We start from the raw sequence: 144,179 nt of genomic DNA on the forward strand, positions 1-144,179 counted from the left end.
CTCTCTCCCTGCACCCTTTAGCCTGAAAGCACTTTGGAACAGAGTCTGTTTTCCTATAACTGCCTTCTTGCACTTGTTGGGCAAAATCAGAGTAGTGATTGAGTCCCCACCACCTTTATGGCATGGTAGAGTAATAGCATTTATCACACTTCTTGTTTAAGCCCTTTCGAGAATGACATTTCACAGTGTAATTTTGCTTCACAGATTTTTCCCTTGTGAGTTTTAACTTTCGGGGTAGAATTCTCTCTTACGGCTTCACCTTTTGCCTATTTTGTGTATCTGTGAGAAGTTGCACAAATAAGGGTCCTCTCAGCATAGCAAATGGAATCAGGTCACGCTCCCCAGTGCCCTTCACCTCAAGATTCCTGATTGTTTCTTCCTTATTTGTCGTGAGCAGGCCCAAATTGACTCACCTCTAGCTGCCCTTTCCACTTTATGAAACAAACAACTAATAGCAACGCAGCTCTAAAAATTCCCGGATGACCTGCATTTTGCTCTTTTTATTATCCCTTAAGAAATGTCTCAGTAATTGAAATCTAGAGTAGCAGAGTTTTGTGATCTTGTCATTTAACATTTTACTTATGTTTGGTTTATTCATACTGTGCCTTTAAACCCCAGAGTGGTCAGAGTCTGCCTAAGGGACCTAACGGACTGAAACCAAGAATACCATCATTAATTCAAAGGCGAGAAGTTAAACGGAGGTCTTAGTGCTCACGCTTCTTGGGAGTCAGAAGGAGGAAAAGGAGGAGAAGAATGCTGAAACATTTTAGGAGGGAACAGCAGGGAGACATCGATGCTGATTTATACTGCATGCTACATTTTATTTATTTATGGGGACATGGGTATCTGTTTTTTCCCTCTACAGTAATTTATCAGTGAGTTCCTCCTGATTCAGTAGTGCACAGAGGACCCCCACTGCTAATTCCCCTTTATTTCATATATTTCTTTTACCTTAACTCGTAAAGCTTCAGCGTTGCTACTTCCTTTATCATCTATCTGTATTTCCTTGAAAGTCCAACTCGTCTTGATCTACAGCGCAAGCCCTCCTTTCCCCACCTCTTTGTCCTCTCTTCACAGATTGCATTCCTCTGTATTGACATTGCAGTCATTTGATTTATCCCAACAGGTTCCCCGATGCCAACTAGATCATAATTCCCTTTCTGGGAGCATCACCTCAAGACCTTCCTGGTTATTTCCCTTGGCTCCTAGTATTTTGAGGATTGGCACCCAAGAGATTTACTGATGACTTTTCTCCTCTTTTAGATTTCTGTGCTTAGATCCAAACCACAGGTGGTAACTTGGGAAGCCCGAGGATATCTGGAGTTGTGTGAAATGTGAGCTTTGTTCTGCTTGGTAGGGAGTGCTGGAATGTTCTATCGCAAGTGTCACCACAGAAGGGCCATTTCTGGAATTGCTTTAAACAGAAGGATCTGCCCATAAGCATTCTGCTAGCCTTTGTAAATCAAATACCATCTATCTAATCTCCCTGAGAGCTTCTAGATGGGGAGAGTTGGCTTATCAGTATTCAAAGTGGATTATCTTTTAAAAAGAGGAACGCACCTGTAAGAAACTCATATTAATTTTGGTTGGAAGAGAGTAGAATGCTTCTTTTCTTGTGCCATTTAGTTTTCATCAGTACTGTATTTGTGTGGTCTGAGTCACATGCACATCTACAAACACATACATATAGTTGAGAGACATAGGAGAGAGAAAAAGAAAAATTTTCCCTTTCGTAAATTCTCCTGATGTTGGCATTAAAATATTGAATGCTGCGTTATCACGAGACCTTCAGTTGTCCTCATTTGCATTAGTGACATCTATTTCTCATGTCAGACAAGAGAAAGCTATACAGATTTTTTTTTCTGGTCCTTTCAGCTCTCTTTAAACAGTTTCTTTGATTCTACATGGAGTGCGGTTTTATGGCTTGTGTATGATATATTAGAAGTTGAATATATTAGGAAAAGTAGCCTTGTCCTTAAATTGAATATAATCTAGGAATTTACCCACTATTTAAAATTATAATGCCATGAAGGGCACTCATAATTCTCCATTCCATTTCTTTACTCTGTAAAGCATGTGGGGCTAGGGTTTTTCAGGGCTGTTCTAGTCGAGGTCTATGAAGTTGATCCTGGCTCATCTGATGGTGGTGAATAAAAGACTTTCTGACCATGGGTAAGGATGCCTATCAAAAAATCCGCCCCGCAGCCCTCCGCCATCCATGGCTGGGGATGCACTGTGGTGTCTACTTTCCTGCTGTTCCCTCATCTGTAAAATAAAGAAGTTCAATGAATCTCCCAGCCCTAAAATCAAATTTAAAATGGGCTTCCATTGCACTTGAAGGGATTTGAGTAGCTATGAGGAAGAATTTCCTGACTCTGAGGATGTCAAATTGCTTGAATGGTGATATAATCGCGTTCTCAACAGATCTTAAAAAAATATTTTAATGTCTTTCAGATACCTGGAGGCAGAGAACCTTTTGACTTCGGGTCCATAACTCAGTTCTGAAGTAGGGAAGACCACAACAGGTAATACTCGTTTGTAATTTCTGATAATGACGCATGGATTTATGCCCAATATTAATGTTCTATTGATTAAAAAATGTTCCTGGAATCCTGTGAAATGAGTCTAAGCTTATAGATAGGGTGACTAATTAAATAATAGCAAAACAGTGACAAAAAATGTCAAGAGAAAAAAGTGTGGGGAAAAAATCCTAGCAAAGAATATATGTTTAACATCAGTGGTAAATAATAAAAAATCAAAATAATTTACTTTTTAAAAGAAATCTGTTTTGAAAAGCAACAAAAATTATAAAAAAAGGGAGTAAGTAGCATTAAAACATCTTCTTTGAACAAGAGACACCATGGGGTCAGCTTTGAGGGCACAAAAGGAAAAAACAGTATTAATATTTTTTTAAAGATATCAGTAGATGAAGTCACTAGGGAAATGTGATTTATATGTTGAAAAGGTCTACATTACTTATCTGGCATCAGGGTTAAAAATAATACACATAAGCCTGTTGGAATTAGCAACAAGTAGAGTGCAATAGAGAAACACTTGTCACTAGTCTTCAATATTTAGAATAAATTTTATAGATTCAACCAATCTTTACCAATTGGATTTATGGAGTATTGTAAAGAATTTAATTATCTTTTTATAATGATGTATACACTCTGAAATTAGGAATGTGCTGCAGGCATTGACGAAAAGTGCATAGGCTGATGGCTTTTACGAAGAATGGAAGACAAGATTTAAAACCAAAGCAGAATCCTAAGTATTGCGCTATGGCTTCTCAAAACAGCTTCTCACAGATATACTTTTTTTAAGCTGAGAGAGAAGTACTGATTTACCATTAATAGAAGGGGCATAATTTATCTGTGCTGATTAAAATGATCAAGGATGCAGTGACAGCTCTTTATATTTCAGGTAAATGCTTCCTTTGTGCTTTTCAGACAAGAATTTCTGACACGAGGTGGGAAAAGCTAAAGAAGTCAGTCTTTGGGGTGTGTTTTTATCTGGGAGGTGGCTTGAAATGGATTAATGGCAAATCACAATAAATTATTTATCAGATGATAAGTGTGATAATTGATCTTATTTATCATCAGTATAACGCACCTTGTTCTCCTGTCATGCTTTCAATCAAACCTTCCCCAAAGATTTGCTGGTTAAAATATACAGCCAAAAGGTCATTCCAACAATTTTTACTCATAATGGCACACTGATTATCTCCTAATTGAAAAATGTAAACTAGGGGCACTGTGAGTAATGTGAGTGACCCTTGCATTCCTAATACAATGAGGAGAGTCACTCTGTACCTCGTTCATCCTACCACGGGGAAAAGTACAATTTTCAGTAATTTTGATGGTCTCCTGAATTAATTGGAAATAACTTTTTGTTTTCCGTAGAGGAGGAAAAAACCCCACATGCCCCAATTTGCTGAAAAAGTAGAGATGTAAAATACCACTCACTACCTACTGTCCCACTGGCAGCTAATCCATTGAAGCTTAATTGTAATTATCCACCGGGTCTGGGGCCAGAGAGGAATACTGATTACCTCTACGTGCATTCTGTGGTAAGACTGTGTATTGAGCTTGTTGCAAAGTTTCAAGTAAATTTATTTCTACCGGCGGCTGTAATGGATCATTGGTCATGGACTATTTCTGGATTTGGTGCAATGGGGAAAAGTAACTCCAACTTATTTATGCAGAATTCCTTAAAAGGTTATCAGTGTTGCAAAAGGAGATGGAAACACACTCAACCACCCCATACTCTTGTGTCAGAGGCACATGTGGTCCAAATGACCCTGGGTTATTTTCCTGTGGTTTGCCTCTTCACCCAGAAATCCAGACTCAGCTAGACAGGGTAAGGGTTTACCAGATTTCCTTAAGAGGAAGAGTGGCTACCATGAACAAAGAAGTCTGCATACTTCTCTGTGTCTCTCCCTTCCTTCCCTACCTCTCTCCCTCCCCTCTCTTCCTTTCTTCCCCCCTCACTTATTTTTGGGTATGTCCCCAAGTTCATAGCTCAGATAGCCCCCTCTGCTAATGCTCCATTTCCCAGTGACGTGCATCCTGTCACACAGCTCAAGCCTCTTTGAGCATGCCGCTCCTATGTGGCTCTGTGAACCTTGCTTAACCTGTGTGTCTATTCCTTAAGCAGGTCAGTCTGCTTCTGTACGATCTGGGGATTTTCCACACATCTGTGTTGGATCACCCTCTTTCCAAAGTTGCGCGGCATCCTTCACATTTCCTTTCCACAGGACTCCTACTGGCGCACTAGGACATGCTCTTCTAGACCCACTTGCTCTGTTCTTATTATGTTGGCTCCAGGCCCCCTTGCCTCTTACCACATTTTCAGCTTTCTGCATAGCTCTCTTCTGACCCTTTGTATTGTTTCTCCTATTCCCAATCTTGCCCTCATCCCTGGACACTATTCACTTCCCTCTTGGCTAATGCTCCGCAGGAGAGAGCTGGAAGCACCTCTACTCCCTCAGCTCAGTTAGTATAAGAGGTTGATCCTTCTACTTTACCCCATACGGAGTTTAGACAATATCAGTGTCAACCCCTCTAGTAGAGGCCACTTTCTGACTCTCAGTAACCTGGTCATTGGGCCTATTTTCCAAAAGGGTCTTGATAGTTATCTCTGTCATTTTATCTGTTCGTTGAGAAGTTGCCCTGCCCCATCTAGGAAATAGACATTTTCAGTGAATTGGGTGGTGATAGTATTTTCTGAAAGAGTGCCATACTTTTGGTCCTGGTACTGATTAAGATCCAGTGACTTTAACCCTATGTACAAGGTGAACAGTTCTTTTGGTGATCAAATGTTTTGAACCCCCAAATTAGCACACCTGGATGAACAACACGACAGAATATTTGAAATCTTGAAAAATCTAGGATGTTGTATTAGTTGTCTATTGCTGTGTAACAAATTACCTCAAAACGTAGTTGCTTGAAAGAACAAACATTTACTATCTCACACAGTTTTTGTGAGTCAGGAATTTGGGTGCAGTTTAGCTGGGTGGTACTGGCTCAGGGTCTCTCATGGGGCTGCAGTTATCTGAAGGCAAGACTTGCTGCTTCTAAGAGGCCTCACTGACATGGCTATAGGCAGAAAGACTCTGCTCTTCACCACATAGGTCTCTCCATAGGGCTGCTTGAGTGCTGTCACAATATGGCAGCTGGCTTTCCCCAGAGCAAGTGATCCGAAACAGCAAGGGAGAAGCTGTAAGGTCTTTTATGACCTAGCCTCGGAGGTCACACTCCATTACTTCCACAGTATCCTACTGGTTACACAACTCAGCCCTATTTCTTGTGGTAGGGGACCACCCAAGGGCAGGAATACCAGGAGGCAAGGATTATTGGGGACCATCTTGGAGGCTGGCTACCACAAATGCGTAGACTCATTTATTATGCCTCATCCTACCTTTGTTATCCTTCCAACCATGCTTGGAAGGTGGTGAAGAGGAGTGTACCTTGCTCAGCTCAGCTGGAAGAGACACTGGGGCACATTTTGTCCTTTGGGCACTCGAATTACAAAACAAAGGACTCCAACAACCCTCACAATTAAAACCAAGTGTTTTAATTCATTCTCTCTTTCATTCTCCCTTCTACCAGACTTGGGTGTTTCCCAGTGTGTAGTTCCCAGAGAACTAGTCCTGTGAAGTGCTCTACCAAAAATTATTTTGCAGTCAAACTCAGAGACTCACAATTTTTTGACCTGATTGATGACTTGGAGAATTCTTCTAATAGAGATACTTGTTTCAGTTTAACCCAGCATTTATCAAGTTTATTTGTCCACATATTTTTAGATGTTTTTCACCTCTTTTAATGAAGGAATGAATTGATCAATTAATTTAGTGAGGAAGATTGGTCCTGAGCTAATATCTATTGCCAATCCTCCTCTGTTTGCTTGAGGAAGATTGTCACTGAGCTAACATCTGTGCCAATCATCCTCTATTTCACATGGGATGCCACCACAGAGTGGTCTGATGAGCTGTTCTAGGTTCGTGCCTGGGATCTGAACCTGCCAACCTCAGGCTACCGGAGTGGAGTGAGTGAACTTAACCATTACATCACCAGGCTGGCCCACAGATTTTTAAATTTTGTCATACCCAAAAACATTCTCCAAATCTGGTATTCTTTAAAATATACCTCTTGAAACACTGGTCTAGATAGTTAGATCTCCATAGCCAATACTATTCTAGAACAGATTTAAGATGGTTGTAATATAAAAGTAACATGTTGAACCTACCTGGAATTATAGAGATGAGTATGCCCACTACACTGAAGCCTTTGAAGGGCAATCTTATGTCCACAATACCTAACTCTCTACCTAACACTGTTTGTTTGCTGGGGACCCTCAATCACCACCCCCTTTACTACGCTCTAAGAGCATGCACTTTGATGTTTCTTTACCCCTGTATGAAATCTCTGTTGAAAACTGGCCCTCAAAGTCTTTCAAAGAGCATTAACCTTCTTCCCTCAGGAGGAGGAAATTTTCTCCACCTACGTATAAACTCTAAGAAGTATTGCACTGCTGAGATTAAGCATCTCTTAGCTGGTGTATTTTATGGCTGAATTGTTTGTCTTGGTATGTAAGCCTCTGGGGCATAACCATTTCTTCTTATGACTCTGGTACAGTACTCAGCACACTGTCAGCACTGAACCCAAAATAAATCATCATAATAATAGTCATAAACATAAATCAAGGGAGCACAATTCAACTTATTTATAGCCTTACAGGAGAAGCACAATAGAAAAAGTGCAGTTATTTTCCATCATATTATCCTATATCATTTCAAAGCAAAATGTCATATTGTCCACTAGTGTGTAACCAGGTAATGAAGGATTCTGGCGTAACCTGCAATACCACGGGGCCAGAGTTAAACGATGTGAGGCTAGAAGCTCACGTTTGCTAAGTTTCTATAATTAAAATCTGAATTTCTAGGGCTTATTAAGATAATATTTAACATATAATTATCTTGACATTTTAAAAAGGGAAAGTGTTTAAGACAAATTATGTAGTAATATTTAATCACAAAAATCTACTGGTTCTGCTCATTTCTTTAAAGGTCCGCTCTCTGATTTCCAAGGTGAAAGCTTAAAGCTTAATCAAGATTTTAATCTACTGTTTAATCTAATGCATAATAGTGGATCAGTTAGTGGGTTATCTCTCCCATGTCATATACAGTGTGCTCTTACCACTTTGAAATCTGGGCCACTCTTACAGTTGTACTTGTCATTTCATTGACTGAATATCCAACTATAGTAGCCACATTTTCTACTTTTTTTAACTTAAAGAATTTGGTGCCCCCTCCCCCCTAATATGTGACAATAACAATCCTGAATATATCTACCACCCATAGTAAGCCACCTGAACATTTTGGTAGATTTCTTTTCAGGCTTTTTCCTAAGCATATAATTTAAAAAATATACAAGTAACACATGACTATGTTTTTCTTTTTTGTTTTTTTATGAAAACATTTCAGATAGATAGAGCTGAAGTCCTCTTCAACTGCCATCTAAATTTTGCCCTCCTTCTTGTTAGCGGCACTCCCTTCTTGGTGGTATTTATAATAATGAGTTTGGTTTATATTCTTCTCGATGATTGTTTTTTGCCTTAACATATATATATATTTCTATGAAATGTATAGTGTTGCTTTGTAACTTGAAAAGCGTTATATTTACATTATATCTTATGTATTTTTATGCAAATTACTTTTAAAACCAGTTATGGTGATGCACACAGACACCCACTCATACTCTAGTTTATTCATTTAATCTATGATATAATATTCTACCTTTTGAGTATACATTTTATTTAAAAATTCCACAATTTCTACTGCATGAACATCTTTGCATATGCCAGAGTGTTTTCTTTTTAATGAGTAGATATCTAGAAGTATAAAAGCTGGGTCATGGGTATAAACATTTTTTATTTTAACAGGTGGTGTGAAGTGAATGTTCTAGTTTACACAGCCACCACTAATGAATAGATCCTGCTCTCTATAAAATCTTGCCAGTGCATGCTATTTTCAAATGTTAGCATTTCTTCCTATCTGATTGGCGCAAAATATCATTGGTGATTTAATTTGCATTTCCCTGATTATCAGTGAGGGTGAACTTATTGTCATATACTTCTTGGCCATTTGTATATCCTCTTCAATCAATTTCCTATTTATATTCTTTGTTTATGTTCCTATTGGATTATCTTTCTCTTATGAATTTGTGGAAGTTCTTCCTATATTCTAGATACAAGCATTTTGTTTTTTATGTTTGTTTAAAATATTTTTCTTGGGGCTGGCCCCAAGGCCGAGTGGTTGAGTTCTCGTGCTCCGCTGCAGGTGGCCCAGTGTTTCGTTGGTTCGAATCCTGGGCGCGGACGTGGCACTGCTCATCAAACCAGGCTGAGGCAGCGTCCCACATGCCACAACTGGAAGGACCCACAACGAAGAATATACAACTATGTACTGGGGGGCTTTGGGGAGAAAAAGGAAAAAATAAAATCTTTAAAATATTTTTCTTAATCTGGTTCTTGTCTTTGAAATTTGTTTAGGGGTTTTTTGTTTAAAAGTAGTTAAAAATTTTCAGGTAATCAAATACCTTTATATTTTCTTTTGTGGCTTTGACTTTTTGTAATTTTAGAAAGACAGGTTTAGTTTCTTTTTTTCCTCTAATTACAATGAGTTCACAGTAATTCTGGATCTTAGCTTGATCAGATGTGAAATCAATGTAGAGGTGAACTTAGTTAGTCAATAACTAGTCCTAATGGACTGAATCAATAGAGAATTGCAGAAAATACCTAATACGTGTACCCTGTTTTAACAAGGTAAAGGTGTCATATTCTTTTTCATCAATGATTTTATGCCTGAGTTTATTATATTTAGCAGTTGGATTTCCCTCCTTTGATTTTCGACATCATCTAATTAGACATTTGGCAATCTCCGTTAATGGCTTTCTCATTCTGTCACTAAAATTTTAACAGCAGTTGTTAACTGAAACAAGAGAAAGCTGTGTTCACCAAGATGCACTCCAAATGCAGGGGCCAAAGGGTTTCAGATTTGGAATCAAGATGTTTATGTCACATGAGAAAACTCTGTCTCCAACTTTCCTGTTTTATGTACACCTGCCACCTCTGTTTTTACTGTAGATTTCTGATGTCCAAAACGCCTTTCAGCACATTTTGTCAGTCTGCTTTATTGGCATATGTTCAGAGTAAGATATCAAGTATTGAGGCAATCAGAAGTTTGCCATGGTCTAAAGTGACTGCTGCCCAAGTTTTCAGCAATGGAGTTGGAATACAGGATCTTGGTGAGACAGACTCCTGGCCTACCGCTGTGCTATGGGGCCAGCCTCCAGATTTCTTACAGATGCTAATTTAAGAACATGTGGTGGAAAGTGACTACTTTGATAGTTTTAGGCTTATTTTAGATATTGTTGGTTGATGGGGTGGCATCAAAAACATCTTTTTTCAAGGAAAATTTAAATGTAATTATATGGCTAATGTTGTGTAGGATGTTCTTAATTAATGAAGAGCTTTCTTATGTTTTATATTGTTTAATCTCCACAGTAAAGCTGATAGGTATTATTTTTTAATAGCAGCTTTATTGAGGTATAATTCAGATTCCATACAATTCACCTATTTAAAGTGTGGTTCAGTGGTTTTTGGTATATTTATAGAGTTGTGAAACCATCACCACATCAATTTTAGAATATTTTCATCACCCCTCCAAAAATCTCCATACTCATTGGTAGTCACTTCACCATCCATCCACCCCCATAGCCTTAGACAACCATTAACCTAGTTTCTGCCTCTAGAGATTTGCCTTTTCTGGACATTTCAGGTAAATGAAGCCATTTAATACGTGGTCTTTTGGGACTGGCTTCTTTTGCTTAGTATAATGTTTTCAAGGTTCATCCATATTGTAGCATGTTTGAGGACATTTCTTTATTAATGCCACATAATATCCTATTGTATGGATATACCACCATTTTGTTTATCCATTCATCAGTTGATGGAAATTTGGGATGTCTCTGGTCTGATAGGCATTATTACCCTCTTTTGATAAATGAAGAAACAGTCTCAAAATGTTCAAGTGATCTATTCATAGTCACACAGCCCGTCAGTGCCAGAACTGTAAGTTAAATCCATTGCACATTTCATAATTTAAGAATATCTCTTTTCATATTCTTTCACTTTCTCCTTGCTTCCTCTTAAAATTAAGGACACCCCAACATTTATGTTTAGAAATATTGCTATTAACTTGATTCCTTTGATGGTAAGTCACTTTCTTTAATCTCCTGAGTAGGGACTAAGTTCTTGGGCACCGTGAGTGTAATGAGATTTATACACATCTAAAGCCCCGACACAGACGTTCTCTAAGCACACGAACTTCAGAATCCCACTCATTATCATCATGCCAACCTATTAACTTTTGATAGTTTGGTAGTTGATGACAATGAACAAATTTCTGGCTGACATATTAGTTACGATTTGAAAGCATGCAGGAGTAAAATGTCTTGAAATTTTTGGTAGTTCCAAATTTAACAGATTTAGAGAACTCTGCTTCTTGCTCAATATGTTAAATGTGAATGTCTTAAATGTAAAAGACTGTCTTAAATGTAAGAAAAAAAAAAACCCCAAAACCTTGATACTGATGGTGAACAATGAAGTTTGTAATTTCATAGCTTATTTTAAGGTTACTTCATATCTGGTGTTGAGCATAGTTATAATGAAATTATTGAAATTGAATCTGGACAATGCAATAAAAATCTCTTATATATGGAAGAAAACATCAATAAATTAAATGATTCTCCCTGGGACTTACTGATCATCATGCTGTGCCAGTGCATTATTAATGTTCGGATGAGTTGGCCAAAACATTCCATATTTAGTAATTTTACTTGAAACTAATGATTTCTATTATTTGGTTGTAGGATGAGCAGGAAAAGCTGGATACATAGTTTTACATTTGGGAGGGACTGTGCATATCAGGTAATTTTCAAGCGTCTTTTTTTTTATAGTTGGGAAAACTGAATTCTAAAGAGATTAAGGTCTTATTTAAAGTCACAAAGTGAAGGTCAGTCTTCTTATGCTTTACCTGACTAACAAGTATCCTTAAGACTCAGCTGATACCCCTGGCAGGACACATCCCTGACAACCTTCTTCAATGCTCCTGTCATTTCCCAAAATTTCTGGGGATATTATAATTATTTGCTATGTGAGTTTGGCTAAATGTGAGCTTGACTATGTCCTGCTTGTCTTCTGTGTAATCCCAGTGTCTAGCACAAACCTAGGAACACAGTGGATTTTCTATAAACATTTGTGGAGTGAATTAAGCTCATGTTTTCACGACACTCTGTCCAGTATTCTTTCACGCTTTTCTGTCTCATGGTCTAGGCTAGAGTTTTTCTATGTTTTTAGCAATGGGACAGTTTCCTCTCCAGTAACATCTTACAGGAAACCCCAGTGCATAAGACAGATAATAGAAGAGCTGGCTTGGTTGAAGCAGGAGTTGGGCAGTCAGAAGCCCTACTTTTTGCTCTTGCCTCTCAAGGCTCTGTGGCAGGGGTTGTGGGGGGAAGAAGACATCTCAGAGGAGTGCTAAGGCTCTGGGGATCACAGCTGAAGACTCAAAGAGAACTAGAATTAAGATCCTAACCAGGAATAGCTATTGCATATTCATTAGTCCATGTCCTGTTTGAGAAAGGTAATCATTTGTTAGTTTATACAACTCTAAGTCTTGCAGAAGCTATACGTTCATTCAATTCTCTCACCAATCATGTAACGAGTACCCACCATGTACTAGGCTCTCTTTTAATAACTAGGATTACAAAACAGTGAGCAAGACAGACCAAAATACTTTCCCTCATGGAACTTGAATTCCAATAAGGGAAGATAGATAATAAAAAGACATAAATTATGTAGTATGTTTGATGGTGGTAAAGTCTATACAGAAAAAGTGTGAAAGGGGTACAGGGTATGTGTGTGTGTATGCTGGGGTGTTGCAGTTTTAAGTGGGGTGGTAATGGAAGGTCTGAGTGAGAAAGCGACATTGGCATGTAGATTTGAAGGAGGTGAGGGGACAAGCTGTAGGCTCTCTCAGAACAAGAAGTGCAAAGCCCTAAGTGAAACATGCCTGGCATCTGAAAAGAAGGTCTCTCTCTTCAATCTTCTTTACTTGAAATTTCTGAGGTTACACAGAGCCATAGAAGAAATTTGATCCAGCAAATGAGTTGGTTGGATTTCCTTAGTGCAAATCCTATAAAGAGGCAATAGATAGGAAAATACTTTCATTATGAATGATGTAAGAATAACCTACCTAGTATCATGGAATTCAGTTTTGTTTGGCCAATTATGCTGACTCACATATATACTGATTTGAGATGTAAATGAATTGCCTTCCCATTTCTCTCCCTATTCCCGTGCAGAAGAGAAGAGTTAAGAACCTCCTTTCTTAGGAGCTCTTTGAAATAGTCTAGAGTCTCATCTGGGGTAGTTTAGGAGAGGCCTTGCCTGAAGGCAGATCAATCTCTCAGTCTCATTACGGCCCAAAGAGTCTTTGCAATAGACTGAGCCTCTCCAGGTGATCTCAAATTCTCTCTCAAATTAACCAGGAGAAAGTTTTTTGGCACTGTCATCCTTTTAGTTTTCCCCACATCAGAGGCAGAGGAAATCCTGGGGCATCACAGACCTCAGGGGGTGTGGCAGAACTGTTCTCCATCATTTAGACCGTAAGCAACATCGTTAGGGTGTTGCCCAAGGAAACGAGTCCTGAGAGGTTGCTATGTGATTTCTGTAACCACATTCGCTACAGACCCTATTTTCTAAAATGCCTCACTTGTTTCTTCCAAAGGAGGTTGTTATCTGCTACTCTAAACAACTTGCTTTTGTAGCCAAGTCACATGTGGAGAGGACAAGTTATGAGGCTTCTGAAGCAGGCTGGTGATGGGAGTAACAGAATGGTGACCAAGGGCCTTTAAGTGCTGTTTGCACGTTAGGTTTTGTTTGGGGCCCTATGGAGTATAGTGTTTATGTTTTACTTAATGGATGCTATATAGCTTTCTAGTGGGAGGCTGGGGAAGGTGAGTCAGAACAATAGTGCAGAGGGGAGCCTGAAGTGGAGGAGATATAGCCTGTCCTATCATTACCAAGTTCATATTCTTCAGTTGTTTTCATCTGTTTAAATGCCTTGTCTTGTGGCTCCTCTGAGGACCAGCCTTAGGTAAATACTTGTGACTATTGGGAGGTTGTTGGTAGTGGTGTCGGTGGGGGCAGGATGAGGAGATAGATGGGGAGGAAACTTGTGAAGCATCATAAAGAATGATCCCATGGTAATACAAATACACATACTTGATGCAAGAGATGAACTTTTCATTTCTTAAGATACTGCAAGTGAGCTCTTTATTAAGGGAACTCAATGGCAAATTATTTTTAAAATAGATTTTTTTCCTAATTAAAGTCTTTTGTAAAATTGGATTTTCATAGTACAGATTGCATCAAAGCAGGAAACAACTGCAAGACCTGTTGTTAGAAGTTACTTGAGCTCAGCTTAAGGGTGTGAAAGCTACCCAGCTTTGGATACCGGAGAGGTCAGCTTTGAATCTTGGAGCTCTGTGACTGTGGATAAATCGCTTCTCTTCTGAGGCTTCAGGTGATTCATGTGCAGAAGAGGAGGTCATGATTCTACTAACACTGGATTATTGTGATGTAAAGTCTCCAGCCCATGATAGAGGCTCAACAAATGTTCGTTCACCCTATTCTTTCTCCATTCATGTGCATCAGCATACCTATTTAGGCTGAACTGAAAACATCATCTTGGTTTGTCAGAGAAATTGGCCAGTTATGGTGAAGAAACCATTCCTTTCTCCAACTGTTTTTTTTTTTTTTCTGCTGAGGAAGAAGATTCATCCTGAGCTAACATCTGTGCCAGTCTTCCTCTATTTTGTAGGTGGGTGGCTGCCACAGCACGGCCTCTGAGTGGTGGGGGTCCATGCCTGGAAATGGAACCTGGGCCACCGAAGCGGAGCACGCCAAACTTAACCATTAGGCCATGGGGCTGGCCCCTCCCCAAACTATTTTTCAGGACTTTCCTTGGAGTTTGCTGATTCATCTTCAAGTCTGAAATCACCTGTGATAATTTTCTGGTTCTGCCCCCTGAGATGGCCTCAAGGACTTCCCCTGCTTGGGCTTTGCTCATTGCTCAGTACCTTAGAAGTGGTGTCACTTTGGAGCTCATCACATTTACCATATGCCAACCTGTTGTATTGGATTCTGGGTTTCCTGTGAGTGCGCAAATTCAACATTTTGTACTGAGTCAGTTCCCTCATATTTGGGAAAAAGCTTCAGGTAACCAACAGATTTTATAGAAGCTGGCAAATAGTAGGAAAAAACCTTTCCCAAAGTTTGTGTTCAATATATTTATTGTCCCATAGACCAAATGAGAATGCCATAATTGTATGGTATTAGAGTTAACCCTCCCTAAGGAACTCCAACAATGGTGGACAATGTAATAAAACACAGGAAACTGGCCCAGATATTACAAAACCACAGAGTATTTATCACATGACACTCTTTGAGGTTGGGCGGGATGGTGCCGTTTGATCTCCTCCTGGAGAGGAGACGCATCCCTTTACTATTATGTCCCTGGACCGTTTCCTTCTGTAAAGACAGGATGAGTTTCTTGTAGATAGTTACTCATTTAGGATATTGAAGTTTCCGTGTCTTCTCTTAAAGTGTTCTTGCTCTCTTGTGGAAAATCTAAGGGGAGGAGGTGGTTTTCAGCATTTGCCAAGCAGTAGTATTATCAATTTCCCTGGGAACCACCTTGGCTGTCAGTGTTGGGTTCGTGGCTCTCCATGGAACGTATCTGTATGCTAAACATCTGAGAATACGCTGTGTTTGTATTGCTTTATGAGGGCAAATGGCAGCCTAGTGACTTCATTTTGTTTCAGGAGCTATAATGATCTGCTAGGTGGAGCCTCCACTGCACTCACTTTCATATTTTCGCGTGGCTTCTTCATTGGTCCGCGTAAGCAGATTGCTTTATTTCTCAGTGTCTGCGTACAGGGCTGTGGAGGAGGACCTCTTGCTCTAATAATCCTATAACTTCATTTTGGGACCAGTGCCTGATTTCTGTGCTTCTGTTCTTGAACTTGTATCACGGAGTTAGTATTGTCCTTCCAAAGAGTTACCTGGGAAGGTTGAACAGTAACTCCAGTGACACCACGAACGTTGCTGGATGGTTGTTCAAACCGTTTCTGGGACTTCCCTTTGCAAACTGCCTTCAGAGGCAAATCATGAGTCATAAAAAAAATGGTTTGCTGGGGCTGGCCCCATGGCTGAGTGGTTAAGTTCACGTGCTCTGCTGCAGGCAGCCCAGTGTTTCGTCGGTTGGAATCCTAGGCGCAGACATGACACTGCTCTTCAAACCACGCTGGGGCAGTGTCCCACATGCCACAACTAGAAGGACCCACAACTAAGAATATACAACTATGTATCAGGGGGCTTTGGGGAGAAAAAAGGAAAAAAAAATAAAATCTTTAAAAAAAATGTAAATGGCATCATTAAAAAAAAAGAAAATGGTTTGCTGATATCAGGGACTTTAAAATCTAAGAACAGCAGATTGATCTCTTTGAAAATCAAGACAATGTAGAAACTGCAGTTAGTTTGTTAAAAAAAAATCAGCCATGTTACTTTATGGTCACAGCTGACAAGGATAGAAAAGAATAATTATAATAACATCCTAAGCAGAGCTACACTCAACAGTGTGTGCTAGAAAGGACAGCCCAGAGTTTCAGCTTTTCCTTCATCATCAGCAGTGTGTCTTTTTCTAGTCATTATGTCACACACTGGTACTTGTTTCTTTTCCTCCTTGATTTAAAAAATACCTTTTTCTGTTGAGGCGTTCTTCCACGGTCCTGAACTGGTAGCCTCACTTGTTTAAGAGAAGCTTTTATATTCCCAGTTCCAGGCAAATTCTTTGACTCCAGCAAACTCTTCTATTTGTTGTTTTCTCCTTTCTAACCAAAACTGTCTTTACTTCTTGCTCCCAAGGCTGTATCTGCCCAGCCATGACTCCCCCATTAATGCAAACTGCTAACCATTTTGCCTTCCTATGATGCTCACTGGGTTTATCCCAACTCTCTTGCAGCGTTGTCTTTGAAATCTGAGCTCACGGTAAGAAGAGATGTGCATAATGGTTAAGATTTTTTAGCAGCCTTTTACGTATTACGTTGGGGTGTGTTTATGTGTGTGTATTCTCTTGTCTGGGTTCGTGTCTTTTTACCATACGCCCTACCGTCAAGTTTCTACCAGTTACTAAGGCTAAAGAAAAACCTCCTCTTCAGAAGGACAATATTTTTTGTAGAGCAGCATTTCGGAGTTGGGTAGCACGCAGAATTTGCAAGAAAAAGGAAACTCAAAGTCAGGAAGACTGATAAGTGACCCAGTCAACCCGAGTCCCTGGGCACCACACTTACTTTTTGCTTCAATAAAGTCTGCTTCAAAGCAATCTCAATCCTTCATCAAAGAGATTTCCAGAGCACTCCCAATGGGTTAACATAAATCTTACTGTTCTTACTTTTTTTTCCTTCCAAGTTGCCTTTCAAAAAAAATCAGTCCTTGTGTCTCCATTTCTTTAAATCTTTTATCCTCAGGCTGCTACCACTGGCTATATGGATTACATATTAGCAGTTAAGAATATTCCACAAAGTCTTGGCTTGTTCTCACCCTGCAGTGCTTACAGTCACCGATCGCGATGAAAGGAATTTGAAAGGCACAGCCAGGCAATCCTGAACGGGCTCAGCACATTCCCTCTCTGCAGCTTATCGCACTATGGATGTTCTTTTGACCAGCCATCAGTCATGTTTGAAACTTTCCCATGATTCCTGAGATATGAACCCGTTTGACAGAAGTTAACAATACAGTACATGCAGCACCGGCTAAGGGAAATACTTTTGATTTCAAGTTAAAGAAATGCTTTGTTCCAGCTCAGGTTTTTATACATTCTTAGTGTCTCCTTTCTCTTGGGCAGCCTCTCTGGCTCCCTGCCAGGCACGCCAAGGCACCCATGGATGCTTAAGTGGCTGCCGTAACCAGAGAAGAAAGGTGCCTGGAGGAAGACTGGGAGGAATAAAGAGGAAAAGAGAAAGAGATGGAGCAGAGAGAAGAGAGAGAGGATGAGAAAATGAGAAGAGCATGCGTATCAAGTTGAAGACAGAAATGACTGGGAAGGAGCCGAGTCCCAAGGGAGCTGTAGGTGCAGATAGACGTTGTGGTGTTAAGGAGAGGGGCATCTAGAAAGAGAAAGAAGTCCTGTCGGCGAGGAGTCCTGTGTGCCTTATGATGAACAAATGGTAAAGGAGCCATTTTGGGAAATGTTCTTGGGAACCAGAGATTTGCTCATTACCTCATGCCCTACCATCCATGATTCCTTTGTTGTTTTGAAAACTTAGGCTTTGCTTTAAAGTATTTGAATTTTGCTTCTTGCTGCAAGGTAAGAGGGCAGATAACTCTGCTTTGCTGATGGGAGTTTAGCTGAGCTCGGGGGGCTAACATTTAAACATCGAAGAAGCCCAAGTTGCCCTCACAGCAGTCAGGCAGACTTCATTTTCAGTTACTTCTAGCTGAAAGAGAAGGCTGGGGAGGGTCGTCTGCAAAATTATGGGGCGCCGGACCCCCATATCATTATGCATTATTTTGATTGGACAGTGCATTCATTGATTGCTCTGTGCTGTGGGAAAGCTGTTCATCAACTAAACAACATAACAAGCAAGTACCACCTATATCCCTGTGTTGAGAGTTGGAGACTGGAATGAAAATGTCACCCTTCTTTTATCTTCAGCTGCAGTTTTGAGGCACTGCCCTGGAGGGCTGATTTGCTCCTTCTTTCACTGGGTTGGAATAATTCCATTAAAAGGCTTTGCTCACTCAAGTAAAACACCCTACCAAGTGAGTGGCATTCGGCAAACTTGCTCCCTTTTCTTGATTATTCTGGTCTATTGATCTGTGTCCCTGGAGAAATTCTGGAAACTTCCAAGAAGTCTTTTGGAGTTTAAAATATTATCTCCCTGGTGATTAACTTGAATCAGAGACTAATAAGATGAATTCCTTCCTTGCAATGGCGATCCCACGGCTTCCTTCATGCCCATCAATCCTCCAGCTCTCAGAGAACTTAGAAACGAAGAAGTATATTTGTCACCAGTGGGTAGCAAGAGAACAGAGCAATTCAGATTGGCCAGACGGAAATAAATGCTTTTGCAGAAAAAGTAGAAGGCACACAGTTGGTTGTAGGAAATTGGAAAGAGAATTTTACATGGAAATGGTGGAAGGATAAATCTCATCCTGTTAAAAACCACAGAATTATATTCGTCCTATTTCTGGTAAATTCTGTGAGGTCTGAATCCAAATAATCTGCCACTGAGAACAAGGGAAAAAAATGGAACTGTCTTTCTTTGTACTTTATTTAGGGAACATCATGATTGGCTTTTGAATTCCTGGAGCACATGAGGAAAGAATGCAGTAAGCTTTTTCAGAGAGTCTACTTTCTCCCGGAGAGAAGATAGCAGAAAAATGAATGATGGGCTACTTCTAATTTATAATGATAGTTTCATCTCTCCCAGATATTACTTTAGTTCTTGGATGATCGGTTCTCCCCACCTGAATCCTGATTGCTTTTTAAAGATGAAAAAGATCATAGAGGCTATATAGTCCATCACTAGTCATTATAAGTTTGCGGCTTACACACTGCTTTTGATACTAGTTTAAAATTCTTTGAATGATGAAAATTCCAGTTTGGTTTTAATTTTTTTCTTTACTCCACAGCTTAATTAACAAACACTCATAAACAAAGCTGGTTAGTTCATATATCTTTTTTAAGTTTTGTTTGTGCTGAAGCCCAGACTTCAGATCTCCTCAGCTAAGAAATTTTGTACATAATTAGTGGCCTACTTTATTAGAAGAAACCAAATAGCCAACATAAGAAATGCTACTAATGTATATGTCTTACATAACAAGAAACACATAAGATATAACACTGAAGTGAATTATCCTTTTGTGCTTGTTCTTGGATTTGGCATTTTTTTGTTTTTTAATTTATGCTGCAGTTTTTAGGTATTCTGAAGCTCTGACCACTTTCATTTGTACTTCTATAAAAAAAACCTGGAATGCTTTCCAAAAGAAATGGTAATGTCTTATGCTACCTTTTTAGAAAGACAATTTGATCTTTAGCAAAGAGCAAGGATAAAATCCATGTATTAATCACCTCCATTGCCTTTGTCCCAGATTTAAGACTATTGCCTCTCTCTCTGCTTTAGCATCTTCTTTAACCCACACTTCCTTCTTTTAGACACAGAAAATAAGGATAAAGGGCAGAATATAAGAGGATAGGATATAGAGGCAAGATCTATGTGTTCTTTGGGGGAACCATGTCTTCTTTAGCATTTATTCCACCTTCACACTGTCTCACTCTGCAAAATACTCAGAACATAGCTTTAAAATTGTTTGATTTTGTTCATGGGATAAATGAGTAAGAAGATGGGGTTTATGGGCAAGCCTAGACAAACAGTTCCCAAAGTGTGGTTCTGTGTAACACTAGTCTAGATATATATCCAATAAAAATATTCTGAGTAGAAGAAGATAGATTGAGAAATACTATACATTATATTTCCCTTAGGGAAGTCAAAATGCACAATAATATAGTAAAAACTCTGAAAAAGTCCTACAGGAAAAAAATCTGCAGGAAAGGAATAAACCCAGGGTTTCTCAAATCTATTTGACCATGAAACTTTTTGTCCTCTTTTTTTAAACTTCCTTGCTCTTCATGCCCCACAGAACCAGTGCTGTAATTAACACCTTGGATTAAAATAGATTGGATTAAGATGGAAAATCTTGTCTTCCTTGGGCATTAAATTTGAGATGCATTTATTCAACATGCACAATGTCTTCAGGTATCACAGGAAGTCTCACTAATAAGAAAAAGGAGACATGAAATAAAAGCCTTCATTTCCTATTAGGTCAGGAAAAAACCAGTTGAAACAAAAATCTTGATGAAATATTGCTTAGAGAGGGACCAGCTACCACTTAAAGATATAACTGTCTATTATGGGAAGCAATGGATAGGGCTGCGTACTGTTTGCTATTGCAGATTCACAGGCTTACTATAGTCTTACAGAAACTGTGTGCTCTCCTGGAATGAATAACAATTTAGCAGGGGCAATCAGTATAGATTGGTGATTTTATATGTCTCTGATTTTGTTATGTTTTTCCACAGAAAGAGTGAACTGAAAAAAAATCAGGCTGCAAAATATTTTTTCTTATGTTTGTAAGGCTTGTGAAGAGCTTTACCATGAAGAGGCCAGCGTACAGTTTCCCCGGCAAGCTTTGTTGTGACTTGTTCTGTTCTGAGTATCATTAGAGCCCTTGTTTGAGACAAATGGGCTCCATCATTTCTTCACCATTCAGACCTGTAGGAGGAAGATGGCACTGATGTGAGTGAAGCTTCGACATGGCAGTCACCTTCCCTTTATTTCTGCTCTCCCTTCTTTTTGGGTAATGAATCGGGGTGTCGTTAGCTGCCTGCCTTGTGTTCATCACTGTCAGGACTGGCAGGGTAACAGATAACAGCAGAGATTCAAGGCCACCCAGGGAATGAAAGCTGACAGGACCTCATTTATCACTCCCATTTTAGGGGGTCTCTGTAGTAGAGCCAGCATCAAAGCCGTAATCGAAGCTCACCAGGTCGCACAGGGGCTGGGCTGGAATGCTCCGCCAAAAAGCAACTTGAGCTGTCAAATCTGCTTTGTAAATGAAGTGCTTTTCAGAGACAGTGTGTTTATAATTGTCATCCTGTATGTAGCCCCTCAATATCCAAGAGCTGCTCTCCATGCACTCTCTCTCATTTCTTTCAGACAAATGAAAGTTACGTCATGTCGAGAAAAGAGATGCCAGAAAATGGATTTCTTTGACCTTGGGCATACCTAAGCATACTCTACTTCTGAGGTTTATCTTTTTGCCTTAAAGGATTTGAGTATTGTCTACTTGAGCAACTCAATTATGAAGGCTAGGTAGCAATGGCCTAACTTGAGAGCTGCCTCTCCTCTTGTCCTTTTTCTTGGGCGAGCCTATTCTCATGGCTAACTCCCATTCATCCATGTCAAGGACTCCCAGGTTTACATCAGCAGCCAGCTCAGTTCTCTATTCTCCATTCCAGAACAAAATGTCCAAACCTATACTTGGATGTTCTACAGGCACCCCAAATTCATCGTGTCCCAGACAGGGTATATCATCTTTACTCCAAATCTCCTTCCCATCTGTATTTTTCATCTCAAGAAATGCATCATCTTCCAGAAAAACAAGGAGAGGCATTCTAGATTCTTCGCTCATCTTTACCCTCCTCTAAACTCCAATCAAAACTACATTCGGTTGGAACCAACTCCTAAATATCTTCAACAATCATCTCATCTTCTCCATCTCTTTGTTTCGCCTGGATGTTTTCGATAGCCTCCTTAATGCTCTTCCTGCCCTTCTCCCTCCACACCACATAGCATTTTCCAACATGTAGAGCTGACCATGTCACTTTACTACTCAACATTCAACAACGACCCCCATTGCTTATTGGCTGGGCTCTACCTCTTCCTGTGACATTCCAGCCTCTTCATAATTTGGCTCCTGTCTATCTGACCACTTTCATCTTCTAGACTCTGTCTTGAACTTACGATCCAGAAATACTGAATTAGCTGCATGTCCTAGAAGGTGCCAGTCCCTTTAATGTTTCTGTACTTTTTCACATGACTTTTTCCTCTTCCAGGAATGTTCTCTTAATACACACCCACCCAGCAAATCCTATTCATTATTTAAGTCTCAGTGAAGGGACTTCGTCATCTGTGAAAACTTCTCTAACTCCCCTCCAGTCATTTACTTCTTGTTATAAGATTGTTTTTCATGCCTGCCTTTCTTCTATAAAACAAATACCATTTACTGAGTGCCTCCAATTGTCAGGAAGTATATTAGTGTCTTTACATATTTGTATTTAATTCTCAAATCAGCCTATAACGTAGATACTATTAGACCAATTACGCACATGATGAAACTGAGGCTCAGACTGATTAAATAGTTTCCCCAAATTCATACACCTAGCAAGATGGTGGGAATGGGCGTCAACTCCGAGTATATGTGACTTCAAGCTGCTGCTCTCTCTGTTGTTTTAAACTGTGTCTGTTCATGTCTTGAGAATAAGCACGGTATGTTTTCATTTTCATTTTCCTAGTGCTGAACACAGTGTTTGGTACAGAGTAGACATTCAACAAATAGGTTCTGTGAATGAAACTCATAAACGATTCCATCTATTTGTACCCACAAGGCACATTATCCACATTTTCTCTATTTTTCACAACTCTAAATGATAGGTATTGATAGTTCCATTTTTACAGTTGTGGAAACTGAAGCTCGAGCAGTTAAATGACTCTGCTAAGGTCACATATGAGGCAGAATCAGTGCTTTCTCACTCTGTAGCCCGTGTTTTTCTCAACATGTCATGCTGGCTGTCACTGAATGAATTCTCTGATGACAATGAATGAATCAACATCAAGGAAGGGACATAGACAGCTTAAGAGCATATGGTTCAAGTCCAGATTTGTTATTGTGCCCTTCCAGGCATAGAAATATGGTTGTATTATATTATTTCTACCTGGTGTCTTCTAAAGACTCTGTGAACTCCCTTCCCCTTCTCTCCAGTCAGGCTAGCCTCTTCACACTCCCTCTTACACGTCATGCCTGCTGTTCCTGCTCTCTGATTTGACTCACACGGTTTCCATTGCCTGAAGTGCCCTTCTCTGCTGCAGCACCCAGCCGAATCCAGACATCTCTCAAGGACAAGCTCAAGTTCCATCTCTCTCTGAACTATTCCCCATGGCTCCATCCTGCCTTGCCCTAACCAAACATAATGTTGTCTGCATCTTATATTTTGGTCTTGGTTACATAATTTTATTGCATTGCTCTATACTGTCTTGCATACTGTAATTATTTCAGCCTCCAAGTTTTATTCCCAGGAATACTGCAAACTCCTTGACAGGAGGGACTGTGCTATGTATTTCTTTTATATTCCATGCAGTGTACAGCACAATTCTAGGTGGGCGCTCAATAAATATTTATGAATTAAATTGAATATGGCACCGACTACATTTAAACCTTCACAAAATTCCTTTTCATAAATTATATGGGCCTAGATAAGAGGATTATTGGAGGGCACCACTTGAATATGTTCAGTCTGGGCAAGTACACACGAGACTGCAGGACTATAATGCAGGTTCTTGGACAAAGAGAAGTGGGTAAACTGGGATTTGGAGCCAAGGGTGGGAAGAGGAAGGCTCTGCCAGCTCGGGGAGGGGTGGTCATATTGGCTGCAGGAAGAGCAGCGAATGAGCTCAAAAACAAGAGAGATGCCTCCACAGTGAAGACGCTGCCAAGAACTCCTGGTTTTTGAAGTTATTAACAAGTTAAATAATTTGACAATGTGTTCTTGTGTAGTCAGGAGAATTGCTTACCAAATCTCTTGCAGGGTCAGCAAAATAACACTGCTCTCAACAATTTCTGTACAGGTGGAATGCTGTGTTTTTGGAGTTTTATTCATAAAAACCACTTCTATTTCTTTTGACTGCTCCCCTCTCCCAATCTCTTTCTCTCTCTCTCTCTCTCACACACACACACATACACCCCCACCCCCTACAGAGTCACACTAACACACATATACATTCTCTCTTTCAACTGGATAGTCTTCTCTGAATATTTGAGAAGATAATATCCTCTCTTAAGACTAGATTCTTGAAAGATTTTGTGATTTTCTTTTTTACTTCCATCTTGGATCTGCATGTTTGGATCTATGGAGGAAGCCCATGGAAGTATGGAATTTGACTCATTAAGGGTAATATTGACCTTAAGCTTATCATTCAAACACAAAAGGACATTCTATCAAATCATTCACAATGTTGATATATCCCTAGAAATATTTCACTATACTTATTTTTTTAAATATCTGGCATTTTTTACTCTTGGCCTCATTCCTATACTTGAAACCTCTGGATTATTGCCAACAACACTTTCCTAAATGGCTCTGAGAAGATAGAAACCCAATATTTCAGAAGCTGAGTTTGAGATGAAATGGCAACTCAGGGGACCATCTTGTTCATTTCCTTGCTTTCTGGTAGGAGACAAACTATAAAACATTTCCATACACTTGATTGCAATTGAAAATCCTTAAATGTCTCCAGGGAAAAACATGGCACCACCTCAGTAGGAAATAGTTTCTGATATCCCATACATGTTATCAAATATCAAAAAGTTGCTCTCTTGGAGGAAATGGTTTTCCACCTCCTCTCTTTCCTCTTCCTTCTTTTCTTCATTCTTGGTCTTTGATTGTGAAGCAGTGTTTTGTTTCCTTTTGAAAGCTTTCTATTTCCACTAAGGAAATAGTTTTATGGGATGGGACAGACACTGTTGGCTGGCTGGCCCATCTCAGATCCACAAACCTTCATCTCCCAGCTAAGTGTGACTGCATGACAAGGTTCCAGCCAATGAATGTAAAAAAGGTGCTCTTTACAGACTTCCAGGACAGTAAGGTAATAAATTTGTGTTACTCAAGCCACTAAGTTTGTGATAATTCATTAAAGCAGTGCTAGGAAATGAATACACTAGGTTTGCTTGTTTCTGTTCTTAAACTCTTTATTCCACATAACTCCCCACCATCTTCCTCTTCTCTCCACTCCATCTTGTGCTCTGAGGCCTGTTAGTCTTGTCAATCCACCAGAATTTTAGACAATAAAATCGAAATAGGCACTTACTTAAAATCTTGTTCCTTTGTGTAATTGCTCTCAGGTGCCTAGTAAATACAGCCATTTTCACATATGGAGATGGCACTGCTGAGCCCATTTAGTCACATTCCTCATCACTTTGAACTTGGATGACTGTAGCAACTTTCTCTGTGTTCTCCATACTATGTTTTATCCCTCCAACTAGATAAAACTGATCTTTCTAATATGCTACTTTTACCACGGCAGTCCCTGAGCAAGAATCCACAATGGCTCTCCATTTCCTAATGAATTGAGACTTAATCTTTTTAGCTTTTGTAATCTGACCCTACTCTGGATTTCCAAGCTGAGCTTGAACTTTGATTGGGTTACTCTCTTCTCTAACTCCCATCTCCATGTCATAACTCTCCTTCAGCCTGGAATGATCTTCCCTCATCTTTTTTTCTTTTCTTTCTTCTTATACATTGACATTCTGTACATTCTTTGAAGTCTAGCTTAAGTTACCAAACATCCCTGACTCTTCCAATTTTTGGTGACTTTCGCTCACCTGGTCACTCTACTGTAGTTGGTAGCACCTATGTGGTTTTATTTGTGAATTGAAGGTTATATTCCTGTAGTCCCTTTTGCCTGTGATACAGGGCAGACCACATGGTAATAATGTGAATGGATTCATGCCTATCCAATCCCATTCTCTATTGCCTTCTGTACTCCCCCCTCATTACCATTTAACCAATGCTAAAGATTCTCCAAAGAACTAGCTGTGGATAGGGAGAGTGGGTTCAGAAGCTGTTAACGGGACTAGATCTGAAACCTGGACACAATCAGGGTTGTATTCAATCCATTTGAGAAAACTGTCTCTGGAAGTGCTTGGCAAATACTGGAATTTTATTTGGCTACTTGACTGACTGAATAGTCTTTTAAAAACACTCCCATAGTCATCTCTATCACATCCACCTTTATGTATAAAATGCATCATCACCATCATCATCATTTAAAGCTTCCAACGTTTTCTTAAAAATATAACCCAGATATCAGGTCTGAAACTTTCAGCTTGTTTAGGGGTCATTTGTCTTTGATATTTGAATACAATTTGGTTTATGTCCCCATTTCAGTGGGAAACTCAATGTTTGTTCCATGATCTCTGGGATTCCAAGGAAGTGATATTTTTTGTAATCACTTCTGGCTATAAGTTCCTACTTTGTTTCCATATTTGATTTCCAGTCTGCATTGTGCCCTCTTGGATGCTCTTTCTTTTCCTGCATAATGTTATCCTGCTGCCTATTGCCCTTATCCAATGTCTTTTCTCCCCAAAGTCCCAACACCTTAAGGTGCTGTGTATTGCCGACTTCACTGAAAATTTGCAGGTTGATCTGCAGTGTCAGAGGGCCTGTGTTCATTACTTCTATTAAAAGCATATTAAACGCTTCCGTTCTACCCTTCCGGTAGACCAGTCTTAAAAATTACTGGTCATTTCTTCTACCATGTATGTCAGAAGGGCCCCTCTCTCCTTTCATTCATCCTCTCTCCTCCTAGGTTATGATTCCTGTCCATTTCAGGGAAAAGCCTTTAGATATTCCTTTGTCTTGTCTTAGAAGATTCAAGCCATGCCTTGTGGGCTTCAAGTTTATGATCAAATATGTTTATTTATGTATGTGCTTAAACAAAGATTGTTTTCTTTTTGAGAAAAACTCTGCTAGTAATGTACTAATTTTATTCTCTTTTACTATAAATGGAGAATATAAATCATAATTAATTGTGAAACTGTAGAATGTTACCACTCCATATCTTTGGATACTGGGATTGTGGGTGATTATTGCTTTCTTCTTTTTTGGACTTTTTATTTTCAAAATTTTCCATAATGAATATGTATTTCTTTGCAAGTAGAAAAAAGTGAATAAACCACTTTAACCCAAAACAAATACAAAGAAAATTATTAAATTATTAAAATTGATCAGTATATAGGTACTTGTTTATATTTTGAAATATTTATGTGTCCTTTAGTTTTAGAATCTCAACTTCTAGAAGCGACTAATTCTTAAACTCTTTATAAGGACCTAATGCAGTGTGGATCTCCAATAAATGTGAAATAATATCTACTTGATTCACTCCCTCAGCTGACGTATTGGCACTGCTTCAAGACATTAAACCATTTTATGGGGAAACTTGATGGATACAAGTTATTGCCCCATTATCAGTGTAAGACACAAAATAAAATGCCCTTCAGTTGGATCCATGGGAATAAAGCCTGTAAAGCAAGAATAACTTTGAAGAGAAGGAACTAAAGTGATCAAAGTGGACACCAAAAGTACTGAAGTCTCACAAATATTAGAGCAAGATACGATGAGACATAGCCAGATAATAACTAGGGAACATGGGCCTTTTTGGCCAAATTTCTTTTTCTATTTCTTCCCTGCTGCTATCACTTTGCTAAATCAACAATTCAGTTTGGGCCAGCTGCTCTGGTGATGAAGCTTTAAATAAGGATATTGAAATAACGGAGACAAATGATGGAGTCATCCTTTACCATAATATATTTTCATAATGCCTAACAGTCCCCCATTTAATCAAGAGATTGGCAGGACAGGGAACAAGTTGGTAATTTGCAGTTGGGATGTAATAAAAATGTTATAATTCATGAATGAGACACCCAGGCTACATTAAGTATTATGAGTTTAACTTGACTTATAACTCTTTCTGGAATTTAAACTGTCATATCCGACCATATGTGTTGACTTTTATAGTGATTTAATGAGTTGTTTGGTGAAAATAAATGTTGACAAAGTTACAAAATTTTCCGACTCTATTCTGTTTTTTTTTTTTTTTTTTTAGATTGTTGTTCTCCCTTTGGATGCTAGAGCTGGCTGAATTACAATAATCCAAGAGTTTTTCTTTCCCCATAATTCGTGGATACGATCTTGGCCTTGCCTGTGTTGTGCTCATTTTGCATGTCAATCTTTGTAGATGGATCATGGCAAAAAGAACCTAATAGAACATAGTGATTAACCTCTGGTGGCTGCAAGGTAATAGTGTAAGTTTGGAAATATGGGACCCAAAGCCCTTATATCCAAGTGTTAGCTGATTCCCGAGAGAGTGCCTCATCCTCAGGATGTGGTTTGGCTTCAGTTTCATTTTTCTGAGGGGCCATGTTGCAGCCATTCACACTGCTGGTCATGATGCTGGATTCAAAGGCTGAATGATGATCTTGTAGGATGAGTTCAATTCCTATGGAATCTTAAAGGAGAATCTCAGCTACTGGATTGGTGCCATTGACAAGGAAAGAAATGAAATAATGCCAAATTGCAGTAGTAGCATAGCAAAGAATCTTACCAAATGAGCTGTAATTTGAGCAGGCATACATTACACACTCATTAAGAAAAGTGAGGAACAACTATTTGGCTTATTACATTCTCTTTAATTGGGTTCAACTAACATTCAGTTACGGCACAAGGGAATACACAGGGAATCCTATTTTGGGATTTGGCTAGGCCAGAAAGACCTCATGAAATTTCCCTACATGATAAAAATGATTAGATGTACCACCATTTAGCAAACATAATAAGGACATAACCCATAATCTATTAAGAGCTGCCTAACCGTCCTGACTGTGTGGTCAATGAGCCGACAGGAATGTAAAACTCCCTGGGAATAAAGCGATCTGATGTGTGGGAGGGAATGACCTCCTTTAGGGCACCTAGTACCCTGAAGGGTGATTTACTCTCTTGCCCTATAAAATCCATTTACCTCACAGGGGTGACATTTTTCTTACCCATGAGTTTCACCCCAGCTGCTACTGTTATCTGCATATGTAAAGGGAAGCGGAAATTTGAGGTCATTACCTAGATCATAGGGACCCCTAAAACACTTTTTCTCCAGTTGTCTAGATATCTCAGTCAAATGTTTTGTGGCTAAGTGATGATTGCCTTCATTTTGCATTTCACTTTGGATATGTGGACTAGACTATGTCATAGGAGGGACAAATATTAAAGCTGTAGAAGGAAAAGTTTTCTGAAATGTTTGAGATAACCCGTGATACTATGTTAATGAAAATTTGCTTGTGATATACAGCCCCATGATAACTGATGCATTTTTATTCTTAAACGTTTATTGTTTAAACTCAAGGTTCAATATTTAGATCAATAAACATGGCTTATTATCAGAAAAAATGGAGTTTGATATTTTTTGCATCAAAACCCGACCACTTCTCACAACCTCTACTGCTAACATTTGCTCAAGGTACTGTCATCTCAAACCTGGATGACTGCAAAAGTCTCTAAACTGGTCTCCTACTTCCATCCTAGATCTGGCTGCTGTGTTTCCGTTTGTCACACAGCAGCCAGAGTTACCCTGTAAAATGAAAGTCACTTTTGCCATTTCCCTACTAAAATCTCTCCATGGCTTCCATTCCACTTAGAGCAAAGTCCATGGTCCTCGCCGTGGTCAAGGTCCCTGCAAGATTGGTCTCCAGCAAACTTCTTGCCCTCTTCTAGAGTCCTTGCCACTACTCCAACCATACTGCCTTCGTGGTCATCCCCTGACCACATGAAGCACCCTCTCCCCTTGGGATCTTTGCACTTGCTATTTCTTCCACTGGAATCCTGTTGCCTTACTATCTGCATGGCTCAACTGCTCAGTTGCCCCAGAATCTCTGCTCAAATGGCCCCTTATCAGAGAAGCCTTTTGTGACCATTCTTTATAAAATAGATGATATCTTACATATCCCTTCCTTTCCCTCATTCTTCTTCATAGAATTATCATCACCTGATATTTCCTGTATTTCTCTCTTGATTTGTTTATTGTCTGGCTCCTCCTGCCCCTAAACATATTTATGAGGGTAAAGACTTTATATTTTCCTTTACTTCTCATGGCAGATTGAATTTTCCAAGATGGCCACAAGATCTCTTGTCTTCTTAGAATGTGACATTGACACTCCTCCATCGAGAGGGGGGTATGCTTCTTCCCCTTGAATCTTGGGTGGCCTGTGACTACTGGCAGAAGCAATGCTATGTGATTTCCAAGGCTAACTCATAAAAGGCGATGCAGCTTCCTCATGGTTCTCTTGGGGTTCTTAGAATCCAGCTGCCATACTACGTGGAAACGCAGGCTACAAGAATAGGCTATTCTTATTTAATTAGTACAGTGATACTCCCACCTGAGGTCCAGCACCAATTACCAGACATGTGATTGAGGAAGGCTTTGTGATGACTCCAGGCCCCAGTCACCATCTGATTGCAGCTATATCAGAGGCTCCAAGAGACGCTGCCTAGGTTACCCTGGTCAACCTCCAGAACTATGTGGTGAAATAGTAAAATGATTGCTATTTTTTAAGCCACTAAATTTTAGGATAACTCATTTAGCAGCAGTAGACATCCAGAACACTGCTATGTCCCCCAGAGCCTAGAATAGTGCCTGAAACATACTTTCTCAATAAATTTTTTCTGATTTGACAAATGATGCAGAACTCTGGAGGTGAAAAGCATACTGGCTTTTTGTTGGAAATTTCTTTTAGCTTTCTCTAATCCAATGGCAACATGATTAATTAATTTACATATTGTATATCTCCTTGTATATTAGAAATTTCAGGTTATCAGTTCTCTTTAAACTTTTAATTATATATATAAAAGAGTAGACGAATCACAAGGTCTGAATAAAGGAAGGTAAACTAAGATAAGGCTTAAAAATTTTTTTTTTTTTTGAGGAAGATTAGCCCTGAGCTAACTACTGCCAGTCCTCCTCTTTTTGCTGAGGAAGACTGGCCCTGAGCTAACATCCATGCCCATCTTCCTCTACTTTATATGTGGGACACCTACTATAGCATGGTGTGCCAAGCGGTGCCATGTCCACACCCGGGATCCGAACCAGCGAACCCTGGGCCACCGAGAAGTGGAACGTGTGAACTTAACCGCTGCGCCACTGGGTCTGCCCCCAAAATGGCATTTTTTTAGCATTTTGTTTTTTTTTGGTTTGTTTTGGTCATTTCATTACATGTAAACATCTTCAACAGAGAGAATGTTAATAAATCTAGAAAAAAGTTTTCGTGAAGAAAAGGGCAAGATCTTGGTATTGCCTGTTGATGGCCTTTATCCTTGGTGTTTTTCTTCCCAGTTCTAATTGCTAATCATGATTCATATAGGGACTAGAAAAGCTCTAGCCTAGTTTACATTTTATACTATTACTACAGTAGAATTTCAGACAAAAGCAAAAAGCATAAAAAAAAAAAAAAGGAAAGAAATCAGTTTTCAAAGTCACCATAACTCACATGAAGTAAAATTGTTTTAAAATGGGCTCTTTTCTCGATAAGAAAGACCTATTACACCTTAAGCCATATTGTTTTCCTCTTCACTACCCAGTGTCAATGCAATGGAGTGTCCTCAGACACAACCCTTAAAAATGTCACCTATATCCAACCTTAAAAGTCACCCAACCAGATGCAGTCACTTGACTTTAGACACAAAGCAGTCAAGCTTCTGTCTTGAGACGCTTTCAAAGAGGTCTGGGAATGGCATTTCTTTCTTCATTCTTTGATTTAGAGTGGCTTGTCTCTCGGCAGGCCTCGGTATCATGACGGACAGCTTCTCTGTCCCCCATCTGGCTGTTCAAGCCTGTAACTTAGGTCTTGTGGAGAAGTGAGGGAGAAGGCTGGGACTGGCTGCCATTCTTTTTCTTTGAAACAGGCAGGAGCAACATAGAAAATGGCCGCCTTGTTTACGGTATCAGCCTGAAATGCGTAAATCACCCGTCTCTGGTGGCTCAGAGAGGAAACCCAAATACTGAGGTCTGCCTCAGGGTAGGGGAACCATCTCCTGACTAAAGCTTGTCAAATCTCCTGCCGCTCTCTAGACTCCAGCTCCGGGGCAGGCTTGAGTGTTCCATGGCCTTAGTCTGTCTTTAATCTTGATGATTTTCTCTCATTCCTAGGGGCTGACGGCAAGTTTGCAGAACAGCGTGAATGAATAAAGTCACATTAGAAATTTAGTGTGGGCTTGGGGCAGAGCACAAGGAGTCAGAACCTAAGACCAGGCACTCAGAGACTGTGGAGCTAGGGCGCAAGGTCTGGATGAGGGTCACTCACGCCCCGCTTGAGCTATCCCAGCTGCCTCTGCACGGAGCGGAGGCAAACCTTTCCTACCCAGCCCTGCATTGTTTTCGTTATAAGTCCCAATTCTTCTTGTTTTAAGCTACTAAGCTTTGAGGTAGTTTGTAATGCAGCAATAAATATCCGAACGCCATTCCCAGCCCTGCCTCCCAGAGGAAACCTCTTTGACATTTCTATTTTTGGTATCTTCTGGTGGCTACTGACAAATATCCAAAGAAAATTTCTTTTTTGTGACTTATTAATTGTAGATATTGTCTGTTGATTTTGTCCTAAATTAAATACTGTTAAATTAAAATTTTATTTTAATCAAAGTTTTTTGGGTTGGTTTGTTTTTAAGACGAAGAGAATGATGAAACTTATAGTGGTTGAGGTCTATATGGCCCCATTTCTCCTCACCCTCAATTTCTGCTCCCCACTGTCAACCACTTTTAGTTCTTTTAGCTTGGATCCTGGTATTAATCTTTGAATGTCTCAGTGACATACTTACACAGCTTTTTTTGATTTTATACATGATCTATTGACTTTCTACCATAAAAGTGAAGTTTCAGCTTTCTTAAACTGCATTCCTTACCACAACCTCGTCTCTACTGCACACACTTTGATTTTCTTCATACTTTCAGTAGAATTATTACAATTTGGGGGAAAATCAGTGTCCAGTATCTACATTACTATGATTTTATATATATTGTTCACAGATGGGCTACATATGTACTTTAGTTACATTTTCTTTCTTTTCTTTATTCTTCTTTTGAGGAATATTAGCCCTGAGCTAACATCTGTCGCCAATCCTCCTCTTTTTGCTGAGGAAGACTGGCCCTGAGCTACCATCTGTGCCTGTCTTCCTCTATTTCATATGCGGGATGCCTACCACAGCATGGTTTGACAAGTGGTGCATAGGTCTGCACCCAGTATCCGAACCCGTGAACCCCTGGCCGCCAAAGTGGAACACGCAAATCCAACTGCTGTGCCACCGGGCTGGCACCTACATTTTCTTTCTTGAAAAATCTTTTTTTTGAGTTAATAATTATTCCAATTTTTCTTCTGCTTAGTTTTCCGTGTACCTGTTAACACTTCAATCTGAAACTGAAGTGTTTGTGACTGTAACTAATGTGTATGTGCATTGAAGTAAGTGAATGCAGCTTTTCTCTACCATAAAATACTTAAGATAATCTACCAGTTCCATTTTTGGGGGGAGACATCCTTCCTAGAGCCCTCTGGCTTCCTGCTCAAATCTGGACTTGATGCTCTTTAAGATTGCTACATGCCTATTACCCTGGGTCTTCCTTATCTTGGGGATTTTTTTTGCCTCTCAACTGTGTTGGATCCCCTGTGTGTTAGCTGTCTGTTGCTGTGTAACAAATTGCCCGAAAACTTAGTAGATTAAAACAATAAACATTTATTTTCTCACAGTTTCTGTGGGTCATGAATCCAGGAACAGTTTAGCTAGATGGTTCTGATTCAAGGTTTCTCCTGAGGCTGCAAGCATCTGAAGCTTGACCGGGGCTGGAGAATCTGCTTCTAAGCTTAGTCTTGTGGCTCTTGGCAGGAGCATCAGTCCCTCACCAAATGAACCTCTCCATAGGGCTGCTCATGTCATGGCAGCTGGCTTTCCCCAGGGTGAGTGACTTGAGAAAGAGCACAAGAGAGCAACCAAGTCTCAGCGTCTCTTATAACCTGATCTCAGAAGTAACAGATAGTTACTTCTGCCATCTTCTATTGGTCACACAGACCAATCCTTGTCCAATATGGGAGGGAATTGTACAAGGGTGTGAATACCAGGAGGAGGGGCTCATTTGGGTCCATTTTGAAGACTGGTTACCATGTCTTCCATCCCAGATTCCATGTTTTTTCTCTCTAATTAACTACTTCCTTTTGGTGGGTTACATTTTCTAGTAGCATCCTGAAAAAGATTGCCTAGGAAGTGATCTTTTTCAGATCTTGTGTTTTTGAACATGTCTTTATCCTCATCTCTGAATGGTCGTTTGGGTTTAGAATTCTAGGTTATCATTTTACTTTGGAATTTTGAAGGCATTGCTTCATTACCATGAAGTTTCCAGAGTTATTATTGTCAAGTCTGATGCCATTCTGATTCTCCATTGTCATGTGTTCCCTGTTTTTGTATTCTTGAAACTTTTAGTCTCTTCTCTTTATCCCTTGTATTCTTTTTTTTTTTTTTTAAAGATTTTATTTTTCCTTTTTTCGCCCCAAAGCCCCGTGGTACATAGTTGTGTATTTGTAGTTGTGGGTCCTTCTAGTTGTGGCTTGTGGGACACTGCCTCAGCATGGCTTGATGAGTGGTGCCATGTCTGCATCCAGGATCCGAACAGGCGAAACCCTGGGACGCTGAAGCAGAGTGTGTGAACTTAACCACTTGTCCATGGGGCCAGCACCAATCCCTTGTATTCTGAAGTTTCATATCTACGTGTGGGGTTTTTTCTTTTTCATATAATCATGTATTTTCCTGGGTATGTGACAGGCTCTTGTAGTTTGGAAACTCAAGCTCATCAATTCTGCGAAGTTTTCATTTTTATTTATTTGATAATTTTCTCAGCTATATTTTTCTGGGGTCATATTTGTTGCATGTTTGACCTGTATTGATTCTCTGATTTTCGTAGTATTATTTTTTCTATTTTTTATCAGTTTTTCTTTGATCTACTTTCTGAAAGATTTCCTCAACTTTATCTTCCAAAACTTTTATTGATTTTTGTATTTCTGCTTTTATATTTCACCTTCCAAAAAGTCCTTTGTTGTTTGATGGATGTTCCTTTTTTTTTTTTAATGCTTTGTCCTTTTATCCTATTTTTATCATTTTGTCTATTTTTTCCCCCATTGGATGCTTTTGGAGAATGTTTGGCTTAGCAATCATGGGCTGTCTATTAGTACTGAAGAGTGATGCATGAAGAGCTGATGGGAACTGTGTGCAGAGGCAGGGCTTGTCAAGATCTCGGCTTTAATTTAGGGTAGTTGGTTGGTGTTGTTTTGTTGACGGATATCCCAACTCTCAGTATTCGTAAGTCTTTTTTTCTTGGGTTGTTCAGTTTCCTCAAAAAAACCTTAACCAGCTTCTTGCTTACGGTGTGTGTGTTGGGGGATGAATTACAAACCAGGCTGTGAGGATTCTAAGAGCTGAGTGGGGCGAGGGTAAAGGAGGATCTCATTGTACTTCATGCACGATTTCACCCAGTGTTCCTCTTCTAGTAGGGTGTTCTTCAGCTCTTGTTGGCATCCCTGAGTCTGGAGCTTGTTTGGGTTTAGGTTCTCGGTACATTGCTAGCAAAGAGAGAGAGAAAGTCACCTGATTCTACCAACTAAGAGAGGACTTAGGGGGAAGGGCTTAACTGCTTCATAAACCGACTTTCGACCAATGCTACTTTGGTTCAGACTCACTCTTCCTCCAGCCTTCACAGGTGCTTGCTGTCTCCTGTTTTGGGAACATTTACTTTGCTATTACTGCATGCATTTATTAGAACAGGAGTTCTTAGAGTGTGGTCCGGGGGTCTGAAAAGTCAAAAGAATTTTTATAATAATACTAAGACATTATTTGCCCTTTTCATACATTCTCCTATGAGAGTACAGGGCAATTTTCTAGAGGCAACATGATGTGTGATATCACAGCAGTTGAATGTAGAAGCAGATATGAGAGTCTAGCCATTTTGTTAAGCCAGACGTCACAGAGATTTGTAAAAATGTACAAGAAGGCCACTCTTCTCACTATATTTTTTTTGTTTTGGAATATAATTGTCTTTCATAAAATATGTTACTTATGTTAACATGTACTGGGTCTGTTACTATTATTTGAATGAATGAATAAATACCAAAAAGTACTAGCTTTATGGTAAATATCAGCATATATAAGCAACATGAACAAAAGTTCCTTTGGGTCTTTAATAATTTTTAATAGCATAAAAGGATCTTGAGACCAAAAAGTCTGAGATCATTGCATTAGAATAATACTTCTAGATTCTTCTTCCTCCTTCACTCTTCCCCAGGTGATGAGTGACTTAATTGGAGGGTATGGGAGAAGAAGTGGGCAAGCATGCTCAGCCCTTTCCTCTCAACCTTTCTTTCAGGTGATCCTAAGATCTCAAATTTCAGATTTGCTTGTTTGTAGACAGAATGTGTTCTCATTAGCTTTTGGCCATGGGTCACCTTGGGGCCTGCCGGCTCTATTCTGTGGTGAGACCTGAGTTGGCCCATCATTGCCTGTGATCATGATTGGGTAAATCTGTCTAATTCAGGAGTGGAGTCGGCAAACTTATCTAATTCTGGCAGAATAAGCTATGTTTTCCAATAAGAGCTTGATCAGTAATAAAGGAGGAATTTAAGTTTTAAAAACTTTTACATTTTGAAATGTTTTTAGACTTATGGGTGAGTTGCAAAAATAGTACAGGGAGTTCCTGTATGCCCTTGACCCAGCTTCTCCTCATGTTGGCATCTTACGTAACCACAGTACAAAGATAGAAAGCAGGAGATTCCCCATACATTACAATAAACCATGGGCCTTATTTAAATTTTGTCAATTTATCCACAAATTTTTTCTGGTCCAGGATCCAATCCATGATTCTACGTTAAAGGTGACATTTTGATTAGCTGTTATACAGCTCCTGCATCTATAACTTAACTGGTTGTGTATTCAGTTGAGAAAAAAGGGGGGTGTTATTTATCAGTCACCCTTGTCTCCCAACTCCTCCAAGTCTTGAATCTTTCTGGAATGCTGTGGTGTGAAGAAGTTAGTTCTGCTTGTCTTCTTCCTCATGTTCTCCACTATGGTACCTTCCAGCCCTCTGTCTTTGACTAACTCTGTTACCAGAAGTCCACCTCTTTTCTAGCTTCCAGAACTTTGTTGATGCCTCTCTTCTGCTCGCCTGCCCTCTTGTCTCCTGTGGTTTGCTTTCTGGGAGACTTGCACTCTCTTTCTCCAGTCGAGGGTCAGTTGCCAAGCTCCCCTCATGCTCTGAGAACTCGGGAGTTAATATATTTTTATTACTTTACTATTAATATTAGTTGGATTTCAGGAAGAAGCAGAGATAAGTAATAAGTTTAATCTCTTTGTTTAATTAGAAATCTGATCCATGATATATAATCCCCAATTTCTACATTATTTTCACTTTTCAATTGAAAACCTTATTTAAATACTTACAATGACTGTTGTACTTGAACAAAGTTTTATAGTCACTCTTAAAGCAAATAAACACTATGGAAAGATTATGGAAAAATTGAGTAGCTTTTAAACTAATTTTACAGGTATATGTATTCATTGTAATCAAACACATGTAGGCCCTGATTAGAATGTTTTTTGTAGCTTACCTTGAATTTCTTGGCTTGGAATCAAAAGCCATGTCTAGGGATTTGCTTTAATCCTCTAGGCTGGCTGGTATCATGGGGCCTCCAGCTACTCACTGCTCAGAGATCAACTGTAGGTCGTTTCTAGTCTCCTCCTCTTTCAGTTTCTAAAAGGAAAGGATTGCTGGAAGGAAGAAACACTATCTTATCTCTGGTTCCCAGCTCCAAACTTTCTTCTATCATTTTCTTACACTCAGCTGAAAAGGAAGAGTGAGATTATGGCTGTGTAACACTTTTCTATGAAGTATTTCACTATCCTTGATTACTTTTCCTTGAATTCAAAAGGAATCAGGCTCTTTATAGTTTACAGTATTTATAAGAAGAGTAAAACATTCTCTTCTCATCTCTTATTTTAAAATTTTAGCTTGGTATGTGTCTATTCCTTGTCTTTATCCTTTTGCTTCATATTTATGTACCCATAAATAATGTGTTATATTGTTTGTTGTGTATTTAAAAATTGCATCCATGATTTCCTCTTGGGGTGGAGAGTGAGGGATGGGAAATGGGAGTGGAGAAGGGAATGTAGAGGACAGTATCCTTCACTGTGATGCTTCATGTCTTACAAGATAAAGGTCTAAGGGGACAGCCTGGTGGCATAGAGGTTAAGTTCGTGTGCTCAGTTTTGGTGGCCTGGGGTTTGCATGTTCCAATCCCTGGTGCGGACCCAGCACAACTTATCAAGCCATGCTATGGTGGTCTCCCACATAAAATAGAGGAAGATTGGCACAGTTGTTAGCTCAGGGCCAAACTTCCTCACACACACACACAAATGATAAAGACCTGAAGCACATATGACAAAATATTAATATTCATTTTGAGTAGTAAAAGTGGATGTTCACAATGTCATTTGTGCTCTTCTGCATTTTTATAATAATTTTTAAAATTTAAAAGTGACCCCTTCTTAAAGCTAGGAATAGCTTGATTTTAAGAGGAATAAAATTGGTGATTACTTGGTCTTCTCTAACGTGTGAATGAATCATTTTCTGTAGGTGAGGTGATTCTATTCAACTGAAACTTAACTCTTAGGTGTGTAAATCATATTTCCCAGGCCACACCTACCTTGGTATGGAATGGTATAAACAACGGTCACAAAGTGATGTTTCTGTCTATTTGTTCTCATTTGGTCTGCAGAAAGTCTGGCCCTCTCCAATTTGATAAAATAGTCTAAAGGTCTGTAAGAAATGTCTGTGTCATGTAAACTTCCAAAATGTCTCCTCTCCTGGCTAGCTATAGTAATGACTCGAGTTACTGCAGATGCCAAACTCAGCTATGTCACCATTGTCCACCCAAGGCACCACAGCTGCCATTGTTCAAGTTATTTGACCTCTGGCAGTGGGCGCACTGACCTCTGTACCTTTGATATCTAGAGCATTCAAGCAGTCACCACTCTCAGTGACAATGTGCACAAAGCTGCTGCTGCCACCACCTAGCCAATGTTGCTGACGTGTTACAGTCTGAAGGTGCCATGGAGGCTTCAGAGAAAGAAGTATTTGGCTCCTATCAGTGCAACCTGCCAACTGGTTGGGCTGGAGGAAATTTCGAGTGACAGACACATGCTATGCTCTCATTGACTTCTCCCTTCCAAACTGAGGCCATTTGAGGCCATTGACTCTGTCCTTAGGATGAGTTCTTTCCCAGGAAGAACCTTGATCATCATTAAAATAGATCCCTGGTGAGTCTGTCCCACTAGTCTTTTTGCACTGTCCAGATCTACTAAATTTGGGGAGAACACACCTTTAGATTCAAGCTGGGACTCTGTTACCAGTTCTGAAGCATTTATATTTTTAGAAAAATGATTTAAAAAGGAATTTTTCCTTATATGGATTATTTTCTTTCCTGACTTTAGAAGTTATTTTTATAATTCTAATGCAGGCAACAGTGAAAAGAAAGTACTCCTGAGTCTTGGGGAATTGTCTGTAAAATCAAAGCATAATAATGACTTCAGATATATGCAAAACATGGCTTAAATATTAATATTGCTCAGGTCCAGAAGCAGGAAAGACAATACAAAATTGGCTATATTAGCATATCAAAAAGCTATTATGATTTAAGATGAATTAATACGTCATAAGAAAAAAAACATGTCAATCTGAAAAGGAAGTAGGTGAGCAGTGATGGAAGTTAGCAAAGTCACAGAGGCAGACTTGCCATTACGGCCCAGCTCTGACCGGGAGGAGTTCTGGCCCGCACACTCCATCTGTCTTCATCTGTTTGGGGACAGGAACAGCTTTTTTTTTTTTGGTAGATTAGTTCTGAGCTAACATCTGTCACCAATCCTCCTCTTTTTGCTGAGGAAGACTGGCCCTGAGCTGACATCTGTGCTCATCTTCCTCTACTTTATATGTGGGACGGCTACCACAGCATGGCTTGACAAGTGGTGTGTAGGTCCGCACCTGGGATCCGAACCAGTGAAGCTGGGGCCGCTGACATGGAATGTGCAAACTCAACCGCTGAGCTACTGGGCTGGCTCCAGGAACAGCTTTTTTGAGATGATGCAGCCACCAAGTCCATATATAGAACGATGAATCCCATTAAATACCAGAATCTTCAAGCCAAATACTGTTGATCCGATTTTGTAATCACTAAGTCAACAGGTTACAACTGAGCTTCCTTGGCAGTTAAAGTTCTCGCTTTAAAGACATACTGGGCATTTGGTTTTATATATTGGTCGTTTGTAGGCAAGGTTAATGTGAGGGCATCCATAGAAGAATGATCCACTCTCAGGTTGTGAAAAAAAATCAACAATTTGAGCTTGCTAAGCTGAGTAAAGGATTCTAGAGCACTGCAAATTCACCGAAGTGCCAACGTGAGAGTTCTTGACAGCAAACGGCTCACCTCAGCAACACCCCACCTAAGTACATAGCCCCAGCCCACCCACGAAAGTAGTGCAACTGCATTTGAACATTTAGAATGCAGAAAAAAACAGTTACAATCCCACCAATGTAACAATTTTGATGTTACTGTTGACTTTCGGTGTATTTACATATAACTGGGGTGTGTGTGTGTGTGTGTATGTGTGCATGTGTGTGTAATGAGATTTAGTTCCTGATGCTTTAATTTAACTTTATCTATATAGTCATTTAACACGTTTTTATTGAGTTGCTACTGTATTCTAGGTGCACTAGGTGAATAAAATCTTTTGCTTTCAAAGAGCGTCCATTCTACAATGAGAGAGAGAAAATAAACAAAGGAAGGATTAAACACATGGCATATGAGGTGGTAATCAATGACACTGAAGAGTGAGTAAAGCCGTGGAAAGAGAGAGAGTGATGGGCGTGCTCTGGGAAGCCGTGGATCAGGGAAGGCTTCTTGGAGGAAGTGACATTGAATAAAGGTCTGACTCAATGTTCAAGAGGATATAGTACTAAATGAAAAGAGGAAAGATCTGGATTGAATGAGACTTGGGATTTGCTGGTATATATTACTAAAAATCAATTTATTTCTTTAATAATTAAGAGTGAGTTAGATATATTATGGCTATTAAATCTTCACTAGCAATACCATTTTAGAATATTGGACACTCATTCATTATCTTAGAACACAGGTGTGTATATTTGTATGCACATTCATTGGACTAGAAGGGAGACAGTCCTGTGTCTGAATGAGTGTGTCTGTGTGAGAAAGATTCACCCGGCCTTCCTGAGAGATTACCGATCTCTAAGAACCCTGGTGTCTCTCTCTCTGTACATTAAATGCTAAAGTAGAGCAACCTACTTTAGTGTCCTCAAATACCAGGTATATTCACACTCCTCCTAAGATTGTCCCATCATTTCTAAGATTTTCACTTTGTATTCCCCTGATTAGAGTTTGGGTTCATGTCCTTGACAAGGTTTTCACAATCAGCTGGTAAACATCTGAATCAAATTTACTAGGAGGTGATTTCTGACTGTCCCAAGTCCAGCTAATTTATCTTTCACCCAATCAACACTTATCAACCTTGCATTATGTGTCAGTTATTGAGGAATGGAGGCCAGAGATGGAAGACAAAACCCCTATCCTGACAAAGCCCTAGTAGGGAGGCAATCAAGGGGACTACAATATGGTGGGACCGGTCCTGTGGTGCAGGCAGGTGCAGCGTGTGGAGAGCAAGGGGCCTAGGAAGGCAGCCTGTGCGTCTCTAGGGTCCTCATCTGGAAAGGAGACAGCGTATCCAGGGTATGAAGCATAATTTAGTGAGCAATTCCCTTATTTGTTGTACATGATGATTGCTTCTAGTTTTTCATTGATATAAAATAAACCAAAGCAATTCTGCTTCTACGTATATTCCCAAAGAATTAAAAACAGGGACTCAAACAGATATTCATATACCAGCATTCAGAGCAGCATTACTCACAGTAGCCAAAAGGTAGGAACAAGGAGCAACTGGCTGTCCATTGATGAACAAGTGGATGAACATTTATGGTATATATATATGTGTGTGTGTGTGTGTGTGTGTGTATGGAATATTATTCACAATGGAATATTATTCAGCCTTAAAAAGGAATGAAATTCTGATACATGCTACAATATGGATGAACCTTGAAACATTATTCTAAGTGAAGTTAGCCAGACACAAAAGGATAAATATTATATGATTCCACTTATATGAAGTACCTAGAATAGTCAAGTATATAGAGACAGAAAATTGAATAGTGGTTACCAGGGGCTGGGGGACAGGTAATGGGGAGTTATTGTTTAATGGGTACAGAGTTTACGTTGACAATAATGAAAAAGTTTTGAGGATGGATAGTGTTGATGATTGCACAGCAAGGTGAATGTGCTTAATGCCACTGAACTGCACACTTAAAAATGGTTAAAATGATAAATTTTATGTATGTATATTTTATCACATGTTTTAAAAAAAGATGAGCTGAGATGACATCCTACTGCATGTAGGAAATGCATACATCTTAATGTGAAATACAGATTTCCCAGAATTTGCATTCTTTCTTTATTATAGAACCTATAAGAGATCTTATTGGATGAAAGTTTATGGCATTTAATAAATATCACCAAATTGTTTTGTGAAAACAGTTGTTCAAGTTTACAGCTCTCCCAGGTACATACAGAAGCAGTGATCCTGTTGTCTGTACCCCAACCCCTGTCCCTGAGCAAAGAAGAAAAAATCATTTTAATAACTCACATGACTAGTGAAGGACTAACCACTGGGCTTAGGACCCACATTAAATTATAAGTAAAAATTGGTGCCTTGTTTTAATATTCACTTCGTTTATTAGTGAAGTTTATTCTCTTTTAGTATCTTTTTTTACTAGATATATTTCCCATTGTGTGGGTTCTCTGTTTTTTTAGAGTATTTTAAAATTCATATCTCACTTTGTTTAAGGCAGTTTAACAAAATACACAACAACAGGGTGTTTTAAAAGTGAGAAAAATTGGAGCAAAGGGAAAATAATGGTAGGAAAATAAAATGAAGACAAGATAAGTTATTGCATATGAAGTTTGCCAAGGGATCTGGCTAGAGGAAGGCAACATATTTGTCTCTGAATTTTCTGGAAGCCAATGGGAAAAAAGAGAAAGAAGATTCACAGCTTCACGAGCTCAGCCAACATTTTCTTGGTTAGTGTCACATTAATTCCTGGTATAGGATCTGAGACAAATTCTTCCTAGGTTCATACGGTAGACTGCAGCAAAAATCACAGGAGCAATATTTTCGATCTCACATGGTTTTCCAAAACCTTGTTACTCTTACACAGAGGTAGAGTCTATTTTCCCCTCCCCTTAAATCTAGGCTGGCCTTGTGACTGCTTGCCTTGATTGATAGAATATGGCGGAAGTAAGGCTGCGTGACGTCTGAGGCTTCTCCCTGGCTCTCTTTCTTGGGACACATGCTTTGGAAGCCTTGAACCTACGTGTAAAAGGTCTGGCCACCTTGAAGCTGCCATATAGGAGAGACCACCTGGTGGAGATGAAGAGAAGAACAACCAGATGAAGCCAGTGGAGCAGAGATGAGCTGTCCCTGCTGAACGCTGCCTGAATTGAAGATTTATGAGCAAAAGTAAGTTTTATTTGTTGCTCTAAGCTTCTATGTTTTAGGGTGTTTGCTGTGTAGCAATAAATAACTGGAAGAGTTTGTTGAAAGAGAACTTACAAACTGTAGCAAACAGTCCTTTACAACACCTGTGTGCCAAACACACAGGGGGTCAAGGACTGTTTCTTCAAGGGTCCTCTACACAGGCCGAAGCCAGAAGCCACAGAGCCTGCCAGTGAAACAATTATATGGGGCTCTGAAACAAGGCGGTTTGAATGCCTCTGAACTCTTCTGAACATTATCAGGAATGCATGTGTCACTCTTCTTGGCAGTATACTTACAAGGTGTTCAGGTCATAAATAATCTTTAACACAGACACATATTCAGAATTTCTTCTTAAAGGCCATTTAACTTTCACAGAGAACATCTTAAATAATATGTTATCAGTTTTCCGGTAGAGGCTTACATTTATTTAACGGGAAACTATAGGATGTCCTAGGCTTTATTTTTTTTAAATCAAGAATTTCAGGTAAATCAGAAATAAATTCCAGATACCTGCTAAGTGCTCAAACTCAATGTGTGTAATTGAAATCTATTATTAGAATGATGGATGAGTGTATGGGAGGTCTGATTCTTTCTCCACCCTCTGATTAATGCCACCATTAAGTTCCCATAGTTGGTGAGCTCTCCATGGATGGGACCCAACTAAGGGCAGGAAAATCTGCTCTACCCAAGAAAATTGTGATAGACTGAAGCTTCACCTTGGACCCTCTCCTCCATGTTCTATTTACTACTCTTCCAGAACTTCCATTGGATGGCAAATCCCTTCAGGAAAAGGAGGCAGGCCTTACCCCAGTTGTGGAAGCTGGCAGAGAACCAGAACATATGTAGCGGGTTATTATCACAGTTAAGGATGCGAGTGTGGACTCTGGGTCCAGAGAGCCTGGGTCTAAAGCCTGCTCATGCCACTCACTAGCTGAATGACATCAGGTAAACCACTTAGCCTCCCTGTGCCTCAGTTTCCTCCTTTATAATAATAGGAGTACCTACCTCATAAGGGAATGAGGGTTAAATGGTTTAAAAGTCCTTAGAACAACGTGTGGCATGGGAGAAGTGCCATGTAGGTGTTACTGCTGCTACTACTGCATATTGTTGATGGGCATTCCCTGAAGTTCTTTGAATGAACAAATGAGTGAATGAATGTCACTCTGCCATGTGTTAGATATTCTCCTTTGTGTATGTTTCTATACTTTTTCTACTTTTCAGCTCCATTTATCTTCATTTTTGAAGACTTCATCCTCCCCAGGGCTACTGAACTCTTTTATAGCCTCAAGCTGAAGATTTATCCATAAAAATATTTTGTTTCTTCACTGGTTGGTCTTCCAGAGCTGCAGGGCTTCTGTCCTCTTGTCCCTTCTGAACTTGGTCCTTTAAATGAAACTTCTTATCGTTCATCCACAGTAAGAATGTATTTAAGAGCATGTAGAGCACACCTTTTTTCTGCTCCTGGTTCAGACTTCTCTCTTATTCGTGTGTTGTTGCTTGTTCTCATCATTCGCAGACCCCCGATCATTTGCCTCCCTCAGTGGGGTCGTTGACATCCATCTCTCCAGTTTACAGGCTTTGATCTGCTCTGTTCAACTTGCACCCCTTGGATCTTTCTTCTCATCTCTACCTGCAGGATGCAGATGCTGAAGCGGCCTGCCCCACCCTTGGTGACCGATGTCAGCCAGCCTGCTCTGACAGATTCGCCACAAGGAGTTCTTAAACACATCCCTCAGGGCCACCCTCCCAACTTCCAGTCCTATCAGGTGTCAGGCCCCACATCACACCATCTTGAGAACATTTATCTGAATCCTTCATCGGTTTAGAGATACAAATTGGAAAGCACATTGTATTGTATTTCTAGCATGGTTCCAATGAACACTTTATAGTGTTCATATAACTATATGTCTGTTTCCACCACTTATATTAAAAGCATTTTGATGGGCAGAATTGTATGTTATTGTATAGTGTGTGGTGGAGGTTGTATCTGTCTGTCCTAGATTTGTGTTCTAGGCTCTTGATAGGACCTCTCCCTTTTGCGGATTCAGGATCTATTGATGGAAATAAGTGGAGTAGGAAGTTTAACTTTTCTAATTGAGCCTTTCTCATGCCTTGTCCAGCTTTCCATCAGTCTTCTTAACACTTATTTGGGAGTTCCTTTGCTCTTAGGTTTCCATTGTGTACTAGACTTTGCATTGGCCTAGGTGTCAGAAGACATTAATTCCTGCTTCAATCCTTTGGACAATTCATTTCAGTTCTTTGAGACTCAGTTTTCTAATTTGTAAGACGGGGCAATAACATTTCTCAGACTTGTCTGAGGATTTAATGCAATAATTCTGGTCAGGCTCACTTTTGGTCTATAGCAGGGCTTTACGAAAATTAGAGAAATGTGTTCCTACCTCCAGGCAGACACACTGTGCCAGGACTTGCTCCTTGTGAGTGGACTGTGGGCTGGGTCCCCCCACCCATCCCATCCTCTCAGCTGGAGAGATGCCCTGGTACAGGCCACAAAATGCACAGCTGTGTGCAGAGACTCCACGACCTTTAAAGTTTTGTTGGTAATGATAAAATAGCATACATGTATTGGGAAGTATTATTAATAATAAGTCCAGTCTCTCTATCTCTGTCTATTCTATCATGTATTTATCGTCTATCTATCTATCATCTATGTATATATCATCTATCTGTCTGTCTATCATCTATGTGTCTATGTGTCTATGTATCTATTATCTATCTATCTATCTAATCTCCATCTGTTTAATCATTCTACCTTTTTCCAAAAAGGGTTTGAGGTGACATTGATTAAATTACACAATCACAGTTAATATTTGCATAGTACTCTTTCGTTGATCTAAATTACTTTATTTAATCCTATAATGGTCCATTGAGGCGAATATCCTGTCTCTCATTTTACAGATGAGCTGACTGCATCTCAGACACATCGAATAAGTAGTGGAGCCAGAACAGATGCCCAGATTTTCTAACTTAAACCCATGTTCTTTTACCAACATCGTACCATCCAGTCAGCTTGTCACTAGGGTAAAATACTGTATGATAGAACTATTTTTTATTTTCTGTATTGTATCTCAAAAATTGGAACTGCTCTTTAGTAATAGAAACTGAACACAAATCAACATCTATTATTATAAGCACAATGGAGACATGCAGAGTTGGCCTTCTCTTGGTTTGTGTACTCTAGCTGTTGAGGAATTTAATTTAATTTATATGTGAGAGGAGCAGCACATTCAATCAAAGGGATGTGGGTGACATAGAAATGAACTATGTTCAAAAGAGACTCAGCCAGAGAAAAGGGAGATGAGGACAGCATTAATACCTGCATCTTAGGTAACCACATCATTTATTGTGGCCACTGTAATTGCTGTGTAAATATATCACATATGATCTTATACAAGGGGGATTTCTATAAGCAATGTTATTGCTAAACACAATTGGATTTTAGATAAATCTCATACATTCATTTCATATCACCCTTTGTTACAGGATTTCAAAATGCTAGTGAAACACTAAGGAAATGAAACAATTTCTGGCTCTTATCAAAAGAGCAAGCGTATGGCATTGATGGTTATGAGAAACATGAGTGAAGAGATATTTTGAAATTGCATATATGCCACTCGGAACCACAACCCTGGGCTTCAGAAATCACCCATTGTCAGATATTTTCCTAGAAAAGATACATTTCCATGATTCCTTTTACTGCAATTACCTGTGGAGTTCCAACCTCATTCTTATTGTTTAGAATAAGCATTGTATTTTTTATTTCAGTGGTATCAGATTTGGGAAAACTTCACAAAGTAAGCTGAATATGTTTCCATAATTCCAGGCCTTAGGGTATTTTTCCAGAGGAAGAAGGTAATGGCTGCCACCTCATCCCTGGAGAAGTGCAGATGGCTTTCAGAACAAACAGAGCCTGGGCTTCTTGGGACTGATGTGGAACTACAAGAAGAGAGATTGACCCCTCCTCAATGCTCTTGTTGGGGAACAGGACAAACACCCACACTCTAGTCTAAATTTGTCAGCTATGTCTCAGGAAACACGATTTGATTTGTGGTAACACTGAATCCAGATTACAGAGAGCAAGAGAGCCCATATGGCGCTTGGCATTTGGGCAAGAAATGTGAGTTAGACAGGAAATTACTGGTTTTAATCTCAGAGTCACAGAATTATTTTAAGGATATAGGGAGCTTTAGGATAGTTTAGTCCAACACTTTTGAATTCTATGAAGAAATTGGCTCCAGAGTGGTTAGATGACTTGCCTAGTACTGATGCCAAAACTGAGGCCATTTGGATGCCAGCCAGTACTTTCCTCACCACACCAAACAACCACTTCCTTTTTTCTTCAAGATGAGGACAAATATATCTATTTAAAAAAATATTATAGATAAAATTTGTTTAGAACTTTTTTGTATGTTGGGCACTGTGCTTTCCTCATGATTTCACTTACTCTTCCTGAAACCCTATGAGTCTAAGTACCATATTGTTGTCACCTATCTCACAGATAAGGAAACTGAGGCTTAGAGAGATGGTTAAGGACCTTGATACAAATCACACATTGGGGAGAGCCAGGATTCTAACCCGGTCTTGTCTCAGACACCATCCTCTCAACCCCCGCCTGAACAGAATTCCCTTTCCTGCAGTCCCTTTGCTTTGGGTCACCTTGGGAAGGAGTTTCTGTTGAACATTAGCCCAAACAATGGAGTCCAGGGGGAGAGACAACACTTGACTTTCCAACTGGTCACTGTCTCCTTTCTCTTTTTCATACTCTTCTTTGTTCTTCTTTCTATAGTGGTCTTCCTTGTACATCCTTGAAACCAGAGGCAGCCCACAGACTGACCGAAGCATGCTACCTTGAATTCCCATCTCCAGCTCAGGGCTTCATCTGCAGTGTTCCTTCTTGTTTTATTTATACGTTGGATTTCGAAGGTCCTTAGGGCAGAGACTTTACTGTTTGTTTGGTACAATCTTATTTATTGTATAAAGCTGTGTCTACTATTGGCACACATACAAATACTAAAATAACAATATTACTCATTGTGATGGAAGGAGATTTATATGTAGTCGTTCTTTACAAAGAGCAGGTAGTTTGTTTGATTGCTATTGTGTGAGAGGTTATAAGCGGATCTCAGCTTTCCTCAAACTCATGCACATTCTTTCTATGGTGAGCAAAGGAAGTATATTTTCCCTCTGACTTCATTGAAGTTTGGCAGCATCAACCATACTTATTGCATTAAGAGCATTTCCCTATTTAGTTGAATGTTTGCTGCCTTTGGCTCTGCCTTTAAGACAATACACTGTTTGTGGGTGAAGAACATAACAATGAGGTACTTTGTACCTGAAAGCATTTCTACAAAGTGCTGGAGCTGGATTTATGGTGTGAATACTGTTTAGGGAATGATAAATATGCAGCATGGATTCAATTTTGATCCCAGCAATCCACAGCACACAATTCTTTTGCATCCAGGGTTACTCAGTGAGTGATGTTTGTATGCCTGTAGCTGGGCTACTGGTTTGCTTCTAAGCGCGGTTCAGGCATGTCCAACACAGCTAATGAACCAGGGGCTGGACAAATTGAAGTTTTCAATTTATTTTCTCAGCGGCTGTGTAGCTTCCCAGGAAAGAACACAAGCGGTGTCCTCTGCTGGTGAGCAGACATGTCTGGGCATCTCTGCTGGCCTGGTGGGGATGCCCACTGAAGCCCATGTGCAGGGGGACCAAGGAGACCTCTGGGAGAGCATCCTCTTAGGTGAGGGGAGAGCCAGGCATGAAGAGAGTGACTCAGGAGCAGGGGGAGATGTTTTGAGTCCCGTGTGCTACATGTGACTTGGCTTTGTCTCCTTGGCACAGCCCCTGTGCTCTTGTGGCTGTTAAGTGAAAGCCAGAGGATTTGTTTAATCAACACTTTCAAAAAATGAGACACAATTTACGCTGCTTGGGGGCCTCTACAGGACTGTCCACAGAGGGGAGCTCTCCACTGCCCTTCTTCCTCGCTGTAGACTGCTGACCAGCTTGGCTGCGTTAGGCCGCTTGATTGTCTCATTCCAGAGCATTCTGTTCATTGACCATCACATCTGTCTTCCTGGCTCTGCAGAAAGCTCCATGGAAGCAGGGACGGCTTCTGTCTTGTTCCCTACAGTCTCACCAGCTCTTAGCATAGTGCTTGCCTCATAGAGGCGCTCAATCAGCGTATTATTGGAAGAATGTAGTTGGGTGGAAGAAGGAAGTAATGCTCGAGGCTGCGTTGGGGACACCTGGCAGAGCTGGACGAACTGCTGTGTGTTGTAGGAAGTGGGAAGGACTGGGGAGGAGAGCTGCCCTGGGCGTGGGCCGACCATTAACGGACCCTTCCAAGTCAGAGAGGAAAAGGTAAACTGATACTTGGGGTTTTGTTTTGAGTCTATGTTTCACAATTGGATCCTGTCTTTCTTACTTTCTGCTGTGGGCCTTCAAGTTCATGGCAGCCTCTGAGTTTACAAGAGCAGAGGCTTCAGTTGACTTCACTGAGTGAAGCCGGTGCCGTGTCACGGGGCACGGTGACTGAAGTCATATATGCGTTTGCCATTGGTTTCTCCTCCATGTCTCAGGTTTCAGGAAACTCTCTAATTGTCAATGCTGCTACCTTCTGGCCCCAGGATTAGAAAACCTTAACATCTTTTTGCCAACCATTCCCATGTTACCAGCTGTCATTTTGGTGCCACTTGATAAATTCTGCACTTCCTTTGTTTATTTTCTTATCCTCTACTCTTTTTTATCCACGGAGTGCATGTCACAGTGCTTCTTAAAACTTCATAGCTGAGTATGGTTACAAAACCTGCAATAAGAACTAGTCATGGTTACAGATTAATCCTGTGACACATGCTAATAAGGCCGGACATGGACACAAGGAAGGAGCATATTTATAATGAGGCCATTAACTCTCATTTCCATCAGAAACTTGAAAACCTCAAAGGGATCAAAAGTTTTATGCGATGTTTCTGAGAGAATAGAATTGTTCTGGCATTAAGGACAATGTTCTAGAGATTACTAGACAGTTGAAAACCTAGTGTGTTCCTGCACAGGAACATACAGTGATGGCATGGACGTTGCTAGGACAATGAGGTCAAGATTGGCTTAAAGAAGCGCTCAATGTCTTGCTATTTTCCCAGAACCTCTCTTGCTCTGTCACGATTCTGAGCCTTTAGGTGTCCATGTCTCCTTCTCCATCTGGCAAACTCCTACTCATTTTTTGACTTAGCTCCTTAGTGAAGTTTGCACGAGTTCTCAGACAGAGTTAGGTGTCCCCGTCCCCTACCACTGCTTCTCTAGCCCCCTTCAGTGCACATATGCATTGTACTATTTACCAAGACATAGGGCAGGAGTTGGCAAGTTTCTCTGTAAAGGGCCAGATAGGGAACATTTTAGGTTTTGCTGTCCATATGGTCTCTGTTGCAACTATTCAACTTGGCTGTTAAGGTTGTAAGCAGTCATAGACAATATTTAAATAAATGAGTGTGGTTGTGTTCCAATAAAATTTAATTAAGGACAGTGAAATTTAGATTTCATATACTCCTCAGATAACATGAAATATTCTTCTTCACTTTATTTTTTCCCCTAAACATTTGAAAATGTAAAAACCATTCTTAACTTGTGGACCACACAAAAACAGGCACTGATTTGACCTGTGGGCTTCGTTTGCCCAGCCCTGGTACAGAGCACTTATCGGGCCGTGTCTGTCTCTTCCATTTGACCGTAACCAAGCTGAGCTCAAGCAGTGGAATCCCCAGGACAGAGTATAGTTCCTGGCCCCTAGGAGGGAGGGACTCAACAAATACTCGTTAAATGGATGCTGTGTGGGAGTATGAAGTAATGATACTTTCCAATATTTGTTGAGGACTTATTAGGTGTCGGGCATCATGCTGAGCACTTTATATGCATTTTCTCATTTAATCCTCATTTAATTTTGCTATCTAGAGACATTAAATGCAACAATTATCATTAGACACTATGCTAAACACTGTCTGTGTAGTCTCATTTAATCCTCTCAACAACGCTGTGGTGAGTAAGTACTGATAATAACCACTTTTACAGCAGAGGGAAATTAAGCTTGGCAAGATTATTTGCTGAAGGTTACCCAGCCAGGGAGTAGGGTGGGGTTAGGAAAGAGCTTGGGCCACCGGACTTGAAGGTCTTAACTCCTAAGCCCCACGCTGTAGAGTCTCAGGGCTCGGAGGTCCCCTTCATGAACTTGAGCATGAGGCAGGCTCTGGGATGACGCATGGCGATGCTGAAGCAGGCATGGGAGACTTCCTTCTCTCCTTCCATCCGTTTGGTTATGTTTAAGAACTACCACAACTTTGTTCCTAACTAGCTGTATGGTTTTTGGAATTCTGCTTAACTTTTTGGGGTCCAAGTCTTGCACTATAGCAAAGAGTTTGAATTACATACTGTCAAATGTCGCCTCTCGGAATAAGTTTCTGTAGTTTTGTTCTCTGCAGTTTTCCGCTTCTCGATTGCTATGGCCTGTCTCTATTCCTCTCCCAACCTTGACTACAGAAGTCTCAGGTCCCTTGGGGTTGCTTGGACTTGGAGGGAGGAAGGGAGAAGGGAAATGTCCATCTAGCCACAAATATATTTTTAAGTCCATAAAAATGACTGCTTTAAGTGTATTTGCTTTTTGGCTTTTTTTGATGGAAAGGTAGCTTTTCCAAGAAAAACAAGTAACATTATTATCTATAAAAAAATGACAATAGTGATAGCATCTTCTATTTCCATAGCACCGTTTAAAAGTACCTTTTTGAAGGCATTATCTAATTCATCCTTCCAATATTCCTTTGAGACAGGTAAGAAGCTTTTTTATTAGAAGATCCTTTTATGTAGCTGCAGAATGAGCCTTTCTTTGTTGTAAACTGAAGGCGCTGAGTGTCCCAGAGAGATTTCAATAGCAGGCCACCGGGTGAGTGGTCACTTCCCAGACTGATGGTCACGATTCTCAGAGAAAAAAAAAAAAAGCCTGGCTTCTGCTAGGGCTTTTAAAAATTTAAAAATATATTTTCTACTTAATATAAATGTGGCCTTTGATATTTAAAGATCTGACATCCTTCTTTGGCTGGTGAATATGAGTTAGCTGAATTGGATGGGGTGAAAATATCTAACTCATTCCAAATAAATATTTGCTGAAGGGGTGAAGGGATGGTTGAGAATCTTCAGAATGGCAGGAATAGCATCTATGGGGAATTTCCATTTCCATGCAATGCGGCCATGTCGCTGGGCGCAAGTGAACTATATAGGCAAGATCTTTGGTTTCTATTAGAGGTTTTTTTTTTTGAGGGAGACTAGTGAGTGAACACCCAGCTTCCGCAGCTGTGTGAGATGCTGCTAAAGAAGCTCATCTCTCTCCCAGAGTTTTCTTTTTTTTTCCTCCAGGGAAGGATTTGCCCTGAGCTAACATCTCTTGCCAATCTTCCCCTTCTTTTTTCTCTCCTCAAAGCCCCAGCGCATGGTTGTATATCCTAGTTGTAAGTCCTTCCAGTTCTGTGTGAGCCACCCCCAAAGCAGGGCAACTGACAGACAAGTGGTGTGGTTCCACCACCAGGAAACGAACCTGGGCCCCTGAAGTGGTGAGCGAACCAAACTTTAACCACTGGGCCATCAGAGCAGCTCTGGTTTCTGTTAGATTTGACTGCGCTTAAGTAACATCTCTCTGTTTCTCTGCAGATATTAAAATGCCCCATAGGGGTAGAACTATAAAAGTAAAATAAAACAAAAATTTTCAGAAGTCTCTATAAATAAACACGTCAAATGATCTTTTCTGAATATAACTTTTAGATTTAAATAAAATATAACACCTCCAAGGTGTATTTGCAGTGGAGGCATTGGCTTTAACTTTGTTTGGCAGTGATTGCCGCAAATCTACCCTACAGCCAGGGAAATCCATGGGTAACATGACAAAAGAGATGAATTTGTTTTGGGGTCCTTCCCACTTCTTTTTTGGCACCCACATTCCCAGATCCTTCGTACTGCCCTTGACCTTTCCAAACTCTTGCAAGAGTGCTCCACCTATGCCAACCCTCCCTCAGAGTTCCCAAACTTCAGAACATCTTGACTTCTCTTTATCCTTTCGCCCATTGCCTTCACCCTTTCTTCCTTAGAGCATTCAGCCCTCTCTAAGCAGGAAATCAAGTTGATAAGTAAATTGACATTGTGGTATAAATCAGTGCTAGGATTTTGGATTTTATGAGTCAGGGAAATTTAGAAGATTTCGAATTGCCATGTTTTCTATTCAACTTCTATCACTGTAATTTTATAAAGTAAAGGACAGCTTTATGCTTTCAAATTAGGATAGAGATAATCTTACAATAAAACATAATTCAGCCTCATCAAGTACAGCTGGCAACTCCATATTGACATATTTTTAAAAAATAAGATATATTTTTAAAAAGATAGAATTCACTAAAACAGCATTCCTTTTTATATTACATGTAAAATTGTCAACTAAGCAATCTACATCAAGAGATCAAGGTATCTAACATCACCTGGAATTTCTTTTAGCATAGTCATTGTCAACTATCAAATTTCACATGGAACAACTTGACAAAACTGTAAGCTGTTTTTTAACTCATTCACTCAATTTGAAATGTTGTAGGTGAACTAAGACAAGCTCAGGAACTGTAGCCCTCAAGTTGCCCATTGCTTTTCCACAACTTCTCTTGGCAGGGCTGGTGAGAAAACTGAGAAATTAAGCAGTGGCCAGGTGTCTAGTTAGCAAGTTTTCTGAAAAGAGACTACAGAGCGAGCACCATGTGGCATCTGCTGACATATAGATCTGTGCAACCTGGGTGCCCCCTTCACCCACCCTGGGGTCAACAGAAATCTTCCCAGGTGGAGGCTTCAGACTAAACATTTCTGTATGGGACAGCCTTGGGACTGTTTGTGTAAAAGGCGTCACTAACCTTCCAAAGGTAATTTGCATTTGAAGAGCTTATTAACCAAAGAAGTGTCAGTGCCCTAGTTTTAGTGTGCTTAAAGATCCTTTTTGGGAATCTGATGAGAGCCCTAGACACTCTCCTCAGGAAAATGTCACAAGCCTGTACAAAAATTGCACATTTTTGTGTGCAGTTGTACAAGATCTATGGATTTACAAGGCCCTACTCTAATAAATGGAATTTGGGAGGTATAAGGATGAAGTGAGCTTTTCAGAAGTATAGGAGAACCATTAGGACGTGGAACTTTCCCTGCGATTTTAAATCATATCCATGGTGGGCACGAGCAGCCCAGTTTTCATTGTCTTAAAGTCTTAGGTCTTTTTAATTATTGCACCTTCTTTCCTATGTAACTAGACATAAATAGGATGAGTATAATTGTAATCTGATCTGAACAGAATAGTATCTTTTTTGTTCTCCTAGCAAATTAAGGGATTGCTGAATTCTAGCAAGATAGTCCCAGTTTATGCTTTGTACTGAAAAATACAGAAGAAATGATTGCCTTTCAATCTTTGAAAACTTCTTGGTGTTCAACCACTTAAACCAAGGCCTCCTACCTAGAGGGTCATAAAGAATTCATATTCTAATGTAATGCAGTCACACTGCTGGCATTATAGCTGTCCTTCTGCTAAACTCTTCTGTCTTGTAACTGTGATGTTGAGAAGACACGAGCATAATTAATACTTTCATGGTACCCTTGCCTCAAATTCCTCCATGTGTAACAAAATATGTGCTTATTAAGTCCTAGAGTTCTGTCTCTGATATTTCTATTGGTGAAAGAGATACTAACAAAGAGAGATTGCATTGTTCAATATGCTGCATATATTATTCATGATGCAGAAACATGATTCCCTCTCCCTCGCTGTGCTAATGCAGACCATCCATAAGGCACAGTGGTTATCTATAGGCTCTTCTTTCTCGTACCAATCTGTTCAATAATATCAGACAGGGTTTCCTCTGTTGGACACATCACACATACGCAAGACACACACATTTTTTTTGCTTTGACTATTTCTATTGTAAGCATATAAAAAGACATACCATGATACTTTCACACTTTTTTCTCCCACTCACTCATATGAGAGTTCTAGATTTTTTGAATCTCTTAAAAGCATCTGGACTGAAATGACAACCTATCAGCTAACAGACCAGTATAAATTTGGATGGGCCTTCTAATTATCCTTCTACTGGTTGCCTTCCGCACTCTCTCCCCCCATCTCCCCGTTCCCCTTCCACCCTGCTCCCTGGTCTCCTGGAGTCTTTGGTACAGATAAGAGAAAGTTTGGACCCAGATACAAGTAGTGGTTACTTTTCTCATAAATAAAGATTGAATTCTATTTTGGTTTTGCTAAATATTTTTAGTCAATATAAGCACAAAAGATTTTCTTCAAAGCTAGGCTCTTAATAGAACTCTATCTCATCTGGCCTGAATGAAGAAATTTGAATGAGACTGACTTCAACTTCCTAAAATGGCAACATACCTGACTTTATCTAAAGATAGTGAAGCTGCTTAGGTCTAATTGTAACCAGATGAATGTAGTGCTTTGAGAACTTGATACAACTTGGACTATCAGCCTGATTGTTAAGAAAACTAGGTCTTGGAAATCATCGTCAAGCTACTGACTTGGCAGTCGGTGTTACCTGGGTTTTAGTTACTGTCCGGAACTTGTTTTAGTGTAATCTTTATTTACAGATGGTTTGGTTCTTCATCTACAAGGCGAGCAACTAGAGTGACAGCAGTCTTCAGTCAGAGATTGGCTGCTTATTAACCAGTCTGCTTTCTATCTCTGAGCACATAGAAAGACCGCATTTCCCAGTCTTGCTTACAGTTGGGTTGCGGCCATTTCAATGGTTTCTAGTCAACGGGATATGAGGGGAAGCGATGGATGCCATTTTCAGTTCTGGTCATAAAAATCCCTTTACAGTTATCCACACACCTTCTTCTCCTGCTGGGGTGGTTGGAGATGACAGTGTCATACTGTGTGGATGAGAGTCATTAAGGAGAGCTGCCCTACACTGACTATGACAAGAGTGAGAAATCTTTATCACGTGAAGCCCTTGAGTTGTTGAGTTTCCTAATTTCAGCAGCTAGTATGACCTATTAAAATTCACATGCACGTTGCCTTTGAGGTGCTGTTGTTAGCTTATGAGGGAGCTGCGTAGAAACAGTTTTTAAAAATCCTTCCTCAACTTTTTGTTTTGAAACATGTCAAAACCTACAGAGAAGTTGAAAGAATTAAACAATCAACATCCATAAATCCTTCATCTAGATTAACCAGTTATTAATATTTTGCCACATTTTTAGTATCTTTCTTATTTAGCTATCTACTTTTTTTCTTCTTCTGAACCTTTGGAAAATGAGTCACAGACATCAAGTTCTGTAAGATGTCTTTCAAAATCAATTGTTTGCACGTAAGTGCTTGTTTTGAAAATGTGTATCTGAACGTGGGCTTTGTATAATTTCTATTAATACATAACCTTAAAGTTAATGGAATTGATCATACAACTAAAGATATTTGAAGAAAATGTCACATTTCTTTTTTACTTTTATAAATAAACCCTTACTATGTAAGGCATTTATGGGGGGCAGCTTCTGACACAGCTGTCAATGATCCTGACTCCTGGTATTCACGCACTTGTGTAATACCACCCCCCCAGCCCCCCCACCTTGAGTATGGGGCAGACCTAGTGACTCACTTCTGATGAGTAGCATATGGCAAAAGTGATGGGAAGTTGAAACCATGACAAAAGACTGTAACTTCTGTCTTGCTAGTGCTCTCTCTCTTGCTGGCACTCTCTCGACTTCTCACTTGCTTGCCCTGATGAAACCAGTTGCCATGTTGTGAGCTGCCCCGTGGAGAGGCCCAGGTGGCAAGGAACTGAGGAAGGCCTCCAGTCAACAGCTGATGTGGAACTGAATCCTGCCAACAACCAGTGGAGTGAGCTTGGAAGGCAGGTCCACTCCCAGCTGAGCCCTCAGATGAGACGATGGCCCCTGCCAGCACCTTGATTATAGCCTGTGAAAGATCCAGAGCTGGAAGACCCAGCTAAGTGTGCCCAGATTCCTGGCTCACAGAAACTGTGGAATAATAAATGATGCTTTAAGTCCCTAAGTTTTGGGGTAATTTTTTTCAGCAATAGATAACAAATATAGCACTCTCTCAGATGATCAGGATATGATGATGGCTAAATAACAGTTTCTGTCTTTACGGAGCACATGGTTCGTGGTGATTGCTTGAGTAGCTGTATGAATGGCATCTTTAGGGTTAGAGGGGTGAGTGCTGTTCGTTCAGCCAGCTGCTTAGAGGAAATTGTGTTGAGTGACTGGTACTGGGTCTGATTAGGATTTGACTACCTTAAGGAGTGGGAAGAGGACATTTCAGGCATGGAGAGCAGCACAGGGCGGTGTGAAAGAGTCTAGCATGTTTGGGAAACATAGGTGATCCAGGGAGGCAGGATCAGAGGTGAATGAGGAGGGATCTACAAGGGCGCATGTGGGACACGAGGCTGCAGAGATTGGTTTAGATAATAGGATTTGTTCCTCAACCATTGATAAAGTGGTGGGCCCTGGGCTGGAAATATGTTTGTTGAAATTGGTATCAACCAAGATGTGAAGAGCCCAGAGCCCCAGTTTTGGGCAAGAAAAAATTCCCTTTGATATTTTATTGTCCACATAGTCTGTGCCTAGATACTACCAAACAAAGTAATTAAAAGATCATCACATTGTTTGGTTTGACATTAAAAATGTCTTTTTCTGATTTTTCATTGAGTTCTTTTTGTGTAGGATAAATATAATTACAATATTTTTCAAGGTGATGGAGGTATTAACTAAACGTATTGTGGTAATCATTTCACAACATATACATGTATCAAATCATTACGTTCTACACCTTAAACTTGTGCAATGTTCAACATCAATTATATTTCAATAAAGCTGGAAGAAAAAAATCTTTGTAAACACAAAACAAAGAAAAACCTGTTTCAAGGCACCCTATTCCTTTTTAAGGGCTTCAGGGGCCTTTTGACAGAAAACTGTATTCTTTTCCTAGGAATAATGATGGAGAAATCCTTTTTTTCACTGAGCCTACAAGTTCACTGGGCCTGCTATTACTGTGTTGTTGAACATGGAGGTGGTGGCCAGTATCGGGCTGTGTATTTATATTTAAACTCACTAGGAAAAGAATCCAAGTGCCAGAAAATTATTACAGCATTAAATTTCTCAAAGCTATGGTAAATAGCAAAATCAGATATTTTACAAGTTGATAACTAGACAGCATCAGCAAGCCCCAAATCTCTCAACTAAAAGCATTATTAAAGAGAGGACAGTAAGTCAGCCTGAAGCAAACACTGTTAAAAGAAAACAAAAAGTATTCTCTAACAGGTATAAAATGTGAAAGTTAGAATTCTGTGCTGGTGTTCATTTTATCGGGAAAAAAACGTACCTTGGAATCATAAATAGACTACTTTTCAAGTTTCACTAATCTTGTGAAAACTCTTTCAAATCTTTCCCAGTTAAGTGATCAAATAGTTTAGCATTGCCTATTCTGCTCATATTTCTTCCAAAGTGTTACAATTTCCCCCCCTTGGATTTATTTACTTTATTCTTGGCTCTTTCCCCTACTTGTAGCCAATACTAAGGGCCTTCTTAGATAACTGATATTTGCTTTATTAGCCACCCAGCTGGTGTTAATATTGGGGTGCTCATTTCCGTGAGAATCAGCAGGGTTTTTGGGGTGGAGATTTCCATTTGTCGCTGCATGCAGTGGGACTGATGAAGTCCTGCGCTCCCCAGTGCTAGCCTGGCTTGGTTCAGTCATTGGAGCTCAGGGATCTTGATTCTGATGATGAGTCTGGCTTGTTAGAATCACTTTTTGCACTTCTTTCTCAGTTGGGGACATTTATTCAAGAATCACTGCTATGGCAGGCTGAGTGAATGGGGTCACCTTGGTGTATATGAAATAGCGGCACACATCTATCAATCCTAGATCTGGGCATGTTCAAGCCTGCTGCTTGAGAAGGGACAGACTCATTCCCTTGGTTGAGATTTATCTGATGCCTGATACCAATTGCACTTAAATTTCACTCCCCCACCTGGAGTTCCCGCTGATATCTAAGTCCTCTTTTGCACACTTCAAGTATGGTGGTTGCAGTTTCAGAAGGAAGAAAGGTTGAGTGGAGGTCAGGACTATAAAAATATCAGACGAAAGCTTGGGTAGGTCTAAACATCACTGTAAATTTTTACCAGCTCATCTATGTCCTGCAGTTTTGTAAAAATCACATTTCTCAAAACTAACTCTAAATCCAAATAAAAAAATAGAACAAAACCATCTCTTTTATTCTGAGTCACATTCTACACGACACCTTAACTATGTGTTTGATTGTACCAGCCTTACACGTTGATAAAAAGAAGAACAAGAATTACTCTTTATTTTTGGAGTTATGTTTTCTTCAGTGTTGTCACTTGTAACAAAGAACTCCCAACGGTCGGGGCATAAGAATATTAAAAGGGGAGAAAATCCCAAACAACCTTTTTCTCCTCTTTCACGGGGCTTTTCCCTATTTGCAGCCCTGTACTTCACAGGCTACCTAATTTACTCAAGAAAGTCAGGTGTTCTGAAGGTTTGGCTGCAGGAATGAAGGTTTTCATTTCCCAGTATTTTAGAGACCAATGCCTTACTTCCTAGTTAATATTTCCCATGTTCACTTTGTTGGTGAACATTCTCTGTAGGCCGCAGTAAAGCAGTGACTTGGTGTCATTCTCTTTTCAGTGCTGACAGACACTACTTCAGTGTTAAGAATGGCTCAGAGGCTGTATTAGTCAGGACATGCTTTGATAACAATCACCACAAACATTTTAGTGTCTTAAGATGGGAGGTCTTTGCCTGCTTATGCTAAGTGTCATTGTAGGGTGGCTGTGGAGCTTTGATCCGTGTCCTCTCCCCTCTCCCTTAGAGGTACCTCTTCATTTGGTATATTGTTCCTTCTGAGTTTTCACAGGTGAACATTTTACTAAACATTGTATCACTGTGTGATAGGAATTGTGATCCTTGTAGCTTCTGATAGTGGTTTCCTCTCTGTCCACTCCCTGACCTCACATTTAGTTTTCTCCTGGGAGAGCAGAATTCCACCCGTTGGTACCAATTTCTGCATCAGTCAGGAATGGCTAGGTTATGCTGTAGTAAAAGACAACTTCAGAACTGCAGTGGCTTGGGGCTGGCCCCGTGGCTGAGTGGTTAACGTTCCCTGTGTGCTGCTTTGGTGGTCTGGCGTTTGCAGGTTGGGATCCTGGCTGTGGACCTGTTCCACTCATCAGCCATGCTGTGGAGGCATCCCACATACAAAGTGGAGGAAGATTGGCACAGATGTTAGCTCAGAGTTAATATTCCTCAAGAAAAAAAAAATTGCAGTGGCTTCAATGCCAAAGGGTTTTCTCTTACTTGTATTATACATTTTGAGGGACTCTGCTCTGACCTCCTCACCCAGAGATCCAGGCTGAAGGAAGCCCCATATCTGTTTCTACAGTTGCCAAGTGTGGTGTCTTAGTTACTTCTTGCTGTGTAACAAACAACTCTAAAACATAATGGCTCAAAACAATAACTATTTCCTTGCTCACTATTTTGCAACTTGGGTTGGGCTTAGCTGGGCAGTTCTGCTGTTCTTGCCTGGGATTACTTATGCAGCCACAGTCAGTTGGTGGGTTGGCTGGGACCTGGCTGGGGCTGGCTGGTGCCACTCACATGTCTGGGGCTCAATTGAGATTCCTGGAGCAGCTGGGATGGCTGGATCTCTTTAACCAGCTGGTCTCTCATCTTCAGGGAGTCTATACTGGGCTTCATTGTTCCAAGAAAGAATGAGAGATGAAATTTCAAGGCTTTTTGAGGACAATGGTCACATTGTCACTTTCACCAGAGTCTATAGGTCAAACCAAGTCATAGGGCTAGCTCAGATTCAAAAGGAGGGGAAAGACCCCACCTCTTGATGGAAGAAGCCACAGAGAATTTACAGCCATTTTTAATCCACCATAGCAAGAAAATGGATTGTGGCAAATCATGTATTTGTTCTTAAATCTGTTGCCTAGACATGACGATTGTAACCTCTACTCACATTTTATAAACCAAAGCAAGTCATATAGTCATGTCTAATTTGAGAAATGGACTCCTACCCTGTGTTAAGAAGATTTGTTGTTGTTAGTGCCATTGAGTCAATTCTGACTCCTAGAGACTCTGTGTACAGTAGAGTGGAGCCCTGCCCAGTCTTTTTGCACCATCCTCTCACTTTCCAGTGCTGTATCAGACAATGCTCAGCTGCTGTTCATAGGGTTTTCATGGCCAGTTTTTTCGGAAGTGGGTGGCCAGGTCCTTCTCCCTAGTCTGTCTTAGTTTGGAAGCTCCGCTGAAACCTGTCCACCATCGATGACCCTGATGGTATTTGAAATATCAGTGGCATAGCTTTTAGCATTAAAGCAACACAGCTGCCACAGTAAGACACTGACAGACAGATGGCTCCCTGGCTGGGAAATGAACTCCTGGCCGCAGTGAGTGGGAGCACCAAATTTTAACCACTAGACCACCAGGGCTGGCTCTTAAGAAGACACAAGGCTGAAAGTATTTAGTAAATGGAAATAATGATGCTAATAAAATTTTTCCAATTGTTGAACATAAAGGCTTCTATTGTTAGAGATCGATAGGTTTCTTGAATTGATTTTCAATAGTGTGCTGCTCAAGTAGCAGAATTAACTAATCAGATTCAAGACTCTTATGCTGTATTTATACTGTTAGTAAGACTTCTATGATGTGTTTTGTATATGGCTCAAGCCTTCTCTGATGCTTAATCATTTTGCAGTCCTGCATTGACTATAATAATCTTTGCTATGTCTGTTGTGAATCATTTTTTTGAGTGTAGCATCAATACATCAGATTTTGGATATTGTTCTTAAAGGCTTTGCATAATATGTATCACTTATTGATAAGATGGGTCATCAATGTGTCTTTTTATTTTCCTTGTTCAAGGACAAGAATCTAGTGAATATATGCAGGAAAATGATCAAACAAAAGTCATACACATAATTGGAATATCATATGTCACAAATTTAAATTTAGTAGTAGTAATATTTTGATATGGACTTTGAAGAGACAGCAATAATTTGGAATCCCTGTGGAGGTTGTACTGATTCTGTCAGAGATGATCCCTGTTTATGGAATCAAAGGCTGTTGAGAGATTGAGGGAGGTCAATAAAAGTCATATAGTGTTCCTAACTATTTTCCTGATGAAACTAAATAGATCATGTCAAGTAAAGAGTTATATTCAACTAGATATGTATGAAATCTTTAGGGGCTGGCCCGATGGCGTAGTGGTTAAGTTCGTGCACTCTACTTCGGTGGCCCGGGGTTTATGGGTTTGGATTCCTGGCGAGGACCTACACACCCCTTGTCAAGCCATGCTGTGGTGGCATCATGCTGTGGTGACTCCACATATAAAATAGAGGAAGACTGACATTGATGTTAGCTCAGCGACAATTTTCCTCAAGCAGAAAGATTGGCAATGGATGTTAGTTCACAGCCAATCTTCCTCACCAAAAAAAACCTCCCCCCAAAACAAAAAAAAACAAAAAAATTTTACAAGTATGGCTTTAGATTGAGTGAGTTAGCCCTACAATCTGTTGAGAAATCAGCTGGCAGAGTGAGGCAGGGGAATCGGAGAAGCGGGTGCAGCTATGAATGGTGGAGTAAGGTCTTCGGAGCCCAGTGGATCTGGTTCAGGACCTGGCCCTGCTGTTTACTGGCAGCATGTGTCAGAAACCGTAAGTATGAGCACACAGGTCGGCCACATTTCCAAGCGTCCCTTGAAGTTCTCTTGTGGCCACGTGACTGAATTCTGGCTACTGGAAAGGAGAGCAGCAGGAGTAGAGTGTGCCACTTCCAGGCATGGGCCAGAAATATACTCTTCCATATGTGATCATCACTCCCTTTTCCCCTCAGCCATCTGAATGGAGAAGGCTCGGGGGTGGGGGACCTGGAAGAGAACCGAGAAGTTGGAAATTGCCTGGATCCTTGATGGACTTGGTGTAGCACAGCCTGTGTACCCTCCCGCCCCCTAACTGCTGCCTCATCTGGCTGAGATGTGAGCAAGAATGGCTTATGACATCAAGTCGCTGAGATTTGGGGGTTTGTTACAGCAGCTAGTGTTACTCTACTACATGTGTGACGTTAGGCAAGATACATAGTCTTTATCAGCTTCACTTTCCCCATCTATAAATTAATGGATGCACTAATACCCACTTCACAGAATTTTTTGTAAGGATTGAAAGAGGTAAAATTTATAAAGTGCTTCACATAATGTCTAACACATAGTAAATAATAAATGGTAGGTATTAATAAGAAGAAGAATAAATTGGAATGTTATAGTGCTTCCTTTTTTTCAAGTGAACTAACATTGGTTTATAACATTATATAAATTTCAGATGTGCATCATTATATTTTGACTTCCGTATAGACTACATCGTGTTCACCACCAAAAGTCTACTTGCTATCCATCACTGTATGAATGTGCCCCTTTGCCCCTTTTGCCCTCCCCCAACTCTGCTTTCCCTCTGGGAAACACCAATCTGTTCTCTGTGTCTATGTGTTTGTTTGTTTGTTTATCTTCCACATATGAGTGAAGTCATACGATATTTGTCTTTCTCTGTCTGATTTATTTCACTTAGCATAATACCCTCAAGGTCTACCCATGTTGTTGCAAATGGTAAGATTTCATCTTTTTTATGGCTGAGTAGTATTCCATTGTGTATATATACAACATCTTTTTTATCCATTCATCTGTTGGTGGGCACTTGAATTGCTTCCAAGTCTTGGTTTCTGTGAATAATGCTGCAATGAACATAGGGATGCATCTATCTTTTCAAATTAGTGTTCCATGTTCTTCAGATAAACACCCAGAAGTGGAATAGCTGGATCTCATGGTACTTCTATTTGTAATTTTTTGAGGATCTACATACTGTTTTCCATAGTGGCTGCACCAATTTATATTCTGACCAGCAGTGTATGAGGGTTCCCTTTTCTTCACACCCTCTCCATACTTGTTATTTCTTGCCTTGTTAATTAGAGCCTTTCTCATGAGCATAAGGTGATATCTCATTGTAGCTTTAATTTGCATTTCCTTAAAAATTAGTGATGTTAAACGTCTTTTCATGTACCTGTTGGCCATCTGTACATCTTCTTTGGAAAAATATCTGTTCAGATTCTCTGCCCACTTTTCAATTGGGTTTTTTATTGTTGTTGTTAAGCTGTATGAATTCTTTATATATTTTAGATACTAACCCCTTATCAGATATAGGATTTGCAAACATCTTCTCCCAAATTGTAGATTGTCTTTTTGTTTTGTTGATGGATTCTAGAGTGTTTCTTTTTCGAAGTTGGAACAAACTACTTTTTTCAGTTAGTCCTAGTGGACTATGAGACTAATTATGGTAAATAGCTTTGGAAAGACTGAGGCAGAATTAACAGTTTATTAAACACTTAATTGGATACCTTAGGCTATGTGAAAAAAACCCAGAAGAATGCCTTACTTGATTTCTTTGTGATGAGAGGTAGATCAAATAGTACAGAAACTGGGGAGCTCCTAATTCACCTTATTACCTGACACCAGCGTGTTTGGTAAGACATAAGAGCTGACACTGGTGTATGCCAGGCACTGTCAAGGGGCTTCACATGTTCTAACTCCTTAATCCTCACAGGATCCATATGAAGTAGGTGCTACTATTATCCCCATTTTACAAATGAGGATATTGAGGCATCTCAGTCAAGAGTGGTTAATTTGGGGCTGGCCCAGTTGCATAGTGGTTAAGATCATGCACTCCACTTTGGCTGTCCGAGGTTCACGGGTTTGGATCTCAGGCATGGACCTACACAACACTCATCAAGCCATGCTGTGGTGGCATCCCACATACAAAATAGAGAAAGATTGGCACAGATGTTAGGTCAGAGACAATCTTCCTCAAGCAAAAAGAGGAAGATTGGCAATAGATGTTAGCTCAGGGCCAATCTTCCTCACCAAAAAAAAAGGGGGGGGGGCAGTGGTTAAGTTAATACTTACCCTGTATTAACTTGCCCAAGGCCACCCTTGCTAACAAATGGCAGAGCCAGGATTTGAATTGAGCAGCCTGGCTCTACAGTCCACGTTTTTGACCACTACACTACATACTCTCATAGACGTATGCAGGGTAGGTGCTCTATAAATATTTGTTCAATAAATGAATGGTGCCAGTTGACATATTTTCAGAGGCCTATATCACCCATGTGGGAATTGGAACCTCTGTGGGAATTGGGAACTCTTTGATGGAAATCAGACCGCTGATCCTTTTAAGAGTTTAAAATATGATGAAGGTTGTGGGGGGAGGGGTCAGAGAGCCACATTAGATTTGTTGGATGCTAAAATTAAGTCAGTGTTCAAGCTGAGTTCACAAGATGGGCACAGCCTCTGCTGGGGTGGTGCTTCCTGGTTTGTAGATATTTGGCCTCCTCTCATATTGCAGACAAGCTTAACAAGATTTGAATTGGCAAATAAGCATAAATGCCCACATCAGCCCTTTGAGAAGCTTCTGACTTGGGCTACATGTGCTCTTCACAGAGGTGTCAACTGACATCACACGTTCTCCAGCACTGTTCAGTGGTTGCCAGGAAAAAGAAATGTCGCTTGAAAAACGGAAGCACAATTTACGCTTAATATTCCCCACATCACTCTTTGAAGCTTATCTGCTTTTCCAGCAATTTTGTGATAGATATCATCGCTTATTTTGTGTTACAAGCTACCTACAATCGGTGATTTTTTTTTTATAAGAGATCATAAGGTGAGTGACAGTATAGCTGTCACTATCTGTCTCCAAAGATGTTCTGACACATATATCTATATATAGATCTATACAAGGGGAGGAAATAGACCAGGCTGACCTATGATTCCTTTCTCCCTAAAATTTCCCTGCATCTGCTGTGTCATAGCTCTGATCTTAAATCTTATTTGTTAGTCAGAGAATGTTCTAGTTTATCAAAGAGATAAAAATTGGACTTTTTTTTGCCGTCTGAATTTCAATGAAAGAAGAGTATTTGTCTTCATTATTGATCTATTCCATTGAGTAGTTCTTGTGATGATTACCACTTTTCTATACTTATAGAGAATCAGCACTTCATAAATGTCAAAAGGCACTTCACTTTACATAAGTGTTAGTGTTCTAACATTTCACAAAGTTAGCAACTATCACGAGAACCACGTGTGGAAACTGGAAAATAAATAATTACTAAGGGAAATAATTTTTTTTTCTTGGTAGAATTGGAAAATGAGGAAAAGTCGTTCATTATCTGTTGTGTTTTGACTGCCTGTCCTTGACCATGGAGTCACTCTGATATGGGAACTTTCCCATCTTGCAGAGAAGCATGAAAGGTCCTCTCTCACGGGGCTTGAATATCAAGTCGGCTATAAAAATCTCCTGCAATGTGGGATGCTTGTACTGGGACAGAGGAAAATTACATTTTGATCATAGGAATCAGAAAAGGCAACCTTTTGGGGTCCTGTGTAATTATCGTATTAAAGTTTATACAGAAACTTCTATATACTTTCATGACGATGTAAGCAAAGATTTCAGACAATTTTTAAAATTGGGGGTAGAGGGTTTCTAAATAGTGCTTAACAGCTGTCCTGACCATTCACCTTACATTGAATTGACCAGCTCTTTCATGTCCTGTAGATACAATCTGTGCTTGGAGGTTTTTTTTTTGGTCCCCAATAAGGCTACTTTGAAAAGTTGTCATAGCAACACTAGCCACTGGTCACAGATAATATAACAGGGTGAGGAGGTGTCCTCCACTGGACTCCAGGCATTGTTAGTTCGTGCGCTTGTGTTCTGGAATGGCTTGTTCAGAGCTAACATTTCATAGCAGCAAAAATACTCTATTCCAGAGACTCCTAGGAAAACCATATCTTGTTCTCAAAGTGGATAGCTCGCACAAACTTCCCCCACTGCCCTCTGTACCCCATCATCTCTACTATTTAGTGGAGCCCATGTCCAATCTCTTGGCGCATGGCTTGCCATTCTCCATTGAGTCATTCCTGATCACCAGCTTATTGAATGATGCTAAGTCTGGGCTTGTGGTCTCTTCTCAGTAGCTTTACACGGTACAGGACTTTTCAGCATTGTGTGGGAGCCCTGCACAACTTTCTTTTCAGTCTTCCAGCAAAGTTTGAGCTGTTCTGGGTTTTTTCCAGCAGACTTATGGCACCTACACACCCTTGTTATACATGTTATGGCTCTTGCATTTAATGACCGTGTTAAATGATGTTACTCTCAAAGTTCAGAAGGACAGTTTTCAAAGGTCTGTGTATTTCAGGAAACTGCAAAGGAATGATGAATTCCATCTGTCTTCTTGGCATAGATTTTTGCTTTGAGTTTTCTGCATTAAGGGTCCTGGGCTGTCACATTTATGTTGATTGACTTTTCACGTCTTTTCAACAGATGAAAAAATTTCTGTTTTCACATTTTTGCTTTTGTTTGATTTCAGTGGTCTGATTTCTGGTATTTTGAAAAATGCTCAGGATTTCTTTCAGAGTTGCATTTCTCCTTGTACATCTCCCTAAGTTCTTATCTGCCTCTGTCTCTTCCATTCTTATTTTTCTGGCTGCTCACTTTGACCCTCTAGGAACATAATAGGCATGTAATAAATTTTGATTGTGTTGGATTTTAGAAGGGAGAACGAGAAAGCACAATTTGGATGAATGCTATTTTAGTAGAACATCTTTATGCTGAAGTCTTTCAAAGGGTTGTGTCCTCGTGTCAGGAAGTAGAATAGAGTTGAACTTTTCCTGCTGATAACTGGCCATTCCCTGTTTGAAATCAAGCACAGATGTGCTGGCTGCAGGCAGACTGTGCGGATTGACACGATTTCACAGGCCAATCTGATAATTGAGAATATTCGTATATTGGAAAGATGTCTATAACTGCCATGGGGAGCTAGCAAAAAAAGAAGACAGTAATTCCTGCTCTGGAATAAGCCATTTCTATGTTTAGGTATTTCCATCAGATTTATTGCTATGATTATTTTAAATACTCTTGTGTAGATTGAACAGAGAATGTATTTTGCCTTTTATCCCAATGACTCTGGTGATATGTGGGCCCTGATTTTGATCGGCTAAGGTAGTGCCATGTGAGAGAGCAATGTGATAATAAATGAGAAGGCAGTAAAGATAAACTGCCCTGTCCTGCCCACTCACCTCCATCCTTTAAACACAGATTGACTCTGGGACATGAAAGGACTGCCAAGTAGTTAACCCGCACAGACAGCAGTAGAGCTGCGGCAGATGAACTGTCCTTTGATGAGAGCATCTCAGTGCCTCCTTAATTACATCCCCAAGGATTCGCATATCTTAAGGACCAGAATGGCCACATTGCAACGACCACATGGAAAAGAAGAGAGAAGGATCAGAAACCAGCAGATTAAATTACTCAGGGACTGTCGTTCTCAGAACTCTTAACAAAAGGTGGAGAGGAAATCCGAGCATGATAGGGAGTAAATCACAAAGCATTGTGATATTGTTTTAGATTCGCCACTTTCCTCCAAACCTGTAATGCCCCACATAGTTCAAGAATTGAATTTTCTTTTTCTTTTTTTAAGATTGACCCTGAGCTAACATCTGTTGCGAATCTTTTTTTTTCTTCTTCTCCCCAAAGACCCTCTGTAGATAGTTGTATATTCTAGTTGTAGGTCCTTCTAGTTCCACTATGTGGGACGCCACCTCAGCATGGCTTGATGAGCAGGGCTAGGTCCATGCCCAGGATCCGAACTGGCAAAACCCCAGGCTGTTGAAGTGGAGTGTGCGAACTTAACTGCTTGGCCACGGGGCTGGTCCCAAGAATTGAATTTTCTTAATTAAAAAGATTCTAGGAAAAAATGTCCACATTTCCACTTTCTCAATGGGAGAAAAAAGTCACATAGAAAGATTCCATGGATTTGTCTACAGTACTGACTTATACCTCTAAATGGCAAAATTTAAAGATATCAAATACCGTTATATCTCCAGTTATAGGGGTCTATAATGGCATTTCAAACAATGGGGTCTCATTTACTATTTAAAGATATTGTAGAAACACTAAATGCCATGGGTGGTACTATAAAATCCAGTGTCATCTGGCACACAGTTGGTGCTCAGTAATTATTTGAATCAAAGATGATATGGACTATGCTGCTTTATCCCATAATTCGGGATAATCCTATTCAGTTCAGTATATTTCAATTCAATTCAGTAACTCTTTACTACCAATTTGCAAGTCACAGTGTTGGGGCTGAAGAGAATAATAAAATACAATCTGGTATTGTTGTTGGTGGTGGAGATGATGCCAACAAAAGATAAGTAAACAAATGTAGTATCTATGAAGCAGGCAATATTAGCTTCACAAGAGAGCTACGTAAAAATTATCCCCAAAGGGCATGATGCAGATGTATGACTATTACATCTAGAATACAGATTATAGAAGAAACGATGTGGTTGTCCCTGGTAGCCCTCAGTCAGTCAGGTATAGTGAAGGTCATATGAGAATGAATGCATATATACAGCCTAGAATGAGTATGTGGTCATTTTATTGAAACTTTCTCTTGTAAATGATGCTGTTTGGTCTAGTGGGGTGAGCAGAGATTTTTTTTAGCACAGATGTTTTTAGCCCAACTGAGCTTCGTTCAGATCCTATTTCCTCTAGTGGTTAGCGTTATGAAGACTGCTAAATCTCTCTGATTCTTAATTTTTTACCTCCAAAATAGAAATAATATTCCTATTAATACTAATTTACAGGGTTGTTGTAAGGATTAAAAGAGCTACTCCATATAATATGCTTAATACAGCATCTGGCGCATGGAAGGCCCTTAATAAAGATCCCTTCTCCATCTTTCCCCCTTTTATCAGAGCAAGCTTACTCAAGTCAATCTATTAGTCTGGTGCTTTTGCAACCCATAACTGTTCCAGGGAAAAGGGTAGTAATCCTTTTCTGGGCTGTTTAGGTTTTAGTAGCACTAAGGAAATTTAAGAAAAGAAAATTAAGAATTTGCAACTAACGCAATGGATGTTTCTGAAGATGAAGGGGACCCAGTACACTGAAGAGTGTATTGCCTGTGTTTGCAAAGCCTAGCGCTGATATTCAGAGAAGTATTTCAAGCCTCTTTTACACACAAGGTCTAAAATTCACCTCGTTCACTGTTGAATTATGTTTGAAAAGTAGTCAGCTTCTGCTTATGAATTTGTCTGACTGATAAATATTTTATTCACAATATAGCTTAGATCTCCTTTCATTTCCTTCAATATTTGGCCTTTTTTCTTCTTTTTTTGGTAACGTTGAATAAGAGTGTACCTGTGATTGAAGGTGGTGGTGGATTACAATTCTGAGCACTTTTTTTTCCTGGAGTTTGAGGCTCTTTCAGGTGTTAAATGCATTATGTTGTATAATTATTCCTCATATCCTGGAAGTTTCTAGTTTTTCTTTCTTTTTTGAAGGTTTTCTTGAAATAAAGATTCCTCTTTATCTCCACATATATTTTTTCCTTCTAAGATTCTTCTTGAAGACAACCAGATTGTAAACTCCTTGGAGGAAGTCTTTATGTTTTAAATCTCTTTGCTCAATACATATTTACATATATGCCAAAAGCCCAGGAAAGTCTCTAGTAAATCAGACTCTCCATTTGCAACATTCAAGTCTTTACGCTAGTCACCAAAGCATTACTCATCATGGGACGTGGTTTACAATTCTGATGAGTCAGGAAACCACAAAACAATATACTTGGAAAAGTCACAGCAAATGGATATTTTTATTCACTTTATACTGTGTGTATAGTAATTTGTAGAAATGTAAAAAATCCATTAAACTACTTAAGTGATAATATTTATTTAAGTGCAATATTTTCCTGTGTTAAGTAAAAACAAATTTCTTTTCTTTCATCCCTCTCTCCCCATTCCCCTTTCTTTCTTCTTTCCTTTCCTCTTCACCTAGATCATTTCATGAAAGGGGGAAATATGCTGTCACAGTGGCTGATTTTCCAAGATTTACTATGTTGCTTGCTCCAAATATTTTTCCTCCATCTTATTCACTTCTTACAGCCATCTCTCCTATTTAAATGGAATCACAAACAAGTAAAAAATATACGGCAGTCCACCTTATTTTTATGCCACCCTCTCTTTTCAGAGGTATGCTATGAATTGATATTCTTCACTTCATACATATTTATTTGAGCACTTATTATATACCACACACTGGGTTAGTTGTTGGAAACACAGTAGTAACAAGAAACTTATGCATGAGAGTTCATAGTTAGAAGGCAAAGGTTTTCCACGCTCAGAGCAGTTCATACTTAGGGTGTTTGAAGAAGTGCATTCAGCTTCACAATTCGAAGAGTATGGGTTATATGGTATTTTTCTTTCTCTGTCTGGTTTATTTCACTTAGCATAATACCCTCTAGAGCTATCCATGTTGTTGCAAATGGAAGGATTTCATTCTTTTTTATGGCTGAGTAACAGTCCATTGCATATATATATATATATATATACACCATGTCTTCTTTATGCATTCATATACCAATGGACACAAATTTTTTAACCAATTAAACTTCCTCTTATTCAGACAAGCTTTCCTCATTTGTTAGAAAAAGTGACCATGCTGACTGTCAGTTACTCAACACAATCTGGGGAGGAGCATTGAGAACTACATCAGACTCTGCAGAGTTCTCCTGGTTGAGAAGTTGATGGTAATAGTTCTCTAACAGACATTCCTTTTTTTTTTTTTGAGGAAGATCTGAGCTAACATCCGCTGCCAATCCTCCTCTTTTTGCTGAGGAACGCTGGCCCTGAGCTAACATCCTTGCTTGTTTTCCTCTACTTTATATGTGGGATGCCTGCCACAGCATGGCTTGACAATCAGTGCTAGGTCCACACCCGGGATCTGAACCCGTAAACCCTGGGCCGCCGAAGTGGAACGTTCAAACTTAACCACTGTGCCACGAGGCTGGCACTGAGACAGTCTTAATAAATGGATAAAAATAACCTTTTAGATACTTAAATAATTTTGCTGCCAAGGGCATTTAATCAGGCCCATTGCCAAATGCTAATTAATGATACAAGTGGAGGATTTTATTTAAATTTGTTATACTAATATGTTGAAATATAAATAGAAACTGCCAAGTGAGAGAAACTTGTCAAAGGGAGGAATGTGTAAGGTGAAGGAACAAACACCAAACTTTAAAATAATAGACCTGCTGTGTTACAGAAGGTAATTGAAATAGAAATCTTTAAAGAAGATAATTTATTTGTAAAAAGCTTTTTGTAATTTAAAGTACTCAAACTACTGAAAAATATATAAAATAACGAGGCTTCTTTTAGGCTGACAGTTATTAAATAGAATGGACGTAACTCAGTCGTGAGAGAGGTTACTGCCGGATGTGTGGTATAGAGGCTTATCTCTTTTGTTGAGCATATTTGCTTATCCCAATGTTTGTGTTTCCACTTGGTGTCAGTCCTGAGTTTATTTCCCAGCACCAGCTGCTGCTGATGTCACGATTTAGGTCTTTCTGATTTGCAAAGGAAGTTCATGGTAAGAATCTGGTATCACCAAGCGCTAATGGTTAACAGGATTTCTCACATGCTTGGTGGAGCAATGATATCCTGCTAATTCCAGATATGTCTGGGATATTCATCAACATGTTTTCCACTGGGAAGCCCCATGGTTTGACTTTTTGCCATTCGTGCTCCTGATACGTCCCAATGGCTTTATTGTGGATTAAACCTATTGGGTTAGCTAAAGGCAGAGATCCACCTAAAGCTGAGAGGGCGGTGGGGGCCACACACTGTTCTATTCTTACTGGATGGGAGCCAAAATGGGAAGATCTATTTTTTTCTTGTGTTAGTGAAAGATAGGATTTATAGATCTCTAACTGTAGTTGGGTAACTAACAACTTAATTTGATGAAATGAGTAATTCTGGTTAAAGAAACAAGCACTTTGAGTGAAGGAGCTGTTTATAATGATTGGTTAGATGAAATCCACTTTGTGAGTTACAGAAATAATGAGTAGGGACCTGTAGGTGGTTGCCACATTGAGAAACAGTGCAAGATTTAACCTGTTCCATTTGGGTTGCTTTGAGATTTCTTAATTTACTGCCTTTGTTTATGCTAATTTTCCTTCCTGGAGTGAGCCTCCTCCAGTTCATTCCTTCCTTTGCATTCTTCCATTACATTCCAGCTCGAAGTGCACATTCACTGGAAAGACCTTAGAGTACTCCATCTAGAAGTGATGTTTCACTCAGCTGAAGAGAGATACTGAGTAAACATAAAATCCACTGGATAAATGGCACTTATTACCTAGAATCATGTGACACTTGTGATTTACTATCCTGTTCTATAATTGCTTGGATACCTGTCTCTTCAAACTAGATTTCACATTCAGGAAAGGTAGGAATGACTTCTTTGTGTTTCCCATATCTTTGCACAGTGCCTGGCTTAGGAAAGTTACACAGTAAATATTTGTTGATGACTAATGAATGAACATTGAAGTTGTACTCCGATGGCTGATGTGATCAATAAGCTGATGACTACAGAGTGTCATTCTCTCTGTGAAGATGAGCTGCCCTTTCCTCCACTCAGCACTGTGGCTCTAGTGCCAGAAAGGGGCCTGGATGCATCTCATTAAGTGAAACGTTAACTTTTTACCACACATCCAAATGGTATAAACATCTGGATATGCTCAAGATAGACACATTCAAATCTGCATTACCCAACGACTGCAGAATGCCTGACAAGGCTGTTCCGTGTTTCTTTTTGCTTACAGAAGATCTCAGTCAACATTTGGATTCTTGTAAGTGTGGGGTGATGTAACTCCCTTGACATCACAAAGAGATCATATTTTTAGTTTGCTCTTCTTAAGACCTGACATCTTCTACCTGGAACCCTAGGGACAAAATAGACCCTTCAGACCTCTTCCCTTTACAGAGGAGGAAAGTGAGGCTTACAGTGTTTAGAGGACTTGCTCGAGTTCACTCAGCCGTTATTGGCAGAGCAAACCCACAAAGAGTTTCTGCACTCTTCCTCCTACCTGCCCGAATACAATATAGTTCACAGACAGTTGCATTATTTGACCATCAGATAGAGACGAAACCCTTAATTTTTTGACTCTTCTATATGCCCTCTCTATATCATCGTGAGCTGTTTTGATCTTCATATATCATGCCTTGAGAAGTAAGCTATTTCACAGATGATGACACTGTATCATCCATAAGTTAAAATAGTTTGTTTGAGGTCAGTGACAACTAAGCCCATGTAGAAAAGATAGTTACTACTATCTGAGCTTTTATTTTGACTTCTAGTTCTGGCAAAGAGAAAACATTTATTTATCTCTGTTCTTGCATGACTGGTCCCCTGAGACCAATAAGAGGCATTTATAATGAAAATTGTCACCCACTGTGGATGCAAAGCAAGGCATGGTGCTAGCAAGAACTCAGAATTCCCGCTCCTGTCCCTTATCTCTCCTGTAGGGCAGTGGGCTTTCCTGCAAGACCTCCAGGTGTGTGAGGGCTTCCCTAGTGAAGTCCGCCATGTCTGATGGCCAAATTTGCAGCCTTAGAAACCAGGCAGCACTAGACTATCGTCCTTGCTTTGTGCTTTCTATGGAGCTCCCTTGCCCCCAGCCCACAAAGCCCTCTGAGAGGGGCTTTCCGTTGTCCTTTCTAATGGTGGCAGCTGTGAGACCACTGATACTTATGCCAAGTGCTGTTTTTTGATTCGTCTAATGATGCCCGTCTTTAGGTTTCTGAGTGGCAATGGATTCCACACAGAAACAGAGAATGGCTCTCTTACCATTTATTTTCCTCACTATGTTACTTGGGCCCTAAAACATCGCGACTTGGGTATACAGTCACAAAAAGTCTCTTTAGAAAACAGCGCCTTCAGACCACGGCCCTCATTCCTCCCTGTTGGGATACAATATGAAGTCAAATGACAGGATAGGGTTGAGTAGGATTATTTCCCTCTCTGCGTCCTTCATTTCTCCCTCTTCTTTCTCAACCCCATCCCAAACTCTCCTAAAACAGAAGATAACATTCTTTACTCTCCCTCAGCAAAACCCTGAAAGAGTCTGTGTATCAACTCACTCAAATAGTTGCTGGAAAGGGTCACAGGCCCCGTTACCCAGACAAGTGGGCAAAACACAAACGTGAAACTCCTTGCTCCTATTGTTTTCAGATTCCTACTCTGTGCCATATATTTTGACATACCTTGTCATAGTTAATTCTCACGACAATTTGAGAGGTAACACCATTATTTCAAATTTAGAGATGGAGGAATCAAAGCTCATGGAGATTAAGTCAAGGTTAAGAAACTTGCTCACATCAGGCAGTTGTATGTAAAACATCTTGGATTCCAGTGCAGGGATGGCTGACTCCTCAGCTTGCGCTCTCTCTCACTAGCCTTTCTCGTTTGCAAAGGAAGTTCACGGCAGGGACCTGCTCTCTGGGTCTGCTTTTGTGTGATGTAGCAGTTCCTCAAACTTCAGCGTGCAGGAGATGCACCCGCTGTGCTTATTCAAAAAGCAAATTCCTGAGCCCCATCCCGGGTCCCAGCGATTGTCATCACCCCTGTTGATCCAAACCACAGAAGACTATGGGAGACTCTGGTGTGAAGGATGTCTGTGGGGCCGGGAGCAAGGCAGGGTCTGTTAATGTAAGTTGAATGGGATCTTTATACTGTGTGCAGAAGTGCACTTGGACGAACACCCCATTTCCTGAAGTCCTCAGATCTTCTGCCCCAGAATAGGGTGTTCATTTACAAAATGTGGATATCCCATAGCTTCTCAGATCCACTCAAATGGGCTTCGGGCCCAGGAACCCGCATTTTTACCGTGCTCCTAGCTGGATATTATACTCAATCAACACTAGGTATAAAACCAAACAATAAAATAAAAACAGGAACAAATTCATAAATAGCTATTTCTATGCTTTTTCTAAAATTAGTCTGTATTTGAATGGTAAATAAATGGAAAAAATATGACCAAAGTCATCTCTAGGCATTGTTTTAATTAAATTTGTCATCTGGGGAGTACCTACCTGTTCAAATCAATATAGCAGAGGATGGCGATGATAACGCTATGAGAAATAGACAAAATTAGAGCATATTCGATTAATTCTTTTTCTCCCCCAGGTCCATGATGTGTACATTTCCTAGTTGCTTTTCCCCATAGACTTTCAAAGGAGATACTGGGGACCGAAGTCCTATGAGAATGCAATTGATTGAAACTGCAAGAATATTGGAGCATAAGGGCTGGAATTAATTAGCATTCTTAAAACAGCAGCACTAGGCCCTTGAATTTTTGGAACATATGAATGGTAACTGTTGATTTCTCAACCCAAAGCAGAACATCTGTTCTTTTGCAGAGAGTTTAGCAAAGATTGCAATGCAGAGTCAGGTGGGGGTAGTGTTGTTAGAAAATGCAGTTCATATCATAGCTGTCCATTTGGATTTATTATTAGACAGCACTCAGTATAATTGCTTTCTCAAGAATTTTTAGATGTCTGACACATACTGACACATACTCTGTACATCTTGATTTTATTGAACCTTAATCCTCTGTAAAGTTATTCCAATGAGAAACGCACATGAGAAGTAACCATAAAATGTAACAAACAATCTGTATTCAGAATTAATTTTACATTAAACACAACTAAGTAATTTCCGTCAAGTCATACTCTTTCTCATCTTGCCTGCCTGGATCTTTGGGAGATAGAACCAAGTCAGTGAAGAAAAGAAAAGATGAAGATGAAAGAGGGGAAAGAAATGGATACAGATTGAATTATTTCTCAATAAGTAAATGACTACATCTAAGACTAAGATAGTCAGGTAACAGTAAAGATAAGGTAAAACAAAAATAAACAGAATTATTAAAAATATCAAGTATAGATCCTCACCTACATTATACTTATACATAAAGTGTTACAATTTTTATTATTCATTCATTTTCATTTTAACTCAAGGAGTCAGAGAGACCTTGGATCCTGTCCCAGGGTTGCCACATACTTGTTCTGTGATCTTTGGGAAATTATTTAAATTTTCCGTATGAAGAGAGTTTATGTAAAATGGAGATAATAATTCCTTCCTTGCAGGGTCCTTGTAAAGATAAAAATGGAATAATATGTACAAGGGCCTAGCAAAGTGCCTGACGTAGAAGGCATTTAAAAATGTGAGTTACTTCGCTTCCTCTTCCTATTTCTACTAAGTGCCATGCAGCTGATATTTTTATGTTCAGACTTGATGGAATTGGATTATTTAGTTGCTGCTTCACTAAATTAATTGGAAAGGGAACGGCTGACTACATTAATTTTCTGTCTGGTGCTCTACAAACAAATACAGTTTCTTGTTATAAGCTGAAGTGGGTGGAGATGGGTTCCGTTACGAGTGAGGAGAACGGGGATGCTTGAAAAGCAGATTCATTTTCATTTTTATGAAATAGGTTAGTTATGTTTTTTATTCCATTGTGAGAAAAATGAAAAATCAAAATATTGTGGCATTCGCTTTTGTTTCATTTTCTGCCATACTTTTGGACCTGAAGCAGCCTTCAAGGTCTGGGCAGGAGGGGGTTAGCAATGGGAGGTGTGACCTTCTTGGGGAGGCACTCATGCAGTCTTCGGGTTCTGCTCCTTCTGTCTTGGACTCCTCTTTTTTCTTTTTAAGGGCTGATATGTTGGTAGGCTTTGAAAGTATTAAAAATGCTTCCCCATTATTATTTTCAAATTTTATAAACTATAGAGTTTATTAGAAGGTATAAAGGGGCCTATTGACTGGGAAATGCAAGGAGAGAGATCAACAACCAGATTTAGATCATTAGAGTCATTAGAAACTTGGCTTTTTCCAATTTATACTTTAACGGTTCGATTTCTAGAGTTACACTTAGTTGGCTTGATGGTGAGTGATTAACGCGATTGTGGGCATAGCTAGCATCTCTGACTTCTCTAATGGGCTTCCAAATTATGCCGTTTATTAATGAAATTAAGTCAGCCTGATGACTTTATGTCTACAGCCTCCTTTATTGATGAGTACCTCACTGTGATAGGAAGAGATTGTGAGATTTCAGATTTTACCTGGCAGCTGGGACCTGCATTTCCCTCAGCTCCTTTGTCATTATGCCTGAGAATCAGAATTCCTGTATACCAGGAGGAGAGATTACATTTAAAAATAAAATTTAAATGACATTTATCTTTTCAGCTTTCATGGAAGATTCTAAAAACACTCTTCCAGGGTTCCTCATACCTTAATCTCAGATAAGAGAGGGCCATCTTTTTATAAGATGAAAAAATACCATCAGTTAGCTGCAGACTTTTTACAGTCACTTTCTGCTTTATTTCCCTTCTAGAAGGGTGAAATAGAGGCACAAGGACAATGTAAGCAGTGGTACTTCAGGATTAAGCGATAGAAATGAAATTAGCACTAGGGTTAGGAACTGACGCCCTGGCCTGCCACTGAAAATAGACCAAATCTATTTCCACCGAGATATGGAAATGATTCCATTGATATGGAGATGATCAAATCTGGGTTTTTCTGCAGTGGTATATCTATCTATCTATCTGTCTATCTATCTATCTATCCATCTATCTATCTGTCTGTCTGCCTGTCTGTCTTTCTATCCATCCATCCATCTATCTATCTATCTATCTATCTATCTATCTATCTATCTATCTATCTATCTATCTCTCTGTCTGTCCGTCCGTCCGTCCGCCCATCTATCTATCTATCTATCTATCTATCTATCTATCCATCAGAGAGCTAAGATTTTGGTTAAGCCTATGCTGGTTGCTAGTCAAGCTGTAATGAATGTAGTGCTAATATTGGACTCGGAAGATATTGGAAAAAATCTAAATTTTCATAAGAAATATAGAGTGGCTGTACTGGCCCAGATAACCTGGCAATAAAAACAAATCCATTCTCTTGAGATCTTTTCCTGTGCCACCTTGCATGAGGCGTATCATTCTCTCTCGGCAGGTTTTTTTTTTCTGAGTCAGTGCCAGGAGGAAGACACACAGGTGTCACAAGTGTATTTTTTTCCGGAGCCTCAAAAGCAAATTTCAGGCAGATTTCGTTAGGAAACGGTATTCATTGCTGAACTGCAAATTAGATTGCAAGTGCTTTGGGCATTCTTAGTAAATTATATAGCTAAAACCTGGAGCTATACTAAACCCTTTGAATTTAATTTGACTGCTGGCAGCCATCAATGGTTAAAAGATTTTAGAAAACCTGAACGCTAATGCTTGAATATGCTGGTAGGGGATGTTGTAGAAAAGACAGGTGGCTCAGAGAGCTAAATAAAACACTGGCCTTTTACAGACTATTCAAAAACTAATACAATAAAAATGAATATACTGCATAATATTGCAAGTGGCGCGAATGTAATCAAGGCACACACGGCCTTCTGAGGAACAAGTTCATTTCCCACCTTCTGAGTTATTACTAGTACAATTTACCTCTCCAATCTGCAGTCTTCATTCTGGGAAGGCTTGTCTTTCCCTGTGTTGCTGGCCTGTGTCCTTTTGCATGCTAATGCAATATTCTGTTCTAACCTGACGAGAACAGATTAGCAAGCATTTCTGGCTCCCTTTCTTGCCTAATGCAATTCAAGCCGAGGAGGGAACCTGACATTTGTCTTAAACAGTCCTAAGCATTTTTCATATGAAATTCAATTAAACTATTTCCTAGTCTAAGTGTCTGTTTAGTTTCTTACCTTTCAGTAGAATGAAGTTTTCCTTCCTGTGAAAATACTTAAAAGCAAGCAGTTGAAGGAAGGAGGGAGAGAGGGAAGGGGTGGGGGCGGGGGGCGGTGGGGGGGGGGGGCGAACCATGCTGGTTGGAACAGTCAGCTAATTGTTTCAGCCTTTGTTTTTCTGTTCCCCTTGAAGATGAGCTGTATTTTAATTACCGCATGAAAGATTTGTCTTGATTAGATGGCTACGAGATGTCAGTGCTTCCAAAACAGATGAAAATGCATAGAGAAGGGGAAGGAGGCAGGAAGAGCAGATTTATTTTGGAAACTTTCTAGGCTTCTGCCCTCCTCCCTATCTCTTTGCCACCACACACCCGACTTCTTTTCAGGCTCCAGTGCAGGTACAAAAGGAGCCTTGAGATGTTTGATGACACAGAGGTCTGAAATAGGATCCTCTTTGCTTGGGATGAGGAGAGGATGAGAACTTTGCTGGAGCGTGCCTTGAAAGAAATTAGGCAAAACCTCTCTGTCTTAATGCCGTGAGAGAGTACTACCATGCAGTGCAACCAGGGCTTTTCGCTCTACGCTCTGAGACTGGAAACATAGCAGTTTGCCAGCCAAGTCTAAACACTGGGCAGGTGTGGGTATAAAGAGAAATTAGGCTAAAACCCTCTACACTGGCATTGCTTGTAGTCAGCAAGGGAGCCAAGCAAATGTGTACCTTGCTGCATGGAAATTCTCTTAGAATATGCAAAGATGCTCCAGGAGCACAGGAACACAGGGGATGTGATGCTCGAGGTCACTGCTGGGGCGAGGATAGGGTAAGCCTTCATGGAGAAGGTCACACCTGTGTCATCTTGAGGGACCAGTGATGGGGGAAGGGTCAGCTATGTAACTGGGATAAGGACTGAAAGGTGTTAAAAAACTGACCAATATATGGTCACTGTAACATTAGTGAGAGCAGTCAAAGGGAGCAGTGGCTGCAGAAGCAGGTTGTCCAGCATGCAGGAGAGAAAGGGCAGCAAAGGAAATCTGGTTTTTTCTTTTGAGAAGTTTACCTGTGGAGGAAAGGAGCAAGATTCTTAATCAGAGTGTTTCAGTCTAGGCTTGCATGAAAAGTAAAGCAAGAAGTTGATATCTAGATATCTCAGTGCCCCAAGTATGGCTATTAAAAGAAAGCCAAGGGGCTGGCCCCGTGGCAGAGTGGTTAAGTTAGCACGCTCTGCTTTGGTGGCCCGAGGTTTCACAGGTTCGGATCCTGGGCACAGACCTAGCTCCACTCATCAAGCTATGCTGAGGTGGTGTCCCACATAGCAGAGGCAGAAGGACCTACGAGTATACAACCATGTACTGGGGGGCTTCAGGGAGAAGAAGAAGATGAAGAAGAAAGGAAGATTGGCAACAGATGTTAGTTCAGGTGCCAATCTTTAAAAAAACCAAAAACCAAAAAAACCTCAGACTCCATTTAGTATGCATTTTTCAAATAGCTAACACAATTAATGAAATCAAAAGACCGTTGCTCAGTTCCCAATTTCTCTTTGCCTCTAAGGGGGAATATTTCTTTCAGGGAATCTATGAAATTATATTCTCTCTACTCCGGACATTTTTTGAGTTTTTTAAAATGGCAGCGATAAAGGAGATAGTTTAGTTTAACACGTTGGTTTAAAATAAGTGTATGTGACATAAATGAAGTTAGCTTCACCTAACAGCTAGAGAAACAGTAGATATTCAACCCAAGGTAACATTTAGTTGCATCAAGAGCTTTTTTTCTTTTAACACATTTGATTCATTCATTTTGAATCAAAACACATTTTGATTCATTCATTCAATGATAATTTCCAACTTCTTCATGAAAGTCAGCATGAGACCCCCAAATACTGTATTTTCAGTTTATTTGCTTACTTCTTGTGAAACTGCATGACAATTTCAGTGCTCTCAGTGAAAGAACTTTTCAAACATTTGTTGTGTTGGAACAAACACAGCTCTCCATTCCCCTGCCTCCTTCCCACATGATTAAGAAAAAACAATCAGACGTTAGTTTTTGGAACAAGGTAGTGGAGGAACGAAGGAACGATCAGGGACTTGGGCTCAGGTTGATTCTGGGATAAGTACATGTGTTCTCTTTGGAGTTTAAGCTTTCCATGCCCAGGACCGCTGCCAACAAGTTGAAATGAGATAAAAGAGTAAGGAAAGTGTTAAAAACAAAAATAAAAAAAGAACGTTGCCAATTCTGGAAAAATTTGCGTCATAAAATGGCATCATATTTTTATCATAGAAGGCATAATTTTCCCTATCATTACCACTAGAATTTGTTTTACTTAAAGTAAGCAATTATTGAATGCCTGATGAATATGTGGTCTATATATGGCACCTTCATTCATATTTAGGTGAATGCTATTTTTTTTTTAACCCTACTTCTTGAACTTTTTACTTTTGGAAAATAACAGGGACATTTTGAGGTCCTAAAAGATCAATAAATGTTGAAACTGAATTTTATGGGATGTGGAAATACTGTAATAGGTGTGATTCAATAGTTTCTAGGTAGAAAGTATACATTTATCTTTTTAGAAATTTAATAAAATTTGGGAAAAAATTACCCTTAAATCAGGAAGTGAATGTCAGAAATGGTAGCACAATGTTCTGGTGTATTGGTTCTCTTTCCTTGTGCCTCATATGGGCAGACACTGAGGAAGCGAATATGAGGCTTGATTTGAAATAGTCACACACATAGAAGAAAGCCACAATACATACCTCCAGACTTTAGGCAGAGATACCCAATGATTTTTATTTTTATTTTTATTTTTCTTTAAGATTTTATTTTTCCTTTTTCTCCCCAAAGCCCCCCGGCACGTAGTTGTGTAGTTTTAGTTGTGGGTCCTTCTAGTTGTGGCATGTGGGACGCCACCTCAGCATGGCTTGACGAGCAGTGCCATGTTCACGCCCAGGATCGGAAGTGGCGAAAGCTTGGGCCGCTGAACGGAGCGTGCAAACTCAACCACTCGGCCACAGACCGGCCCCAGATGCCCAATTATTTCTTCAGAGTCAGAAAGCAAATATATGGGCCAAGAAAGATTTAAGTTGGTAATGTTACTGTGAATTTTTATTTTAATAAAAATTAATTTTTATGAAGCTGAGAAGCTTCTCCAACTTAAAACAAATAGGGATCATCGAGGATGACTGCTCAGGTTTCCCTTTTAACTTGGTGACAATGACTCGTAATATTCACAACAGAGAGAATGTTACATTTTTGAAAACCAGCCAATCATGAATTAGTTTCTCTTTAGAATGCTTAGTATTTTCTTAGTTTGTGGTGAAAATGGAACATTTTCCTGGAGGGGGACATAGATTGTGCATAAACTAGGTAGATAAAGTCTTATCACTTTGGAAAAGGGAAGGCCGAAAAGTTCTTGTTGAAAAGTCTACAAGAGGCAATTTGACTCTCCTAGTAAAGGGACAGATTCCAACCTGTTATCCAGTGCAATAGAAGATATTTAAAGCTATGCCATGCATCTGATATTAGAATCTGCTCTCTGAGCCTGCCGTATTACTGGCTGTTATTCAATAAAGCATAAAACAGTTTTAGTCCAATTTATCTTACTTGTATTTGTTATGGGGGAAAAAAAGCCATATGAACTACCAATCTAAATTTACAGTTATTTCGCAGAAGACAGAGGATTGAAAGAATCTTAAAAAGTTAATGCAGTTAATATCCCTGTCAGTCAATTTATGATACTCCTTCAAAGAAAAGCAGTTTTAGAGAAATGATATTTCTCATAAGGTCTGAAAAGGCCTGTCTTAACTTTCTTAATTTCAAATTTAAAATGAGATATGTGGACATATGGAGTGTCAGAGGCATCTGTTAAATCAAATCATGGATATGGCTAGGGTTTATGTATGTGTGTAAATATGTAGGAGTGTAGAATTTCTGTAGATTATATCAACTAAGGAAAGGTCACAGAAGGACACATTTTCCTTCCAAGTTTTAGAAAACTAATAATTTTGGGCTATTGAATTTTAGGTTAATTGCATGTTGCCTAAATAGACTGATCTGGTATATGGAATGGTAATTAATGTAAATAACACATGTAGAAATTTAAATTTGATAGTTTAGTAGGATAGCATGACAGAGAAATGAGTTCATTGTTTATTCTACACTGTATATGTAGGTTTAGGTAGGGCAGAAATGGAGTGTCACATAAATTGAGTTTCATAAGTGAAATAAACTCTAGTAAACATCTTGTCAAGTAAATGGAATCTTTAGACGATGAATATTTAAAGAATACTTGAGATCCTTGTTGGGAGACAGTTGCATGTCCATGCTCCAATTCAGCCAAATGTTGATTAATCAGAAACCAATTCTCCGGACTAGGAATTACCCAGGGCTGCCTCTGCTGCTGGTCATTTCACTTCTTATTAGCATAATCCTCAAGCATATGGAAGGGAGTTGGGAGATAAAACTCAAATCAGCTTTGTTCCTTGCTAACAACTCTGGCAAACTGTTGACACTTCTGGCTAAAATGAAGTTTGGGTATTCTCTGTGGATTTTTATTATTTGTATTGTCCTTGTCTCCACAGATAATCAACAGTTCACTGCATAATATATAGCAGATGCAACCTGGCTCATTCTTCTGAATGAGTAATCAGTCGTAATGCAAATTAGCGCCTTTACCTCTGGAGAGTTGGGGGGGAATAACTTTAGAATTCACTCAGTTCAGTAAATAAAAGAAGTAATCTTAATCGTAGAGTTTTAATGATAAAGGATTCAGAGAAAAAGCAAGGCACTTTTCCTCCTGCTTTTTCAATACAAAATATACATTCTAATTTTCTTCGACATCTCCCAAAAGAGGGCAATTCAAGTTGGGTTGACCCTATATTTAAATGAAATTGAATAAGAAACGACATATGTAAAAAACTACTCATGTTAATTCTCTCTTTCCTTCTTTCTTCTTTCCCAACAGCTGTGCTGATAATTAATATTGAGGAATATTTAATTATTTGAAATGTAAAAGTGGTAATTAAAAAACTTTATATTTTTTTTGGGCTGTCTGGCTCTGAGGCATAGTGGTTGAGTTTGGTGCACTTTACTTTGTAGGCCTGGGTTCACCAGTTTGGGTCCCAAGCGTGGACCTACACCACTCGTCACCCATGTGGTGGTGGTGGCTCATACATAAATTGGAGGAAGACCGGCACAGAGGTTAGCTCAGGGCTAATCTTCCTCAAGCAAAAAAACCCTCTCCCAAAACACCTTTCTTTTTATTTTAAATAGCCCATATTCATTGTGCAAACTTTAGAAGCTACACCAAAACATTAACAAGTTGATGAAGATTTGATTTTCTTAATTTGCTTATTTACAGTTTTTATGATACCTTCCCCAAGTGGAATCATACTGTTCATATTGTTTTATATTCTTATTTTTCAGTTAACATATAGTGTCATTAAATATTCTTCCATAATACTACTTTCAAATTGAGCATAGCATTTCATATCAATATGCTAGAATTTATTCAGTCTCCTAATATTGGACATTTGATTGTTTCCAGATTTTTACCACTATAAACAAATAATAGATTGAACATCCTTGTGGCTAAATTTTTGCATGAATCCAGGATTTCTTTTTCAGGACAAATTCCTAGGTGGGAAATTGCTGGATTCAAAAGTACATACACATTATAAAGGCTTTTGAAAAGTATTGCCAAATTGTCCTCCAGAATGGTTACACCTCTTGACATTCATATTTGTGATAATTTAAAGATAGACTTAAGTCAAGGGGCAAAGTTTCCAGAATATGCTATATGGGCTGTTGTTTGAACTCTACAAGTTAAACACAAACTTGTCTGTGTGTGGATGCAACCCTGAAGGCTGTGATACTGAGTGAGTGACACTAGCCTCTTCCCTCAGACCTTGCTTAGCATTTGGACACCTTGAGAATATGCCTGGTTTTCTTCTGTAGCTTGGCGGAATCTGTTTGGTCCTCAAGAGGGGTGGGACATCCTCTTTGGAAATGAGTTACCCTGAGTCTGCAATCTGTTCTTCTTCATTCCAATAAGGGGGAGTTTCCTTCCATTTCCTTGAAATCATAAGATCATTGTGTGTGGTACGAAGGTCACACCCAAACACTGACTATGGAATTCCAGAGGTCTGTTAGGGCTGCGGATGTGGGAGCCCTGCTGCCAGACCCACCCTCTCCTCAGGGGAAGCCCTTCACTGAGGAGGGGGCTGCTTGGAGAGAGATGCATGTTAGAGGTCATGCAGGTATGGTTTTAACTACCACAAGCCTGCTTTCGTGGTTCAAGAATCCCCCTCTTTGATGCCCAGAGATGGGATTTTTCTGCAATGGGTACCCTTTGAGCAGAGAAAAATTTCCGCTATATATGAAAGAGTCTTAAGGTACAGAAAAATCTTTAAAGAAAAATTTTAAATGTAAACTACATTCTGTATATATAAATGCCTTGTGGTTTAATCAATAACATTAATAGAGACCAGAAACTTCATCCCATATTCACAGAGACATCAGCTGAAAAATCCTGTTTCGAGATCTGTTTTCTTGTCTTCACAATCCCCCATTAGCTGTAATGGTGCTTAGGCATGCATTCTAAGGGTGAACCAGACCACCATCAAGGCCACAAGACTATACAACTGCTATCTTAGGCTGCTTGTTCTTAGGGTCTCTCTACTTGTCCACCCATATTCCTTCCTGTCACAAGGCAAGAGAAATGTATACGTTATACACTCCCCACAACTCCCAAGAGGGTTTGTACTCAATACTCATTTTAGGCTCTAGGTTAAAACTATATTACAGAACTGTGTTATGGACCAAAAAATTGTTCTTCTAGACTGCAAGCTGTAGTTTCAAAAACAGACAGTTGGTGATTTGCTAATTTAATTAGTAAGATCAGTATACTTTCTGATATCCACTTTCCTCCCCTTATTCCTTCCAAATTTAAGAATTTAGGATTTGGAAATCCTTTATCAAAGATTAAAAAAAACCAAAGACTATTTTTTATGTGACTCTATAGCTATAGTGACCAATGTCTTGGATTTTTCTGTTTTAATTTCAAAAATACTTTTCTCTTGGCCTCCATTGTATTGAATATAAAAATGTTTTTCGGACTATAAATCACACATTTGTTTCAGAAAATGTGATCACCATATTTATGGTTAAAATACTGCTCGTATCTCTTTTTCACAATGCTTCTGTTTTCACCCTGGAGTATACTCACTGCTCCCGGTCTCTCTGGAACAGATAGGCATGGGCAAGCACCCAAAAAGAACAATACTTGGATCCACAGGATGAACACTTTAATATAGAACTTATTCTCAGGTTTCAAGTTTCGTTTTTCGGTGGTGCATTATAAACCAAGGTGAACAATAGGAGGGAAGATGATACATGTGTTCCCTAAGTGGGAGATGCCATCAATAATGGGGTGAGTTGGTTTTCCACTTGTGTCCATCAGCTTCTGGATTCAGAGGGAAGTCATGTGTGAAGGATGCTCTCCAGTCCCACTGCTGCCCATGGGAATCATCATAAAGCAGTCTGCCAGAAGGAATGTGTGAGCAAATGACAAATGGTACCTGACTCCAGGGGAAAATAGACTTTGGGAAGCTTTTAATGCCAAGCTTTATAACGTTTAGGATGAAATACTGCATCAGATTTCTCATGAGGATGGAAATGACCTCAGATCAGTTTAACAAAGCATTTTCCAGCAGAAGAGAACATGCTTGAATAGAAAAAGAAAATAACCTAGTACTTAAAGCCTGGAGAGGGCTTTCTTTTCTACCTATTGCTGGCTTTCCTCACTCTTTCATCCTGACTCCCATTCTATAAATCCCAGCCATGCTCACTTAAAAAAAAAAATCCCTCTGCATGGATTTTCTGAGTTGGACCTGAGAGCAAATATTCTGCCCCATTGAACTCAAAAGTACCCTCCTGATTGTCAGGCCATGTATCCCATTTTTTTTTTTGGTTCAGAAAACATGGGTGCCATATTTATATCTAATCAGTCATCAATCCCTTACTGTACTTTCTTTTAAAATATATCTCATCTCCACCCTATCCTCTTTGTTCTCATTTGTCACTATCTTAACCCAGATCTTCATTTCTTGCCTGGGTTAATACCATTATTTTCATCTAGACTGATGTGAATGGAAAGGGTGGGATGGATGCAAGAACTATTTTCAAGGTAAAATTCACATGACCTAGAATTTGGTATGGAGATGAAGGCATCAGTGATAACTCTTAAAGGATTTCAACCTCATCTGGATGATTATCTGTCAGGGTTGTAGAGAAGAATCCTGCTTTCGATGCCTAAAGGCACTACACTACATTTTAATTGCTTGAGTTAATTTAGTACCTTAATTTAATTGAAGACTGATTCTAAGGGTCTCCCCACCATTGTGGTCTGCTTTGACGTCTGTCTACAATGATCTCCGACAGCATTCTGCTTCATTTTGACAAAAGCATACACAAAATGAAGAAGTAGGACTAGTTTTACTTAAAGTAACTTCTAATTCCTAAATTCTATGAATTTCTGACTTGCATTGTTAGAAAATAAATGATCTTATATCAATTTATCTATCCATTTGTCTATCCATCTCTCTAGCTTTTCTCTACTTACTAATTATATCACTATCTCAGAATTGAGATGTTTCAAGTCTTTTGCTTTTTTCTTATGTCTCATAAATGTGATATGATAAAAGGAACAGAGTAATAATAAATATTATTGATCAAGTTTCAATAATGAGGAAGGGGATACACTGAGTATTCAAGATATAATTTTATTTTTTTAATTATCTCACCGAATGAGTTGACTTGATGTTGCTTTTCCTGTTTAGGATTTTCTACTGTTGTATAGAGAAGCAGCTGTTTGATGTATTCAGTGAAAAAAAGGTGGCTAGGGAAGGGAGAAAAATCATGTCTTCAGGCTTCTTTAAGGGCATTCCAGTGTCTATCTTCCCCTCGTTATTTATGTGGCTGAGGTTGATGACCCTGAAATTAGGGCAGATTAGGTTTCCTTGGCTTCAATCAGCTTTCATATGATGAGAATGTTTTCAAAATAGCTCAGTCTGAAGCAAACATGACTGAGAAGCCAGTTTATTTTAATGCCTAAACTATACGGAGCTGCACTTTTAGGAAAGTTAATCATTTTTTATGGAGTTTACTTTTTCCATTGTAAAAATAATACATGCTCATTACAAAAACCTTAGAAATATAAAATAGAAAGAATGAAAAATTCCACTTGTATTCCAGCTACCCAATGGTAACCAGGCTCAGCTTTTCAGTTGGTATCTATCCAGCCACCTTGAAAAAATATATATAGTTGTAATGATACTTTAGTATGATTTTGCATCTGTTTTTTCTTAGGCAACTTTTTAAAGGCTTCATAATACTACATTTAATAGCTACAAGTAACCTCTGAAACATACGTTCTCGTTGGTCATTTAGGTGATAATCAATTCTTCATTATCTTAGATAATGCTATAATGAGCATCTTTGAGCTTTTCCAGTAATTACGATTAATTTCTTAGGACAGATTACGCAAAACGAATATTTTTAAAGCTTAATACATTTTGCCAAATTAGTTTTAAAAAGTTCTTCCATCAGTTTGTGAGTGTATCTTTTTCATCTTACCCTTATCAGTGCAGAATCTTCTTAGTTAAAAAGATACTAATTTTACAGGCAAAAATTGTATTTAGTATAGTTCTCCTTGATTTCTAGTGATGCTTACAATTTTCCAGTGCTCACTCTTATTCGCTTGTTGAGTGTCCTCTTTTGTGAATTATTTGTGTGTATCTTTTGGCCACTTACCTATCACAATCTCGGTGGTTTTCATTTTTTACAGAAATGATCTGGTGGACTCTTCATATGTTGAACATTAATCTTTGTTACATGTATTTTGAATTTTTGCATGTTGTTTCCCTTTTTATTTGGGTTATCTTTTTCTTAACATGCAATATTTTAAACTTTTATATAGTAAAATCATAATTCCCCAACTTGTTTTGTAATTAAAAAAAATTCTAGGTTCACTTTAAAAGTTTATCTTCTTCCCCAATCACTGCCCACCACCAGTCAACTGAAGATTTAAAAAGGAGTGTAATTAATATTTTGTATAGGAAACAGAAGTTTGGGGAAACTTTTTGGAAAAATGTTTATGCATATTTTATTATATGATTATAGTTAAGTAACTTAAAAAAACGATTTGTGATTTAACCTTTTTATTTCCTCCACTGAAGCTGGGTTTCAAAGTGTTTTACATATGAGAATTACACCTTAGAGCAGTGGTTCTTAACTGGAAACATTTTTAATTGTCACATCTTAGAGGAGGTCACACTATTGGCATCTGGTAGGTAGAGCCCAGGGATGCTGCTAAACATCCTACAGTGCATGCAAATAATTATCTAGCTCAAAATGTCAATAGTGCTGCTGTGGAGAAATCCTGCCATAGAGTTAGTGCTAGTCAGAATGATTATTTCTACTACAGAAGCAGGAGAGAAAGTTAATGTCAATCTAAAATTCATTGTTTCTCTCTTTTTCTCTCTTTTCTGAGTAGAGAGCCCATTATTTTCCACTTTGTGTTCCTCAAGTATTTTAATGACTTCCTTCTACTCCCCTTCAGGAAGTCGGTCAGCATAGGGAAGGGTGCGCATATGTGGGGATCGTGGTTGACTCCACTTCCTGTGTTAATTTTCCTGCAATCAGGATCTGAGGGTGGATGAGCTCCAGGGCACATGTGACCTCTACTTTTCCATTTTCCATCCTTTTTCTGTGTGGAGTGGATAACCTGGAAATTATGATATTAAAAACTGTGGATATGATATCTTTGCCTGAAACTTAGAGAGATGTCATTGCATTTGGGAAGGACCTGTCTTCCAGGCTGCCCTCAAGTCAGTTTAAATGAAGGACAGGGGTAAGAAAGATTTGTCTTGGCCAAATTCTTTGAGGGAGAACCCACAGTCAAGTTTGGGAGAGTCAGTGCCAATACAAAATCCAGAGATAAGAATAAAATAAATTGTACGTGGAAATAGAAACGAGGAGTTAAATGGAAGCAGAATTGTAGTACAGGAGTTGCCAAAAACTGCATTGGAACGTGTAGGCTAGTTCTTCACTCAGAAAACAGGGCAACTGCCTTTATTTAGGTACATCCTACTGTTCAGGATGCTTATTCATGTTATGTCAAAACCAACCATCTAGCCACCAAATAAGCAAAAGAGAGAGTTCTTTTTGCAGTTAGATTTTGAGAACAATTTAAATAAATTTAAACAAATTTGGATAAAATAAAATTGAATTCTTTGCTATAGGACTTCCAGAGTCTTCGACATGACAGCGTGCACTGGGAATCTAGAAGAGGGGCTTATAGACTACTGCCTTCTATGCTTAGTACACTTGAGAACCCTTGTGTTTCATGGCGAATCTTGCAGAGCTGGTCACCACCAGTGGTTCTCATCTATGGAGGCATATTTGAATAAAAATGGCCATGTGGGTGGGACTCCACACCCTACAGCTTCTGAGCGAACTGGTCTGGGTAGGGGCATTAGTTTGTGTACGAAGCTCTCCAGGTGACTCTCTGCGGTGCAGTTGGGAATGAGAACCACTACATTAAGGGAACAGGCTTTGGGAATAGACAACTGAGATCATGTAGAATAGTGTTTTCCAAACTTGTCATTTCCTAAGGATCATCTGAGTGCTTATTAAAAATTTATTCCCAGGTATCACTCTTGAGATTTTGATCAGTCTGTGGGGCAGGTGCCAGGAATATGCATGTTCAGCAGGTCCTTTGGGTGATGCTTCTGCTCAGGCAAGTCTAGGAACAATCTACTGTTCTGTAGTCTTCAATGGCAGTGCCTTAAAGGCAAAGGGAGTGTGGCTGGCGGACAGGGAGATGCCCAACATTAGAACACTGTAGAGTTTGACCTTTAGTGCCTCTAAAGTCTGTTTTTAGCCTTTTTCAGGCCCATGAACCTCTAAGTATTTCTACTTATTTATGTCTTTAATTTTATTTTTTGACAAATACAAAAATGTATAAATTGATCCCTAAAGGATTTCTGAGTGTTTGCCACTTAGAAAGTCTTCCCTTCCTTCTTTTTTTGTACCTCTGGAAGATTACTGGTTTCTAAGAAGTTTTGAAATGAAATAGATTACTTGTTTTGAGTACTGAAAGGCAAATGGGTCAATGGGTGGGGAGGGAGGAGGGCGAGAGAAAAAAAGAGGAGGGGGGAGATATCTCAAAGTATAATAAGGAGTGGAAACCTGGATTGTATGAAAAAGACTTAAGATAGAGCCTTTCATATCTGCCCCAAGTCAGAAGCCACACTCAGTGCCTGGTGGCTTATAAATCTTCAGAGTCTAGAGGTGAACTTCAAACTGGGCAGATCTTGAGGCAACTGTTATTATACCAATGATAAAATATTGTGTTAATCCTGTTTATACTTTTTATCTGATTTCCTTCTAGACTTCTAAAGCCCAAGTCGGCAATTATTTCAAGAGGAGGTCAAACAAGCAGGCTGAAGTTACAAAAGATTATTGCTGTTTTGGTTAAAGCTACTAGCGGCTGTTATCAGCTAAGTGGTAGGTTCGACTCTAAGGGAAGTTAGGAATCAGAAAACATTTATTATCTGGGCAACTCCCTTTAAGGAACAAAAGCTATCGTCTTGTTATATGGGGATCAAGAACTTGCTTACCCTGCCTGGTCTGACTGAAGATGGATCTCCAAATAGGATAGGAGAGTTCTGATAAATGTCTATTAGGCCATTACTCAGCAAACTCCCTGTGCCTGACCCTCTGCTAGGCAATGAGTACGTAACAAGGAACGTTTGGTTACCTTGTAGGAGATATAGGATAACAGGGGATCCCAGAGGTGTCTATTATTTAAGAGCAAACCCCCAGGTGAGTGCAGCCATGTTCTGTGCCATGACCACCCCCCTCTTCCTTTGTAAAGCTGATTAGAACTGAATCAAGGGCGCTCATCCCCCAAGCTGCATGTGGCACAGAATCTCAAGATGAGAAGGGCCCATCCTGTTCCTTCAGGAACTTGGAATTGGGAAGAGGAGAGATGACCCCTGTTAGCACCAGAGGCAGAAGGTGAAAGGTGAGAGTGAGAATTTGGTAATATAGCACAGGCTGGGGTGGGCTGGTGGGCTGAGCTGAAGTAGGGGAAGCTGGCTTGGAGACACAGAAGAATGTGGAGCGACGCGCAGGCAGGAGCAATGATGTTGTGACCTTAGGGTCTCTGAGGGGGAGATGGAAAGAAAGGCTTCCACTTCTGATGGCTTTTATGTTCTGGCTCCTATGAAGCTCACGTTCTCAGGTGCCCGTGAGACCCTCTGCATCCTTACAGTAAATCCTACGCAGTTTGGTCTGGCTTGAGGGCATCTGTGCCCTTTGCAGAGAAAGTGGAATAGAAAGCAGAAAACAAGCAGTGATCAAGTGGTGTTAAGTGCTGTGATGGGGAAGTACTGGGTGCTATAGGAGGATCTGGGGGACAGCCAGTCAGGACTGCAGGAGGCAGGGAAGGATTCCTGGAGGACATGACATCTACGATGAGAGTGGAATGACAAGGAAGAATTAGCTGGGCAAACGGGGCTGGAAAAGAATTAGGGAACAGCATAGGCAAAGGCCTGGTGATGAGAGGAAGCATGACACTCTCAAGGGACTTTAAAAAATTTAGAATGCTAGCAGAGATAATGACAGTTAAAATGGATGAGATTGGAGACAAAGTCAACAAAAGCCCTAGTAAATCATGTGAAGGAGTTGAGAACTTATCCTGAGGCAAGGGGAAAATATATAAAGAGGTTAAGTGGAGGTCTTCAGTAATATGATTTGCTTTTAAGAAGGATCACTCTGGTGCAGTAGTGGGAGACTAGGTTGGAAGCAGGAAGGCCAGTTGGGAGAGTGTGGCAGCATCCAGGTGCCAGGTGAGGAAGTCTGAATGAGGGCAGTAGCAGAAGGGGCAGAGAGAAGTGGGACAGACTTGAGGCTTCATGGAAAGTAGAGGCTGGTCATTACCTAGAGCTGGGGATAATGGTGACAAAGGAGTAATGAATGAGCCCCAGATTTCCATAAAAACCTATAGATAGGTCTATAGTGTGCCTTGGGATTAGTAAGGGTATATTAGACAGAGTAGTTTTATTAGAGTGATGGGCTCAAGAAGCCAGAATAGAGAGAAGTGACTTATGAAGGGAAGTCAAGAAATGACCCAGAGGGGAAGTTTGGCTATGAAGGAAAAGGGAGAGCGCTGGGGTGGGGCAAGGGGATGGCATGACTTGCAGAGAGGGAAAGCAGTGTGTTAGTAAAAATTACAGAGCCCAGCCCTCCGGGTGCTCATAGCCTTGGGGCTGTGAAGCTAGGGAACAAAGATGAAACCTCCATGGAGGAATGTGGGACGATCTAGGAGAACGCAGTTCCCTGGAGTTGGTGACATTGAGTTGGGACTAAGAATTAGTGAAACTTGGTTGGATGAAGAAGAGGCAGAAAAGAGGAAGATGTGTCACAGAGAGAGAAAATGGAATATGAAAGGATTTTGAAGAGGGAAGAGTGTGGGCCTTGGAATGGGGACTTGGTGTACCTGGAGAGCGGGATGCAAGAAAACTAGGGTGGATGAGTTGTTCTGAACATATATTCATTTTGTCCCATCTACAAGGATTTTAGCAAATGTAGAAACAACCAATGTGCTGAAAAATGACCTGAAAGGCCTTATAATGATGCAGGCTTTTATGAATATAAAAGAGAGCAGTTTTCCTTAATTAATATTTGATCTGTTCTGGGTCTCAAGGAAAGTTACGTGTATATACAATTCATTTTTTTCCCTCTCTCACCCATCTCTACTCTTTCTCCATGCTTACAGCCGGTAGCTGGAAACCCAGTGCTCAAGCTTGTCTATTTCTTCTTGGACTTGATGCTACACTGATTTATTATTTAGGTTAGCTACCTAATGCTTTGCTAGAAACTTGCCCTCTCACCATTGTCGTTGAGTGGATTTTTTTTTAAGGCTGCAGCCAATTTACAGTAATTAATGTGCTGAGGACAGCAGCTGTAGCAGTCATTAATTCCTTAATCTTGGAGTAGAGAGAAATGGATTAGTTAGAGATAAATATAGCTTATGGCATTTTCTCCTGAGGACAAACCCTTTAAAAACAGTGCGTTTCTGCTGCAGTGTGGGGGTGGGACGAAGATGAGAGCTCTTTTTCTTTTCCTTGGGGAATTATTTTTGCAAGAAGGAAGGAGTGGGGTGAGGTGAAATGGAGGTTCATTTAAAATGAAATAAAAAGGCTGACCCTGGACACCATGGAGCCTTTGGCCTTCACTCCCAGGACCCCGAGACCTCCGGGTGAAGATTCAGCACTGGAGCTTCTATCAGTGTTCCCTGTGCACGTCGAATCTCTGCTTAGGAAGCCAAGCTGGGGAAGGAGAGAGGAAGAAACAACCCAGGTTCTGTTCAGTGAGCCATTTGTTTTAAGATGGGATGAGAGGTTGCTCAAAGATGTTAATGGAAATCTTTGCAAACACAGGCTTAAAGTTTCTTCAATCCAGAGAGTCACTCAGCCATAAATAGGTGTGGGTTATTTAGATGCTTCCAAAGGCTACTTGAAAATTGCTATTTTTCCACAAAGAAGTGAGCTGTTTATTGCTTCAAAAACGTGCCTCAGAGTGAATGCTTTCCTTCATCTGAGAAGGGAAAAATACTGAAATACATGGAATGCTGGGAAAAGGTTGATTGGAGAGCAGAGAGGTGTCTGGGGCTAGAGGTTTAGGATGGCTGCAGAACGTATGCTTCCCTCAAGCCTTAGAATTGAGGAAAAAGCAGGCGATATTGTCTTCACGGGGTATCAGCAAGTGTTGGTCTCTTACTGGGTCAGATGCAAGGCCACAGTAAGGTGGTCTGTGGGGCAGAGAAGGGGCCTTTGTAGAAGAGTTGGGTTTCTGTAACGGAGACCTGGAGGCTGAGGAGTAACAACGCCTCTGTGAGTACCTCGTGACTGCCACCTGACTGCAGAGGAGAGCTTTGCAAAGCTCCTGATGGAATCTCGTTGACTCATGGCTGGCCCTATTGCACGGGCACGAAGTGGTCAGGTTTAGTTTTCATTCTTTGGGAGACCCTAAAATAGAGACTATTTTCTGGCCACTTAGGTAGATTTACACTGGATCCCAAGAAAGTAAGGCTGATGTTTTCTAGTTCAGATGCATCTTTTTGTGGACTGCCTGTATGGCCTTAATCAGAATTGAATTTATGCCAAAATTAGGGTTGAGACCAGGGTCTAATAAGTGTGACTGTAATTCCTGTTCCTGTAGGAGAGGGAGTGTGGAAGACCACCTTTCCGGGAGATCTTTTTCATGGGGAAATTTAAAGGAGGTTATGAGATATTTGTTGATGACCTACTGTACGCAGTGCTGCGCTAGACTTTTTTTTTTCTTTTTTTAAAGATTGGCACCTGAGCTAACAACCGTTGCCAATCTTTTTTTTTTTTTTTTTCTGCTTTATCTCCCTAAACCCCCGCTGCACACAGTTGTATATCTTAGTTGCAGGTCCTTCTAGTTGTGGGATGTGGGACGCCGCCTCAACATAGCCTGACGAGGGGTGCCATGTCTGCGCCCAGGATCCGAACCCTGGGCCGCCGCAGCGGAGTGCGCGAATTTAACCACCCGGCCACGGAGCCGGCCCCGCGCTAGGCGTTTTTGATGTAGTATTTTAATCCAACCTCAGAATAATCCTGACAGGTATTTCTTCATTTTCACATATGAGTGAAGTAATTTGTCCATGGTTGAAAGAGAGAAAGAAAGATTCACACACACACGCATACACACGCGAGTGTTGAATCTCCTCGTGCTGCCCAACGCTGCTGGGTTCATTCGGCCCCTTAGCGCCCCACAGGTGAAAGTTCCCTACAATAGCCTTGATGTGGGGAAAGTCAGTTGGAATCATCTGGCTAAATGCCACCTGCTGCCTTAGTAATGTATCTAAGGGTTTACAACTGTGCACATTGCCTTTCCTCTACCCTCTTCCAGGACTTCCAGCAGGTTGCGGAAAGCATGGCGCACCCTGTTGATGAAGACGATGGAGTTTTCCTTCTCTTCTTCCGAAGCCCTGAGGACTGAGACCAAATGGAATCACGTAGTGTTGTTATTTGTACACTAACTGAAAAATTTATGACTCTTAGTAAAAATATAGACGAATATGTTGTCTGCTGAGAACTGAAGATAAGAAATAAACCAAGTTATTGGCAACATTTCCCACGGGTTCCACTTGAGCGAGAATGAATCATTCATTGGATGTTCGTGGCGACACCACCAACCTTGCTGCTTTTAGAAACTGGGAAAAAAAAGTCAGTTGTTTGTTATACTGCAGCAGAAGGGAAAAAGAAAGCAAATTAATTTAGAATTCACACAATGCCCAAGTCCTCCTTTAGGACGGCTTAGATTCATGAGTCTGAGGATAGGCTGTTCTGACTTGATCCCTGTGATCTTTTGAATCTGTTGGAGGATACTCCTGCTTAGGCAGGCTGGTTTCAGGTCCCGTATTTCATCGTGTTTTGCCCCCAAAGCCTGACTCAACTTGTAGGTTTTTATGCAGAGTAGTTTGTTTACAACCCCATTTAATAAAGTAGGCTGTAAATTTGTCCCATTTTTACCTTGTAAACAGGCAATATAGAATAGTACAATACTAACAGTATAAGGGTTTCATTGGAATTCAGTTTTGATCGTTAAAATGGATGGAAGATAAACTGCTTAGCAGCTCCTCACAACCACGTAAATTGGATGTCCAACAGTGCAAAACTCCAAAATGCATCTTTTAAAGCTGTGAAAAGAAGCATTAGAAGCAGAACTTAGAATTTGTTTCAATTGAGTTGACAGTAATCCCAGACACAGGAATTGTCCTAGGTACTATTCATTTCTTTGAAAATTGATATGTTATGGCTAAAACTAGCCAATAGCTCTGGAAAGAAAAGCTAACACATTCATGAATTATCCTTGAGTTTTGTGCTTTAATTTAAAATTATTTGTTAAAGTCATGCTTGACTTCACCGTGAGAGTTCTGACTGGCTAACTTTGGCTACCTGGTAAAAATTCAATGAAGTTAAAGGTAAGTTACAAAAACTTTTGTGTGTTAATGCTAATTAATGATATTGATGTGTGTGGTTAAAAAAAAAGAAAAAAATGGTTTCTTCCTTAATGTGTAAATATATTTTAGAAATTTGTTATTGCCGATTCTTTGCTAGAGGTAGAAGTTTCCTTTGTGGTAAGAGAAGAACTTCCAAGCTATTTCCTGCTCAAAAATCTATAGTAGTTAACTATACTCAAACTATAGGACAATGTCCAAATTTCTGAGCTGGCATTCAAGGACCCATCGTGCCAAGCTCATCAGCAGGACTCCTTGGAGGCAATACTTCGTGGTACTCGTGTGGACCCCAATTCCCCCAGCCTAGAATGCTCCTGCCTTCCGTCTCTAATTTTATTCCCGCCCTCAAACTTCAAGCTCAAGTTGATCTCTTCCATGATTTTTTTCCCCTCTCATCTAGATGAATTCCTATAGCAGATGTTTACAGCACTTCTATTTCATAAAGGATACACCTCTATAGGCTGAGATTGAATAGTAAAGAATATAAATATGAAGCAGGACTCCCAAGCTTCCCCTATGGCTAATTCCAAATTAAACATAAGCACCCACTTGGTATGTCTTTTGTTGGGCAGTCGAGAAGACCATACTCTTATTTCTGGAGTTCCCTGGGCCTGTCGTGGGATAAAGTAGAGTTCGTTCTCCCACGTTCGCCTTTCCTGGCTGATAAGTGGGATTGTTTTTGGGAAGGGAGGCAGGTAAACCACTTCTGAAAATCCTCCCTAATGTCGTCTCTCAGGGGTTTGCCCTTAAAGGAAAAAAACTGGAAGGAATTCTGAAGGTGTTCTGGGTTCCTTCCACTGCCGTCTGAAGTACTTCTGGGGCTCCTCTACCCCTCTTCTGTCTGCTTTCTCAATAGATGCATCTAGAAGAAGTTGGGTCATCTCTGCAGAAGTCTTGGCTGGCTGAAGTCCCTTAATCTGGTTACTTGGCCCAAGGGACATGTAGTTACTTTAGAGCTGCTTCTGTCTTTTTCCACCTCCCGTGTGTGCTCAGCCAAGTTTCCAGCGCCTTCTTGAGGCCCCTGCAAACTCTTTAGTGCCTGCTGCTGCTGTCCCATTTTGTCCTCACATCGCTATGTTAACTGCCTCAGGTGAGAGAGTTACCTGTTCACCTGATATGACTTCTGACTGTTCTTTACCTTGGCTGTGGAGGTGAGGGTGGGGAAGGGAGGGATGACCCGCAAGCGCTACATTCTTATTGAACACATGGAATCTAGCCGAGTCTCTGCCCTCTGCTGGGTTCTCTTCTCCTCTGCGGGAGAGGCCAGCAGGGATCTGTGTCATACCTTAGCTTCTCCCTTCCCCTCTCCTGGCGTTTACAGTTCACCCTCTGTGGCCTTAATGAAGGTTCTGGGAGCCTTATGCATGCCAGCAGCTTTCAAAAAGTTGCCACCTTCCTCAATTCGTTACCTGTGTAGTGGGAGTCATGAGGTTTCTCACCAATCATGTACGTACTATATTTGACACGCTTGCATCAGTCTGTGGTATTCTATGAATGTCCTCCAAACTGCCCAGATGGTTGACAGAGGAGTTGGGAGGTGTGTTTGTTGTGTGTATGCATGTGGGCCCATGAGCATGTGTGTTGGCGTCAACTCCTCATCCAGGTGCTTCACCTGGGTTTGTTCCATGGTTCCGGCCACCCAGGAGCTCATATCAAAATAATCTCAGGGTTCCAGTGTGGTCTTTGGAAGCAAACCCACTTGGGATAGAATCCTGTCAATTACCTACTAGCTGTGTCTTCTTGGGCAAGTTCTTTAACCTCTCCTCTCTTCAATTACTAATTTATAAAATGTGGGTTATGATAGTACCCACCTCAGAAGTTTGTTATGTGGATTAAATGAGATAAGGCAGATTATAGCTCATTGTAGGTTCTAGTAAATGTTATTTTTTGACCCAGGTGTGTTTGGCATGGGTTGGGGGTGGGGTTGTCAATTCCTGCAAATATCCATGATGGCGGAGGGTCATCACCCACTGGCCTCATTTAGTCATTCAGCAAATATTCATCAAATACTTATCACGAGCTCTCTGTTCTAGGCCCTGGGACAAAACTGAGAAAACTCTGACATGGTCTCCGTCTTCCTGGAGCTTAGGGTGTAGTGGGGGAGATAGACATTAATCAAGTAATCACAAAAATAATGTGTGCAACTGAAAACTATGATATGTGTGCTAAGAAAGAAAAGTATATGATACTCTGAGGGTATTTAATAAGAGCACTTGACCCAGCTTGAAAGGTGATTGAGAGTAAATGAAGTGAAAGTAGAGGGACTTATGTGTGCAAAGGTCATGTGGCAGAGGTAACAATGGTTTATTTGAGTAATTTTAAGAACACCAAGGGGGCTGGAACACACAGTGGAGGATACTTCTAGGAAATAAGACTGGCAAGGTAGGTGTAGTAGGTAGAATAATGGCTCCCCCAGAGCTCTCCATGCCCTAATCTCTGGAACCTGTGCATATGTTACCTTACATGACAAAGGAACTTTGCAAAAGTAAAAGGTGAAGGATCTTGAGATGGGGAGATTGTCTTGGATCACCTGGGTGGACCCAATGTAATCACAAGGGTCCTCACAAGTGAAAGAGGGAGGCAGGAGAGTCAGAATGAGAAAAGAGAAAGAGAGAGAGAGATTGGAAGATGCTACACTGCTGGTTTTGAAGATGGAGGAAGGAGGCCACAAGCCAAGGGATGCATGTGACTTCTAGAAGCTGGGAAAGGCCAGGAAACAGATTACTCTCTAGAGGCTCAGGAAGAAATGCAGCCCCGCAAACACCCTGATTTTAGCCCCGTGAGACCCGTTTTAGACTTCTGGTCGCCAGAGCTCTAAGATAATAAATTTGTGTTGTTTTAGGGTACTAACTCTGTGGCCATTTGTTCTGCAGATAGGAAACTAGTGCAGTAGTCAAGGCCCAGCCTTGTAGGTCAAAAGTGCTCCTACTGTGAGTGCCGTTTGGGGCCAACTAGAGGGAAGAGAACAGCTTGGGGGGAGTGTGGCAGCCCTGAGATCAGATGTTGCTGGGTAACGCTGGGCACTGAGAGGTAGAGGTGGATTTGAAGGTTGTGAGACACGGCAGGAGTCTGAGGAGTTGTGAGGAACAAAGCAGCAATTCTGTCATCTGAGTTTTGAGACTGAAAGAGTGAGAGGATAGTGATCCAATTCACTAAGAGGGGAGGATGGAAAGCGGAGCTGCAGTGGACGGCAGGCTGCGCGACGGCAGGACAGAGTGGTTGGGGTGAAATGAACAGTGAGCCTGGTTTTATTGATGTTGAACTTGGAGCATTGCTGGAGTCAAGCCCTGGAGTTTGGGGAAACATGCGATGATAATAGATGAACAGATAATAATTAGGTTAATAGAATACATAATAGATGAGGAGTTGAGGTGGAAGATGTCCTTCTGGAAGATAAAGATGGAGATGGGAGCTGAAGCAATGAACATAAAAGATTTCTTCGAGATAGTCCAAAGATAGCAGGGAAGAGGGAAGATAAACTAGCATTCACTCAGCACCTACTCTGACCAGGCGTTAGAGTACATTTTATTTTTTAAATCTGTGTTAACTATTTTAATCCTTATAACAACCCTCCATTTTGTCCCTTATGACATACTGTTAGCACCATCTTTAAAGATGACAAATTCAGAATCAGAGAAGTTAAGTAACTTCCCCATAATCAAATAGCCAGTAAGTGGTCCTTTAAGTCATGTGCACAGTAGGGAAGGGTAGCCACTCCTGAAGGCAAAAAAGAGTGAACAGAGAGGGAGAGAGTCTGCCTGGGGTGGTGTCACTGAAGCCAAGAAGAAGGAGGGATCTACGATGTCCAATATTACTCGTAAAAGATTGGCCAGTCAGAATTCAGAATCCTGAATGGCGCTGTGTAAGAACCCAGCCTGTGGATGGCTGGGTATTAGGCGATATTCTTTTGAGGTATGTTTCATTGTCTGCTGTCTCTTTCGTTACATAATGACTTCTAATGAAGTGTCGGTGCCATATTCTGTAATGATGTGTGAGTGTGTGAGTGTGTGTGCATGTGAGAGAGAGAGACAGTCAGAGAGATCATAGTTCACTATTCTCACAGGCAATTAGTCTTGCCAACTAGAAAGTAAGGTTATGGAAGATGTTTTTGATTTTTAAGAGGCCCATTTTTCCCAGAAGTATTTGTTATAATTTTAGTGACAACCATTGTGGGAAGTATTTGACTTTTGGCTCGGAAGTTTCATGGTCCAGATGAATCAATAATATATGACACATCTTTTAAATTCCCCTCAATCACGTCTATAAAAGGCATTCTTTGAAATGGCCCACCCACGTTCAGGCAGAATCAGATGGTCTATTAATTCAGATTTGAATTAAAAACTCTCACCTCTCTTGCTTTAGCTGTTCGGGATGCAGTCTGCGTCTAGTTATTAAAATGAACACTTACAGTGACCACAGGCCTGAATCTAACACTCCATATGGCACCAGAGTGAAGACTCTCGACACGTTCACTTTTGTCTTTGGTCATTTCAGACCAAAAATACAATTAGACTTGGCTGTCAGACAGATGAAATCTGTCATATTTCCCCTATAGGGCCTGCACTCGGTCCAGATCAATAAATACAAAACCACTTGCACATAAATTGCAAACTAAGCTTGCAGCTTCAATACATGTGGGCTTAAATTCACTTGTCTCTGGCATACACTGCTTCCTGGCCAAACAGTCTGTTTCTGTGATTAGCGCAATTTCATAGCTGGACCAGGAAAACAAGGCTGAAAACCATCCCTATAAAGCAGCAGATGGCTTTGCCACACCTTCCCTGTAGGGGCAGTTCCCCCAGAAAATGGAGTTTTAGCTGCTTGCTCTATAGAACAGAACTTTAAAATTGGGATGAGTTCAAGTCATTTCCTGACTATAGCCCCACAAAGCTGTTGTTATTTTTTTCCAATTCCTTCTCGAGATTTCAAACGGAATTTGTAATGAGCTTTGCCTGGACACGACCTGTCATATGGAAGACATGATTTATACACAGAGACACAAGATTCTCTGTAAACGCTTTATGGAGCCAGCTTCTACCGGATGATACATACGTGTTGGATTGGCTTCATGAAGAGTAAGATGTGCTTACTTTTTCTCCAGAGACTGTTAACCAAGATAATATTTATTTGGGGGAAAGTTAAACTCTAATATCTATTCCACCCCCTCAACGCACCCCTCCCCCCCCACTCAGTTTAACTTAGAGACCCAATTTCACACAAAGGGAATTTTTTTCTAGCATAATGGTGAATTAGGCTGTAGAGTTTGCCGCCGTAGGATATTAAGTGAGGCAATTAACCTAGACTATTTAGAGGGAAGAATTCGACATTTGCTGTATCTGAAGAAGAACATCTCTATTTTCAGGAGCTGCTCCAGACTTCCAAATATGGAGCTTGCTAAGCAAAGTGATTACAAAATCAGGTCAAGAGAAAAAAAATCCCGTGTAACATACAATATAAAAAGACATGTCAAGTGGGGCGGTGTAACTTCCTCGAAGGCCTCTGTGTCGGGAGTCGGAGTATTCTAAGGATGGCTAATTCCACCTAGCTCAGTGCTCTTTTCTTGCTCAGTCCGCCCATTCCTCTTTTGAGAGTTCGTGGAGGTCCAGTAACATTGACTGTTGCTGCCTACTTTGAGGTGCTCACATTATAACAGAAGCTTCTCTTGAGTCTACCTTTGGAGGGCTATTTAAAATCAATAATTCCAAATAGGTGGAGCAAACAATTCATATTTTGTCTGCAGGGCATGTATTTTGGGAGAATTATATGGTTTGTGTAAATTATTCCTGAATTCATGTTAGGCTTTAGATGTGTCTTTAATTCAAATAAGTGAAATCTGATCAAAGTTTGGATGGGTATAGACCAAGGATCACTATCTTTCAGAAGTTGTGGGAGGGTGAAGTGTACCAGGCTGGTCCATGAATAGGCCAGAGAATGAACTTCAACCCTAAAAAATCAAAATGCAACTTAGGCCTCATTTTACTAACTAGAGATTAATTCACACGAGCAAGCTGGTTTTAAAACATTCCCAAACCTATCTATATATATATCAGGGTCCTAACAGGTTCCTAACAGGGAACAAATGAAACACTCTCATTAGGATAATTCAAGAAAAGTCTAAGGAGGTTTATTTACAAAGGGGTGGACTCATGGAAACCAGAAGGGATCGTTCAGGAAACTGGAATTGTAACACTTGAGCCGTTACCACCCCTGGGACTGAAAGGGTGTGAGGAAGGAGAGGTCACCCAGCCAGTTACCCAAGCTGTAGGAAGAGAGAGTTCCGCAGAGAGCGCCCTCTGGGGAGAGGAGTAGTGATCTGCAGTGAAGGTATCGGTCATCTCCAGGGAAGCCTTCAGAGAAGCAGCCAGAGAGATAGGTAGCCTGACCTTGTTCTCTCTCCTGCCTTCCTCCAGGAAACTGGAGCAAGTGAGCATTTCTAAGAGGACAGGTTTATGTGTGAGGATTAGGTGCAACTGGAAGACAGCATGGTAGGACTTGGCAGCTACGGAAAAGTCTTTGCCTGAATGGGTAACGGATAAGGCTTGAGGGAGGAGAGCAAAAAGGATGCTGTGTGTGATGGTTTGTAGTTGGAAAAAGCACCTCAGAGTTCACTCCTATTTTACTGTGGTAGAGACTGAGGCTCAGAGAGGTTGTGGGTTAGCCCAGGGTCACATGTGAGTCATTGCAGAGTCAGAGTTCAAATCTTGGTCCCTTAACTTGCTGCCCAGTCAACTCTTCTCTGTTCCACAGGGTCTCCTGAACAAATATCACCAACTTAAAGTTTTGCCAAGGGTCCTATTGACAGTGGCTATTCTATGTATATGAGCACATTTTTTTTTTTGGTGAGGAAGATTGTCCCTAAGCTAACATCTGTGCCAATCTTCCTCTACTATGTATGTGGGATGCTGCCACGGCATAGCTTGATGAGTGGTATGTAGGTCTGCCCCTGGGATGCGAACCCGCAAACTCTGGGCCACTGAAACAGAACACCTGAACTTAACCACTATGCCACCAGGCCAGCCCCATGTGAGCACATTTTGAATGCCATCTCCTGTGCTTCAGGCAGAAAAATGTATGAATGTGTACTTGGAAACAACTTAATGCTCATTACATATTGTATCTGTCTATCAATCAGTATCTCATCTATCTGGCACTATGCTAGGTGTTAGGATGGCGATAAGGGAAATAATAGTCCTGGCATCTGCCCTTGAGTGATTTACCTGCTAAACTGTCTGCTGCATGGCCTTGATCATCACCTCCTTTTCTGTGGTGTTTCCCTTGGTTTTAGTGAGAGCCTACTCATTCTTCTTCTCCTGGTATTCCGGCAGGTCTTCCTCATGGAACCCTGTCCTCTCGATTGTTTCTGTGGCTTCTGTGATGCTATTTGCCTTTTTCTCCTATTTTACTTTTACTCCTGCTCTCTGCTCCTTCTCGTTCTCTTTGCGGCTTTGGATGTTGGTGTTTCCTGAGTTCTGTTCTCAGACCTTTTCTCTACGGGCTCACTCCCTGAGAGGAGGTGATTTTCCAGACAGGAAAAGGGCACGAAACCTCCAGTTTGCTGAACTTAACATTGCCTGATCTGGAAGAATCAGGAATGCGGAAGAGTGAGACATCTATAAGTGATTTGGGTGCTTCTGAGATAAAAACGGAAGCCGCAAAACAGAAAGCAAGGACTGTGTTGGGAGTTCCTCTAACTATCTGATAATTACTGCTGGGATGCATTGAAATCACCCTTTGGAGTTGAAATGCCCTCTAAAAAAAATCATTATGGCCACAAAACCTTGGAACTCATGAAAATTTATAAACAGAAAATAGAAATATTGAAGAAATGACCTAAGGTGGAGAAAATAGAACCTTAGACAAAACTATAAATGATGCATTAAACCAAGTTAAATGTGAAATTGAAGTTCCGCCATAGTCCACACTGACTATGTGGGCATACACCAATAAGCTCAGTAATAAAGGAGGGTGTGTTTCTGGCAGGTAGTTCCTGGCATGGATGTACATAGGCACTTCTTGTAAGTTAGGTACTGAGTGAATAAGTTAAGACAGAGATTAGGTCATAATCAGTTAGTTCTACCGTTTTGCTTTTTATTTACATTGAAAATTTTTTACCTGCTTTCTCCTTTTTGATGTGTCAGAGTATACACGGTGATTTCAATTCTAAGATATCTGATGCAAGGAGGTTGGTGGTGAGATTTACGCAAAGAATCGAGCTTTATGGAACTGAAATCTCACTGAAACCTAATATCATCATTATCACATAAGGAGATCTTCAATAAGCATTCCTCGCTGAGGCATACAGTTATACGTCCCGGATGGGAACAGCAAAGCAGACAGTACCCCTGGAGCCAGCTCCTTATGCTTGTCTAGCTGGAACCGCACTCTTGCATCAGCCTCTGTGGGACCAGTTTTTCTGGATTTTACTTCCTAGAAAGGAGGCTGTCTTTGCCAAGCCATGAGACTTTAAAGAAGATTACTAAGCTTTAGCTGCCATGTTAGGATTCAGATAGTCATTCCATGCTCTGTTACCTAGGGAGAGGGAAAAAAAATGAGACAGACATTTCGTGTCCATGAAGTACAACAGACATTAAAGCTAATGGACAGAAGGAGAGATCTGGGCCTTGTATTCATCTGGGGCAGGACAGACGCCACACCTTTCGGTTGTGCCTTTGCTAATGGAGAGGCAGTGACTGGGTAAATGCTCCCAGGGGAGGGGGGCGTGATTACCACCCACTGGCCTCATGTAGGGGTCAAGATATAAACGTGGGTGCTTAGAAGAGTCAGCAGGTCTGATTAATATCCTCTAGGCAGTACTTAGGAGGCATTTTTGGCCCATCAAATGGCTAATAATAAAGTACAGTGGTGCAATTTGTATTTTTACTGCAGGCCAATTAAGAAGGGGGAGAGAGAGTGGTGAGTAAAATGACATGTCCTTGTAAAGCAGAAACAACAGTCATAGCAGCAGGAGGGGGAAGAAAAGATACACAGAAAGGAAATAGCCAGCTACTTAAAGCAGTTAAAAAGGTTAGGCATCTCATGTCTTGTGGCCCACCCCCTGCCAGAAAATGCCCTCTTCCTGCTGGTTTGTGGGGCAGTGGATATTTTCAAAGGGGAATAATTGTGTGGTAACACATGCTCATCCAGACAGGGATTGGTGTGTTTAAAATCAAAGAGTGGTTTTTCTTAAGCCACTGGCAGAAGAAATGGTGTTTCTTGACATTCTTATCACAGTCCTGTAAGGCTTGCGTCCCTCGGTTTTGTGATTTAGCCTTCCCTCCTCTGTCTGTTTCTATTCTGTCTTTTCAAAGCCAGGGAAAAAAAGCTTTCAGAAAACTGTTATCATTTCATCCTTCTTTTTTCCAGTCTTCATTGAGGCCAAGTTTCTGAGTGTGGGTTTATAAAAACTCACCCTTTCTGTAATGGTGGGGTGTACTAACCATTCCCCTCCCCCATTTCCTCACCAGGCTGCTGCTTAACTTACTGTGAGTTTCTTTGGATGTTTCTTAGGATTGCTAGAGAATAGGAATAAGAAGAGAGATGGAAGAAGGGAGGAGAAAGTAAGAGAGAGGGAAGGATAAAAGGAGGCCTCAGGAAATCAATCATGGCTAATATTACTTTATGAAGTGAAAGGAAGAGAGAACGGGGAGGAGAGGCAGAAGCAGGAGTCAATGGGAAATGCTAGCAATTGGAACAACCAAGGATGACATCTTCCTACTTAAAATGAATGAGAGGAAATAAATGAATACTGTTGACTGCCCGAGGGAGGAGGAGAGGAGACCCGGGTAGGGTAAATACGTCAAGGTTTTTGCATATCCAAAAGTATTTGTCACTTAGGACATGGTGATTGATCCTGAGAGAGTGGAAAAAAAAAAGTAGAAGAACTTCTCTGGGTGTTTTTGGCCCTGAATACTCCTCCTGAAAAAAAGTAGTGGAGGTAGGAAGAGAGGTGAAATGTCAATTCCCAGCTGGCTGTTTAAGTTGGTGGAATTCCTTGGATATTTTCTCACCCATTTCTTTTCCTTTGCACATTCTATTTTGACTTCAGTTTTTAAGAGACAATTTTGAGCCTCATCTTTTCTCCTGATTATAAAAATGCAGCCCCAGTATCAGCCCTGTGCTTTCCCGCCTCAAGGATCCTGGTCCTGTAGAACCTGGGGCAGTTGACGTTGGTCTCATATCCCTTTCTGAGTTGTCCCCTGGCAGCTCTTTGCCTGAGTCGTGCACAGTCCTTGGTTCTGGGGTAAAAAGAGTAGCCGTGTGAAAATGAGAGGGATGAGTGTAAGCTGTTCCTCATGGTCTTGCTCTCAGGTTACGTATGAAAGTGAATCTCCAAGCGAACTCTGCCACATCTGCAGACATTCAGTAAAAAACAATCATTAGCAAGCAGGAGCAAATCAATACAATACATCTAACCTAGTCTATAGATTCACTGAGGTCCTGTAGTTTCTCCTCTTAGGGGCTCCAACCATAACTTCAATGAAGTTCATCTGAGGCAGACCCTACTGAATTCTCGAGACAACATTCTCTTAACGTTAGTGCCAGCCATAGGCAACCAGAAGACTTTACACTGGTGGCTGGATACGGGACTGTTTTGGGATCAACACTCGGGAACATCCATGAAAATACAGGCCCCAGGCTTGTCTGGATATCTTACTCTGTTCGTGCAAGGGGAAGTGGTGTCTCTAAAACATTTTAGCCAATTCACATCTCTTGAATTCCACCAATTTCACCAATGACTGCCCATTTCCAAAATCTGTTATGCTCATTAACAACCCGTTAATTTCCCCTATGAAAACCCATTTCTGAAATTCAGCATGCTAATTAGCAAAACGTTTCTTGTTGATTAGAGAGAGACGTGGACTACAGAAGGGCTTTTAGTAATCGCCTCTGGAGTGCGGCCTTTTTGATAAAATGCTAGTTGACCGCCCCAGGGTGTGGATTCCTGATTAGAACAATTGTCTCCTTCTAGGGTGTAGCCTAACTATATTAAAAAAAAAAAACTTATGCCCATCTGTATTATACTATATTTGTTCAAATATTTAGTAAATTACAGATACCATAGCATATGTGAATACAAATCTTTATACTGTAAGTTTAAATGGCCACATAATATTAAACTGTGTATTTACCATAATAACTAACTCCCTTTTGTTGGATGTTTAGGTTGTTTCTAGCTTTTCACTATAGTAATTAATGACACGAGCGTCCTCATTTTTACTCACGTGTTTTGTTCCACTTTAAAATGAATTCCTAGAAACGAAGTTTCTAGGTTAAAGCTTGGCATGTTTAAATCTTGATACATGTTGCTAACTGCTTTCCAGAAGAGCTTATCCTGATTTAGATGGAGGACATATGAAAATGTGCGTTTTCTTAAATGCCTGTCAATATTTGAGTGTTATCAATGTTCTTAATCTTTTCCAGTTTCTTGGGAATCTCACTCAGTCTCATGGCCTTAAATTCCACCTGCATATCGATGATTCACAAATGTATATCTCCAGTTCAGAGATGGAAGAGAGCTTTGGAACTTACCTTGTAGATTCAGCTGATTATTTGACATCTCCATTTAGATTCCTAGTGGGTATCTTAAAACCAGCTTGTCTAAGACTTAAGCCCTCATTCTTCCCCTCACCCCCAAATCTGCTTCACTTACAGCTTTCCCATCACAGTTAATGGCTACTCCATCCTTCCAGTTGCTCAGGACAAAAACCTGATGCCATCTTTGACTCATCTTTCAGATGTCACATCCAATCCTCTGCTACCACATGGCCCAAGTCACTGTCATCTCTCACTTAGATTCTTGGAATAGTCCCCTAACAGGTTCTCCTACTTCCAGGAAAGTCTAGTTTCAACGTGGAAGCTGGAGTGATTCTGATAATTTGTAAGATAGTATCATCCCCTGGTCAAAATCTTCCAGTGCCATTCCATCTCGTTCGTAGTAAAAGCCTGAATCCTTGCAGTGGCCCACAAGGCCTAGGTGATATTGTTCTCCTCCCATAACCCATTACTGCTCTTACCCTTGTTTTCTCCTCCTCTGGGCACATTGGCCTCCTTGCTGTCCCTGGATCACATCAAACAGCGCCTGCCTTAAGGCCTCATGCTGGTTCAAAGCTCTGTCTGGGTCACTAGCATGGCTCACTAGGGAGCCCTTCCCTAATGATCCTATTCGAATGCCACCTGTCTCACCCTCCAGCATCTCCTTTCCCCTTTCCAGATTTATTTTATTTCATAGCACTTATTCGCTAGTATATTATTCAGTTTACTTATTCATCTTGTTTATTGCTTAGCTGGACCTAATAGAATATAAATATTCACAAGGGTAGAACATTTTTCTGTTTTCTTGATTCCTGGATCCCCAGCTCTTTAGTACAATGCTTGTGACAGTGTGGACACTTGACATATGTTGTAGAGGAAATGAATGAATGAATGAATCTGATAGGTAAAAAATTAAATCCCATTTTTACTTGCATTTTTCGATTACCAGTGGGTGAAATTTTAATAATGGTGTACAGAAGAACTTTCTGAGCTTAATAATAAATTCAAAAAGCATGAAGGAAAAAATTGATAGATTTGACTGATTACAAATTTAAAACTCTTGCATAGAAAAAAATCCCTACCACAAACAAGATTGGCAAATAGGAAATCTACTTGCAATACATATTTCGGTTAATAGCCCTAACACACAAAGAGTGCTTACAAATCAATAAAAAAGATAAGCACTATAATAGAAAAACAAATAAAGGAGAAGAACTGGCCATTCACAAGAAAAGAAATACACAGAGGTATCTGACAAATGTTTACCATCACTTTACTTTTTCGTAAATGTGCCTTCTTTAAATCAGACAGAATTTTCATTTCCCTTGCTTTCAATTTCATCTTCCCTGAATTTAATTTCCAAGAAACTTTCTTATTTTCTCTAACAACCACAATGTATTTCCAGCTGTTTTTCCCTTAGCAAATAGAGCCCCATATCCTGTCTCCCTCAATTTTACAATTGCTTCCTTATCTTTCTCCCTCCTTAACCCTCCAAAATGCTCTATTATCACGGGCAAAACTCCCCAGAGCTAGGCTGCTCAGTATGATGCTTTCCTGCAAATGGACAAAGAATTGGAATGTGAGGATCAATGCCATACTTATATATTTAGTAGCAGTCCTATTACAAATATTTTGAATCATACAAAATGTGCAGATTTGCCATCTCAACAACGATAAAGACCTGCTTGACTTGCGTAGCATTTAATGAGCAAACGTGCCAGGAATGCTGATTGATGACGATATTTGACTGTGGAGTTTGCTAAGCTTATTTTGCACAACATTTGTAACTTATGCTCTGAAATTATTTTTCTTCTGTGCATGCCAAATACAGTGTCTTTGTCTCATTTTGCGATGAGCATTGTGTCTTACTCTAAACTGTGTATCTTCAAAGACAAGGAGAGATGAAATAGGAGAGAATCATTAACCAGGAGGCACAGGAGTGGAAATAAGTAGTAAGCAGAACGAGCATAGACTACTAAGGAAAAGATGTTTTGAGACTTGGATAATGAGAGAATCCTCTGGCAGACACCTCCTCTCCACTCTAATTGACCAGCCTGATATTCCCAGAAGAAGAGTGTGGTAAACAGACGATCCCCCTGCCCCTCTATGTCTGTGTCTAACCCCCAGAACCAGTGAATACATTATTTTAAATGGCAAAGGGGACTTTGCAGATGTGATTAAATTAAGGATCATCAGTTGGGGGAGATAATCCTGGACAATCCTGGCGGACACAATGCAATCACAAGGGCCCTTTTAAGGGACAGAGGGAGGCAGGAGAGTCAGAATCAGAGAGTCAGAATCAGAGAGTCAGAATGGAGTGACGTGATTGCTGGCCGGGGGCCTCTAGAAGCTGAAAAAAGGAAAGAAAACAGATGCTTCCTTGAGCCTCTAGGAGGAACACAGTTCTGCTGACGCCTTGGTTTTAGCCCCATAAGATCCATTTTGGATTTTTGACCTCCTGAACTATAAGATAATAAATTGGTGATGTTTTAAGCTACTAAATTTGTGGTAACGTGTTATTGCAGGAAGAAAAAATTGATACAAAGAAGATAAACCCTATTTCTTGATTTCACTGTTTTTGCTCATCCCTAATGTTGACCTGGAGTATCTCGAAGGTGCGATGGGAAGTAGGGCCTCTCAGGCATGCCCTCGGTTCGAGATCACACCCTGAGATCCACAGCTCTCAAGCCTGGCTGCACAGCAGAAGCACCGGTGGAACTTTCTTAAACCACAGAGGCTCAGCGCTTTCCATAACTGTTGTATTTCGTTCTCCAGCACGGGGGGGCCTCGCCTTGAGTACTTTATTCCTAGGTTCCAGAGGCGACAGTGAGATTAGGAAACAGGGTCTCTGGGAGTTAGTTGTAGCTGTCACTGCTGTGCCCAGACTGTCTCTACCTACAGACAGACTGAAGACACACCCTCCAGTTGAACAGGAAACCCACTGTCCTACCTCATCACTATCCTAGAACAGCCCCAGTGAACTAACAGGACTCCAAACCTAATCTTCTCCCCACAACCCACTGGGAGGAAGTGCATGTTGAGGCACTATTACCCTCAGGAAGATTCAAGGATGAAATTTTTTCATCTTTGGGCCTGTCTCTGCATTACATGTTTAGTCTCTCTTGTTTTTTCTCTTCCTTTTTTTTTTTTTTAAATTAGAAAGAACAGAGAAAAAACAGAAAACAGAAAAAGAGAGAGTGTAAGTATATAAAAAGTTACTTTGTAGGAGAAATCAGACAGTATCGTTATTCTGAGAGGTGTGGAGTTGTCACTGGTTTAGGCACAGCCCACGACAGAACACATGCAAAGGATGGTCAAAGAAGTTGTATGGAGCCATTGTGCTAAAAAATATTAGTTATAGGGAAGAAAATAGGGTTGGACAGATTATTAAATAAGCCCTAAACAAATTGACCCCTTGCTGTTTCAAAAATGCTGAGGTCAGATCTGTGAGAGGGGAACTCCTTGCCCTCTCTGTGATGCCCAGGGGTTGGGAAGCACCTGGTGATTTCATTGCTACTCTGTGGCTTCCAGCAGCATTGGAGAGATGAGGAGCCTCATTTGAGGAGGGGAACCCAGGAAGGTAGAATGGAGGTGGCACTCAGTGCCTGCTTGGGAGGGGGCAGGGAGAAGGGGTTCCAGAATGAGTTAAGGGTTGTACGGTTATTTATTGTGTCTGGCCAGGGTCCAACAGGGCTTATTAGGTTTGCAAAATTGATCCAATCAGTAGATATGTTTAGGGATCGCTTAGAAACAAGGCACTGGGAGTTTAGGGTGAGGAAAAATAATCTTAGGATTTTCTTTGGTTCAAGAAAAAGATCAACTGAAATCCTTCTCCTGGATCTGTAACCCATATTTTTATTCCATTGAATGCTTTTCCAGACTTTTATTTTTCCTTGATCTGGAACTTTAATTCTTGGACAAGTCTTTGAAGAAGGAGAGAAATGGAAAAAAAAAAGTATAGATTTTATTGGAAGCTCCCGAGATAAGTTAGTTATCAAAGTGGGTAAATGTGTTATTAGCATTTTTTTTTCTTGAGGAAAACATTATTTATTTGCAGGAGAAAAGGACACGTTTGTTGGTTGATGGCTCTGTTACCATGGAAACACAAATAAAAAAATAAGAAAAAACGTTTTCAAACATTAATTTCTAGATCGCCTGCACCAACCTACCCTTTCTCTTGAGGTGTGACATGGCAGAATGAAAACATGGGCCGACCTGGGGCATCCTTCCAGTGCTGTCACAGGAGGCAAAACCCTCCTTTTCTCTCTCTGCCTCACAGATTGGCCAGAGAGGCATTTTACACGTACACTTTCAGTGTGAATAGGTCACCTTGGGTGCATATAGAAAAATCTTTAGGCTCCACATAAGCTTTACAAAGCAAAGCACAGTGCTCATGGGACTTGGCTGAGTGGACATAGGAAGAGAAGTCATTTGGGATGGAACTGGTGACAGACCACAGTCAGCATTTCCAAGCAGATGCTTTGTTCAATCCTCTAGACGTGGCAAATAGCTCTGCTCTGCCTTTCTTATAGGTGCGATATGGTGGAAATTGGGATGGGGGTAAGATATTAAAAAGTTTAATTAAAATAACTCCAGTCTTCTTTTTGTGCTCGTATTTCAGCATCCCACTTCATTCATTTGTTTGGAGAGACCGTATCGTGTAGAAGAGGGAGCTAGCTTCCCACGGCGCTTCAGATGAGCACAGGCCCTGGAGCCAGGCATACCTGGTTTGCTATTCTTGTTCTATACCTCTAACTCGTTCGCTACCCGGGGCCGGTGACAATCTCTTTAAGGCTTGATTTCATCATTGGGAAAATGCGGATAATAATTCCTGCATTGCAGTGCTTTTATGGACATCAAATGAGATAGTACTGTTTATACCACACATTTAGCATCTTGCTCGGCTCTTGGTGAGTCCTTGGTGTAGAGTGGCTATGGTTAGAACCATTGTTGAGATACACCACGTGTGTCAGTCACCTCATAGCACTTCAGGGGGAAGGGGGGAGGCTTCTGTCACAGCAGCAGAGGTCACAGGGCTTCCGTGTTCATCAAAGAAGTCCCCTAAGACCTCCACTCTTCTGTTTATAGCTCTATTAGAAGCTAGTCAAACACCACCATATTTCACTTTCATGCCAGTGTAAATTTGAAAATATTTCACCAAATTCTCCTAAATAAATGCACTTTTCTCTTTTTTGTTTATTCAAGAAATATTTTTTGAGTCCCTATTATATGCCAGGCCCCATGTTAAATGCTGGGGGTAGAACAGTGAATAAGGTAGGAATGGCTTCTGCTCTGGTGAATGTTACAGTGTAGTGGGGACAAAGAAAGACTGGTGACCAGGGAATTATGAGGCGCCATACTCAGTGCTGTGGCAGGAGGATGGTGCTGCTGGAGCACTTTCCTGGGGCACCTAAGCCAGGTGTGGGAGGGTTGTCCTTGGAGTGGGATCATTTTGGAGGCAGCTCATAGCTGGAAGTCTATTGTGGGGCCCTTCTGACTCTGCTAGAGCTGCCCTGAAGTGCTAGAATTCATTCATTGATGCCTTCACTTTTCACTCACTCATTCGTTCATTCACTCACTCAGTGTTTCTTGAGTGCCTGTTAGTTCCTAGGCTCTGTGCCAAGCACTGGGAAAACTATGGTGAGTAGAACAGACATGGTTCCTTCCTTTACAGAGCTTACAGGTTAGTGGGAAGTGGGGTGATATAGAAATGAAAAGAAGAGTTACCCAGGATGGAGAAGTGAAAGGAGCTGTGGGGTCTTTCAGGTGGAGGACTCCATCTATCCAGGGGAGGCGTTCGGGGTCTGAGCTGAGGTCTGAGGGAGAACAGGAATCAGGTGAGAGAGGAGGACAACAGAGCATTCCAGGTAGAAGGAACACCACCGTGTGTGGGAAGGTCCTGAGGTGAGGGAGCGCCTGGCCCTTGGAGGGATAGAGAGAAGGGCAGAGTGGCTGGAGGGTAGAGCGGGGGAGCAGGAGGGGAGGCTAGGCCCGGGGTTGGCTGAAAGGATCAGGCAGCCTTGGCTGGAGGGAGGCGTTCCTATTCTTCCAAGCCTTTAATACTGGGCTGACTTGAAATCTGATTAGCCCTCCCTGCCCCCATCACCTCTTCAGTTCTTCTCTGGTTTTCAGTATGGGAGGGATTAAGTGAGGCTTTCTCCAGGAATTTAGGATTATCTTTTGTGGGGGATGCTGTGACGTGTTTCAGGAAGGAAGGACTTATTTCCCCAACTGCTCAGAGCGCTGCTGACACAGAGCTCTCAGCCTCCGGCTCCCTCTGGGGATTGTTCCAGCTAAAGAGAGCCACCTTGCCCACTCTCCAGGGTCGTCCACAGACAGTGACTGATGGGCGTAGGAGTATAAAGGCATGACCACCTCACCCCAAACTTGGGACAACTCTGAAGGGTTACCCCAGTTCCAGAGCTCCCTGAGGGGTTGGCTGAGGTCTTGATTGGGACTGCGTTGTTGGTCAACGTCCCCATCTGCCCACTCATGCTTCCTTCCCCTCCCTTTACAGGTGATGATCCCAAGAGCACGCCCTTAACATATGTCCTATCTCAAAGTTGGCTTCCCCAGGAACTCAACTTGGGACATCCTTAAAATTCAACCCCATGAGAACAGAATACAGATATATCAACATCCTTGAATAAAGACAGACTGATTTCCAGGGAAGCAAGGATTTGGTTATAACCTGAAAGAATTTGTCAATGAGAAGGAGGTTTGTTCAGTCATAGGTAGAGAGAGCAAAGAGGCTCACAGAAATCTCCCCACCTCAGAGTCTTATCTAAGGAAGAGGAAGCCTCAGTCACTCGAATTCAGGTCTGATTCACAGGGCCCTCCCTATAGTGGAAGTAGATTTGTTGATAAGCTATCATCATGAGATGCCATTAAACCTGCATCCAAGGACATATATATTCTTTTTCTTCTCCTTTTTTTAAAGATTGGCACCTGAGCTAACATCTGTTGCCAATCCTCTTTCTTCTCCTTCCTCTGCTCCCCAAATCCCCCTAGTACATAGTTGTATATTCTAGTTGTGAGTGCCTCTGGTTGTGCTATGTGGGATGTTGGCTCAGCATGGCTTGATGAGCGGTGCCATGTCCACGCCCAGGATCCGAACTGGCCAAACCCTGGGCCGCCAAGGAGTGTGTGAACTTAACCACTTGGCCATGGGGCCGGCATCTGGGACGTATATTGTGATTTCATTTCGCCAACCTCCCTTCTGATTATGGGCTGGTTTCCCCTGTAAGTCAGCCTGAGGGAAGACTGAAGTGGGTAGTGTTCTGTTGTGGGTCACATGGCAGATCAAATTTTTGTTGCAAATTGATGCTTTGGGATTCTGGTTTTATACATGATTGTTACGCTGTGTCTACCTCTGAGGTAGACCTGGGTCCACTCTTTGTCTAGGGAAGAAATTAAGCCTCTGGCCAGACGGACCTGGCCTCTTTGGAGCCAGCCAACTGACCTTTCCCCAGAAGCAACCCAGGAAATCCCTGTGCTCTGAATAAATTATTTTTTTTCCTTTAAAAGTCCACACCCGTATATCTTGAATCTGTTTGGACTGATCCATCCTTTGCCTAACAGGCTTGAAATTCACCTGGCTGGCTTTTATTAAACCTGTAATCTAAAGATATTTTAAGTATTGTTTATGTTCAGGTGGATGTGGCTGTCATAATCTAATGGATCTTTTTTAAAGAAGTTTTTTTTTTTCTTCTGGATTTGCTATTGGTAGCTGGTGGCTTGGGAAGTTTGCTTTCCTGATCGGTGCTTCAGCCTCCTCCTCAGGTTGTTGCGAGGTGGTGGAAGTGCAGCGCTCAGAATGGTGCCTGGCATGTGGAAAGCACTCAGTAAGCGAAAGCTACTGTTATTATAGAAGAAAGGCATCATGACCGTCAGGCCTACTGCAGCTGTTTCCACTGTGCTCCATAAGCCTTGCATCAGGGGTCCTGCATGCTGCTTAAGTGCTAAAACAAATAAAACCTTGAAGCTCCCATCCTGAATAGATTTTCAATTTCTTTTATTACAAAAAGCAATAAAATAGATTTCTTAATACGTCCCCAGATCAGAGAGTCAGGTCTGACTGAAGGACCGGAACCATAGCATCTATGGTTGTCAGTCACCAGCAGCTGGGAGAACTCTCTGGCAAAGATGCAGACATGGTAAGTTTGTGGCATGTGGCATCGTTTTCCCTCTCCATCGCTTCCCAATTACATTTTTAAAAGTAATGCAGTTAATTTTCATGAGCATTTTAAACCCAAATTAGATCTCATATTGTAAACACTGCGGAAGCTGAGAAAGATCTTGTTAACAGAAGCAAATTACCAAACTCCCACAAATCTGAATCAGACTCACAGAATTCAAACTTAGATGAAGTACGTGCCCACAAAATTCATCTCGGTTTATTTCTGCAAGATTAAAGTAAATGCCGGCGCTCTAAGTTGCCAGCCGATCTGTGACCATGGAGTCTAATTGCAGCCGCCTTTAAACCTTGTGCAGGTCAATGAAGGTGCGATGATCTCAGGGACAATTTGTCTTTTATGTATTTCTATGGTGTGATATATAATCCCTTGCTGAAAGGGTCCTTGTAGATGTCAGCTTCTGTTCCTACCTGTAATAGAATAAGGAGCTGGTAAATAGGTGATTCTTTATACCTATCTCTTTTGTCCTGCATGGTGTGGGCCAGGGGATGCACCCACCTCTCTTGAGGCAGCGATGGGGGCATTCCACCCCTAAATGATCCTGGATTTGCTTTATGTTGTGACTGGACTCAATAGTGTGTGCAGATGCTTCTGAAATCTTGCTATACTATCTCGACAGTGTTGAATAGCCAGAGGGCTGTTTTCCACTTTGCATCTTAAGTCCTCCCTTCTCGGCTCACTCTTGAGATGGCCAAGCACCTCCAATGGGGTGGAGTAAAGAGATGTGAAGAAGTAATTGTTCTATCTTGAGATGCAGGAGCCAGGGAGGATGAAGAACTCATTTTGTCTGTCTCTGAACATGTTAGAAATCCTCTGCTAAAGTGCCGATGGTTACGCAGTCAGCAGGGCATTATAGGAAAACACGCAGAGCGGGGGTTTGCTCTAAACATTTCAGGTATGCCTTAAGAATGGACGGGGTTTCTACCCTCTTGACTTTACAGTCTGTTGCCTTTGCCCCTGCCCCCATACCCACCCCAGGCTGTTTGTAGACCTGAAGTACTGAGGGGCTGGCGTTCTCCCAATAAGAAAGTGTGGGGAACCCGAGCCAGGAGCTATGCTTTGGTGTAGCTTAAAGAACAATCTCTCCTCAGGCCAGGGATTCCTCCCCATCCCCTGCCTAGTATCCAGGGTTGCATCACTGTGGGTCCACCCAATGGCAGCACCATGCTGGATCACAGCACAACCAAGCAGAACAAGCTCCCCATGTGTGGATGTGAGTCTCTGCACGTGCTGGCTCCCTCCTCCCATGGGCAGGATGCACTCTCTGGACCTCAGCTGCTTTCACTCTTCAGCTTCTTTATCTCTCTCAAGGCTGCATTGCACAAATACCTTGCCCTGTTCTGAAATCCATTTACCTCCATTTTCTCTTCCTGACCTCCCTCCTTCCAGTTTCCTTTCTTCTCTAATCTTTATATAACTCAGGCAGAAAAACAGCCCGCATGTAAGCTATTATGTAAGTAAATATGAGGGTCCACTGAAAACGTCTGCAATTGTGGAGAAGATAATGGGCAAAACTTCAAGGAGGAGGTGGACCTTGAGCTTCTTTTAATCAAGTGGGAGGGATGGAGTGGCTGATGGAAGGAGGAAGAATATCTGTGTTGACAAAGATGGTCTACGAATGAGAGTCCCTGGGGTGGTGTCCTGCCCTCCCTGGTTATTTAGCTCTGCGACCTTGGGAAAATCACTACAGCTCTCTGAGCCTCAGGCTTCTCACCTGTTAAAAGAGGAAATCATAACTGGCTTCCACAGTTGTTATAAGGATTATAGTTAATTAATTCGATAGATATTGATTGCTATGTGCTGAGGACTGTGCTGGGTACCGGAATGAAACAGACCTACTGTCCACCCTCCAGAGAGACAAATAAGTGAATAAGCTTGTAATTAAAATTGCATTAAGAGCTACGAAGGATGCAAACAGAATAATGGTGTTGGTGGTTTTCATAGAGAGGTCAGAGAATGTTCCTGAGAATGTGATAATGTCTGAGTGGTGCTTGTAACAAGGTAAAATGAGCTCTTAGTAGTTTCTTTTGTCTAAGGGACACTTGCATGAGGACAGGAGAATTAGGGAAGGGCTATGAAGAAAAGCAGATGTGGTGGCAACAGAAGTCGTGGTGTCAGTGGACTTGCCTGCCTCTCCTCATGCCCTTTTTCTTTCTAAAGGGATAGGTTCACATACAAACTTCAGGAGGAGGAGGAATTTGTTCTGGAATTTGCTGGCTCACCATGTGTTCTTGGCTGGAATACCCTCTCTGTCCCCTTAGCCTGCTGTCTGCCGTTGTGGTGAGGGGAAGGAGGTGCCAGTAAAACATGTCAAGCCTTGGGAAGAATGCAGCCATTGCAGTGGAAATATTAATAACATGGTTACTGGGCTTTGAATTCATGGAGTGGTTTCTCTCAAGTGCTCAGACGAGAGGCTGTAGTAGGGTTTGGCATTATTTTCTCTCAGGAGTGAAAGAGAAGTACAGAGGCATTGAAGGCATTTGCAAGAAATTTCATGGATGGAAGAACCAGCCAGGCCTTTCACACGGGTCCTTGTCTCCAGTGCCGTGCGTGAACCATAGGCTGTTTGCTTTAGGTGGATATTTGGATTCCTCTCCCCTTTGGGTACACCCTGGGGTCCTGTCTGGGTTTATTGTCACTTCCCTACCAGAGTTAGACAGGGCTGCACTCTCTTCTTACCACAGTCAGAGGACTGGAAAGCGAAATGGAGATATTTTCTTGATAGCCACTGCCTCTTAACCAGGAAATTAATTTAATATAAGGAGGTCAGAGGCCAAATATTTTAAAAGGCCAATCTCTGATTTAGCCCAGGCTATAACCAAGGATGATGTATGATTCAAAGGTAGGCAAAATGTAGTTTTTGGCAGGTTTTGGGGGACCAGGATGGGAAAGGGTGAATGGCCAGGATTTTCCACTGGATTTTCCTGAGAGACCTTGTAGGAGGTGGATTAATTCCTTGGTCAAAAGTGGGTGTGGCAGGGGCCAGTCCAGTGGTGTTGTGGTTAAGTTCGTGTGCTCTGCTTCAGTGGCCTGGGGTTCAAGGGTTTGGATCCCAGGCGTGAAACTACATACTGCTCGTCAAGCCATGCTGTGGAGGTGTCCCACATGCAAAATAGAGGAAGATTGACACGAATGTTAGCTCAGGGACAATTTTCCTGAAGCAAAAAAGGGAGGATTTGCAGCAGATGTTAACTCAGGGCCAATCTTCCCCTCCAAAAAAAAAAAAAAAAAAAACACGGAAAAGAAAAGTGGATGTGGGAAATGCCAAAGGACTGATGGGGGATGCATTAGGGTCTGGGGAGCCTCAGGTGAAAGGTGGTAGGTGCTGCACTCAAATCAAAGGCTCAGTCAGGGGATGATTATCATTTTTGCATTTGGTTAAAAATTGACAAACTAATTGCTAAGCCCATTGACAGAAAACTGGCAACCCATTAGAGATGATTGTAAGCAATTTCTCTCTATTATTCCTAATGAGCCTGACACAGCCTCATCTTCTGTACTTATTACTCAGAGAGAAGTGAGGGCTTTATCTATTTCTCTCACTCAGAGCCAGAGTGTGTCTGCTGCACCAGACCTGCTCCGGGCTGCTGTGCGGGATGCGTGGCTTTCTCTCTTCACTAGCCTGAGCCCAGAAGATAGATGATTTGTTTGTCTGATTGCCCGAGTGGGTCCCTTGCTGCCTCTTCATTTTCCACCTTCTCTCCCTTCCAAACACCCCTTCTTACTCCTGGCCAGCTCTCAAGATACCGTTAATCTAAGAAGCAAGAAAACAAAATTGAACAGAAAAACAAAACCAAAACTCTTCAGGGAGTGAAGCTTTAAATACTGAAAACTAAAGCTTCTAGGAGTTTGATGTTTCAGTGGGGTTTGGAGATGACCGAAAGATTCTTTAAAAAACACTTTAGAGTATTTCCCACTTTCAAATATCAGAAAGTATGTGTGCATCAATAGAGGGTCCAGTGTCTGGATTATAAAAGAGGAAGGCACGCAGTATCCCTTCATGCTGGGGTGTTGCCTCCTGGCCTGTTCTTCCAGGGCTGGCCTAGAAAGAGTCGGTATTTATGAGTCCAGTTCAAAGGCAGGGTTTCCTACGGTAAGTCAGACACCCTAGTTTCCCCTCTTGGTGCGGGTCTGCAGAGCGCCTCCCATCTGTGGGACTGAGGGATGTGGTCTGTGATGGCTTCCCCACGCGCTCATCCCTCCCATGGTCTTCTATGACTGGGATGCATGTATCTCTTCCATTTTTAGCAACTAAACGAGTTCCGCTTCCTCTGAAGATCAAGAAATCCATTTTAGTGGGGCTCCCTCCCCCTTATTTTAAATCTTATTTCTGTGTCAATTGCCAACTATCTGTTAAATTACGACAATCAGAGGAAATGATAAAACAATTAAAATGGCTGCCAAGTCAGTTTGCATGAGCATATTTCATCATTCCAGTGTACTCTGTGATGAATCCTTAATAATTTTTACTTTACAAAAGAAAATGTTCAATATTATTTGTTTTTCAGCTAGTTGTTGGCACTCATAGCTATAAAGTATGTGTTAGATCCTAATTATGCCCAGGAATATCACCACCTTTGAGTGTTTGGCACTGCTATATTGTCAACTTTTTTTTGAGAAAGACTGGCCCTGAGCTAACATCCGTGCCCATCTTCCTCTACTTTATATGTGGGACGCCCGCCACAGCATGCTTGACAAGTGGTGCCATGTCCGCACCTGGGATCTGAGCTGGCAAACCCTGGGCCGCCAACGTGGAGTGTGCGAACTTAACCACTGCACCTCTGGTTGGGCCCCTATATTGTCAACTTTTGAAACATAAAAAAATGGCAGTCATAATTCCTTTCACAAAGGACTTGGAGACTGTATTAGTTTCTTATTGCTGCTGTAAGAAATGACCACAAACTTAGTGGCATAAAACAACGCTAATTTATTATCTTATAGTTTCGGAGGTTTGAAGTCCAAAATGGGTCTCATGGGGCTAAAATCAAGGTCTCAGCAGGGCTGTGTTTTTTCTGAGGGCTCTGGGGGCAATCCATTTTCCTGCTTTTTCCAGCTTCCAAAGGCTGCCCAAATTCCTTGGATGGAGGCCCCCTTCCATCTTCAAAGCCAGCAATTGCATCACTCCCACCTCTGCTTTCACCACGACATCTCCTTCTCTGAGCAGCTCCCCTGCCTCTTTCTTAGAGGGACCCTTGCGATCACATTAAATCCACCAGATAATCCAGGATAATCTTCCCATCTCAGGTGCTTGACTTCATCACATCAGCACAGTCCCTTTTGCCTGTAAGACCGCATCTTCACAGATCCCAGAGGTTAGGGTGTGGACTCCTTTGGCGGCCATTTTTCTGCCTCCCACAGCAACAAAAGGCAACAGAATATGAGAAAATCAGTCTTTGTAAATAAGCAATACCAATACATTTTTGGATTCCTTTTTTTTTCTTTTCTTGAAATAGTTGTTTTCACTCCCATACAGGCTTGAAAATGGACAAAACATTAATTGAATTCCTGTTCAACTGTACTCTTTGTGATTTATTTCATACGAATGGAAGTATGGTAGTTTTGTAGGATGAAAAATTTACTTTCTAATCTTTTAAAGGTCAAATGGCAAAGAGAACTAGTTTTAAATGCAAGCTACCCACATGGGGAAATTGAGGAGAGATATAAAGTGGTATGGACTTTAAGATGTGACATGGGTCAGACGCAAATGGAGGAGAATTGATTAAGATATTAGCTGATTTAGGAAATTTCAAATCCTACCTCTAGGAGAATCCTACTTCTTGGATTCATATATATTTATTGTGATTCATTAAGAAAAACCCTCACTCCTCTAACTTGTTGTATCATTAAATTTGCAATTTGTAGCCATAAACACCAAGAGCCAACCTCTGAGGTAAATTCTTGTCCTAGGCCTCTCTTTGCTGTCAGTGGGTGGTAGTGACTTAGATGCACTTTCAGAGATGTATTGAAATTCTGTAGGAAGGTAAAAGATGCTCTATAATATTCGGTCTCTCCCAGAACAAACAGTATCCCTCTTTGGAATGAACCAAACGATGCTTTTTAAAATGTCATTTGTGTATTCAGACCTCCCCTTGCAGCCATTGCTCTTGGTCGTGAGCTTGACCACTGGGGCCCTTCTAGGTTTCCCCATGAGCCGGCTCTCCCCGGGTATGGGCGTGAGGGAGATCTCTTTTCACGGTAGGTTTCTCCTAAGAGCCCATCTTGGTGAAGCTGAGGCGCTGCCCTCCCCACATGTGGGCTGTGAAACTTCAAAGATCTGCTTCTTTGGCTCTTCTGCTGGTGACCAAGTGGCCGCTGAGTGGATGGTCAGCAGACTGGTAGGCCCTCTTTAAGCCTCGTGCCGATTCCTTTAGGCAAAAACACGACCCTTTTCCATCCCATGCTGTCTCCTCCTGTGGCTCAGTCAGGCAATAAAGGGGAACAATGAAATACGACCTGTTGGTACTGGCACCTGTTCAATGGCTTCAGCCTGTGTGGAGATAGTCTGACTGTGCTGGCATCTCAGCCGGGCTTGGCAAGACCACAGCACACTCCATCTCCCCACCACCTGGAACAGGACCTGATCACAAGTGGCCCCAAGAGGATGACAGAGAGAGGCAGAGAACAACGGCTCAGGGGACGGTGAGGGGAAACAGGAGGCAGGACCAGGACCAGCCATGAAGTTTCGAAGGGGTGAAAAATGAGGACGTGCTGGTTGGTTGGATTTTTTTCTGTTTCCTTTTCTTTTGGGCTCAGTTTTGTCAGGTCCTTCTCTGTGAGAGCAGAGAGCTGTGTGGCGCTCTCAAGGCTGTCTCATCTTCTGATTTAGTGAGTGTTTCTGCTTAATGAATCATTTCATGCCACTTACTGACAGAGCTTTTCGAAGGAATGGTTTGGCGTAAGAAGTACATTTAGAAATTATCACCAGCAGCGACCAAGTGGTATTTATAATTTTGGCCACTACCATTGTTTTCTGGTTAGAGAGTGCCTTGCATAGCCAAGTGATGTTTTTCAATTTTGTAGAAAATCAGGGAAAGGTATTAATTGATAAATATGTATTTTTCAGCTTTGTAATGTTTGAGAATTCCTGAATAGGAAAATATTCTTAATGAAAATGAAAAATCTTATTAAATTTTACTCAGTGATTCTCAAAGTCTGGTGCACACAGAGTTGCCCAAGGAGCTTAGCGAAATGCAGACTTCTAGGTCCCATACCCAGAGTTTTGGATTTAATAGATCTGGATTGGGCTCCCAAATTGGTTTTTTAAATAAACTCCCAGGTTTGGATGCAGGCAGCTGGGGTCATGGTTCAAGGAAAACGGGATCATACACGTGGCTTTATTTAACTCGTCATAGTGTGGTAAGTGTCCCACTCACCCCTCGTCACGTGTTTTCATACGATAGAATTTTCTCTCAGATAGCCATTGTGTTTTCATGCAATTCAGGAAGGGGGCTTCTGATAGTGCAGTGTATCACCTGCATTGTTATTTTCAGGGCTTTTGGTCTTGGGTTTATTCCCGGCGCAAAGATTGAAGGATGATGTGAAATCAAATACATTTGTCTGGGAGTTGAATGTCTGTCAGACCCAGGCATTGATTTCCTTGAGCTTGAGTTCTCAGTAAATGTCTTTCCAGGGAGAATTCCAATCAGGATTCTAAAGGTTATATGAAAAAGGCCTGATTTCTGAGCTTTCTCTGGGGAGATCGCTTAATTTATAAGCAAAAGGGGAAGAAATCTATTTACTACCACTGTTTGTTTTGTAATCAGCACACAGTTCATATTTTAGAATAAAATGCTATGTTGATTAGTGGTGTGAACTAGGCTGAGCCAGAAAATATCTCTGTGCAGAGAATCTTTAAGGATGAAATATTTTCTCTTTGGAAGATGAAAAGACAGCAAAATGAAATCCAGGCAGAACTGTAGTCAGTTTGCCTTGGAGAGAGGCTAGATTTCTCCAGGTGCTCATGCATCATTTTGTCACCAGGGGGCAGCATTGCACTTTGGTTGGAAAATGGTCTCTGTGGCAAGCAGCCCTTTAAAGAAAAATACATCCAAGTGAGCAAAGCTAAAAACCAGAACATTAGCAAGAACCAGAAAACCAACAACACAGAACCCAAACTCTCTTTGTTATAATGTGCCATCTTTGCTTTTTTTGGTGCACAGAGTTTAATATTGTAGCGTTAAGACTCTCCAGGGCATACTTTATCGGTCCATTAATACACACTTAGGGGTGGTAGATAATGCAGTGAGATTACTTTTATTTTCCCCACTTTTTGTTTGGCTCTCCATCTCATCTCACTGTCCTTGTCTTGCTGCCAAGCAGCTACTCTCCTACCTACTTCCCTCCAGGAAGACACAAAGCCGGCAGCTGGCCGCTCCTTGGCATTGTTGGTCATTTTGTGGAGCCCGGTGGACGCGTGCTGTCTGGAAAGCTCCCTCCCCTTTCCTTGTTGGTGTGAAATTAGGCTCACAATTTGCACGATTCTGGGAAGTTCCTGGGGATTATAGTTACTTTTATGTAACTTTTATAGTTTACTTTTTTTTTAACTTTTATGTACCTATACAAACACACTGTTACAGGAGTCAAGCCAACATTTTATAGGGAGTGATACGAAATAAATATATGCTAAGATTTTGCATCTTTAAAATTGACTCTTATTATTATTGGATAAAGTGTGGGCGGATTAAGAACAAATCAACCGTCAGTCTAGGAATGTAAGTGCCACCAGTAGGGGGATTGTGTCTGTTCACGGATGTAGAAGGCACTCGATAAATTTGCTGAGTGAATGAATGACTTTAAACATGTGTGTCCTGATGGCCCCTTCCCCCCGTGTTGGCTTTGCTTTAAAACAATGATTCTCTTGGGGACTGAGGCAAAGCTGGGCACCTGACGTGGCTTCCTTCCCTGTCTCAGTCTTTGCTTTGTTTCCGGGCTTGTGGAATTATGATGGCTGAGAGATTTTTGAAGGAAAGTTCTAAAATTCAGCCTCCAAGAACAACTAGAAACTCAAAATATTTTTATTTCTCTGAAATTTGCAGATAAAGTTACATACAATTACAGTGTTAATTCTGCCATTTTTCGGGGGGGGGGGAGTTCATAAAGACCAGATTTGGAGGTAACTTTCTATTAACACCCTTCTAAAAGGGAGTCTTTCTCATTTGCTTTCTCCTCCCTTTTCTTTTCTGGCAAGAAACAGGCAGGTTGAGAAACTTGACTTTGAACAGGAGCAGAGGTATGCACAGGGCAGGGAATAACAGGACTATGAAGATTAATTACCCTCATTGGAATCTAGCTTGACTGGGCAAGGTGAGACAGTTCAATTATTTAATCATCTTGATGCTCCTGGCTTCCAAGGCCCTGAGTGCTAGGATAGTGCTCCCTTCCAGTTTAATTTATATGAAGAATCTCTCCTCAATCTGCTGCTCCCAGTTGAACCCACCGGCAGAGAGAGAGGAGCAATCGATTTTGGAAGGAGATGTTCCCATCTCTGCCTCCTCCTGGGCTGTGTCTGCAGCGAGTTCTCAGTGCTCATGTTGGAGCCTTGCTGCCAGGCTGCTGGTGTCTCTCCTTCCCCCGTCAGGCTTCTCCCCTTGACATGGAGTGGATGCTTTCCTCCTTGCACACAGCTCTTAGGGCTTTCCTTTGGCTGGAGAATGGCTACCCATTGAGCAAAAGGTCAGAGCATGCATCAGACCAGAATACACTAGAGCAGTGTGGTCCCATAGAACTTCCTGTGATGACAGCAGTATTCTGTACCTGTCTGTCCAATATGCTAGGCATTGGTCAAACGTGGCTATTAGCCCTTGAAATGTGGCTGCTGTGATTAAGGAAATAAAATTTTATTTAAAGTTAATTTAAAGTTAAAAAGTTATCTATGGCCAGTGGATATTATATTGGGCAGTGAAATATTAGATTGCATCCACAATGTCCAGGAGAGAAGTTTCTTTTTACAGAATTTTTGGCTTTTGGATGGAAATTGACCATTGCACTGTCATTCAGAAGGGCTGGTTTGCATCCACAGTCCCTCTGTTACTAACATAGTTTTTTCATCACATCCCACGATACCCTCTTGTTTCTCACCATGCCCCTCGGTGGCTTTCACCTTGACCGCTTCCCATTAGCATCTGAGGAATTTTTTCCTGGTGTGGTGAAAGATCTTAATCACAATGAAAACTGCATTCTCTCTAAAGAAAATGAGTCAGGTGGACATGTCTCCTCTAGACACTTGAGTGTTGCATCTCCACGGACTTCTGCCACAATGGTGCCTCCTACTTAGTGTCACACAGCCTGGCAGTCAAACACTCTGTGGAGTGTAGATTTTCAAAATTTTTCAGAGATCTAATGCATATATAAGACTAGTTGACAGTTTGTCCATCAAAATGAGCCCTTTAAAAAGTGGCCTCATGAACCTAATATGTGTGGTCCCAACTAGACACAATAAGAAAGGGATAGGACAGGAAATATAGCATGTAAGAATGAAAGACAATGACTGAGCAACCACAGTTCCCCTGTCATCCAGGTTGGGTGATGGAGTCATAATTAACTACTTCGTATCTTCCCACACCCATCCTCCAACATCCAACTTGCTGCCAAGCTGATCTATTCATTATTCTCCTGCTGCTGCCACCACACAGACACTCGGGCCTGTGGACCTCATGGCCTGGGCGCTAAAATTATACAAATAGAAGAAAAAAAATGAGCCTGTGAAATCATTCTCTTAGTTCCTGTGGTTTACAATTGCTAGCTAATTGGAACCTTAACGTTGGTCTCTCGGAGTGACAGAAACAGCAGCCAATCTGCTGTTGTACAAGCAAGTGCATATAGCTTCGTTGCTAACACCCTTGAAAAATGTCCCCAGAAATGCAGCTCACGGAGAAAGTTCTTTAAATTAAGCTAGATTTGTAAAGAGCCCATTTACTGCCTGACTTAGAGCTAAATCCTGTGGCAGAATGGAATTCGAGGCTGGCTGCCAGCGAACAGAAAACAGCTTGGGTACCAAACCAGGAGCCTGTGAGTGGCAGGGAAAGGAGTGATGCTAGAACAGAAGGCATCCTGAAGTCTGAAAGGAAAGAAAAAATCAAACAGAAGGAAGCGTCTAGAGGCCAAGTGCAGATAGGGTGTCCAAGAAAGTTGGGACGCAGAGAGTGAAGATGAGAGAAAAAAGGAATAAGAAAGGAGACTTCACAGTGGAAAAGAAGGAGGTAGAAGAAGAGAAATTGTCTATGTTATTTTCCTGCTTTATTTCATTAAAAAGACATGGCTGAAAAGCAAGTCATTTCAACAGACAACCAGACAGTAGCGAGTTACTAGGCAAAACCGCGTCCCTACCTGGGTGTTAAGTCCTGACTTCATAAGGTCAAATAAACAAGCAAGCAAACGAACCCTGTCCTTATACTCTGCTCTTTTTAGGTTACATTTGCTTTTAATAGGAGGAATTTTTGCAGATATTCCAATAGAGCTGATTTCAAATCTCTTGGAGAAGAATTTGAACAGTGATGAGAAGGTGGGCTTCCCTACAGCCAGCTCACTCCTCACAGCCTCCTGTCCAAGGGCGATCTTTCCTCATTTTCTCCCCAAATGAAGACACCATGACTGATTGATTGATATGCAACCAACAGATGGACTGATGACTATCTCCAACTGCAAAATGTTAACTTGCTTTATGTGTTGGGGACTCTCACTTTGGTGGCTTCTAGAACCTCCTGGGGGAGCTTATTAAGAATATACTTGCCTAGACCTCAGCCCCAGAGATTTGAATTCTCAAGGGCAAGCAGCATCTCTAAGGCTGGGGAATGTTGGGAAATGGGGTCGAGCTGTAACATGTGAAAATTTTAGGGCTCAGAGGATGAAGCAATCTAATTTGATGCTAGTTAAAAATTCCAGAAAAAGACAGTCTTGATTGGAAATTAAGGATAAAGGAACTAAAGGATGGTTTATTTCCCCACCATAGTTCTTGGCTAGTAAAGTCCTCCTTTTCTTTCCATGTAATTACTGAAGAAAGACCAAACTCCAAACTATGAACACATTTTAAGGGTGGTCCAGATGGGGAGTATATGCATGCTCACAGATGTCTCTACTTTGGAATCTGGCTTGTGGTGCCATCAGTCCTCTTAGCTGGAGCCCTTGCTGAGTCCCCAAGGCCCCCTTGTTAGCTGCCGCCACATTCCATATCTCCGAGGGCTGGCATCTGCCCTGGGCCATGGTAGGAGTGGGAACGGTAATATTAGAGTCAGACGTAGTCTCAATCCTGTTGGCCACTTACTTACTCTGTGACTGTGGGAAAATGACTTTCTGAGCTTTAGTTTCCTCCATTGATAAAACGGGTGTAATCGTTATCGTTAGTCCTTACTGAATTGTAATTCTTAAATGTGATAAGGTATAAAAAGTGCTTGGCAGAGTAAGTCTTCAATAAATGTGACCATCCCTTGGGGCTTCTCTTTTCTTTTCTAGCAGAGAAGTGTCTGCCTTTCACAATGCCCAGGCTTTCCCTATACCTTCTTCTGTGTTCTAGAAATAAGTCTTACCTCCAACCGTACCTCAGGTCAAGTGACTGTCCATGTTCGTAAGCCTTGGGAGACTTCAGATACTTCAGTTTGTTGTTATTATTGTTGTCGTTTTTCTAAGAAGACCTGAGAAACCAGTAGGTGCTACATCTAGAAGCCAAAGCTGGGGGGTGGCGGGTCAGCCTGGTTATGTCAGGACCTGCTGAGTTGTGCGTGCCTATGAGACAGAAGAACCCCAAGAATCTTCTGGGTTGCCTTGTTGTGAAGCACAGTTACTTTTTTTGCTGAGAGGTATTTATATCATAATTTCAAGGATTGACGTGTAAAATTTTCAACTGTGCCTTGTCCTTGATCCCTCCTGGGCAACATACAAGATGGAGAGTCTAACACCCTTGTGGGAATTCAAACATGTCATATTCACTGACAGGCAATCATGATTCTAATGAAGGCCAAAGAATTTAATTCAGTAAAACACCTATTAGAATTGACAGTACTAATGTAAACAGGTCTCTGATGAATAATTTTGCTGGGCCCTCTCCGCCGCCATATTTGTTGACATAGACCATAACCACACGCGGAGGCAGATGCTCCAGTCTATTCCAACAGGACAGGATTGATGGATGCCTCTGACTTTAACCAGCGATGTGGTTTAACACACCATTTGCATTGAAACCATTGCATTGAACCATGGACCTGGTTGCTGAATTTGGTCTCATAAAATGGCATTTTCATCTCATTTTTATGGGAGGAGGGATCCTGGGATGATTGGTGGTAGATATTCTTGGGGATTATTTTTTTGTCATTTTCAAGAGATTCAGGCAGTAATAAGGAGTCTTTCGTCCGCTGCTTTGGTTTTTCCCTGAGGTTCTCAGTATACCACACGAGGTAATTGTGTGAAGGTCTGGAGTTTTTCCTTCTGTTTTAGCAACTGGATTTTAAAGACTTTCCATTGGGCTAGTTTACGAGTTATTTCCTGTTAGGGCAAATTTAAATTTCACCCCAAAATACAGAGCTCCACTTTTAACAGATATAATTAATAATAAGAATTAATCAGCATTATTTCCCAAGAGACTGAGACATAGCTATGTCATTGTACCAACAATTCCTCATAAAAATGGTGGTTTTTTCCTTCACTGTTGTTTTCTTCTAGTGCTTCAGAGTAAAGATATTGGAATGTCAGATCTCTTCTTTAAAAAACAGAGAAGAATCCTATACATTGGTCTTACAAAAAAATCTTTGGTTCGTTAATATTATTAGGGATATATTTACTTTTGGTATTTAAATGTTCTCTTTATTTTTCTATTTTTAAGACTTTGCTTCAAAATTGACCAAATCATTATTTGTCTTCAGCTTTTTTGATGGAGATTCACATAAAAGAAGCAAGAGGCTCAGTGCTCCCGCCCCCTGGTTCTTCACATGTGGGCTTGGCGCCCCAGGGGTAGGGAGACTGTCTATAACTCTGTTGCAACGGGGGCAGAAAGCTGTATTTGCACTAAGTGTCCTCTGTTTGTGGGATAGATAATGTTTTGCACACAAGTGTCATGATTATTTTTCAATAATGTAGATAGTATGGGGCTAAATATAATGCAAATTTAGAGTAGTTTTTTGAAATTAAGGATTTTATTAATTGATAGATACTAAAAAGGCAGCTCGTATCACTTGGGGGAGTTCTGTGACATTCTTGACACTGCAAGAGACTGATCTTATATTTGTAAATATTGGGAACCCCTGCCCTAAACTAAAGTTGATGACCAAGTAAGGATCATGAGTCTAAATCTTTACTTATGTGTGGGCCTGGTGGTGTAGCAGTTAAGTTTGCACATTCTGCTTTAGTGGCCTGGGGTTCATTGGTTCAGATCCTGGGTGCGGACCTATGCACTGCTTGTCAAGCCATGCTGTGGCAGGCATCTCACGTATAAAGTAGAGGAAGATGGGCATGGATGTTAGCTCAGGGCCAGTCTTCCTCAGCAAAAAAGAGGAGGATTGGCGGCAGATGTTAGCTCAGGGCTAATCTTCCTCAAAAAGAAAAACAAACGAAAAAACCAAAAAGCCTCATTTTACTTACATTATGAACATGTTGGTTATTATTATCATGCTGTCTCTGCTTTGGTTTCTACTCTGAAAGAGAAATGGCTTATTGGTCAGCTGTTCCCGAGCAGAGGTGGGCAGTGGTGCCTCCTGTCACAATTCATTGCATTGTAAGGGCCTCCTTGGTAGGCCCCCCACGGATTTGTGGGCATTTGCTCTGCCTGTTGTGAGAGAACATAATTAAATATTTATTACATTTTGTAGTGACTGAGACAATTTTCCATTTCTTAGGATTGCTTTCCTTTTGCCTCATTTTTACTTGTTAGCTCACTTCTGTTTTCCTGCTTATGACTGCTCTGCCTCCACTAACTGAAGTTCAGGACCTTATAAAAAGAAGCCAGTGTTGCTTACACAAAGCCGATCTGAAGGAAGATAGGAGGAAACTCGTATTTCCCGAGTGCCTGCTACATGCTAGGTTTAAATCCTTACCGCTCTTAGATGTCATGGTCTCCATTATCACAGAGACGAGTTTGGGGCCTGGAGAGGTGAATGACATGCTGATGGTTGCTGCAATGTAGGTGGAATTGGGGGGGTGGGGGGATGGTGTGTGTGTCCAGGATTTAATCCTGGATCAGGAGATTTCTAAAACCCATACTTTTTCCCCTTCTTCCCTCTTTCTTCCTTCTCTCCCTCCCTTCCTTTCTCCCATCCCTTCTATCTTTACAATACATCACTTACTCCCCACTTTGGATTTTTGGGTGAATTTACGTTTGCTGTGGATGCATGAGCTTTATTTCCCACTCAAGATTTCACTTACATTCTCAAATAGATTCCAGTCTCTTGTCTTTGAATTTCTTTTTTCATGGCTAGGAAACTCTAAACATAGGATCTATATTTTCAGGTTTATATTTTGGAAATCTACTGATAAACAGTTCTGAATATATTAGAAAGTAAAGTTCTTTGGTTTGTGTTCCTGGAAAAGAAAGTGCTCACATGAACAACAGAAACAAATTCTAATTATGGACTCTTTTAAACAACAGCCAACCTTTTGCTAATAACATTCATCTGTGTTTTAATGTTATGGCCCCAAGTGATTATGTGGATGCGTTTACCTAAGTGCCTTTTCTGTCTTCAAATTCTCTCTCACGCTCTGCTCCCCTCTGTGTTGGGAGGCAGTGAGCAGTATATCTAAACATACTGTCAAGCCTTGCTTGTTTGTCATTTCCTTTTGTTCTCTCTCCTTTTTCATCACTAATTCTGTCATTTTCCTATTTCTCATCAAGGCTTTGAGCTGTGAGCAGTAATGGACAGCTCACAATTCTGACCATCTCTGCTTCTCACATTCTTTTGCAGAAGCACCTAAAACAGTAAACAGCCAAGTTGAGAATTCCCGTTGGTGGGAGAGCTCTGTTGCTTGCTTCCTCTCACATGCCTGTGGGCCTGTTCCCCGGCAGTTCAGGCCTGTGGAGGCAGGTGCCCCTGGCCGCGCCCCCAGCGCAGGAACAGGCGGCAAAGTCAGTGGCCATCTTTCTGAGCACACGGTGCACCTGGGCTTCCTGTGTGGGTGGTGGTGTACTGCGACCTTGCCTTCTCAGCCACTTTGGGGAGGGCAAAATTTCTGTGCTTCGTAGGACAAATCCAAGGACTTCCAAAGAAAAGAAGTGCACCAAAGAGGAAGGAAGTGATGTAGAGGTGATAGTTGGGAATGTAAATGTCTTTGGATCTCTTTGTGAGAGTCAGGGGAGTCTCTGAGGGCTGAGAGTTTGGATCTGGATAAACACTCAGAAGCGTAGAGTTGCTGACCTCAGACTCCTGAAAACCTGTGGCCTGGAAGCTCTTACAGCTCAGTTCTCCTTCTCTGGAGCTTCCAGAACACACTACATTTCCCTGCCATGCCAGAGGCCTGTTGACCCACTCCTCAGTGTTGCTTTCTGTTTCTTTGTCACATTGGCTTAAAGAAATTGGAACTTCAACCTCCTAGGATCATTCCAACGGTCCAGGAAAGTGAAAACCAGGAGCAAATTGGATGCTGCCCTTCTGAAATGATGACCTGCCCTGTCTGCTACAGCCACAGAGATGAGGCTGGCTGGTGGCTTAGGGTGAGAGTGATGAGCATTTTGGAACCCAGACAAGCTCTTAGATATCTTGTACTAATTAGCCAATCATTTTCCCCATTTTTCCCAAGGTTATTACCCTGGACTTATCACCGTGAGGTCCTGTTCTCTTTGCTTTTGTCCTCTTCTCCAGCTCTTTCAGGCCTTATAAGAACAAAGTAACAAGAGGAAAGAGAAACATGCTGGCACTGTCAGGAAGAACAAATACTTGAGACAGTATTAAAGCAAAACTTCCATTCCTTTATTTCTCATCCATTCGTTCATTCACTCATCCATTTATCAAATACTTTTTTGAGTATGTTCAATGTGTCCAGAACCATGCTAATTTCTCAAATTATAAATGTAACCCAGTATATAACAAGTTTTCAGCCTTCCAGGATAACTCTTTATTTTGTTAGACAAATAAAGTGACCGATGCCTCTATTCTGTGAACTGCGGGAAATCCCGTCACTCTTTCTAAGGACTGCATGAGGATGCACCTATGCCTGCTAGCGTCACCTCTTTCTCTCAGTGCTGCTCTCACTGGGGCTCCTCCTCATCACTTCCTCTCTTTTTCACCTGCTCCTGCTGCTCCAGCCCTCTGTGCTCTGGTTTGCCCCAAAGCGTAAGCATGTTTTCTTCCTCCATTGCTCAAGGCCCAAGGGTGTAGGGGTGAACAGATTGTAGCAATATCTCAGAAGTCATCGTGAGAGAATTATAACATAGAGAAAAAGGCATAAGCGAGGTATTGGCTGTCACTGCTCCCAAAGCATCTTCCTTAGCCCTGGATGGCAGCCATCTTGCCAGTGGGGTCCATTCCCACCTGTCTATGCCTTCCCTTTCCCAAGCCTTAGGCTCCTCACGAGGGAAGAGCAGGGGAGACTTTCTTAGCAGCCAGGTAATGTCTCCTTAGGGGTGTACCAGGCCCCCCAAAGGCTTGCTTTTAACACTGTTTGACTTCTCATTGTCTTAGCCTCTCTTTTCATATCAGGCTTTTCATATCAGCATTTTATTTGCAAGTTAAAAAGCACACCACAGTGTTCTTCCCAATAAAAACCAATTTTTTCCCAAAGATAAATCTGTTGCACCACCTAGAATACAGAAATAGCTATTGGCAGCTTTTAGAGCTGCAGTTTACTTCATAATTAAGATGACAGGGCCCCTGCCCACAACCTGAACAAACCAACTTTGCAGCAGAACATTATGAGTGACATGTCTTGAGGCCACTATGCGTCCCTTCTCTCTATAGATACATCCCACTTTCTAATCTCCAAGTAACTGACTGGCAATTCCAGCTCAGTAGCCAAGAGAGAGTGAATTCAGTTGGATGTTTATTTATATAGTAGTAAAGCAGAAGGATCTCCTTATAGATTTGAAATCTGGTCAGAAAATGTAACATGTCAAACATCATTAAGGACTTTACTTGAAAGTTCATCCCATGACTGAGCAGAAGCCCACGTTGTGGTCACCTTGAATGGGAAGAAAAGTGATTTTGTTGGGTGTCTACCATGTTCAGGTTCTAAGTCAGGTGCTTTATAAGACTGATGCTCTCTGGGAATTGAACTTGGTGGTCTACGTCAGTCATCATAGTTAGTCATAGCTCTGTCAAAAACAACCTTGATAAAACTTCCCAACTCTGTGTATTACTTTTGTTGAGCCAAAAAAATTTTGTGAGGTTTTGAAAAATTAAACTAATGTAAAACCTCTGTGGGGAATTGTTGCCACAGCTGGGTGGAATGCGTCAACTATTAAATAACAACACTTTGCGAGGCAGCCAAGCAGAGCATGGTGTCCCACTACAGCCGCAGAGAAATCTAAATAGACAGAATGCGGAAGCACAGTCGGAATTTGACTAGGCTAATAGTCTTTCATGGGTACGTAAACCTGTAATTTAGCCTCGGGACTTCTGCCCTTTGTTATTCTTCTCTACTTGGTTTTCTCGTGTGCCTTCTGACAGGTAAATAAGGTTGTCACAAATCTTCCACCTTGGGTAGTAAAAACCCAAGCAGCATGGGTTTTTACTACCAACCACAATTGGGAATCAATGGGGCTCAGTGATACTATAGGATTTTATGCAGTTGAATTTGGCAGCCATTTGGTTTGTTGGAAGTCTCTTGATGCTAATGTCCCTCTCTTCCAGGAATTCTGTTTTTCCAAATGAAGCCAGCAAAAGAGGTTCTAACTTTGATCACTTTTCTTCAATGAGTTCACAATAATGGACATAGATGAAATAATGTATCTCCTTGCTAGACTTTCCCAACACCCAATTCCATTGCTCAAATGAAGATGACAACCTCCAAGTGTTGAAGGAGACAGAAGTATGCATCTATTTAACAAGGGGTTATTGGAAGAAATGTACCGACCAAATGCTAATGTTAAATTATAACCTTTCTGACTTAGCTAAAGCCAGATTGAAGTCACACTGCAATCAATCAGGAGGTCCTCTTTTTAAAATCTCAGTTTTCTAGAAATTCTTTCTTTACCTGTGACTTTGGTAGCCTTAGTTATCCAGTGAGGTACAAAAAGTCATTTTTTTTTAAAGACAGCTTGCATTTGTTAACTCCTGCTCTTGCCTGATATGATACATACTCTAGCTCTTTACAAAATCACCCCCAAGTCCCCCAATAATTTCTGACAGTTTCTGTGATGTGATTTATGTGTGCTCATGAACCAGGGCAGTCACCTACCACTTGGTGTCTGCTAGGTACCACACTACCTGCTCCTGCTTTTGCTGGGCATTACTGCATCCACCAGATGCTGCCACTTATGTCACGTCTAGTTTATGTACCAGAGCAGTTTGTCATTAAAGCTTTAGTATGTTCTCTGAGCCATCAGTCTACCCAGCTATGCCATTTTAGGTAAGGAAACAAGGATAATGTTATTCTCTATTAGGCAGGTAGCAAGGCAGCATTGCTTATGCTCCAAAAACTAAAAACATTTAAAAAGTAAAAATTGCTCCTTCAGTTTTAATTTGAATCCTATTTTTTTCCCCAAGGAATACAAATTTATAGGCATTGGAAGAAATATCTAGGTGACAGACACCATGCTCTTTTCCACTGGCCACTTGTTTGCCAGTCCTCTTTTGGGTCAGTTAACTCTAGAAAGTTACTCAGTCTCTCAGGTAAAAATAGGCTCTTGGCAGTCAACAGACTATAAGACACACTTATATCTGAGGTTTAGCAGTGGACACTGTCTTAAGCTGGGATCTCCTCACTGTAGAAATGAGGTTGAGTTGAAGATCAGCACTTTTAGAACTTCTCAAGCTCAGACCTAAGTAGACAGTGGGATGAAACAAACTGGAGGGGTGGTACCTGTTATGGCCTGCTACGTGCCTCCCTCCCCCCTTCATATGTTGAAGTCCTAACCCCCGGTACATTAGAATGTGATAGTATTTGAGATGGGGTCTTTACAGAGGTAATTAAATTAAAATGTGGTCCTTAATGTGAGTCCTAGTCCAACATGACTGGTACTCTTGTAAGAAGAGGAAATTTGGGCACAGAGACGCACACAGAGGGAAGACGATGAGAAGATGCAGGGAGAAGATGGCCATCTATAAGCCAAAGAGAGAGGCCCGGAACAGATCCTTCCCTCACACCCTCAGAAGGAACCAACACTGCTGACCTCTTGATCTCAGACTTCTAACCTCCAGAGCTGAGAGACACTATATTTCTGTCGTTTAAGCCACTTGGTCTGTGGCATTTTGTTATGGCAGCCCTACAACATCCCAGGAGCAGTTCATGTCCTCGTAGTGGGGCAGGCCCCGGGAGGCTGACCCTCCCTGCAGGGGCGGGAGAAAGCCACCCTGCGCATTAGGTGTGGTTTCTGAAAAGTGTAGCAGCAGATTGGAGAAGTGCCAGTGTCAAGGCAGGCCAGCAAGAAGTGACAGGTTGTGTCTTTGTGGGGAGGTAGAGCACAGTGGTGAGGAGTCTGGAAGAGGCAAGATGCTCAGACTTAGAAGGGCATCCATCATTGTCAGGGAGTCCACCAGAGCCCAGACTGAATGATGAAAAAAATGACAGGGCTCTGGTTTTGAGGAAACTGAGGATGAAGTAGGGAGCAAGGCTGGGACTCTGTGGCTGGAGACTGGGGAGGAATGTGGGCAGCTGATTGAGGGAGGAGTGCTGTGTCCAGTTGCTAGAATCTGATCATGAAGTCAGACTGGGGTTATCAATTTCTGGCATGTGTGTCCCTAAATCACCCCTGACTAGGGATATATGAGGTCCTATGTCTATAGCAAGACTGAACCTATAAGAAATAATGTCAAATGGCTTCGGCAGTGAGTGGTAGTGACCTGGGGGGAGGAAGGTCATTACACTGACAATACAATTCTGCTGAATGAACAAGAGGGTACATCTTCCACGGGAGCCATTTGCTTGGTACGCTTATTAATTTCCAATGTGCCATTCTGGGATCTTTCCCAGAAATGTCATCCATGACTCCTGGGAGGAATTTTTCCAAGCAGGTGTCACTGCTTTGCTGCTTATAGAGGGAGCTTCGGAAAGCAACAGGAGTTGCCTCTTCTGTACCAGATATCCTAGGCAGAAGCAAAAATGCCCAGCATAGGAGAGATTGTAGAAAATGTAACTAGGGTTTTCAGTTTAGTTTTACCTGTAAATGGAAAACTATTTGAGCAGTTGCTCCACTGGTTCGTGAAAGTAATCGGAGCTGCTAGCAGAGAACACAGCCTCAAATCTGCTGGGCCTAATGCTCTAGAACAGCACTTTTCAAACATTTTGCAGCTATAGAATCCTTTGTTCAAATGGATTCTTAAGGGGAACTCATGATATGACAGAAGTGAAGAGGAGTAGCTTTAGTTGAAGTAGGGGTGTGAGGCTCACATCCTGCTCAGCCTCACCCTCCATCCAGAGAGAGTTGTTGGAGTGCCGTTTGAACACCATGCACAGCTCATAATTCATTCTAAAGAGTAGCTCATAGATTAATTTGCCAAGTTGATACGTTATGAATATTGAAAAATCTAGGAAATTTTTATATCTTTAAAATATGAGACAATCTGAAAAGACAAAAGGGAAGTTAGTTAAGTAGTTGTGCCAATAATTTACTGTTCTTTGACAAACTATCTCAATGGCTTGAAATAACAGCATTCATTTAATTTGCCCAGGAATGGCAATTTGGGTAGGATTTGGTGGGGACACCTTTACTCCAGTGACCTCAGGCTGGGGTGGCTTGAAGTGGCTGGCGGATTCACTTCCAAGGTAGTTTACTCATATGGTTGGCAAGTTGGTGCAGATGTCAGCTGAGGGTGCAGTTGGAACTGATGAGTTGGAGGCTTGATTCATTTTCCCATAGGCCACTCCTGGGCTCCTTGAGCTTCTGCAGTGTGGTAACAGGGTTTCAAGAATGAGTGTTCCAAAGACAGGTCATGGAAGCTGCTAATCTTGTAAAAGCTTGGCTTGGGAACTGGCACAGTATCATTTCCACTCTATTTCATTGGTCAAAGCAGTAATGGAGCCCACCCACATTCAAGTGGAGAGGATGTGGACCACAACTCTTAATGGAAGAGGTGCCGAAGAATTTGTGGCCATCTTTAAACCACCACAGCTGTTGTGTTTCTCTTTTTCCCTTTCTCTTTTTCACATCGTCATTTTCTTCCTCCTCCTTCTCAGCAATGACACAAGTGTATGGAATTGTTACTATTCACCAGACACTCTGCTCAGTGTTCCAGCAACACGTAAGGGAGAAGAGACAATCACATATTCCCAAGAGAAGCTTTATTTCCTTTACAATCCATCACAGAAGAGAAAGAGTCACTGTTTACGATCACTTACATTTAACAAATATTTAAATATTGCCTACCACATGTGCTGGATGGTGGAGGGAAACCAAGATCGTTGAGACCCAGGACTTACCTTCAATGAGTTTATAGTCAACAGCTATTATACAAGACAGAGTTGAGTCAGTTTTATTGTAGACCTATAAGCAGTATGTTGGGAGATCATAGAGAAAGGGGAGACTGATTTTGCCCAGGAGGTGGGAAAGGATTCATAGGGGAGGCAGTAGTTGAAGGAGCCTCAAATGAGGCCTGAGAATGAAGAACATTCCAGGACAGAGGGATCGGGTGAGGAGATGCTCAGAGGTTGGCAAGTGCTGGGTTTATTTAGAGAGCCATGCTTCAGCTGTTTTGGCAGGAGTTTGATGTGCATGAAGTGGAGCTAAGGAAGATAATGTTAGTAAGAGGGATTGGAGCCTTGTCAGGAAGGCCCCAGAATTGTATTTTTAAAGTTCTGGTTTGGAATACTTAAAATTTCTCATAGTTTATTTGAGAATAAAAATTTGTTCTGAGCTCACAGAGATGTGAAGTTCCAAAATGCCTTCTGCAGCTGCTGTGAAAGGAAATATCGCCTCACAGCGAAGAATAGCTGGAGACGTGGGGAGGATCTTCCTGCCGTCTTTGTCCAGTGCCGGTACGGCCGACGCTTTTGGAGATATTCCATTTCCTGCTGAAAACTTTGAGTGAGGATTATCGCCTTATCCTATGCTTTTCTTTTAGAGTCTCAAAGGCCTGCCTGCTGGTATGGAAAAGGTTTCTAGAATAGCTATTGCTTACTTTGGATAAGATGCCTATGATTGGCTGGAGAAAAGTGAGCAGGATGTGGAACTGAGGATCTGTAGAAGCGGCTGCCATTCCTGGGCTGCTGCCAGTTGACAGCAGGATCTTGGAGAAGAACAAAGCCGCAGATATAATATGTGCTGGGAATGACATAGGAAGGTATTTTTCAAAATAGAGGTCAGAATAGCTGGGAGTCCTTTGTGGGTTTGGGGACAGAGGCTAGAGGAAGGTGCTGGTTATTATTTCAAGTTAGAAGGTAATGCCATAACCAGAGGAATTGTGATAAAAGATAGGAAACCGCTTCAAATGGAAATAGGAAGGTCAGAATTAGATTGTTAGTGAGTGATAGCAAGGCCTGCAAACATTTTGAAGGAAAAGATAAAGTACTTTGAGAGCTATGAAGACATAGAAAATTAAGAAAAAGGAAATGACCCTTCAAACCTTGATTTTGATATTCCTAACGTCTGATAGAAAAACTGGGGAAGGTCTTTGGGAATGAGGGTGGAATCATGGAAATAGGATAAATAATGCGTTTTTGACCCTTATGACTTTCTTGACCCATATGCTTGTGGGTGAACAAAATATAATTAAAATAATATATTAAACCTTTTGGCACTTTGCCTACAAAAAGAGAGATTGCTTCATTTACCAGGGGAACTCCCCACGCATGGATGATGTGATCACAGGCAGGACATTCCTCTGTCCATCAAAAAGGAACCCACAGACAGTCCCTTTTTGAGGAACGGAATTGTCCCTGCAGAGTGACCATGGAATTTGTTATATGTGTGTTGCTGTTGCCCCTCCCCAAAGTTGTGACCTGTTTAGGGCTTATGTCGGACGTGTACATACAGGGCTCATCACAATGTGTAATTATCTGGTTTATTTTTATTTCCTTTTCTTCTCTCTATTTCTCTCCTGTCCTCTCAAATTAGGAGGTAAGTTGCACAAGGCCAGGGACATTGCCTGTGTTGTCCACTGCTGGATCTCAAGTGCACAGCACAGTGCCTGGCTCACGGTACCCTCTCTATAGAGAGCCATTTAATGAGTGAATGGAACTGCCTTCAGAGCTAATCTTTCCACAACTTTTAGAGAAAACACTTTTTCCCTTGTTAGTCATACGACATAACTTTCCAGAAATTGTGATTCAATTTAGAGATGTACCCAAGGCCAGAGGATGAAAAGGAAGGAGAATGTAGCTGTGGATGGCAATAAAACCTCATATATTCAGTAGGAAGTGGTACTTGGACACAGGGTAAGAGGTATCATTTGTAAGGGTGACATGTCCAAGTGGACAAAAGGATTGGAAACACCACACATCCGCATGATGCTGCACATCTTTCAGAGTCCCCAAGAGGGACGCAGGAGGACAGGACAGGCTTCGGTCCCAGTTGGGACTGGGCAAAGTTGAATGGGTTGCCAAGAATCAGGGGAGGCTGTTGATGGAGCTCGAGTCAGGGCTTTTCCCAGCAATTGTGGGGTATGAAGAGGATGCCATTCATTCCTAGTATATGACAACCTTGTGTCTACAACCTGAACAGTGAGAATTTGACAGAATAGCTTCATGGAACATGGGAGGATATTCCCACTATCTACATGATGGGACAGTTAGTGGCTACCAAGGTAGAGGGTGAGAGAGGTGAGGAACTGAAGGTTTAAAGACTTTCAGACTATTTGAACTCAATTCAGACAGGTGAGTGGATGCCCTAAAAAATATGAACCAGCTTTTTTTTGTTTGTTTTTTTTTTTTAACTTTAAAAAATGTGTCCAAGGAGCTGAGCACCTAAGAGGCGTGGGGCCATTTGGTTTGTTGTCACTTAAATCCGTTTCCTTTACAAACATGAAATACCCAGGCAAGTTAGCCGTCCATCATGTTTCTTTTCTGAAAGCTGTCAAAGTCTCTGGGATTGAGATCCCAGGGTTTACTTGGTATCGCTTGTACCTGGTGGAAGAGTCATCTCTCCAGGATCTGCAGTGTCACCATGCCTGGTGCGAGAAGCAGAGTGAAACTGTGTGTCTTTGCTGGCTATTCAAAGGCCACACCTCTGGCAAGAACCCACTTGTAGAAGGCATTGTAAATATAAACAGATACACAGTGATGCCACAGGAATTCTGCAAACTCAAGGGCATGATGTTTGGTGAGGTGGGGGAAGTGTTTCTCTTGCTTCAGCAAAATACACATCCCAAAAATGTGTGCAAAGATGGTTTCTCTTCCCTACTGTGAATAGCCTAGATGGATCCTTAGAGAAAAATGGGATATCTAATTTATGTGAGGAAATTTATCCCAGTGGTAGCACGCTAGCAAGTTGGACTTTTATTTTTTAAAGTTGTGTGGTATTTTAACTTATTAACAAAACGATTTCAGTTAAGAGGAGGTCTTTGGAGTTAGTATAGATTTGTGTGGTTCCTTTTTGCCACGTCCTCATATGAAATATGTAAGGGCATTCTCTGCTCCACATTTTAATTAGTCTTTCAGCTCTATTTATCTGTTAGAGAGCAGAGATTTTCAATTGCTTTAAATAGAGGCAACATTAAAACCCAGAGTAGGTCAGAAAAGTCCAAGATGAGTGACTGTTTCACTTTGAATGGGGTTGTTTAGAATTTTAAAGTCTCTAACTTCTCATCTTCAAATGTCTTTTGAAGATGAATTGTGGGCATGCCAGTGTATTAGGCTCAGCCCTCGACTGT

This window comes from Equus przewalskii, chromosome 2 (assembly GCF_037783145.1).
Source record: "Equus przewalskii isolate Varuska chromosome 2, EquPr2, whole genome shotgun sequence".
In the NCBI taxonomy this organism is placed as follows: Eukaryota; Metazoa; Chordata; class Mammalia; order Perissodactyla; family Equidae; genus Equus; species Equus przewalskii.